Below are 144,179 nucleotides of genomic sequence, written 5' to 3'. Positions count from 1 at the left end.
AACATAAATAATCATTGATTTCAAAATTGTTGAAACTTGTTTTTTTTAAGTTCAACAATTGTTAAATAGTATTGTAAACAATTTAAACATTATTTTAAAATTATTTATTAAAAAAAAACTTAGAATAAAACAATTTTAAAATAGTTGTAAAATAGTTGCAACTCGTATTAAAACTTATTTTTTCAAACTGCAAAAAAACTGATTGTTTAACAATGTTAAAATTGTTGTAAAATAGTTACAACTTGTATTAAAACTTATTTCTTTAACAGCAAAAAAACTGATTGTTAAACAATTTTAAAATTGTTTCAATCTTATATTAAAATTGTTGTAATATGAAGTTTAAATCAAAATATTTTAAAATTGTTATACAAAGATTGTAATACAACTTTTGACAATTTTCAACAATTTTTTTGCTCATTGGGGGGTGTTACAACTGTTACGGGTGTTACACTGTTACATCGTTGAATCAAAACTGTGTTATTTGTATAAAAACCAGTTGATGATTAATTTCACAGAAAACAATCAATATAACTCATCTAGGTAAAGCCACATACCAAGTTAGCAACAACTGTTGCAAACCAGTTACGTCTGAAACCAGTTTGCAACTGAAACAAAGCTTCTGCCCACATACGGTGTGACTGTTTTACAACTACAGTTGCGTCTATTGTGTAATCAGTGGAGTGTCAATTTAGTGCAGTTTACGTTGTTTTAAGGCCTTAAATGCGCTTACTACGTCAGACTCAGACGAAGAAGACGTTATTAGCTATAATCAATACCGAAGACAGCGAAGGGTACTGAGAGAGCATTGGGTTCACCCTTATTTGAGCAAGAATGTTAGTACTAGGCTGTTTGTAGCAGCTACAGCTAGTCGGATAGGAAATTCTAAACACTAAAAACACTATACGGCCGTTAAAATACCACCTAACACCACAAAAACCCCCGTGGTCTCGTGCAACTGAAGTCTGCAACGCAACTGCAACGTCGGGCCCACGGTTGTATGTCACTGGTTTCAAACTTTTTTTGAAATCGCATACAACCAGTTGCGTCCTGTGCGCCTCCCCACTGCAATACATTGCCGAGGTCACAAAACAGTTGCACGCGCAACTGGTTTGCAACGACAGTTGTAAAACAGTCACACCGTGTGCGCTGGGCCTAAGTCTCATGATTACCAGCTTTACATGACAAAATACACCAAATGTTTCTAGGTTAGGTACTTACATTATTTGCGTAAAAGTACTGGTAACACCCGTTGCAAAATGGCACCCAAGAATATCTTGGGTGCTCAACTGCTATTTTACATTCTGGGTTGAAGCATAGCAAATCTTGAACCTGTGAAACAGAAGTGAAGTGATGTACAGATTATTCACTGTAAACAATTCAGTTATACTTTACGGTCAAAAGGCATAGGAGGCTGTAACATTAACTGGCTTAAATTACCTTTTAAAATTTCTATATAATATGTGGTACTTTGTATGTATGGAACTAGACTGCAAGAGAGAAAGATGTTGAAATCATCAAACAAATTTGCAGACACGTGAAATTTGTTTCTTAAAATAAATGAGTATGAAAAAAGAAAAGTTATTCGATAATGTATCATTTAGTAATTTCGTTACCAACAATCAGTGCCGTATTTAAGGTACTTGCGACCGTAGACCAAATTACTTGAGCGGCCCCCATCCCTGTGGTAGAAATTCCCTACGATAGCTGTGAAATAATGAAAATGTCCCACGATCATCGTCATCATCATCAATTGTGTATGAAATTGTGTACATCTCAACATCTCCCGTGGGCTACAATCCCGGGTAAATCATCATTGTCGCCCTCGATCGCGAAGAAATCGTGAACACTGCTTTCCCTAAAACAAGGGAATATCGTCATTGACACTTGCGACCATGGCGAAATCGTGAACATCTCCCTCGGGCTGCATTTACGGGGAAATCATCACCGAGACTCAGGACTGAGGCAAAATCATGAATGATATATTTTCAATATAGTGTCAATTAATAATATTCAATTTTCCTATATTTTAATACCAGCTGATTGGTTAATTATTTATTGTTTTTTCTGTTGTGAGTCAGTTGTATAATTTAATGTTTTGTTTTAATGTTTGTTATGAACACATGAAGCTATAGTTGTTACCATAGCAACCTAAATGTTTATTATTCAATGCTGTTTATTTTCTATTCTGAATTTAATACAACACAGTTTACTTTTTTTTAACACTGTATTTTCAAGATATTTTATTTTGTTAAACATTTGAACTTAAAATGAATGAAGAACAATTTGAAAGACTCATGAATGTTTTGGCTGAAGCTCTAGGTAATAAAACTTCAACTCCTCAGATCAATCCTTTTGAACATTTTGATCCAAATAATGATAAATTATAATCCATAGTTACCAAACAAATCATAAATAATTATCATACAGTAACTCATTTTCAGAAACAAAATCACTTGTAAAACACGATAAAAATTGTAAAAACACATGACAGTTAATCTCCAATAGCACTCTTATGGACATCCGTTTCAATCGCGGATTGCTCCTCTTATAATGCGCATGCGCGAGTAAACTGTTCCGTGGATTTGTGATATATATAAGATTTGAGATTTATCTGTTACAACGCATATGAATTGTATATAGCATCCTCTGTGGTTTTAGGATCTCTCTCATCATCTAATCTAATGTGCAAGTCCTCCCCCTTACATTACAACTATAATTTATTTATTTTGCTTCTATCGGTCCAAACAAACCAATTTACATTTTTTTTACAATACTTATTCAATGTTACTATAACTTGAGGGTCAAGCCAAACATGCAATGGGACCTAATTACTAGTGCTCCACAGACGGTGTTTTTGTTAATATGCCTATACACACATAATAAAGTCGGTTTAATGCATAATACAATTATACGTTATTATTGGACTTGGGCAGAAAAAGTGTGCGAGTCGCCCAAAGTGGCCAAAGCATTATTACTTGTTTGGCTTATTTTAACCTAGATCTATCCTATGCACCCTTTTGACTTCCCTCCTCTAAAATCGATATTTACTCAGGGGAGGTATAGAAGAGGCTACGATGACAGCTGTGGGCCTCTTATTATTTCTTCTCTTATTCTTTCTTATTACTGTGGGCTGCAACGATTGCTACGAACAAGGAGGAGGAGGCCTAGCCGAGGAGGGTAGTGGTGGTGGTAAGAATCAGACAAAGAAAAGTGAGTTGACTTGGAGAACAAAGTGAGGTTAACCGGTTGCAGTCCTCCAAGTATCCGTTCCATCCATCCAACGCTTGTCACAGCTCCCATGGAACAGTTTGTTTACGCATGCGCATTGCAAAGGAGTAATACGCGATTGAAACGGCTGTTCTTATGGATACAAACACAGATGAGCAATGCCACTTTTTCCAACAAAGTTGTACCAAACACAAAACTCAAAGTAAAGCAAAAGCTGTTTCTACATGTAGCCTGATTCATGACAAATCGTCTCATAGGTTATATGTCCCATTTGGTCGATCAGCTGGCCAGTAAACAAACATTTAGCAGACGTCCGATATATCGGACCGCGGTGGCAAAAGGGTTAAGACTCCCAAATATGATGACCGCGGTTCCAATAGATCTTAATCACAACATTTTCGTAACAAAAGCTTAAAAAGACGTTGATTACAAAGCTTTGGGTATTGATGGACTTTGTTTCAAATGTGGTCGATCAAACCATCAGTCTAATGAATGCAAAACTAATCAGAATAATCTTAAATGCACTTCCTGTGGAAAACAAGGCTACGTATCAAAAGTGTGTATAATGTCTCTACTATAATAGTATAATGGTATAATATAATGGTATAATAGTATAATGTCTCTACTAAAAGAGCTCTAAAACAAACACCCTTTTGTCTCACTACACAGAAGATGAATCCAGTCACCCAGATAAGTATGGAATCACACAAATCAACGATGTAGAAGATCTTTACATAGTAGGACCAGACTCAGACAAATACATGGTTACAATCACTATCAACAACAAGCCTCAGACATTTGAAGTAGACTCTGGTGCACGATTTTCCTTAATCTCAGAAACGGACTTTGATAAACTTGGACTTTAAGTGCCACTTCAACCAACTCCTATCTTATTTCGCTCATACTCTGATCATATAATAAAACCTAAAGGTAAAGTAACTGTCTCAGTCTCTTACAATACAAAATCACTAAATGCTGATTTATTTATAGTACCTGCGGGTCATTCTGCTTTGTTAGGACGAATTTGGATTCGTGGACTTGGAATTAAACTCAGTGATGTAGACAACAGAAAGCAATCACCGATTAATACAGTTGATGTTAATTTAGTTCCGTCTCTAGAAGATATATTCGAAAAATACCCAGCAATTTTCGAAGAAAGATTCGGAGTCAAACTCCAATTCAGAGATAATGAAAAACCAGTTTTTACCAGGGAACGAGATGTCCCTTTCGCTTTCCGAGAGAGAGTAGAAAAGGAACCTACAACCCTCGAGTCTCAAGGAATAATAACTCCAGTCGCATCAAGTGATTGGGGGTCACCATTGGTTGTTATTCCAAAGCCAGATGGAGGAGTCAGACTCTGCGTGGATTACAAGTGTGGGGTTAATTCAAAACTTGTCTCATCTAACCACCCCATTCAACACATTGATGATGTCCTACATAGTCTCCGCGGATCAAGATACTTCTGTTAGTTGGATCTTCATAAGGCTTATTTGCCTCTAAAAGTCGATGAAGAGGGAAGTAAGATTCAAACAATATCAACCCATAAAGGGAATGTTCAACATGAATCGTCTCAGTTTCGGAATAAAACCAGCCCCTTCTGAGTTTAATCCAATTTTGTCACAACTGTTAAACGGATTATCAAAGGTAGAAGCATACTTGAATGATATCATTTGTCACGGAGAAACTGTCGAAGAGTGTATTAAGAACCTTATTGCATGTTTGGAATGTCTCAAGAAGAATGATCTACATCTTAACAGAACAAAATGTGTTTTCTTCAAGGAAAGTATTAATTACCTTGGTCATGTGGTGTCATTCAATAAGATTCAAAAATGGCCTAAAAAGGTTGAAGCAGTTACTCAGATGTCTCGCCCTCGAAATGTTGATGAGTTGAGACGCTTTCTTGGCTTAGTTACATACTATGCAAAATGAATTCCTGACTTCTCTTCAAAAACACATCCGCTACGATGTTTGCTTTGAAAAGGAGAAAAATTATTTTGGTCAGCTGCTGTTGAAGCCTCATTTCTGAATCTGAAATCTGAACTTTGTAGTGATATAGTTCTTATTCCTTTCGACCCATCAAAACCAGTTATTCTCACAACAGATGCTAGCCCAACTGGAATTGCTGCAATACTCAGTCATGATATCGATGGTCAAGAAAGGCCAATTGCATGCATCCAGAGCATTGACTCAGGCTGAAGCCAATTACAGCCAACTTGATAGAGAAGCTCTAGCACAGTCACCCATTTTTACATTTACGTCTTTGGTAAAAGATTCACTCTTGTCACCGATAATGAACCATTGTCACATATCTTTAATCCAGGACGTGCCCTGCCACGAATGACATCATCTCGCTTATTGCGTTATTCTTCATTCCTCAGTGGTCTTGACTACACAGTTCGATGCAAGAAAGGGAAAGACAATGAAAACGTGGATTGTTTGTCTCAAAGCCCAGTTCACTCATCAATTTCATCTGAACTATCATTCGACAAAGAAATAAACACAATCAATGCAGAAACCTTACTTTAGCACAGTGATTACCACAGAAACGATCAAATAAGAAACAGCAAAAGACCCTGAGCTACAAGTTCTTTTGTATGAACTGAAAAATAGTCGCAAAGATAGCCCTTACATGATCTCAGACAACATACTTTTCCGATCAGAACGAGTCGTAATTTCCAAACGTCTTCAAAATCAAATAATTCTAAATGAGCTCCATGAATCACACCTCGGAATTCCTAAAATGAAACAGCTTGCTAGAAAATATGTATATTGGGAAGGTATGGACAAAGACATAGAAAGATTAGTGAAAAGCTGTGAAGCTTGAGCTAAAGTTCATCACAATCCACCAAAAGCTCCGGTTCATCCGTGGGATCAGCCCGATGATAACTGGCCATGATGTGTGCCAATTTTAAATGCAAAGATTTAAAATCCGCGCCAGGCAATGGAAAAGTAGTCCAACATGACGTAACGCAGAGGAATATGAGAGAGACAAGGACTCGAACCGTGCCGTGTGCAATCGTCTCGCCGCCACTTGTGGTTTGGAAGTCTCGCAGACTAGTTGTCACGTGTGTGCGCCATTGAAGAACGAGGTCGCCGTTGTCACCGGTGTAGGATGATTGTATTAATATCTTAATTCGTGGCTAGGAAGTTAGCGTTCGGGTGAAAATTGTACGTGCATCAAATGATCGCAATTGTCAAAATTTCGCCGAACTGCAATTGGGGGTGTGTTTTATTAGTATTTAAGTCGAGACAGTTGAGATGCCGGATTGATTGTTTGCGTTCGTGGTGAAAGATCGTACATGCATCATATCGATAGCAAATGTCAATTTCTAAGCGAGTCAGATCGTCGTGACGGTATTTGAATTGTATCAATAAACGCCAGCTCGAAAAACAAGAATTAATATATCCTACACTGGAAAAAACCGTGTCGTGAAATTTCGCTCGGTCAGACAAATATCACGAGTCAGTTTTTAAATGTTCCGTCCGTGTGAATCTTTCGTCAGTGTGAATGTAAATGTGTCGACATGTGTACGTAAGTAAATGAATTGGGTTATTTATGTTTTAGAAATATCTTAGTTCTGCCAATCTGCCATTTTTTTTAATGTACCACTCGTTTTACAAGTTATAAATCATGTCTTGTTTGGTCCGAACATTTCATGTTTTATTTGGCATGTCGAAGCACAAGGTCACAAATTCAGGAAAAAACGTTTCATTAAATTTTGTCATATTATATAAGGAATTTAGGTTGCCATGGTATTCTAGTCAATTGAAAATTATTCATTAAATTGAATTGAAATAGCCTATTAATTTTAAGAGCGATGATTATCTGTGATATATTATTATTTTTGTGTTTTATGTAAAGGTCAAATTCTATTGTCGTCAGTATTACTATTCTTAACATTTTGTATTTCCTGTGTTGTAACAATTTTGAACAGAGTATCATATTTTTTAATAGTGAGAGTTTGATTGTGTAACGTAAATGGGGGAAACAGAGTGCTCGGTCGAAGGCTAGGTTTTGATAAAGGGTCATGAGGATAGACTCCCATTAACTTCATAAAGAGTCATTATTAAATAAAAGTGAGATCACAAACCTACATAATGTTCCCTTGTTGCATTAAATTGTAAACTGGCCAGTTGATAAACAGACGAACATCTTTGGGGAGTCTAGTGACCTAAAATAAATAAATAAAGTTGTCAAGGCTAGGGTTCCCGAGACTTTGTGTTGTCAGATGAAATGCCGCCAATTTCAAGCTACAATCAACTCTCTCACTCTCTCTCTCAAAACATTAATTGTGCACAAAAGGTTATTAAGTTATATTGTTTTGTTAATTATTGTATCACCGCTCATATTTTCAACTCATTATACAACATTTTTACAAAAATCCATCTTTTCATTCACCTGTGTTTCAGCTAGAACTATTAATATTAAACTGGTAAATTTCAAAGGTAATCGGCTTAACCGAAAAAAGTATGTAAAATATACACAAAGAGTTCTGATGATAACATTCTTACGTAAATATGTTTTGACAGTGCAAGGTTTACAATTTCAGTTCATAATATTTAATATCAAGTTGATGAATTTAAGATTAATCGGCTTAACCGAATCAAGTGTGTATTAACATATTGGAGGTCATACTTTGATAAGTATCTTGAATGAACTGATTTCATTATATATATTTGCATTCAATATTTTCAGTCATCTATTATTTGAAATATTACAGTTTTGCAGAGTGGTCAATTCATGTCATAATCTTTCATCAAAATAGAACATTTCAATTCATAGAGTGTTCAAATAAACACATCTATTAGCTATTAAGAAGTGTTAGATCTAAGCTGAAGAAGGTGTGAAGGAGGACACTAATCAGATCTCTCTCGACCCCCCCCCCCCCCTAAATGGACTTCTGGGGTATTTAATTACAAGGGCCCACTTAACATCTTTAATTCCACTGCGCACTGCTCTGTAATTATATGTCATCATTAGTTAAATTAAAAGTAAATTAAATTCATTTAAACCCCACCAGGGGGCAACTTTTTGTTGTTTTCACACGTCTATGGAATATCAAATTATATTACATGGAGGTGTGAAGTTAATTTTTATGGATGGAATGATCATTTAATTAAGTAAAGAACACTTTTAAATTTTTAATTTATTTTTTTCTTTACAGATGATAAGAGTGCATATTGATTATGCCGGTCCATAGGATGAAAATTATTTCCTCATGTGTGTAGATGCAAAATCAAAGTGGGCAGAAGTTCGCATTCTTCTAAATGCTCCTTCCTCAGCAACGACGATGGCACTACCTGAAAACATTTTCTCGGTCCATGGGTACCCCTTGTTTGGTAAGTATTCCTTGATCTCTTTATAATCATATGTCATGTGATTATTGTTATTGTTTACATTTGAATTATTTACAATTTGTACACAGATTGAGTTCAGTAATAAAGATACTTTTGTTAAATATGGAAACTAGTAAATTCTATTAAACATGGCGCAGTCAAGAATAATGAGTAATTAAGGGAATTAAAAAAGAAAAGGAATATGAATATGGATTTTAATAAGCCTGAAGAGTTGAATGTTGTTAATGGTAATATTGCCACAAATTATAAGAAGTTTAAAGAAGAAATATTAATATACTTTGAAGCAACTGAAACAGACAAAAAGTCAAACAAAGTACAAGTTGCAAGATTGAAGAACCTTTTAGGGGCTGAAGCTTTAAAGCTTTACAACACACTGAAGAGAGATGCAGAAAATGAGTATGAAACAGTCTTAAGTATCTTAAACACGTTGGAAAAACACTGTGTTCCTAAAAAGAATGAGACTATGGCAATACATCGTTTCTTAACCCGTTAACAGAGAGATGGGGAAAGTTTTGATAAATATTTGATTGATTTAAAGTCACTTGTAAGCCCTTGCGAATTTAGAGATCAAGAAGATAAACTCCTACGGTCCCAAATCATAGTTGGAATTTCCTCTGCGAGTGTTAAAGAACGCCTTCTAAGAGACAATGTACCTCTAGAAAAAGTAATTGATTACTGCAGATGCGTAGAAACAGCAGAAGAAAACTTGAAGCAATTAATGAAAAATGATCAGCCAACCTATATTGATGACGTTACTATTAACAAGACTCAAAAACTACAGACGAATAAGCAAAATTACAGCCAAACGACAAATGGTAATTCCTCAATGATCAGGCCTAGAGCTTATGATAATGAGGGTGCAAGATGTTCAAGATGTGAATATTTTCACAAAGGCCAACCTTGTCCTGCACAAAATAAAGTATGCTTAAAATGTCAAAAACCCAATCACTTTGCTAAAGTATGCAAGACAAAAATTTTCCACAGCCATGAATTAGAATCTACTGCTCGAATTGATGAAACACAGTCAGAGTGGATGGTTAACGATGAAGTGGGAGCTATAGTCAATGTTAACAGGATCAAAGCAAGTCACTGGAAAGTAACATTAAATATAAATATGCAAAGAAGATCATATAGTCCGGCACCTATAGGGGGTTGAGTATGCACTGAAAGTGTAACACATTTTGACTTTTGATTGTTGTTGGGGGCACATTGGAGATGACCAAAAGCGATGTTGCCGCCCTCTCAGCAGGTGCACAACTTAGGAGGGAGGGGGGAAAGTACAGGGGGCGCGCTCTAAAGAATCGCTCATAACTCGCGAACTAGACTCGATAGAAACATGCTATAAACGGCATTCTGTTACAAATATTATTCTCTAAAAAAATGTTATAAGAAAAAAAACCGTATCTGCTATTTAAATTGAATATTAAAACATTTTTTTTTAATTTTTTGCATTTAAACTCAAAATAACGTTTAATTATCTTATATATTTAACTATATTATATATATAAAAAATTTGGTTTTTCTTTTCCGAGTTCGTTTGGCTCTTATACCCGACCGATTTTCATGCAGGAGGTCTCGAATTGGAGGTTTGCACGTACAGATTTGCTATCAAGCATCGGCATAAATGTATCTATAATCCCACTCGGCATATACGTAAAAGAAATTTGCTCCCCATGTATTTCTTATGGGAGTTAAATTTGGGTTTTCTTTGCCGAGTTCGTTTGGCTCTTCTGCCTGACCGATTTTCATGATTGAGGTCTCGAATTGAAGGTATGCACGTACAGATTTGCCATCAAGCATCGGTATAAATGTATCTATAATCCCACTCGGCATATACGTAAACGAAATTTGCCCCCCATGTATTTCTAATGGGAGTTAAATTTGGGGGTTCTTTGCCGAGTTTGTTTGGCTCTTCTGCCTGACCGATTTTCATGATTGAGGTCTCGAATTGAAGGTATGCACGTAAAGATTTGCTATCAAGCATCGGCATAAATGTATCTATAATCCCACTCGGCATATACGTAAACGAAATTTGCTCCCCATGTATTTCTTATGGGAGTTAAATTTGGGTTTTCTTTGCCGAGTTCGTTTGTTTCTTCTACCCGACCGATTTTCATGATTGAGGCCTCGAATTGAAGGTATGCACGCACAGATTTGCGATCAAGCATTGGCCATTTAATTATCTATAGTCTCACTCGGTTTATACGTAAACGAAATTTGCACTCTATGTATTTCTTACGGGAGTTATATTTGGTTTCTCTTTGTCGAGTTTGTTTTACTATTCTACCCAACCGATTTTCATGATTGAGGTCTCAAATTGAAGGTGTGCACGTAAAGATTTTACATCAAGCATCGGCATAGATTGATTCATTTTTGAATTTAAGATTACTTCAATTTAAGATGTATTTCACCAGTTATAATTATATAATCCTATATATTTCGGTCTAAGAACCTTCAGTGAAATACTGGCTTTCTTTTAATCTATTAGTTATTCAAATTGGATGAGTTTTAAGCAGACGCAAGGCAAACAACCAACATTAAACTTTTTCATAAGGGTTTTCTATGATTACAAATCAATAGCTCCAGTATTGTTCATGTTTTTTTATATGTTTTAGACTCAAAATAATCAGTAAATTATAGGCTTTAACTTTAGCTGTTAATCGTTTAAATCAGTTAAGCTCAAGATACTGTATTACTCAATAAAAAATCATAAGTTTGAATGATCATCAGATATTATATTTATTTTAACGCTGCGGAGCGTGTTCATAAACTAATGTATGAGGCATGCAGAAGATTGCAGTTAAGAAGATTCTTTGAAGAAGTCGGTGAACTTACAGATTTTGAGGAAACACAACACTTATTGAAACGGTTACAGGAGGCTACAATGACTGGTGATAGCGACGCTTCTATTTATTTTGAACTCATACAAGAAAGAAAATTTTCCTTTTACGAGAAATTCCTTGCTTTTTTGGAAGAGTCATCAAAAAAGAATGAAACATTTAAGTTCTGGAATCAGTATTGTGAAATGGTGGACATTTTGCTAGATTGTGTAAAAGCAGATCGTGATGGAAACTGGGATTTTCACATTTGTGTTGTGAAAAGGATGGTCCCCTACTTTCTGGTGTTTAATCATTTCAACAATGCTCGCGGATGCACATTGTATCTAGAAGATATGTCAAACCTACCAGATGATGTCCTGAGTGCATTCATAAATGGCTTATTTTCAGTAAAGAGGAAAGAAGGGAAATTTAATTGTGTTGCTTCAGACCATGCCCTAGATAGAGCAGTCCCTAATTAGGGCGTCTAAGGTTCAAGGTGGCTTGATTGGCATCACATCTAATGAAGCAGCTATGACAAAATGGTGCTTACTATACCACCTAAAGGCAGAGGTTACAACGGCTCTTTTACAGTTTTGTGACATGACACAAGATCCGACAGGGGATATTTTCAGACAACACAAAGAGTGGAACAGTGCCAGGATTGTTAATGACGAAACAGATGTTCAAACTTTAATACGATTTATTATCGATCATGATGACCCATTTTCTGATTTGAGCTTGACGCTGCGCAATATAGTGAGTGGGACGGCAGCTTCACAAGAGGCAGCTCTCTTTCTGTTGAATTTGGGTGACATTAAAAATCACAAATATGAGCAGTTTCAAAAAGACAGAATGGTTATAGTTTCCCCCCTCCCCCCTAAGTTGTGCACCTGCTGAGAGGGCGACAACATCGGTTTTAGTCATCCCAGCAGTCCATAGTACAATGATCAGCAAAAATATTTGGTTACTCTTCCTTAAAACACTCACAAATTAATTCTTATTTTGTTAAAAAAGCAAGCCAAATATCTCGTAATTCCATGTTTTAGTTTATAACTCGTTTATTAGGCAAGATACGACTTCGGACCTAATGACCTTTATTGTTAACCACATGTTTTAGATTAAAACGACGTTCAAACCGATGTTCTATCTTTTACCATTTCGGAGATATCTGCGTTTTAACGCATAGCGCCCCCCGCCATGTTTGCCCCCCTCCCCCTAGGTTGTACACTTGCTGGGAGGGCGGCAACATTGCTTTTGGTCATCTCCAATGTACCCCCAACAACAATCAAAAGTCAAAATGCGTTACACTTTCAGTGCATACTCAACCCCCTATAGGTGCTGGACTAATATTTAAGATTGACACTGGTGCAGATGTTAATATTCTTTCCACCAAAGATCTTGATAGCTTATCTCTACCTAAGTGTTATGAGGTTCAACCATCAACAACCAAGCTTGAGGCTTTTTGTGGGTTCAAAATAAACGCAGTGGGGGAAGTAACACTGCCAGTTACAGTGGCTTCTAAATTGTACAACTTCACATTTACTATGGTTGATTCTGAAAAGGCAACGCCAATAATAGGACTTAATTCATCTATTGCAATGGGCCTCAGCAAGAGAATATTTATTGATGCAGTAAGCAAAATACCCGACGTACAAACGCTAGTTGAAGAAAATAAAGATGTATTTGTAAACCAAGGTTGTTTTCCTGAAGTACTGAAACTGAAACTTAAGGAAGGGGCTGTTCCAAGAAGTTCACCTGCCCGTAGAATACCTAACAAATTAATGGATCGTCTCAAGCAGAAGCTGGATTCTTTGGTATCAAGAAACATAATTGTGAAATGTGAATCTGGAGAATGGGTACACAACCTTGTTATAGTGGAAAAACATAAAACTGGAGATTTTTTGTCTAGACTCAAAGGAATTGAATAAAAGTTTGATTCGAGACTATGTTTTAATCCCAACTCTTGATGAAATGACCACTAAGTTGGCTAAGAAAAAATACTTCTGTGTGTTTGATTTGAAGGATGGGTTCCATCAGGTTCCCTTGGATCCAGAGTCTTCAAAACTGTGTACATTTAGCACTCCGTTTGGCACTTATCGTTATTTACGAGCACCATTTGGTCTATCAGTTCTTCCAGAGTACTTTCATGAAACAACATCAAAGTTTTTCAGTGACGTTAAGGGGGTTGTAGTGTACTTTGACGATATACTGTGTGCAGCAGAAACAAAAGAAGAGTTGTACAAAATTGTACTTGAAGTTATGAATGTGGCAAGGAAAAACCACATTCAACTGAATAAGGATAAAATCCAATACTTAGTTGAAAAAGTGAGATTTTTAGGACAAGAATTTGATTGTAATGGTGTTAAGCCTGACTGTGAAAGAATCAGAGCTATTAAGGAACTGGAAATACCTAAGAATAAGACAGAACTTCAACGAATTTTAGGCACTGTGAATTATCTTAGGCCTTTCATTCCTAACTTAGCAGAGCACTGCTCATTCTTTCAAGAGTTGTTGAAAAAGAATGTAATTTTTCAGTGGACCCCCGAACACAGTCGTCATTTGGACAAACTGAAGGAAACTATTACAGCGGCTGCTTTACTTAGTCCCTTTGATTTTGACTCTCCAATAACTATTCAAGCAGATGCAAGTAACTATTCTCTTGGTTGTTCCTTGTCCCAAAATGGGAAGCCTGTTATGTTTGGATCCAGGTCACTTACTGAAAGTGAAAAGAACTACGCACAGATTGAGAAAGAGCTACTTGCAATTGTATATGCTTTTGAAAAGTTTCATAACTTAGCCTATGGACACTTCAGCATTGAAGTACAAACGGACCATTCTCCTTTGCTATCAATTTTCAATAAGCAAATTCATCAAATAAAGAACAATCGTTTAAGAAGGTTGCGGCTGAAGTTACTTAGGTACTCATTCAGTGTGAATTTCGTTCCAGGAAATAAACTATATGTTGCAGATCTTCTTTATGTTGCAACAAATGGCCTGGCGGAACGAAACATACAAACTTTAAAGAGAAGACTTATTGCTGCTGCCAACCCCGACAAAGCTACAAAACATTATGTTCAGATATCGAGCAACACCTTTGGCATCAGGCAAAACTCCAGCAGAGTTGTATTTGAACAGGAAGATTCGGATTAGACTAGACACATTTCTCCCTAACCCAAAGGCCAAACTTCCATAAAAATCAATTGCTCCTTTTCGTGTCCGCTCTCTTAAAGTGGGGGAGAGGGTTCAGACAAGAGTTCACCTGGGAAATAAAGATATATGGCAATTTGGTACAGTTAAAGAGAAAATTAGGTCAATAGGCCCTACCATTAAATTGTTGAATTGGATTCTGGACGAAGTTTAAAACGGCACATAAATCAATTGATTTCGACTCTTGTATCCAAGAAGAAAGTAACATTTACAACACTCAACGAAAAAGATAGTTCTATTGTTCCAAGACAGATACCTAATTATAGACTGTCAAGCACCACCACAGGAGATCCATCCAGAGTCTGAATCAGATACAAATAATCCAACAGAAGTAGACGGTACTCTAAGGGAAAAAAAATCTAGACCTAGAAAAAGCCACAGAACCAGGAGAGCAAAAAGAAAATAAATTAACTTTTCCTTCTATAAAACGCAAGGTTCTATCCTATCTTAAGGACTTTGCTCTCCAGTGATTAAGTGGGGGAGAATGTTATGAACACATGAAGCTATAGTTGTTAGTTGTTACCATAGCAACCTAAATGTTTATTATTCAATGCTGTTTAGTTTCTATTATGAATTTAATACAACACAGTTTACTTTTATTTCAACACTTTGTCTTTTTAATATATTTCAAATATTCCACTCAAGTCATCTCAGTGTTTGTACTTTTTACAATGCTCAAATATATTTCTCAATCGTTAAAAGTTTATTTAATTTAGACACAATATTGGTGACGAGGATGGGTGAAGTACTTAAGCTTCAAAAGGTATAAACTGCAAGCAAAATTCAAATTAGTAAAGCTTACAATGCAATTGTACAAAATAAAACAGTGAGAGAAGACATGAGTAGTGATGCAGTCGCAGTGTGGTTGTCTTGGGACCGCGCCGAGCTTGGACAACGACACACGCGGACAACGACAAAGTTGGATAGATTAAGTTTTCAGGATTGTCATTTGCGTGCAACGTTACACTTGGACACTTTCGAATGTGTCCAGTTTCGTCGTGTCGTGCAACGCCACCCCTAGACAACTTATAAATGTGTCCAGGTTTGTCGTTTGCGTGCAACTTTAAGCTTGGACACATTTGAATGTGTCCAGTTTCGTCGTGTCGTGCAACGACGAATCTGGATATTTGTCTTAGTCTCTTGTTTTGGGACCTGACTGTACATTCTACCTGTTAAAGTCCATTGTTTGGGATTTCGACCAAGGCCCCACTAGAAAAACAGGCCATGCTGAAGGTTCATGACGTCACACTAGTGCAGAGATTCACTGCAATATTCCATAATTATGTTTTAGGTAATAAAGCTGGCTGTTTTCAGATTTTACGGTTACATTTTCGTACAACTATCCACCACTGTGACGTAGTGTTGCGCATTGTCGGTATTTTTGCATACATAAAAGTAAACGAATATTTTCTATTCCCTACGGACGGAAAAACTAACACTTGCTCGGAAAACAACACGTTTGTAGTATAAGTCTACTTTTTAATCGGTGAATAGCAAGACAACTAAATCGCTGAACGTTAATATTTCGTGCTTGGCGACTGGCGCATGTCTGGAACCGCCTTTAGGATAAAGAAAATGCATCCCTCAGGCTTTGTTTTGCGTTGTCCATGTTCGTCGCCAATCGCCATCTTATTTCAGATCAGTTGAACTATACTTTTTCTGTTTTCATAGCTTAATAATATTTTTTAATTTTCCGGATATTATAGATTAAATATGAATGAAATAATCATGACAGTATTAATAAGATTACATATTACGTAAGATTACGTCTTACGTTGTCAATCCTAATATAGTTTCGGGCGACTATTTCAAAATACCTATTTGGTTTTCAAGCTTCTTTTCATTTCACATAAAATTATTTTGGATTGGAATGTGTGTATTAAGACCAGACTTTCTATTTATTTGCAGGTAAATATTTTATATGTTGTCCATACATAACTAATATGAAACGTAGCTTTTATCTTCAAACGTGACTTAATAAAAAATAAATAGTAAGTTAGTTCAGGTTTATTTAAAAAGTATCGGTGCTATTTGCACATTTTCACACATTTTGTGTGCGACCCTGCACAAAAACGAGTCATTCGTATTTCGTTCATCTCAAGTATTGAAATATTACTGTGTAATAATGTACGTTTAAGTAGGCCTAAATAAATTCACACTATTGACACAGTAAAAATTACCAAAATAGAAATTCTGCATTTAAAAATGGTATCAGTACAGTATTATCATTTTTTATGCTGCACCATATTATAGGCCTAAGACTTGATGTTATAACGGTTAATAACATATTTTATAGTTTATTGGCCTATATTTAACATCGGATTTCCTCTACCAATTAGACGCATAATACAGTTTTGTGTTAGGCCAAAAAAGGTTACTTTCATTCAAAAAAACTAATGAATTCCACTGACAATAAATCTACTGTTAGAAATAAGTTCTTTGTGTATACATAAAACTGCAAATAAACACTCCGAACACTCTAAGATGTGGTTTTCTGCTGTAGAATGTATTTTCTAATGCTGATTTTAAGGATTTGCAAAACAAAAAATGTCATGGTCTTTACTTTATGCTCTTGAGTCTGGAGCATATTTATACGAGTGTTAAGAGGTTAGTTTTTGTACTGAATCTTATTAAAAATATGTCTAACTTAAATAAAACAATCATGTTTAAGGTAAATTAAACTATTAATCTGGAACTCTAGTTAACCTATAAAACATATACCTTGTTTTACGTGTAAATCATCTTTATTTAAAACTAGCTATGTGCCCGTTCTACGCACGGAGATAGTGTAGTCAGTTGAATTCACTGGTTAAAATACTTTCTCCACCTCACCATTGAACACTTTATCCTATTTGATATTTCCATTAACAAAAGTGCTCTTGACTTTTTTGTGAAACACTGAGTAATAAAGACATTAATGCGTCACAAACAGACATACACACGAAAATGCAGAATTTAATTAGGTAAGGAATTTGCTACGGCTTAACCATAGCAAAGTACATACAAAATTAGTAAGCGCCGTCAATGAGTGGAAACCTAATTTTTGTAAGCTATTGACGACAGATTTAAAAAAATGTAAGTTTCCCAGCCCTAAACAACACTGATTCAAGGGTTTTCCCGGTTATCAAAACTCAGGAACAATTTGATACACAAAGAATCTCCGGTTCCTGACCTGGATGATGCCAAGTTATTTAATTTCATTTGCGGTTACACATTATTGCACTTGCGATTAATTAAATCCGTTATGTAAGGGCAATTTTTTTAAATCTCACTTGGTTTGGCTTTTCTTTCAAAACGTGATTGAAATTGTTGTGGTATTTGTAAACAACATAATGTAAACATATCACTGACAGCTAGAAAAAAATTACCTTGATTCAAACTAACAGTTGTTCGTTATTTCATGGATCACGTATGTGATAAACATTAGGGAAAACTTGGGGAACTGGGGAGAAACGCACAAAATTTGGTTTTTTTAACGTCCGTCATTATATTTACAAAGTAGTGAGGCCATATTTTAATGGCTAAAGACACTCACGCCAATCCTGTGAATACATTAAAATGATTTGAATCTTGATTTTATGTACTCTCGTTTTTCCGGAGATGGCCGCGTAAAATGCCTTCTGGGCCGTGACAGACAGACAGAAATTGAAATAAGACTTGTTTCGGCTTCTTTAATGTATAACACGTAAAAATAACCAAAGAAATATATAATTCAGAGAAAACTATAATATTATTTATATAGATTTGTCAGTATTATTTGATCAATGATCATCATACGAATGTACCTCTCCTCCTCTACCTGTCCTCTCTACTATGTTTATATAGTATATTGGCTCGATTGTAAAGGTATGGTATGATTCATAGTTTTATTTACTTTTACGTCATTTTGTAACCATCATGGCAACCCACAAGGTCAATGTTACACTTTGAGTTACTTTTACATTATATAGGAATTATTAGAAATTGAGATTGTTTCGTTCATAACTTTCCAAACATTTGTCGGAAAAGCTTGGTAAATTTGGCAAAAATATGTTTAGGCCTAGCCCCTATTGAGTGTGATAGTGTTACAAAGTTTTGCATTGAAGCCGATCACAAAGAGCTTTGCTTCGCTCCGCTCAGTTATTAGAATGGAACTAGTAAACCTCTGGTTTGCATGAATCCTGTATACAAAATAATAATTTCATCCTAATATTATCGGATCACTTTATTTTAGATTATCAGGTTATTGTTTATTGACCAGAATCATCAAAGTATACATTGTTAAGACTGACTAATGATGCACTCTGATTCGGATTCCTTGACCCTTAACGAATTATTTTTACCCGCGAGTCTGTGACGTTATTTAAGCGTATAAATAAGAATAAGGTAGAAACGTTTAAGCAGGCAGGCAGGGCAGAGCCCTAGAAGAGTACTCTTATGGAGAATAAGTAAACTGTTGTTGTTTGCTTGTTTATAAACAAATTTTGATCAAATTTGGAAAATGTATTTATTTATACTATACTGTCAACATTTAACTATAAAAACACCTTACAGCCTTCCCTGTAGCAGCATACATAAAACTCGTTAAACTAATGTTATAGAAATAGGGAATAAATATTACATTTCTAAGGAGATATTTTATTGACAATACAGTCAAACAAACGTAAAGTAGCTTTTAGTCTGCAGGTTCGTTGTGGCGGGGGTAGTTATAGTTCCGTAACGGGTTTGCAAAGTATTATCCGTAGTGGATTCAAATACACGCATGATATATGTTGTCATTGTGTATCACCGCTATTTTGCTGCTTGGTTCAAATAATCCTCAAACGAATCAGTATTATTATTTCAACCAATATAGGTACGATATATGATCGTAGGGTACGATAGACTGTACATTGTGAAACAGGTTTCGTCGAGCAGGATCCATTTACACATAATAAAATAATCCATAACAATTTGACTGCTCTATTAGCTGTTTCGCCACGAAAACGTTAAAATTCTAAGGCATCTGTTTGCTTAATTTTGTTAGTTTGTCCATGTTAGAGGTTGACGATTGATACGTTTAATCATTGAAAACCCAAAGACAAACCCCCAGAAAAAAACACTCCACATATTTCGTTTCTATAAACCATTAACAAATTTGGCTTTCAGCTGCAGCTCCATATTGCAAATGTATGTTTTGAACATTCAAACGTGCCAAAAACAATGGATAGCTAATTACTATTGAAGGGCACTAAAAATCACTTAAATATTTAAGCTTTAAACTGAGCCTTAATTAACTTTTCTACGACCCTTAGCAACACGTATATTAAGCTGTAGATTTGATCCATTCATTTGGGACACGGTGTATCCAGGCCCCATAGGCTTAATTTTTTTGGCAGAATATGGTTTAAATTCAATGATTTAATGAATTTAATGATTAAAAGAGTTTTAATGATCCAGAGGCTATCCATCATGAAATTTATTTTTTTATCAATATCCATCAAACATTTACAACGACCAAATAAACATGCAATTAAATTTCAGAATTTATAATGTGCAATGTGTTTCGCGGACTATGAGTCACTACAACACAGTGCATTAGTATAGTAACAGTGTGTTAGAAAGAAGCCTTGTAACAATAAGGCGTATTCACGGCATTTCTGTATTGGGAAGCTCATTCAGAGTTTACCAACCGAGCGAGACTGAGAATTTGATGAGCCTGGTACAGTGTGTTCAAAAACTAAGAGTGTCCGGGTTCGTCGTTTGCGCGCAGCGTTAAACTGGGACACCTTTTCAATGTGTCCAGTTTCGTCGTAACGTGCAACGCCACCCCTGGACAACTTAAAAATGTGTCCAGGTTCGTCGTTTGCGTGTAACGTTAAGCTTGAACACATTTGAATGTGTCCAGGTTCATCGTTGTCTGCTTTTATCGTTGTCTGATTGAGGCGGTGTCTGCTTTTATCGTAGTCCAGTTTAACGTTGTCCAACTTCGACATCGTCCCGGTTGTCTTCATTACGGACATATTGGAACAGATTCGAAAATGCTCAATCTGAACTAGAATCTTTAGTCAATGAAGAATATATAGAGCAATTAGCAACTTAGTAGAAGTGAAATTGAAGAGTTGTACACTACAACCTAAGTGGTGTTAAGAAACAAAATCCCCAATCACGATTACGAACCAGTTTTCAGTAGGTCTACAACCCTTCTGTTACATCAAATACTGCTTTTGTTCCGTTTGATGAAGGAGAATCATTTACAAACTTCATTAAAAGATTTGAAGACTTTATTTCCTAGAAGGAAATTTCTGACGATGAAACAAAACTTTGCACATTACTTGCAGTGCTTCCATCAAAACTACATGAACAGCTTCAAGACCTAGTTTCTCCAGATGATCCATACAAGATGTATTACAAAAATGTGGTAATAGTATTGAAGGATTATTTGGAACCGTTACCTAGTGTTATATATCTTTAACAGAAATGTTTGTGCCATGTTCAGCAAGACGAATCAACGATGGATTTTTCAATGGAACTGAAGAGACTAGCAAAGGATTGTCGTTTTCAATGTGAATGTGGGAAATCTGTATCAGACATGTTACTAAGAATGCAGTTTGTTAGAGGACTTAGACATAGACATAGACATAGACATAGACATAGACATAGACATAGACATACTTTATTTGCACAAAACATTCCATACATGTCATAACATTTAGAATAGGTGCATTGTCAAAATTAAATCCATACATAAAATATTTAACATTACAACTTTTAACTTAAAATTAAACACTTAAAATAAAAAAAAAATTCTAAATTGTAGTTCTATAAAAATCTTCAATTAAGTAAAAAAGCCTTGTCAATAAGTAAATTATCTATTGTATCTTTAAATTTGGTTTTGGTTAATGACTTATAGCATGGCGGAAGCACATTGTACAATCTCAGCCCAGCATACAATGGAGATTTTTCATATAGGGTAAAACGGTGTCTGGGGAGTCTAAATATATTTTCATTTCGGGTTTCATACCTGTGATTAAAATGTATTGTTTCTGGTAGCTCATTTTTAACCGAATGTATTTAATTTAATAATTCTAGAATATACAACCCCGTTAATGTCTGAATTATTAAATTTTGAAAATGTTTCTTACAAGAACTGCGTGGATGAGAGTTGGTGATAATGCGAATAATACATTTTTGTAACCTGAATAAAGTTTTAATACCAGTAGCTTGACCCCATAAAATTATGCCATATCTTAACACTGACTCCACATAAGCATGATAAACTACTTTAATAGTACAGGCGCTAGGTGCAGTTGAGTATGCATGAAAAGAGTCAGAGATTTTGACTTTTGAATTTGGTAATGGGGACCTAGGTGAGTGTAAAACCCCATGTCGTCGCCTCCAGGGGTGGTCGACAACATAGGGGTGGGGGCGCAAAGTTGCGAAAAACGTTAATCAGAAAACCACTTTTAACTCCCTTGTTATTGAACGTAAGTAAAAGATTCATTTAAAATGACTTTTGATTTTAGTAATAGGGGACTAGCTAAGTGTAAAAACCCATGTCGTCGACTCCAGGGGTGGTCGACAACATAGGGGTGGGGGCGCAAAGTTGCGAAAAACGTTAATCAGAAAACCACTTTTAACTCCCTTGTTATTGAAGGTAAGTAAAAGATTCATTTAAAATGACTTTTGATTTTAGTAATAGGAGCCTAGCTAAGTGTAAAAACCCATGTTGTCGACTCCAGGGGTGGTCGACAACTTAGGGGTGGGGGCGCAAAGTTGCGAAAAACGCTAATCGGAAAACAGCTTTTAACTCCCTTGTTATTGACGTAAGTAAAAGATTCATTTAAAATGACTTTTGATTTTAGTAATAGGGGCCTAGCTTAGTGTAAAACCCCATGTCGTCGCCTCCAAGGGTGGTCGACAACATATGGGTGGGGGCGCAAAGTTGCGAAAAATGTTAATCAGAAAACCACTTTTAACTCCCTTGTTATTGAACGTAAGTAAAAGATTCATTTAAAATTACTTTTGATTTTAGTAATAGGGGCCTAGCTAAGTGTAAAAACCCATGTCGTCGACTCCAGAGGTGGTCGACAACTTAGGGGTGGAGGCGCATGTGCATATACTATACAGCTGCATGTAACTGACTCAGGTATACAAAATGTTTGAGCACTTTTAGAGGTGATAGGGAGTTGAAATTTGGCACGCTTCTTGGTCTTGGGCCCAAACCCATTACATTTTCAAATTTTAACCCCCCTCCCCCGAAATCTCGAATTTCCCCTCTATGTTATTATTACGGGGAATAGCGTATAAAGTGGTCGAATTCGTGTGCTTATCTGAACCGTTTATAAACGTGATAGAGACTTGAAGTTTTTTAGTATTTTTTTATTGGATCTTACATTAAAGGTGAAATTTGCAAAGTCCCATTTTCAAATTCTAACCCCCTCAAAAGTCCAAAATGGCTGACACCTGAAAACAAATAAAACACGTTTTTTATGGCTATAGCTCTAAAACGGTTAGAGCAATAAAAGATTTAAAAGAATTTAAATGATCAGAAAATAAATTTTCTACAAAACACTTTTAGGCGTTTTTCGAAAATCAAACTCCTTCACCTTCAAAAAACGCCCTACTTTCAATTTTAACCCGACCAAAAATCAATAGCATTAGCTACATTTAATGAAGTTATAGGCAAGCTGCAAGACGATGTTAGTTATTTGAGAAATAAGCTAAAGATGGCCAACGAGAGGCTGGAGGACAGGACTGATGAGTTGGAGCAATACCAGCGACGGGACAATATTCGTGTGTTTGGCATTGAAGAGAGGAAGGATGAAGATACGGATGCTCTGGTGATTGAGTTATGCCGCAAAAAACTCGGAATCGATGTTCCCAGGGACGCCATCTCACGGTCGCATCGCGTCGGTCCACTTCAGGAGTTGGAGCCTGGTGAGTTGGTGCGACACCGACCGATAATAGTTCGATTCACATCCTACAGAACACGTCGTGCAGTCTTTGAGTCGAAGAAGAAGCTGAAAGGATCTGGCATAATCATCAGGGAGGACCTGACACATCGTCGACTTCAGGTGTATCGGAGGGTCGTGTCAAAGTACGGAGCCAAAAATGTATGGACACTCGACGGCAGGGTGCTGTGGCTGAACAAAGGGGAGAAGCACGTGGCAACGAGTATGGCAGACCTTCCGCCCGAGGTGCGAAACACGACGCCGCCCGAGGTGCGAAACAAGACGCCGACTGGCCCCAGGACCAATCACCCAGATAAGATTTTATTTAATTTAATGCTAACAAATTGTCTTTCGCATCAGCTTTTCATTTTTCCAACAGTATAATATGTTTTCTTTTTCATACAAAAGCAATATTTTAAGTTAACTATTGTATATCATTACAAGACAATTATTCTTTTTTTACAGTAATACGCACCTGGTTAACTATTACTATATCTGTTTAATTTATAGGACTAATAAGTTTCGTTTCATCTATGTTATGTCTACAGTTAGTAAATAATGAGGGATAAATGATTTATTATAGTTATTTACATGCAAAGCGCTTATTTTATTTATTTTTAAAATAATTTTAATTCTTATTTCAATTTAGTATTTGTTTCATATTTCAGTTAGTTAAAGTATATACGGTACATTTGTTACCCGTATTGTATTGTTATAAATTGCATTCTTTCTAGGTAGGCCTAACATAAACTCGTTACAAAACATTGTATATTTTTTACCTGCCTTTTTTAAATATATTTATGATATATGTCTGTATCTGAATATAGTACATTTGTTTAGGAAAGCTTAGTCAAAACAAATACTGTTTTTCGTTAAATTATAATTATTTTCTTAGTTATAGGCTATACATTTTTAGAAAATTTTATTTATTTACTAATACAATGCTTATTATTTTCGGAGTCTATACTGTTTCACGTGTTTAGTAAAAAATAAATAAATAATTAAACTAAAATAAAATACAAATTTTGCTAGGAGATTCATGCAGTGTACTTCATGCATTGAGTTGTGTGAGTGGTTGCATGTGTGTGTGTGTATGTGTCAGTGATCACGATGTTTGTGTGCGCCTGTGATGTGCCTGCCGTGGCGCTGCGACCCGTAGACCTAGGATAGCTAGTCCACGTCTAGGTGCTCATCACACCGGCCGGCTTATCACTCCCCTCTCACCCCTCTCCCAGCACCAACTATCAACTGCCGACTATCTCCTCTCACTCCTTATCTCCTTACCCCAAGAAACTAAAGGCGGCACACATCAACGCCCAGTCACTGCGCTTCCATATTGATGAGGTTAGGGAGATATTCAAATACAGGGATTTTGATTTGATAGCTGTTTCGGAATCTTGGTTGAAGCCGAGTATTTCATCTCATGAGGTGAACCTCCCTGGCTATATTCTGCAGCGTAATGATAGAACCGGCAAACAGGGTGGAGGCGTTGCAGTTTATATCAGGGAGGGAATCAATTTTAAAGTTATTAACTCCTCACTTTCTGAGTACTCGGCAAAACCAGAATTCCTTATTATAGAAATTGGTCTAGCTGGAGCTGACAACCTGTTATTGTGTGTGTGTTACCGCCCACCTAGAGCAGGAAATTTTTTGGATTTTGAAAATGCACTATTAAACTCTTTGTTTAGATACAGTCATGCCTTGATCATGGGGGATTTCAATACTGACCTACTCTCGTCAAATCAAAACTATGAATACAGACAACTGACTACATTGTTTAACTCTTGCAACTTAGATATACTTCCACTCGACCCTACTCATCATGCTGCCGAGTCTGACACTCTCCTAGACTTGATAGTGGTGTCAGATGCTGCAGACATTATGCATCATGGGCAACTTCCAGTTCCAGCAGTATCCAAGCATGATCTCATATTTTGTGTGTTTTCAGTTAAGGCTCCTAAACCCAAGACTAAATTTCTAAAATACAGAGATTTTAAGAACATGAATGTAGTTGACTTTATGGCAGACATTTATGAAACACCATGGCACTTAATAGAAAACTTACCATCAGTTGATGAAATGGTGAATGAGTTAAACACTACAATTATCAATCTTTTTGACAAACATGCTCCAACAGTAACTAAACGTTTGACTAAAACACGTCCGGTACCATGGATAACCCCAGAAATCCGCAGATTAATGGCTAGACGCGATTGTATTTTTAGGAAAGCTAAACGTTCTCAAAACCAAACAGAAATGGAACAATATCGTTATCTTCGAAATAGAGTGAAACAGCTTTTGAGAAACTCAAAATTAAGACACATTCGTATGCTTTTTGAAAATCAAAACCAATCCTCTAGGGTTTTATGGCGCAATGTAAAAAGTCTTGGGCTTGGGAAGCAGTCTGAACCACAGAGAGTAAATGTCCCTCTCAATGAATTAAACGCTTTCTTCTCTTCATATGGTCAAAGTATCGACCAACAACATGTTGTAAATTACATCAACGAAATCAGAAACCTCCCTGATCAGGACCTAGGACATCCTAAGTTTACTTTCAGACCTGTAGTGCAGTCAGATGTTCTTAACGCAATTCGTCGGATTCGTAGCAACGCAGTCGGATCGGATGGCATTCCAATTCGTTTTATAAAAGACATTCTCTTTGCTATACTTCCAACTGTCACATGCATTTTCAACACATCTCTAAGGCAAAGTGTTTTCCCTATTTCTTGGAAGTATGCCCTTATTCGTCCATTAAATAAGATCCCAGCCCCGGCATCTTGCCAGGATTTCAGGCCGATCAGTATATTGCCCGCATTATCAAAAGGCCTTGAAAGAATTGTGCACTGCCAAATGACGGAATTTCTGACTGACAACAACATACTTTACAGTTTTCAGTCTGGTTTTCGAACGGCTCACAGCACAGAAACAGCACTATTACGTGTGACGGACGACATTAGACAAGCAATGGAACGTCGGCAGGGTACAATTCTAACACTATTTGATTTTTCGAAAGCTTTTGACTGCGTAAATCATAATCTTCTTCTGGAAAAGCTAAGGGCCATAGGGTTTTCAAATGGTGTATTGGACTGGCTGGGATCCTATCTGTCAGACAGGCGGCAATGTGTTGTGGTTGATGACGTACGATCTGACTGGGAGACAGTTACTAGTGGTGTGCCTCAGGGGTCAATCCTTGGCCCTCTGCTGTTTGTACTATACATAAATGACCTGAGTTCAGTCCTCACACACTGTAAATACCACATGCATGCCGACGACTTACAGATTAATACGCATTTCTCAGCAAAATATATTAATGACAGTGTTCTAAAAATCAACGAAGACATTGAGAAAATCATTACCTGGACTGATAAACATGGACTTAGACTAAATCATACAAAAACAAGACCAATAATAATTTGTCATCCACGTTTACGAAACTCAATTGACTTTGACACAGTGAACTCAGTAACTATAAATGGGACAGCTTTACTTTACTATGACAAAGTGAAAAATCTAGGACTTACTATAAACTCGACGCTTACTTGGGGAGATGCAGTAGTAGATATACGTAAAAAGGTGTTTGCATCAATCCACTCACTGAAGAAGTTACAGAATTTTTTACCTTTACACATAAAGTTACACCTAGTAAAATCACTTGTCTTCCCTCACTTCACTTACTGTAACTCTGTGATCAATGACATGACTGTAAATCTCGCTGATGCTCTCCAACGCACTCAGAACTACTGTTTAAGATTTGTTTATGATCTGAGACGAAATGAGCGCATCACTCCTTTTTATGTTGATTCTAAATTACTAAAACTATGTGACCTAAGATCAATAAAAATTCTTATGATAACCTATTCAATATTAAAAACAAAATTTCCAAAATATTTTTTAAACGACTTTAAATTTGTAGCCGAAGAAAGTGTAAGAAACTCACGTTCTGCTTCAGTAACTTTGCGTATGCCTCATCATAGAACGGCAGTTTATGACCGAGCGTTTGTTGTTTCTGCTTGTCGCCTTTGGAATGATCTCCCTCTAGCCATAAAAACCCTTGATAGCCGTCCCCGGTTTGTGACAGCACTAAAAAATCTGTTTTCTGGACGTATGGCCATGGTTGGTATATCCTAGGCGTGCGCTTGGTTGATCACTGACAGGTGTGCGTGTTGGTGTGCATGTGTGTGTGCTAGTTCTTGCGAGTGTGTGTTGTGTGTGTGTGTGTGTGTTTATGTAAGGTGGTACGTTTTAAAAGTTTATTGTTTCTTTTTACATTAAATATTGTAAATAGATTATAGTATTTGTATTGTAAAGTATATGTTTAGATTTGTATAAACAGGTTAAGTGTAAGAGAGGGCCATGTGGCCCTAACTTTGCCTGACTAAATAAATCATTTTTCATTTCATTCATTTCATTCATTTAAAAACCGCTCTACTTTCAAAAATTGGTAAATTTTGTTAAAATTTGCTATGGCTTTCGCTACTTTTTACTAGATAATTATTTTATTTATTATTAATGCTTTGTACTCTCCTTAGTTTACTTTAAATTTTAATCATTGCATATTTTTTGTAGCTCCTTTACCCCTAAAATTTAAGTTTAATGTCAAAATTTGAAAGATTTTATCACTGCTACGAGGCTATAACGGTTTCTCATGTTATTCTTACGGGGAATAAGCTTGAAAGTGACTTACTTTAGTGTTAGTTTCTAAACCATTAAGAAACGTGATAGAGACTTGAAACTTTAACCCCTGGAGGCTGGACATGGGTTTTTACAATCACCTAGGCCCCTTGTACTAAAATCAAAAGTTAATTTAAATTATCTTTTACTTATGTTCAATAACAAGGTAGTTAAAAGCGGTTTTCCCATTAACGTCATTCGCAACTTTGCGCCCCCACCCCTATGTTGTCGGCCACCCCTGGAGGCGAAGACATGGGTTTTTACACTCACCTAGATCCCTATTACTAAAATCAAAAGTCATTTTAAATTAATCTTTTACTTAGTTAAATGAAATGGAGTTAACGGCGGTTTTCTGTATAACAAGGGAGTTAAAAGCGGTTTTCTGATTAACGTTTTTCGCAACTTTGCGCCCCCACCCCTATGTTGTCAAACACCCCTGGAGGTGACGACATGGGTCTTTACGCTCACTTAGGAGCCTATTACTAAAATCAAAAGTCAATTTAAATGAATCTTTCTTTTACGTTCAATAACAAGGGAGTTAAAAGCGGTTTTCTGATTATCATTTTTCGCAACTTTGCGCCCCCACCCCTATGTTGTCGACCACCCCTGGAGGTGACGATATGGGTTTTTACACTCACCTAAGTCCCCATTATCAAAATAAAAAGTCAATTTAATTGAATCTTTCACTTACGTTCAATAACAAGGGAGTTAAAAGTGGTTTTCTGATTAACGTTTTTCGCAACTTTGCGCCCCCACCCATATGTTGTCGACCACCCTTGGAGGCGACGACATGGGGTTTTACACTCACCTAGGTCCCTATTACTAAAATCAAAAGTCAATTTTAATGAATCTTTCACTTACGTCCAATAACAAGGGAGTTAAAAGTGGTTTTCTGAATAACGTTTTTCGCAACTTTGCGCCCCCACCCCTATGTTGTCGACCACCCCTGGAGGCGACAACATGGGTTTTTACACTCACCTACGTCCCCATTATCAAAATAAAAATAAGTGAATTTAAATGAATCTTTCACTTAGGTCCAACAACAAGGGAGTTAAAAGTGGTTTTCTGATTAACGTTTTTCGCAACTTTGCGCCCCCACCCCTATGTTGTCGACCACCCCTGGAGGCGACGACATAGGGTTTTACACTCACCTAGGTCCCCATTACCAAAATCAAAAGTCAAAATCTCTGACTCTTTTCATGCATACTCAACTGCACCTAGCACCTAGCCTATAAGTGTCTCAATAGAAACACAGTCCCTTAAATGTATGAATAAAGATGATATCGACCTAATTTTGTTATGTAAATAATTAAAATGTGAATCAGTGAATCCCATTTAACTGCGTCATCTACGTAAACCCCTAAGAATTTATGAGCTTCAACTAAATTAAAAGAACAGTTTTCCATATTTTTGTGTCTAGTAGAAAATTGTATAGTATTTGTTTTTTCAACATTAAGTTTTAACCCATTTTCTGAAAACCATTGCTCCATATCCTTTACCACACTCTGCAGAGAAGAAAACATTTCAGTTGTATTATTATTTTTGATCAAAGCAGTAGTGTCATCGGCAAAAAGAATTAGCTCTTTATTAATAGCTTTTGGAAGATCATTAATGTAAATAAGAAAAAAAAGTGGGCCCAATACTGAGCCTTGGGGAAGACCTGTGGATATAATTTCCCATGGTGAATAATGTTTGTTGTTATCTTCTAAAATTAAAGTTCTTTGTTTTCTTTCAGAAAGGTAAGATTGTATTAAAGAAAAGCAACTTCCCCCAATCCCATAATCATTAAGTTTCAGCAACAGGAGTGAGTGATCCACACAATCAAAAGCCTAGGCCGGGGCCACACTTGTAATTTTTAACCAACGAGAATACACGTGCAATTCCGTTGTGACAAACTCGTTCACGAACGTTTTTACTCTAGTGTGGCCTGCCCTATATACCGTAATGTATCTCTCAAACCCACGGGTAACGTCCGTGGAAAAAATTCAGCGAGATAAGATGAGTGTGGCCCCGGCCTTAGACAGGTCACAGAAAACACCTGCTGTGGCCTGAGACCTGTCCAAGGCCTCTGCAATCTCATTAACAAACTGAGTGAGAGCAGAAACTGTGCTTAAGTTTTTTTGGAAACCAAATTGTTTATTGTAAAATAAATTATTACTTTCAAAATAATTAACTAGTCTACAGCTTATTACTTTTTCAAATATTTTAGAAAAATTACTTAACACTGATACTGGACGGTAGCAGTGGCGGTTCCAAGGGGGGGGGGCTACAGGGGCTAAAGCCCCCCCCCTTGGACCCTGGAAAAATAAATTTAAACATACTTTTCGTCCTTAAAATACGCAAGGTTCCATTCTGGGGCCTTTATTATTATTATTATTATTATTATTATTATTATTGTGTTATGTCCAAGGAATGCCTTCAATTAAAAAAAATATTTTAGGAACAGAAAGTCAGTTAGTACTTTATGCTGATGATGCAAACTTGATAACCACTGCTAAATCTTTCCTTGACCTTGAAAACGCGTGTCAAGAGCAATAAAAAATTATTGAAAAATTGTTTATACAAAATAATTTATTTCTTAACGGCAATAAAACTAATCAAATGATTTTTTTCTACAAAACAAAATAAAAATGCTCGAGAAATAGATATTTTAATGGGGGGAAATAAAATAGAATCAATTAAAATTACTAGATTTTTAGGAGTTGAAGTCGACAATAATCTTAGTTGGGACCAACATACACTAAAATTGGCTAACAAAATTGCAACGGATATATGTTCTTAGAAAAATGTCTTTGTTATGTAGTCTTGACACTTTAAAAACTATTTATTTCGCAAATATCCACTCTCACATATCTTATGGTGTAGTTGTTTATGGTGGTACAAGTAAAGGCAACTTAGATACAATCTTGATATTTCAGAAGGAAGCCTTGAGAATTATATTAAATCTAGAAGACGGAGTATCAGTGAAAAATAAATTTTCTGAGCTTAATATTTTGACAGTTTATGACCAATATATCCTTGAATGTATAATGTGTGTTAGAAATAAATATAATGAATTAGATCTGCGCAGTAGTATACATTCTCATAATACTAGACATAAGAACAATTTAAACTTAACCCAACATTGGCTTAGTTTTTTAATAAAAAAGCAACTCATTTTGGCTCTAAATGTTTAAATCATTTACCTGGAAATTTAAAAAGCAAAATTAATAACCAAAAATTTAAGCATCTGGTTAAAAACTATTTGTTAAAAAAAAGCTGTTATTCAAAGGAAGAATTTTTCGATTCTAGTTGATTATTTGAGATGTTCAGAGGTATATGTAAATGTATATACTACAAATGACTCTTTTTCTAGTAATGTAGATAATGTAAATAATACTATTGTAAGCCATAGCATTAATACCCGTTTAGATTGTAATTTTTTAGTGAAGATCCAGGAAAAAAACCCGATAACTTAAATATTTTTAAATCAAACCTATGTAAAGAAGCTAAAATTAGTTTTTTTCACCAGAATATTGAACATTTGAGTTCAAAAATCGATATGTTGGAAATCACTTTGAATGAAATAAATCCTGATTTTTTTATACTGACTGAGCATAATGTAAAAGATGATGAAGTTAGCAGACTAAACATAAAAAACTATAAAGTAGATAACTATTACTCAAGAAAGGTATTTAACAAAGGAGGAGTAATGGTTCTTAGTAAAACTGAAATTAAACCTCTGAAGTGTAACATCCCTCAATCCTTTCAAAATCAAATTTTAGATGACAAACAGTTTGAGTTTTGTGCCAGTATGTATAATTATCACAAAGTAAAATTTATTTTAGTAGCATTATATAGATCACCCTCCTCTAACACAAAAGAGTTTTTGGACAGACTGTCACTACTTTTGGACTACCTTTCATCTAAGTGTGATTCTATTATAGTAGCTGGAGATGTAAACATTAATGTTATGGTGGATAACAAAGATCATAGGCTTTTAAAAAACTTGTTGAAAAGTCAAAATATGAGTTACATGGTCACATTTCCAACAAGAGTTACAGTCAGAAGTCAAACTGCAATAGATAATTTTTTTGTCAAAAACTGTTTAAGACATAGTGTGTATGTGCAAGGAATAATTACAATGCTTTCAGACCATGATGGTCAAATATTGGAGTTATTATGTAAAAATATAGAATATAATAAACCTAGTTCCACATGTAAACGTAGAAGTTTTACAAAGGACAATATAACACTGTTTAAAAACCTATTAAAGAAAGAAACATGGTTGGATGTATTTTTGGCCTCATCAGATGAGAAGTACAACTGTTTTTTTATGTCCTTTAAATACCATTTTGATCTAGCTTTTCCAAAAAAAACTATTACAATTAAAAAAAGAAAAAACTGCTGGATTACTAATGAGCTTAGAGAAAAAAGACAAGAGCTTATTAATCTTAATAAATTTGTCAGGAGAACAAAAGATCCTCATCTATCAAAATTAATAAAAGGACAAATGTATTGGTATAAAAATGAGTTGAAAAAATCTAAAATTTCTTATTATAATGGAAAAATATCAAAATCCATTAATATACAAAAAACTGTATGGGAAATAATAAACTCTGAAACAGGCAATAAAAAGCCCAAAATTAGGGAAAACATCTCATTGGATATTGAAGGTCGGAAATGTACTGACCCAAAAGAGGTCTGTAATGTTTTAAATGATTATTTTATTAACGTTGCTCAAGAAGTTACTATTAATGGTCATGATGATTTGCATATAGGGAATAATGTAAAAATAGAACCCCCAATATTTGATGTAAACCCATGCTTTAGATTTAGACACACTTGTGAAGAAGAGGTGGAAAAGGTAATTAGTTCTTTTTCAAACAAATTATCAAGTGGGTATGACGAGATTCCAATTACAATTATAAAAGCAGCAAAATTCGAACTTAGCAAAGTATTAGCACATCTGATAAACTCTTCTTTTGTTTCTGGAATTTTTCCTAATCAGCTAAAAATCTCCAAAGTCATACCGATTCATAAAAAAAATGATACAAAAGATCCTTCAAATTTTCGTCCCATAGCTTTACTGCCGGTAGTCTCTAAAATTTTTGAAAAAATTGTCTATAATCAGCTTGTGGAATATTTGGAAAACTACGATCTCATAGATAGTGTTCAACATGGCTTTCGTTCCAACAAATCAGTTACTACTGCTGCTGTGGATTTTATTGAATCTATTATTGAATCAGTTGATAAAGGAGAAGTTTGTGTAGGAATTTTCATGGATTTGTCAAAAGCATTTGACACTGTTCATCACACTACACTCTTGCATAAACTCTTGTCATAAAGTCACTTGGTGTGCATAGAACTGCATTGAAGTGGTTTGAATCATACCTGTCAGGAAGATTTCAATACGTTGAATTAACCCATACGGAGTATAATAAAGTTTCAAACGAAAATTCAAATTTTAAATTAGTAACACATGGTGTCCCCCAGGGATCTGTGTTAGGTCCACTCCTCTTTATCTGCTATGTAAAAAATATTGCACAAACACTCAAAAAAATACCACAAGACAACTTGGTGTTGTATGCTGATGATTCAAATCTGAAAGTGTCAGCGCAAACCGCCGAAGATGTTGAAATCCTATCTTGCCTAGAGTTGGCTAATTTAACAGACTTCTTTAACAATCATAAATTAAAATTAAATCCATCAAAAAGTAATTTTGTTTCCTTTAAGACTGCTCAGTGCAGGAGAAAGTTTGAACCCACAATTGCAATTGATTCTAAGCTAATAGAAATTGAAAAGTCTACTAGATTTTTGGGTTTGGAAATAGATGAGAATTTGAACTGGAATCGTCATGTGGAAAAAATCCTTCCTAAAATTAACTCAGGAATATTCGCCTTACGCAGAATGTCATATTTATGCACTGATGTAAGTGTGTTAAAAATGATATATCATGCGCATATTCATTCCCATATTTCATTTGGCTTGGCTTTATATGGGTCAACAAAAAAAGAAAACTTGAATGAAATTTTGAAGAAACAAAAGGAAGCTGTCAGAATAATTCTCAATTTGAATCCTGAAGAATCAGCAAAAGAGTATTTCAAAAGTTTAAAAATATTAACTGTATATGGACAATATATTTACGACACGGTCTTAATAGCAATTCATAATCCATTAAAACAGAACATTGTGCAGTCTCACCGATATAACACGCGAAAAAAAAATACCGTCATACCCACTCACCATAGATTAGCATTTTATGAAAAAAAACCTTCATATATTGGAGCAAAATACTTACATAGACTTCCTATTTCGTTAAAAACTGAAAATAACATCAATAAATTTAAGAAGATGTTGAAAAATTACCTTTTTCACAAACCACTGTACTCGTTTGAGGATTTTTTAAACTTTTAGTTATAGTCATAGTATTAAGTTTTGATTTGACACTATTCTCATGTACTATGTGTGCATATTGTGAATAAAGATGATTTGACTTTGACTTTGACTTTGACTATACTTCATGTAATTTAACTTAGCATATACAAATTTTTAAGTATTGTTATTTTTTAAGTAAGTTAAATCTAGTAGGTAAGTTGATTAATGGATTATTTCATTTAATTTTTAAATAGCTTCAAGAGAGCTTTGATTTAGTTTACCATAAGATTATAATTATTTTACTTTACTTTGACACTATTTATGTATGTATATACAAGATAAATAAAGAAATTTGACTATGACTATGACTATGAATCTCATAAAACAGACATAATATAGTTTTTATTAAACTTTAAAGCGATGGCAGGAGTAGTATTAAGTCCCACATAGATAAACTTTGTGGACACTACTAGCATAACGAATAAAACGTTACACTATTGAAAGTTGTACGCATCATCAAATTTTTACAGCAGTCAGCTGTTGTCATGCTAGGGCAAAGGCAATCGCCGAGCCCGCGAGTGAGGACGGGGAAACAGCTTATTTCCTGATGTTCCATAGTTAGTTGTCAAATTGTCTGCTAGCCACTAACTTTACATAGGCATCAATCAGCCATCAGCAGTAGCAGTAGCCTATTACCATTGACTATATAAACACTAGTGTTAAAGTTTATATAGTCAATGCCATTACTGAATTCGATACTATACATATTGTGACAGATCTATGAAATGGAGAAAAACGTAAAGTTAAAAAACGTGTCTACTTGCTTGCATGACATATAACAGGTGAAATGGGAAGTTTTAGGACAATTTGGCACAGTTGTAGCCGTTAGAAATGGCTTTATAAAGTCACTAAACGGCTTTTAGGAGATGGATTCGTAGTCTACAGTAGGCCTATGTTTTGAAATTTCATGAATGTAAGTTCGTCATAGTTTGAGTTTAAAATGTCTACTTGCTCATGACAAAGACAAATAACAGGTGAAATGAGAGGTTTTTGGACGGTTGGACACAGATATACACATTAATAATGGCTTTAGAAAGTCAGTAAACAGTTTTTTTAGGAGAATATGGCCGTAGCCTACAATATGTTTTGAGATTTATGAATGTAATCGTCATAGTTAGTTTTAAAAATGTCTACTTATTCATGACAAATAAATGGGGAAATGGGAGGTTTTGCACACAGTTCTAGACGTTAAAACTGGTTGTAGAATGTCGCCTAACGGCTTTTAGGAGGACCTGGCCGTAGTCTACAGTGTGTTTTGAAATTCATGAATACAATCGGCAAAGTTTAATTTTTTAAATGTCTATTTGCTTATGACAAACAATAGGTGAAATGGGAGTTTACGGACAATTTGCCACGGTTTTAGGTGTTAAAAATGGCTTTAAAAAGTCACCTTTCCCGGGGGAGAAACCCCGGAACCCCCTACTTTATTGGGGGGTGCTCCCCCCAAGCCCCCCCCTTGACAAGGTCCTAAAACCGCCACTGACAGTTTTTATTTAATTTACCCCATTAGGACTTATTTCTCTATCTAGACCAAAAACAAAGTGTTTAACAAGGCTTGATGATGAATACTCCCAACGAGAAAGGCGAGAAAATTTAGAGTAATTATAAACTTAGGCTAATCATGCGATTTTAACAAACTTTTGGACTCTTCCGCTAAATTAGGCAGTTCTAGGCACTCTTTTCCTTTTTTTCCTCACTATTGGGGCAAATGCCGTTTTGATCCCGAAATTGGTTTTAAGGTTGTCAAACACGTTAAAGGGATGACCAACATGCTATTATTTTCTTAACTTTATGTTCATTTTAGTAGGTTATGTGGGTATTTTAACATAAACATAAGTGTTACACTGTCAATAATAGCAAACCGAATGGAACCCAACGTAACCTGAAATAGGTCCCTTAGTTTGCATTAGCTGTATGTGCTATTAATAACAGCTGTGTCTAAGGAATAAGTCGGCCCATTAGATCTTGGGATCTAAAAAGGGAATCTTGGGATGAAAACCGCATTTCCCCCAAAAGTGTGTAGGTTCGCCTAATGAAGCTAAAAAATGCAGAATGTTGTGAACATTGCTTGAGTAGCTTAAGTTTGTAAATACTAAATTTAATTTATAGCCAATCAAAGAAACTCAGTACACTTCGGGCTCAACCGTCAACGCGTCAAGGCAGCCAACTGAGATAGAACTGAGATGCATTTTGATTTGTATTGTGACATTCCAATTATTTTTTTTAGCTAACAAATTCCCACGACGAAGAAGATGTTAATTGTGTTCCAATCGTGAATAATAACCCTATGCTTCCAACTCCAAGTACGTTGACACGTTGCAATAAAAGCCTTACTGGAAAACGAGAGCGATCCAGTAAGCTTAATTTGTTCTATAGTAGCTAAGCTGAATTGGCGTTATTTAAACATAAAAGTAACCGTCGATTCCGACGGGTTTCACCTAGTTTAATATTATTATTGTATACGACGGCGGATATTTGAACACCTTCAATGTGTGGGACACAATAGTTTATACTGTTGGACCAAACAAACTCTTATAGTATTAAAGTGTTGGATCAAACGACCCAATCCCGTGAAACGTAAAGTCTATTTCATAAGTTTACTCTACAATGTGATATTGTACTTCTGGTTTTGCCTGTACTTTTGGATAAAACGATTTTGGACCAAACGTACGGTTTTACAATTGGTGGATAGAACTACTTTGGATCAAATGAAACTGGATAAAACGATTTTGCATCAAACGAACGAGTTTTTACCTGGTGGACCAAACGATTTTGGACCATTTGAAGACCATCCAAGTATTTTAAATTTAATAGCTACTTAAACTATTCTAAAGTGTAACATACCTGAAATATAGGTATTCCTTTATGGCTGATTGTAAGTAATAATTTAATAAAAAGAAACAATAGGCATTAAGAAAAACGTAAAAACAATACCACCGTTTTTTGCACTAGGCCTGAGGCAACAGGTCACAATGATTTGAACAGACAGTAACATATTGCTGTTGAACCAGTAATTATATTGTTTGTTTACCAATAATGACTTTTTAAAAGAACTATTTATTTTTAAAAAATCACATATTTGCATTAATAACATTTTAAATGAACTGAAAAACATGTTGCTAACCCACAATAGATAACACTACGAGACTCAAAGGACTACTATTAACCTGTTCATAAAGCTAAACCTGTTTAGTTGTAGCTAGGCTACAGGATTCAGCAGATTCGGCAAGAGTTATCAGCACATTTGTTTACTTGAAAACTTGACCCTTGTACTGCACTGTTGTTCATTGCTACTCCAACAACGTGATGTGGAACAATGTTTAAACCCACCTTTTAGTTTTAATGTCTGTAAATAAATACTTTTTGGTTTTTGGTTTCTTGTGAGGGATTTTATACCAGCCGAAATTGACAGGAAAATTACAAAAATAAATTTTCTTGTTTTAAAAGGACGGTTGGTAGACCTAAAGACGGTGACACACTATCGATCTTTTCCCCGAACAAGACCCCAAACCGAGCACGGAGAAGGGAGAAGAGAGGTCGAAGGGAGCATGTTCGATAGTGTGTCAGGGGTCCGTGCACCGATCCAGACGGCGAACCAGACATCAGGCCGAGCAGGGAGACGAGCGCTCTGGAGGCGGTTTTTTGGCGAAAGATCAAAGAAAAGATCGGTCCGATGTACGGAGTGGTGTACGATAGTGTGTCACGGTACATTTTTGCCCCGTACGCCGTCGCGAGCGCGGTACCGAGCGGCCGCCTGTGCTAGCGTTGATAGTTATAATTTAATATAGCAATTAAACTCTAAAAATTGATAAAATAAATAAATGTTGGGTAATATGTTGTCGTCATATATTATGATAATTTATGATGTAATGTTGTGGTTTGTTTGGTCAAAGTTGAAAATGTAGAAATTGTTAAATCAATTATATCAATAATATTTAAGTTGAATTCAGTAATTGATGTTATCTTAAATTCTTTCAAAATTAATATGAACATTAATATTATTAAAGGCAATTAAAATTATCATTCTATAACATGTTATATCATGTTTTATTATTTTTTTAATATTAATGCCTCTGCGCTCTTACTCACACAAGCTCTCCATCTCTCTCTAAACTCCCTTTGGCCGCGCTCGGTAGAATTCGTCTGGTCTTGGCCATGTTCGGAGAAATGTTCGGAGTGAAATTTATCTCCCTTCTCCCTTCTCCCTGCTCGGTTCGGAGTCTTGATCGGGAAAATGATCGATAGTGTGTCAACGGCTTAATGGCTCGACTGGCTACCCTGGTCACAGCCATTAGTAGAGGATGAGTGAGGCAACAGTCGTTTGAAGCGTGAGTTTGAGTTTATTACAATGTAGCTTTTTATTTTGCATGAATCACAATTTTATACTTTTTAGATATAGCCTGTAAAATATAATCATTCAGGTGGTATTTTTAAATCAGGTTATTATTAATTTTTATTAGCTTTTTTGTCATACCCTTGGGATATAATTTAAGCCTATAATATTAAACTTATATCATCAGTAATAACAATAACCCGTTTCAATGTTTAATGATATAAGATCCCGACATTATACTATATTCTAGTGCACCTTTTGCTTGAATTCGAGCAATTGCAAAGTATTGCAGGCGTTATTTTAAAAGGAATAACAGTCATAATTTCCAATGACATTAAAAGAGTCGACTCAAAGATTATGGAAATACTCACGATGTACATAACAGTTCGATATGATCAACAATTCTTCTAAATAGTTATTTATGTGACACTCACCGGTTGCTCCACCGGTTGCTCCACCGGTTGCTCCACCGACGAAGGTCCAGCCACGGCAGTGGAAGGTTCGACAGAGAGGACTTCACCCTGCAGTAAAGATAATTAGTTGCTACTTTACTACAAAAAAATATACACACAAAAAGATATGTACAAAACTCTAAAATATAAATCAGAATACACATGCGAGGCCTATGCTGAGTCTTTTATTTTTTTTTTGTCTCTGTGCTGAGTGGGTATCCTTCAATTGTTGAATCCTTCGTTTAAGACCACTCAAACTTCAGCACAGAGACTATGGGGAGATTTGTAAATTGGGATCGATACATAAGCCAGAGTACAGATTACTAGCTAAATGTATCGATCTCTGTCTGCCTACATGATTATTTTAGCTTCCCAATGTGATTTAAGGGTGAATAAGTGTTAACACTTCAGGGTGTCTAGTAGTCGGGAAAATCGGGAAAGTCGGGAATTAGTATTGAATTTCAAAATGGTCTTGAAAAGTCGGGATTTAGTCTTAAATTTGATTTCAAAGTCAGGAATTTTCATGATTTTGGCGCGATCGTCGTCTTGCGTTTACGTAACTACGAAAGCCAATGATGATGTCTACACGGCCTCGGGAAATGTTCACGATTTTGCCGAGATAGTGGACGACGACGATGACGTTTCCGAAACCACGAGAGACGACGATGACGTTACCGTGACTGCGGGAGACGACGATAACGTTTCCGTGACCACGAGAGACGACGATGACGTTTCTGTGACAGCGGGAGACGACGATGACGTTTACATGATCGCGGGAGACGACGATGACGTTTACGTGACCGCGGGAGACGACGATGACGTTTCCGTGACCGCGGGAGATGACGATGACGTTTCCGTGACCGCGGGAGACGACAATGATGTCTACACGGCCGCGGGAAATGCTCATGATTTTGCCGTGATCGCGGACGACGACAATAACGTTTCCGTGACCGCGGGAGATAACGGTGATGTCTAAACAGCCGCGGGAAATGTTCATGATTTTGCCGCGATCGTGGACGACGACGATGACGTTTCCGTGACCGCGGGAGATGACGATGACGTTTCCGTGACCGCGGGAAACAACGATGATATCTGCTCGGCCGCGGGAAATGTTCATGATTTTGTCGCGATCGCGGGAGATGACGATGACGTTTCCGTGACCATGGGAGATGACGATGACGTTTCCGTGACCGCTGGAAACGACGATGACGTTTCCGTGACCGCGGGAGACGACGATGATATCTGCTCGGCCGCGGGAAATGTTCATGGTTTTGTCGCGATCGCGGACGAAGACGATGACGTTTCCGTGACCGCGGGAGATGACGATGACGTTTCCGTGACCGCGGGAGACGCCGATGATGTCTACACGGCCGCGGGAAATGTTCATGATTTTGCCGTGATCGCGGACGACGACGATAACGTTTCCGTGACCGTGGGAGACGATGATGATGTCATTGATGATGTCTACAAGGCCGCGGGAAATGTTCATGATTTTGCCGTGATTGCGGACGACGACGTTCACGTTTCTGTAACCGCTGCAGTCAATGATGATGTCTAAACGTACGGTACGCGGAAGATTTCATGATAAAAAAAACCAAATTTGCTAGTTAGAATTTTTTATTGCTGCATTATTTCTTTACTTGAAAACACCACATTATCATAATACTACTTTATGACAAAGACAGGGGTTGGTGTAGTATTATTTAGAAAATTTGGTTAAGCTATAAAAATTGGTATCGGTATCAAGAATCGAGAATCGATACATTTTGGTATCAACACCCACTAATTGTTGAAAAAACTGTCTTAAAAATTCTGGAATTAGTCTTGAAAAGTCTGGAATTAGTCTTGAATTTTATAATGGAAATAAACTAGACACCCTATAACACTGTTGTTTCATATATTATTTAGGTAGAACAATAGTTTAAAATAGTAAGCAAATGTGAAAAAAACTGGGAAAAATAACAAAAAACATCAATAACTAGTAAATTCCACAGATAGGGTAGTATGTATCAAGCATAGGGCCTATAGGTACTTTTAGTTGCATTTATGTGATTAGGATGATAAGATTTCTTCTACCTAACTGTTTGATCATGTTAGAGCTATATTTGAAATAAAAAGAATACTATTATAATAAAATTTGAGTAAAAATTACATTTGAAAAATCCAAACTTTAAGATGTTATAAATTCCAATCAAGGATAGCTACAGATTAGGTAAAAATTGAGTTTTAATCAGCTTTTTGAGTACTACAAGATACAGTAGTTTATTTATCTCCCCAACCCTGATTTACAAAAAACCCAAACCAAAAAATAGTGGAGCTAGTATTGTGTAATGGCGGCGCAAGCTGACATGGTCTCTTTGGGTACAGACCGGTCGCACGGAGCGGTCAAAAATCTGTCAAAACTGGCTGACCGGTTGCGCGGAGTGGTCAGTTTAGGGTAGTGAACGTTTGCGCGGAGTGGTCAGAATATTAGTCGGTTGAATGATTTTTAATTTTTGAAAGCAATTACAAACCAAGTGAGATTAAAAACGTTTTTCCTTACATAACGGATTTAACTAATCACAAGTGCAATAATGCATAGGGTAACCGTAAATGAAAATAGAGATTCTTTGTGTATAAAATTGTTCTTGAGTTTTAATAACCGGAAAAAAATACCTTCAATCAATGTTGTATATGGCTGGGAAACTTAAAATTTTTTAAAGCGTTACCAATAGCTTACAAAAAAGGTTTCAACTCATTGACGGCACTTCAGTGGTGGTTGCGTAAAGTGTTAAAAGTGACAACTGCAGTGGGTGATTGTAGAGGTTTACGGATTATGCTAAACTCGCTTTTCCAATGTGTCTTCTCGCCGCTATGGGCGCTATGTGCTGCAATCGCTGGACCATAGTAGATATAATACCAGAAAGATACCTCACTTTCGGCGTTTTAGAGGCTATACGGGGGCACTTTTTATAGGGGAAAAATGAGAAAAATCAGTGGCTAATTTTTTTGCCACTTTTTTAAAGACCCGGCTCTCGTCCAATACAAGCCCATAGAAATGTTCAATACTATTAACATTTTAAATCCACATCCATTCCCATGTATATTCTCAAAATCATGCGAGGTTTGCACGCGAACTCGGGCACGCTCTACTGCTATGACGTATAAACTATGCCTGACTCCAATGAATGACTGTGAGTGTACCTAATGACCCCAATTAAAACTAATTGTCAATTTTCTCTGCCTGTCTTGTGCCAATCGGTCTGGCATCAATCTGGTTTAACCCTTTCAGTGCTATGAAACGATATATTGTTGTTTTAAAAAATCTCTAAGGGATATAGAGAGGAAGGTTATTTTTAACAAAAAGTAGCAAAACGGCCATTGGTGACCTGCATGTTCATAGGATACACTAACAACCACTTAGCTAAAAGATTCGCCCAATCCGATGATTTCGAGGTGTATGTCTAAACCCAAGGATTATGAACACCTCACTATGCCCCAGCGGTTGTAGTATATCGCTACAAACACACAGGTCACCAATTATTTGCCACACAGGACGGAGATGGAACCCGAGCAGACGAATGGCCAAGTGACACACGCCTTAGCCCTCTCGGCTATCTGTGCTTGAAGACTGAGGAGTCAAAAACTGGCATTTAAGCTGACACCACTGATTGCGAACCGATAGTGCTACAGATGGTTGTTCAATGCGTTACTAAGTAGCAGCACTAGTTAGTCATGGACTATTTAGATGATATTTTTCAGTTGAAACACAACAGTGATCATAAATGTGTCCCAGAGACTTTGCTGCAAAATATTATTTTCCTTAAAATGGCTATAAGTCAAGTTATAACGATAACCTCGTCCAACTAAATCAAAGTTAAATTCAATGTTACATTGTAAACTATATGTATTTTGATATTATATGATATTTTGGTTTCAAACAATGCTATCAGAACATAAAAAATTTTAGGAAAACTGGGAAAATTATGACAAAAACTAACTTTTATTTAATGTTTACTATAAATACTGGGATTTATCTTTGTTATATATTTTCTTATTGTCTTATTATTCAAAATTAGCCTAATTATTAAAATAGTGACAATATTACAGTTAAAATTCAACAACAGTTAATGGAATTGAAAGTCTTACAAAAAAGTCTTACAAAATACGAATTATTGACCTAGCACTGAAAGGGTTAAACTGGTCTGTCTAGGGCAGTAATGATTCTACCGTATCATCACTCACTCTTCCACCTGGATCTTCTTGTTTTGGTAAGTCTTTGACATGTAAGCCTAGTAGTAATAAGTTGTCGCGTGTCGGGTCATGGGATCAATTGGTTGCGTAATTGATGTTTGTACTCATACTCTGTATTTCTTTTAACTTAGGAGTGTAGCTAATATTCTGAGTCCATTTTTTTTAAACACTTGGCTGAATTTGGTCACTAAGGAACTTGTAAAAAATATATACAAGTTATTTTTTAAAAACTTAGCCAAATTTTACTCATTCGGGGAGTTTGAGTCAAAAGTGTGTACAAGTTATTTTTTCAAAACTTAGCCGAATTTCACTCACTATATAATATTTTCAAGTTACTTTTAACATAGGTAACACTCACTCTGTATAAATGTAGACTCAGCATTCTGCTAAAAAGTATTTTTTATTTAAGATTTAGAATTTAGTTTTGATTTAGAAAATTACAATTGCCAAATCTTACTGTATGAAATTGTTTTGAATATTAAAATTTAAAATTCTGATTTAAATTATTATTTCTCATTAATTAAAAGTTTTAAAATGTAATTTCTACTATATAAAAGATGCCAACTTTGTTTTTTAGTTACATGTCAACTGTGTGCTGCTTCTCTATCAAAAAAAGTAACTTATTTTGTTATTACTATTTTTAAGCGAGTCAAAAATATATACAAGTTATTTTTTAAAAACTTAGCCGAATTTTACTCACTAGGGGAGTTTGAGTCAAAAATATATACAAGTTATTTTTTTTTAACTTAGCAGAATTTCACTCACCGGGGACTTTGAGTCAAAAGTGTGTACAAGTTATTTTTTTAAAACTTAGCCGAATTTTACTCACCGGGGACTTTGAGTCAAAAGTGTGTACAAGTTTTTTTTTAACACTTAGCTGAATTTTACTCACTAGTGTACAAGTTATTTTTTCAAAACTTAGCTGAATTCAGACACCGAGGGAGTTTGAGTCGAAACTTTGGCCATGTCCAATTAAAATAACTTAGCTGAAATTCAATCTCTATATAATTTTTTCATAGGTAGTCTTTTCTATATAACTAACACTAACTCTGTATAAATGTAGACTCACTATTCTGCTAAAAAGTGTTTTTATTTAAGATTTAGGTTTTTGTTTTGATTTAGAAAATTTCAATTGCCAAATCTTATTGTATGAAATTGTTTTGAATATTAAAATTTAGAATTATGATTAGAATTATTATTTCTCATTAATTGAAATTGTAAAAATGTAATTTCTACTATATAGAAGATGCCAACCTATTTTTTAATTACATATATAAAAATGAAGACTACATGTCAACATTGCTCTGCATCGCTCTCCAAAAAAAGCAACCTGATCCGCCATTACAAGTTAATACATCAAATGAAGGTATGTAAACTATGTGATTTAATCTGTGATAGTAACATTGCTCTTAAATCTCATATATTACAAAGTCACAAGACTTGTAATTTCTGTAAAAGAAATGTTGTTGGTCATTTTAAAAGACATGTAAATTCTTGTAACAAATGTACAATGATTAAATACATATACAATGATATACATGATTAAATTTGTCGGCGAATCGATTAAAACTGAACTTAAAAAAACTCTTCAGTCTTGTCCTCTACCGATAAAATGGACTTCTCCTTTAATAAGGAGAATCAAATTTATAAAATATTCAATGGATCAAAATGGGAAATTAGTTAATGAAAAAGAATGTAATGCAGATTTTAGAAGCCTTACTATCCTAACCATTGACAAAAGAGATTTAAAACCTCAAATTGAAAATGCTCTTTTAAAGATTGACACTTCCATGCACAAATACCAAGCCTATGGTAGTGGATGGATATATGACTATACTAAATATTGGCAGTTACATGTTTACAAGTATAAGCCCCTAACTCCAAAGTCATACATTCCGACACCAAAAAGCATTCAAACGAAACATGCAGTTTTAAATATAAAAAATTTGGACAATAAATGCTTCCTTTTGGTCAATTTTAGCAGCTTTATATCCAAGGAATGCTAAAAATGCTGAAAGGGTCTCTAACTATGCACCCTACGTAGGTCAGTTGAACATGACAAATATAAAATATCCCGTAAAAATATCTGATATAGATAAATTTGAAAGACAAAATAATATAAGTGTTAATGTATTTAGAGTTGAAGACCAGAAATGTATATATCCATTAAGAAGAACCAAACTGAATAGTAATACTCACATAGATCTATTATTATTACGACGAGGTCGTAAATCGCATTACTGTTTAATTCGTGATTTTGATAGGTTAATGCTACGGTCTACAAAAGATAACAATAAGAAGTATTTTTGCAAGTTGTGTTTGCAACATTTTTACACTAATGATAAATTGGAGCGTCATATAACATATTGTAAAAACTTTGATGTTCAACGAGTGGAAATGTCTAAACAAGATACATTAAAATTTAAAAATTATAAATATCAACTTAAAGCCCCATATGTAATTTATGCGGATTTTGAATGCTTTATAAACTCTAACAACCATATTCCATCTGGATTTTCATTTGTTGTAGTGAGAGATTCTAAGATTATTTCTGAAGAGTTATATAGTGGCGAAAATGTTATGGACGTGTTTTTCGAAAGGTTATTTGAGACTTATTATTATATTAAAAATCAAATGGCAATATATATTCCTCTTGTAATGACTCCAGAGCAAGAGGCATCTTTTCAAAACTCAACACATTGTGAAAAGCGGCAAAATTTAGGGGCGGCAGATTAAAAAAATTAAAATAATTTTTTTTTACATGCAATATTATTTTCCTTACAAATTCAAGTATACATGTCATTTAAATAAAGCTTTTAGAATATTCATACATTCTTATTTTCTATTTCGACATACGTATTATTACACAATCTAATATGTACAATCGCATTGCGCCAACACGCAGCGAGCGGCGATCTGGTGTTGGCAACACTGGAAGCTGGCGACTCTCAGGCGGGCTGCAGCTGGTGGATGTACGACCAGGAGCGGCAGCCACGACGCCGACGTTGACAGCCGACAGCCCCCTCCCCACCACTGACACTTACACTACCATACAGTCAGTCGGTGGTACAGGGTAGCGTAGTGCACAAAGCGGCACGGTGTTTATCAGTTGTTTTAGTCGGCTAGTTGAATGTTATTTGTATTTCGAGTCTGCAGGCAAGCATAATTAATTTGGGGTTATTCTAGTTGTAGGCTTACCTTTACGATCCAATAATTTTATTTTGTAGAGACCTAGGTTTCAACGTTTCAACGTCGGAACGTCATCATCAGTCCTAATTACTCTTCTAGGCTAAGCTATAAACATTATTTTTCAACTCTATTTTTGAGATTTTGTCAAGTTAGTTAAAAACACATTTACTGCACAGTAACATTGATATTTACAAAAGCACAAACGAAGAGAACACTGATACATGGCCATGATCATTACTAAGTACACCTAACCTCCAACGTTGGGGAAGAGTGACAGGATTCTAGCATGGTCGTTATCATTCCATAGAGTTTTGTTTTTTGTAGTCAGGTGTTTGATGTTATTTTATATATACATATACATATATATACATATATAAGGGGCGGCATGAGGACTTGTAGCCTACAGGCGGCATAAAGGTAAATCCGGCCCTGAGGGATAGGGAAGAAGCTAAGCTGAAAAATATGATTATATCACACCACCACCTACAATACAGTTAAATAAAACATGTATAAGTATTACTAACCAACACCTACAATTCAGTTAAATAAAAACACGCAAGTATTAGTAAGCACTAAACCTACACCACCTGCCACACAGTTATATAAGACACGCACGCACTAGTAATCGCTAAAACTACAACCACCTAAAATACCGTTATTCAAGACACACACGTATCAGTAACATCTACACTACAACACATTAAATACCGTTATTTAAGACACAAACGTATTTATAACCTCTACACCACAACAACCTAAAATTCCGTTATTCAAGTCACACGTATTAGTCACTACTTAAACTGCAACACCTGAAATATAGTTATATAAAACACAAACGTATTGTTAACCTATTTACACATGCTGTGGGCGAACCACAGTTAAGGATCGGGGAGTGCTGTGGGCGGACCACAGTTAAGGATAGGTTGTTATTGCTAAGAGCTGTGGGCGAACCAAAGGGAATTATCGCTAACTACAGCTAATTGCCGTGGACGAACCACAGGGATTTATCGCTAACTATAACTAAATGCTGTGGGCGAACCACAGGGAAAGGGAATTATCGCTAACTGTAACTAATTTCCGTGGGCGAACCACAGAGATTAAAGCTAACTATAGCTAAATGCTGTGGGCGAACCACAGGGAACTATCGCTAGCTAAAGCTAAGTGCTGTGGGCGAACCACAGATAGGATCGGAGGATGCTGCGGGCGAACCACAGGGAAAGGTTATTACCACTAACTATAACTAATTGCTGTGGGCGAACCACAGAGAATTATCCCTAACTATAACTAATTTCCGCGGGCTCCTTTAGCTTTCTTTAGCTTTCTTTAGCACCTCTAAAGCTTGCTTTTCTTCTTCATATAACCATTTTAGAGGAATGTAAGAATATAACTTTGGTCTTAAACCACAATATTCATACATAATATGACCATCTAATTCGTCTTTAAACTTGCCAGTAACTTTTTTATTTTTATCAGAGTATAAGAAATGGTCTTTACTATATCCAGAGGTATCAAAATACTGCAAGTCATATTCTATTTCCTTGTAAAAGTCCTCTGTAACTATAGAATACATTAAAGAATCTGTATCAGTCATTAGAAATCTTTTGTTCTTAAATTTTGACATATAATTATAGTGAAAATTATACATTATTACTTTACTTATATCCAAAATTGCCATGCCTAAATATATAGGTTTATTAAACTTTACAACTAATTTATTCAAATGTATAGCATGTAAATTGTTATCAAACTTTTTGCTACAATCAAACCTTGGATTAGTGACATATTTTGTTAATAGTGACTCATCCTTGAGATATATATCACGAAACTTGCGTTGATTCATAATTGTTCGACCAAAGAGACTATTATTTAACAATTTGTAAAAGTCTTTTTCGAAATCATTTTTAGCACTTTTTCGTTTTTCAATATTAAAATTAATATAGGGTGCAAGCCATTTAGACTGTCTAAATTTTAAAATTCTATGGTATTTTGTAACAATCAAACCATATTGCTCATATTTTTGTAATGCTTTATAATGTAAAATATATTTAGTTTTGTCATTTAAATTAGGTATTAATTTGCCATTCATTTTCTCAGGTGCTAATGGATAGTCATTATGTAAATCATGTAAGCTTTTATCATATTTTAAATCAACTTCTAAAATACATCCAAACTCATCATGTTGATTATTTTTGTAGTCTATCTCATTCGTCCAACGAAATCCATCCACGGGTAATGGCTCACACATAGCTACTAGCTTATTTGTGTAATCTGTGTGAATATCTATGTAAACCATCCTTAACTGTGGTTCGCCCACAGAATCCTCCGATCCTACCTGCGGTTCGCCCATAGCAATTAGCTTTAGTTCCCTGTGGTTCGCCCCCGGCAATTAGTCGTAGCTAGCGATAATCTTCTGTGGTTCGCCCACGGAAATTAGTTCTAGTTAACTTTAATTCCTTTCCCTGTGGTTCGCCCACAACACTTAGCTATAGTTAGCTTTAATCTTCTGTGGTTCGCCCGCGGAAATTAGTTATAGTTAGCGATAATTCTCTGTGGTTCGCCCACAGCAATTAGTTATAGTTAGTGGTAATACACTTTTCCTGTGGTTCGCCCGCAGCATCCTCCGATCCTATCTGTGGTTCGCCCACAGCACTTAGCTTTAGCTAGTGATAGTTCCCTGTGGTTCGCCCACAGCATTTAGTTATAGTTAGCAATAAATCCCTGTGGTTCGTCCACGGCAATTAGCTGTAGTTAGCGATAATTCCCTTTGGTTCGCCCACAGCAATTAGTTATAGTTAGTGGTAATAACCTTTCCCTGTGGTTCGCCCGCAGCATCCTCCGATTCTACCTGTGGTTCGCCCACAGCAATTAGCTTTAGTTCCCTGTGGTTCGCCCCTGGCAATTAGTCGTAGCTAGCGATAATCTTCTGTGGTTCGCCCACGGAAATTAGTTCTAGTTAACTTTAATTCCTTTCCCTGTGGTTCGCCCACAACACTTAGCTATAGTTAGCTTTATTCTTCTAGAGGTTATAAATACGTTTGTGTCTTAAATAACGGTATTTAATGTTGTAGTGAAGATGTTACTAATACTTGTGTGTCTTGAATAACGGTATTTTAGGTTGTTGTAGTTTTATCGGGTACTAGTGCGTGCGTGTCTTATATAACTGTGTGGCAGGTGGTGTAGGTTTAGTGCTTACTAATACTTGCGTGTTTTTATTTAACAGAATTGTAGGTGTTGGTTAGTAATACTTGCGTGTTTTATTTAACTATATTGTAGGTGGTGGTGTGATATAATCATATTTTTCAGCTTAGCTTCTTCCCTATCCCTAAAGAAAGAAAGAAGAACCACCTATCCTTGTGGTTTTCGTCATTTTTAAAAGGCAGGAGGCAATGTGTCGAAATACAATCCATAGATCACACCGGGCTACAAAGTAGATTTAAGTCTTCAGAAACTCCTGTAACGAGAGGTGTGCCTCAGGGATCCGTTCTAGGCCCTGTGCTATTCCTCCTCTTCATAAATGACCTCCCCACATGCATAACCCAAGGCAAACTGTGCCTTTTTGCAGATGATACTTCCCTAGCCTTATCCAGTCCCTCCCTAGAGTCACTCGAGCAAATGGCATTCATAGAGGCAAATACCTTGCTTCAGTGGTTTGATGACAACCTTCTAAAAACAAACACTGCAAAGACCCAGCTGATTAACTTTCGAATCTCAAACAGATCCCACAAAGATCCGAATCTGTCACTTCTTCTTGATCAAACCTTCATTCATCCTGTACAGTCTGTTAAATTTTTAGGCATCCACTTAGACGAATGTTTAAACTTCAAATCTCATGTTGATTACGTGATAAAACGTGTAAGTATAGGCATTTTTGTACTACGAACATTGGCCACAACAGTCTCGTCAGAAGTTCTTCTTTCTGTTTATTACGGCTTAATATTTCCATATCTAGTTTATGCTCTGCCTGTTTGGGGATATGAAAATAATCATACCTCCTTTCTTTTTAAAATGCAAAAAAAGGCTATTCGTGTTATATTTTCTCTTTTCAGAAGACGATCTTGTAAGGAATCATTCAGGTCAGCTGCAATTTTGACTCTTCCCTCACTATACATCCTTGAAACCCTTTCATTTGTAAAAAAACATCAGTCATTATTTACCACCAACATTAGCTCCAGTACATATAACTTACGCACATCATACAACTTAAACATTCCCGTCCATTCAACTTCATTTTTCAAACATCATCTCCTTTACAATGGAATTAAACTTTTTAACCAACTTCCTCAACATCTAAAGCTGGAGACTGATTTGCTCAGGTTTAGGAGAAAACTTAAACAAATTTTGGTTGAAAATGCTTGCTACAGAGTCCGCGATTTTTCCACTGTCATGTAGTCAGTGATTTCTGTCTTGTTAGATTACTAGAAGGTCACATTGTTTTAGTTAGTAGAGTTTTCTTTTTATATTTTATCTTTTGTACATTTCATTATAAACTTGACTATTCCAATGCAATGTAATTTTGTAATTCTGGAATAAAGAACTTATGACTTATGACTTAAAGATAAACGTATCCGTCCTAACTGTGGTTCGCCCACAGCGATCCGTCCTATCTGTGGTTCGCCCACAGCAATCCGTCCCGAACTGTGGTTCGCCCACAGCACTCCGTCCCGAACTGTGGTTCGCCCGCAGCGCACCTTTCTTTCCATATAGAGAACACATATGGCAATGATGATAACGTGGGTTCGATTGTTGGAGATTTTATATCTTATACCCAGTGTCTGAGCCATCCGTTATCTTTTCAGAATATTATTCCACCCTTTATTGTCGATTCGTTAGACATTTCGACCCCTGGAACCGCAACCCAGCGTGACTAGCTATCAGGCAACCGGGTCAAAACCGGGCTCGCGTATTTTCCGAACGGCTCCCCCGAAAATACGTCGTAATCGTGACCATATTTCACTCAGGCCCCAATCACGGGGACATCATCATCAACACCCGTGACCGCGGCAAAATCATGAACATCTCCTTCGGTTCGCAATAACCAAAAAATCTTTGTTGTTTCCTATGACTGCACCAAACTGATGGTTAAAATAAATGTGTTTTTTTCTGAAAAAATTTGTTTAGTTAATCCTCTGCGGCCCCCTTTTGCTAATCTGCCTAGTGATAAATCTGGCACTGCCCACAATAACACAAGTTTATTCTTTTGCAGTATTTAGATCCTAGAAGTTCCAACAGCTAAGTATGTTTACTCTAGTGAAATCAAATCTAATTGTAACTGTAAAAGATAATGTCACACATAGTATGAAAACAGCTATGTAATACGGAATATCAACTAACAATTAATTAATATTACAGTTAAGAACCGTTTTCTACTGTATTCCTAAGTTGGAATACACTACAGAGGGTAGCAGGCAAAAAATATGCACTTGACTACTACCCTCTGTAGTGTATTCCAATTTAGGTTGGAGGTTTGGGTGTTGTTAGTTGTAATGTGTTAGTTAAGTTTTTTTTCACCTGAGGACGGGGTCATATTCAAGATCCCGAAACGTTGAGTATTGTTTTTTACCATCGTGATAGTGTTAACTGTTACCATGGGTGACCAGAAGGAAAACAATTTTTGAGTGGGGCATGGTTTTTTGGGTGGGATTTTGGTTTTTTGTGAGGGATTTTATACCAGCCGAAATTGACAGGAAAATTACAAAAATAATTATAAAAACAATTTTTGAGTGGGGCATGTGACACTCACCGGTTGCTCCAACGAGGAAGGTTGAGCCACGGGAGTGGAACGTTCTTCAGAGCTAGGGACTCCACCCTGCAGTAAAAATAATTAGTTGCTACTTTACTACAAAAAAAATATACACACAAAAAGATATGTACAAAACTCTAAAATATAAATCAGAATACACATGCGAGGCCTATGCTGAGTCTTTTATTTTTTTTTTGTCTCTGTGCTGAGTGGGTGTCCTTCAATTGTTGAATCCTTCGTTTAAGACCACTCAAACTTCAGCACAGAGACTATGGGGAGATTTGTAAATTGGGATCGATACATAAGCCAGAGTACAGATTACTAGCTAAATGTATCGATCTCTGTCTGCCTACATGATTATTTTTGCTTCCCAAGGTGATTTATTCAACAGATTCGGCAAGAGTTATCAGCACATTTGTTTACTTGAAAACTTGACCCTTGTACTGCACTGTTGTTCATTGCTACTCCAACAACGTGATGTGGAACAATGTTTAAACCCACCTTTTAGTTTTGATGTCTGTAAATAAATACTTTTTGGTTTTTGGTTTTTTGTGAGGGATTTTATACCAGCCGAAATTGACAGGAAAATTACAAAAATAAATTTTCTTGGGTTAAAAGGACGGTTGGTAGACCTAAAGACGGTGACACACTATCGATCTTTTCCCCGAACAAGACCCCAAACCGAGCACGGAGAAGAGAGGTCGAAGGGAGCATGTTCGATAGTGTGTCAGGGGTCCGTGCACTGATCCAGACGGCGAACAGGCCGAGCAGGGAGACGAGCGCTCTGGAGGCGGTTTTTTGGCGAAAGATCAAAGAAAAGATCGGTCCGATGTACGGAGTGGTGTACGATAGTGTGTCACGGTACATTTTTGCCCCGTACGCCGTCGCGAGCGCGGTACCGAGCGGCCGCCTGTGCTAGCGTTGATAGTTATAATTTAATATAGCAATTAAACTCTTTAATTGATAAAATAAATAAATGTTGGGTAATATGTTGTCGTCATATATTATGATAATTTATGATGTAATGTTGTGGTTTGTTTGGTCAAAGTTGAAAATGTAGAAATCGTTAAATCAATTATATCAATAATATTTAAGTTGAATTAAGTAATTGATGTTATCTTAAATTCTTTCAAAATTAATATGAACATTAATATTATTAAAGGCAATTAAAATTATCATTCTATAACATGTTATATCATGTTTTATTATTTTTTTTAATATTACTGCCTCTGCGCTCTCACTCACACAAGCTCTCCATCTCTCTCTAAACTCCCTTTTGCCGCCCTCGGTAGAATTTGTCTGGTCTTGGCCATGTTCGGAGTGAAATTTTGCTGATATTTATCTCCCTTCTCCCTTCTCCCTGCTTGGTTCGGAGTCTTGATCGGGAAAATGATCGATAGTGTGTCACCACCTTAATGGCTCGAATGGCTACCCTGGTCACAGCCATTAAGATATTTACTTGTGATTCTTCCCATTTTATCTTTTTCTCTCAGCTATCTTTAATCTATCTATTAGCGTGACGTATTGTCTACGTGCGAGTGCGGTTGCTCGTGATTTTTTAAATGTATTTATTATATTCTAGAGTGACATATCAACATTTATACACTGTAAATAAGAAATTCGGGCGATGAAAGTTCCGCGTGGTAATATTTATTTACTTAGAAAACGGAAACATTGCTCAGTGTAACACTGGTAAGGCCAGTTAAAAACATTAAAGAACTAAACGAGGGGACTTTTCGCTCATTTAAAATGGCTAAAAAGTTAAAATCATAATATTATATAATCCCGGGATTGATCCCGGGATCCCGGGATCGGCTGAGACGAATCCCGAAATCCCGGGATTGGATTGAAGGCCCGGGATTGAGACCCCTAGCTCCGCCCCAGTGGCTCTGGAGTTTCCCATGTTAACTTATGAGTACTCATATTTAAATGGAATTAAAGAATCTTAACAGCTGGTTCAACTAAACAATTTGATTCTGTGATGTTCAATAGCATTAAAAAGTTAATAGGTTTACCAACAGGGTGCAGCACTATAATTTTTTTTTTTAATTTATGACAACAGCTAATTTGCAACCAAAAAGTGAGTGAGCGTAGCGAACGAACTACAGCCTGGAGGCGAGTTAGCGTAGCAAACGAGCCAACCTGAAGGCAAGTGAGTGCAGCGAACGAGCTCCAACCTAAAGGTGAGTGAGCGTAGCGAACAAACTTCAACCAGGACGAGATTGAGCCATGCGAACAAGCTCATCTTGAAAATGAACAAGCATTGACATAAAACCACATTAGGACAGGACGTCTGTCGGGCCAGCTAGTGTAAAATAATTTATAAATAAAAAACTTTTTTTAAAACAAAACGTTTTCAAACACACTAAAAAGTAGAAAATAATTTATAAATTTAACGTGGAGAGTATAAATACTTGTAAGATTTGAAACGAAAACCGTGGGGTGCATGCAATAGATAATTTACAATTACCTTCACCTATTGAACTAATGTACTATTATCAATTGCATGCACTCCACGTTTTTCGTTTTAAATCTTACAAGTATTTATACTCTCCACATATTTATAAATTATTTTCTACTTTTTAGTGCGGTTAAAAACGTTTTGTTTTAAAAACGTTTTCTATTTATAAATTATTTTCTACTTTTTAGTTTTAATGTGTGTGGATGTTAAATCTATTTAAAGCATCTATATCAGATTAAGACAGAGGCATGCGGGCAATCTAAGGTTCATTTGAGTTCCTTTTCATATAATTATGTATTCGATTGAATATATGGCCTACATACTAACTATAAATATATCAATCTATTTAATTTATTGTTTACTTTATAGAATACTAAATAAATAACAATTAACTAACAATCACCTTTATATCTACAATCAGATTGTTTATCTTTATTTTTTAATGTTTGTTTGTATAAAGAATATCTTGGTAGCATAATCTGTACCTCTTAACATCTGCTCTTCGAACAGTCAAAAGTATTTACAGCTGACTTAAATTAATTTATATAGTTACATTCTTTAAAAATGTAAACATGGAAAATTTGGATGCCCATGGGGCGTAGCCCAAGGGAAATCTGAAATTAAATTATATAATATTGCATTGTCTTCCATTTATGAGCTATGTTTCAAGTTTCAAGTCTCTAGCTCATCGGGGAGTTAGTATAAAATTGATTGAAAAATTTGTGCCGGACAAGAAAGCGAGCTAATAAAAACGTTTTATTTTAAAAAAAGGGGGAAAAATTACGAAAAACATCAATAAATAGTCAATTCCACAGATAATACGTATCAAGCATAAAGGTACTTTTGGTTGCATTTATGTGATTAGGATGATAAGATTTGTTCTACCTACAACTGTTTAGATCATTTTAGAGCTATATTTGACATAATACCCCCGCCGCAGCTAACCTGCAGACTAAGCGAATTTCCATTTGCCTGATTGGATTTACAATAAAATGTTTCCTTAAAAATATCACATTTATTCACTATTTAAATATAATTAGTTTAACGAGTACTTAGGTTTGCTGCAGCATGGAAGGTAAAAGTGTTTTTTTGTTTTTTTTTGTAAAATGTAATAGTTTAGTAAGAAATAAATGCATTTTCCAAATTTGATCAAAATATCTTCATAAACAAGCAAACTACAACATTTTACGTATTCTCCATAAGAATAACATGGGAATTTTAAATTTAAGATTTTTTGGAATTTTCTCCGTAACCGTTAGGTGCATAACAACGCTTCAATATACTTAATAATTTGTTTTTTAAGCTCTACAGAATGGTTTGGAAAGAAATTTCTAAACTTTATGTTTTTTGGGTCGAAAATGGGAAAGTTCATCTTGGATAGTTTGATTGACCCTTATCAGGTCATCTTGAAAGAGTATATAAGCAGACAGACAGACAGACACCTGAAATAGTTTCTCATCTGTACTCTGGCTTATGTATCGATCCCAATTTCCAAAACTCCCCCTCGTCTTTGGGCTAAAGTTTGAGTGGTCTTAAACAAAGGATTCAACAATTGAAGGACCACACCTACTCAGCATAGAGACTAGAGGGATATTTAATAGGTTTCAGCTCTCAAAAAAATAAACGGAGTCATTGGCATAAAGAAAAATTCTTCCATCTTTCCTACCAAGATTATTTATATACTTTTATAGTGCATGGGACTTATTTTGAAAATTAACGTATACAACCAAACTCTCCCCTGAGATTTATACCGTTCAATACTTCTGCTAATAAGCCACCAACCACAGCCCCCAGCGAGCCAAAGGCAAGTATCATTATACAGTAGTGATTCATAAAGAGTGTCTACCAATTTCTGTAACTAAAAACCACGGGACTTTTCCCTACCTTAGAAAGTGTGAATAAATATCTGTAATCATACGGGTAGTTTACCTGTTATGATATTGAAAATCCCCTTGGCTTCAGATATCATAAACTGATCACTAAATAAATTATGAGAGGGTATAGAATAGTTTGTTCTTGTATTGGCCAAATTATAAACTCTATAACACCTTGGATGTTGCTTCTAATTTTGGATTGTGACAAAATATACGTAGGCTATGTAACAGTAATTATGTGACACTCACCTCAGGTTGTTTTTTGGTCCCCGAGGACGGGTTTGGAGGATCAACACCAGAGCTTGGGGGGGGTTTGACTGGAACCTGTAGTTCTTTAAGCTCTCTTTTAAGTCTTTCTGTAATGAAAGTGAAACCCCAGATTAATTACAAACAGAATAAAGGGTTGTACCATAGATAAAACATACTCGTTGTACTCATCTTAAAACTGAACTTTGAACAAGGAATTGCATTATAATGGAATATACACAAAGCTGAGTATATACTAATAACAATGACAAGAAACATATAAACAATTAAATCATGTGAGGTAAGTTTAGTTGTATTTTATTCACTACATTCTCCCCTCCTAGATAGAGAATAGTCTTTCAGGTATTTTGGAGGATATCTGATTCTTGATGTTCGCCTCAGTGATGCTTGACCATCACCTAATTGTACCATTGATTATACCACTCTATTTGACCATTTCCTTGTGGGTTATATGGCGTGGTTCAACTTGTCGCTACACCTTTTGAGTTTAAGAAATATTTTAGTTCTCTTGACATGAATGATGTGCCTCAATCAGTGTGAATAAAAGAAGGCAGACCGAATAAGCAAAACAAATTACATAGCTTTTCTATGACTGTGTTAGTCGTCATATCCTGGCACGGAAATGCAAATTGGATGCGTGAAAATTCTTCTACTACCATATCAGCAAGTACCTATTTTTAGAATTTGTCAGCAATGGTCCTTTGAAATCTATATTCAACCTTTCGAATGGAGCAGTTGCTTTTATAAGTGTTGTTTCCTGAGGTCTGTAAAAACGAGGTTTTATTTCCGCACAGGTGGAACACAAAGCAGTCATTCTCTTTATTTCTACTAAGGAGTATGGTAAATTTCGACTTCTCACCCAGTGCGCCTTGTGATTACTGGATGACAAAGTTGAGCATGCAGTTGATGCAGCTTGTTTGAATTGGTTGATCCATAGACTCGGTATAAGGTATCAGCAACATTATTTTGTTTTCCCGGCCTGTAAATACTATCATAACTATAGCATGCAAGCTCCAAACGCCACCTAAGTATTTTTTTCATTCTTGATTTTGCTTGAGTGGGTGTTATCAAACATGAAGGACACAGATTTTTGGTCCGTAATGAGTTTTAAGTGTCGACCAATAAGGAAATATTGCCACTTTTTCAGAGCTTTGACAATAGCATAATCTTCTTTTTCAACAGCAGATTGTCTTTGTTCACTTGATAAGGTTTTTGAGAAAAATGCAACAGGTCGACCGTTCTGGGAAAGGCTTGCTGCAATTGAATGCTCGGATGCATCAGTTTCATCATCAAAGGGGATATCCTCATATTGATGAGAATTGATGCTATTGAGCAGAAATAGCTGATTTGTTTATGTATCTGCACTACGTCACTGAGGAGGGGCTGGGGAGGGGAAGTAGGAACAGGTGGGGGCCGCTAACATCAAAGGAGTAATCCAGCCCTTGTATATCTGTAGCCCTGCAACCTGGTACCGTTACCCAAGAATAAGAAAGTGATTGGTGTAAGATGGGTTCTTACAAAAAAGAAAATCTAGATCGGTACAGAGCTAGGCTTGTTGCAAAGGGCTACGCTCAGAAAGAAGGGGTGGATTATTTTAGCACCTACAGTCCTGTAGCAAGATTTGATACTCTAGTATTAAATATAGCAGCACAGGAAAGCATGTTTTTAAAACAATTTGATATAAAACAACATATTTACATTCAAAGCTAGATGAAGAGGCTTATGTCGAGCAACCTGAAGGTTATAACAACAACTCAGGAAGAGTGTGGAAACTACAACGTAGTTCATACGGTCTTAAGCAAAGTCCTAAGTGTTGGAATAAAAGACCTTCTGAGTTTATGAAATCTCAACATTTTAAACCAAGTACAGCAGATCCTTGTTTGTACTTTCGTGATGAAAATGACAAAAATATGTTCATTATATATGTGTGTGTGTTGTATATGATGGACTCATATGTGGTACTTTTGAAAAACAAGTGAATGTATTTGTGTAGATATTAAAGTATAAAACACTAGCTGGCCCTGTCCTAATGTGGTTTTATGTCAAATGCTTGTTCATTTTCAAGATGAGCTCGTTTGCATGGCTCAATCACGTCCTGGTAATGCAGTGTTAACACCATTTGACAAATCCGATGGCAACACAAATGCAAAGAATCTACCCACAGAAGTGTCATATCGTGAAGCTGTGGGCAGTTTGCTATATTTAACAAACACTCGCCCAGACATCTGCTATTTTGCAGTTAGTATGGTGGCACAGCATGTGTCTAGTCCAACTATCAAAGACTGGAACCAAGTTAACAGAATCCTTTGTTACCTGCAAGGCTCTAAGGACTACGTTCTACTATACACAAAGCGGAGCGATGAACGGAAGATCCTGCAATGTTACACCGATGCAGACTTTGCAGGTGATGTATACAGCAGAAAGTCACGTTCAGGATGTTATGTTTGTTTGCTGGCGGAGCCATTAGTTGGTTTTCGAAGAAACAAAATTGTATTTCACTATCCACTACTGAATCGGAATACATTGATGCTGCTAAGCAAGTAATATGGCTTGAAGGCTTGTTAGAAGAAATCAGTGGTTCTTCGATTGAACCCACTATGTACATTGACAATGCTGGTGCAGTACAATTAGCACACAATCCTTCAACGCATGGAAGAACTAAGCACATCAGTGTTTGGTTCCACTTTGTTAGAGAGCACTTCAACAAAGGATGCTACAAAATAGAACATGTACCTGGAAGACTTCAGTTGGCAGACTTCTTGACGAAGAGTTTACCTTTTAGTCGACTGAAGGAACTTTTGAACCTCTCAGGTTTGAGTGCAAATTGAAAAATTATTTAAAGCCTGTGAGTTGATATTAATGTTCCGAAAAAACATCTGTTGTTTATTATTGAATAATTACAAATTATTCCAATTCTACTCATAAATAATCACTTTGTTAAATTAATAAACTAACTTCTTTTATGCAACTTTTATTGTTTTTATTCAAAAGCCCCGATATTAATGTAATAGGAATTGATTTTTTGTATTCTGTTTAAAATAGCTGCCTGCAATGTTTGCAGATAACTTTGATTGTGAGGGAGAATCTATGTTATATTATTAAAGTGATACAATCAAATTTAATGTAAATGGTTAAGGCCATTAACCAAATAAAATTTGTAGATATTAGCCTAGACACCTATTTATTATCAGTATTTTTACCTTTTTGGTAGCCTAAGGTGTCCAAAATTCTTATCTCCTGTGAGAGTCTTTGTTGAACAACAGTTGTGTGATAGGTCCCATAACGTGCAAAACCCTGTACAATCCACACTCTAAAGCTCCTACATTCAAACCTCTGGTAAAAACACATAAGCCTGGAAATCCTATCAGACCTGTTATTAACTCTATAAATGCTCCGTCATACAAGTTGGGAAAGTATCTCTGCAGGTTAATAAAATCTAGAATAGACATTAAATCTGACCTTACATGTATAAACTCTAGGGATTTTATTGACAAAATAAAACATGTAAACATAGATAATAATCACACCCTAATAACTGTGGACATAGATAATATGTACGGTAATATTCCCAGATCTGAAGCAATCAACGCCTTAAAACTACTAATAGAATGTAATAAATTCTCTACTGATGAAATTGATGATATTGTCGGCATGGTAAAGGAGATCGTGGAGCAAAACTATTTTGAATGGAATAAAACCATTTATCAAGACCCAAACGGCCTACCTATGGGAGGTCCACTATCCGCCTTACTTGCAGAAGTTTACTTACAACAGTTTGAATCAAACTATATTATCAATGAAGCAAACCCCCACAATAAGAAAATTACATTTTACCGAAGATATGTAGATGATTGTTTTATTATCATAAAAGGTACACACAGGCAAGCTAGTGTAATGCTCAACTATTTTAACAACATTCATCCTTCTATTAAATTCAAAATGGAAGTAGAACAGAACAACTCCATTCACTTTCTAGACGTAAACATTTTAAAATCAGATTTAAAAAGTTAGAGTTTGGTATTTACAGGAAGGAAACCCAAACAGATTTAGTTATTCCAATGGACTCGAATCATCCCATGTCCTACAAAATGGCTGCCCTCAGATCTATGGCATACAGGCTTTTAACTTATAATTTGTCGCCCGCAGAGTTTCAAAAAGAAAAATCAATTATGAAACAAATTGCCTACAACAACGGCTACAATACAGATTTAATTGATAACATGATAAGGAAAGCCAAGTTTAAATTAATTATCAAGGCCACAAACAGATGAGAGGACTGGTCAACCACACAAGTTCATCCCTTTCAAATATGTAAACAAAAACTCGCTTCACGTAGGTAATATTTTTAAGAAGTTTTCATACATGCCGGGATATAAAATAAGCAGGAATATTGGTATGAAACAAAAAGAAAAACATAGTATTGACAAGGAGGTTTACCTTATTAAATGCAATGATGGAGATGATTGTGATAAAGAATATATTGGACAAACTAATAGATCTTTCAAACAACGTTTTAAGGAGCATAACGCCCGAAACCAAAAAAATCCCACGTCCAAAGTTGCCCAACACCTGAAAGAACATCCTTCCCACAATATAAGTTTTGATAAATCGCTAAATGTGCTAAAAGCCTGTGATAACGCTCAAAGGTCAAAAATATGGGAGGAGTATTTTATTTTCAAAAAGGTCACTTCAATGGGTAAACACTGCTTATTAAATGTCAAAGAAGACTTTTCTGATAAAGTTACCTATCGTCTGTACAGTAGACTAGAGGGGGAAGAGGTTACCACGGATAACACAACAGCTGATTAAGACAAGATAAGGGAGGAATGACCAGTAGGCCTACAACATTGTGCGGTATCGCGTGTCTTCTCCCGCTCGCTTGATGTACAGTACGTGTGTGACCATGGTCGTAAAACTGTATATAAATATGTGTTTCGTGAACTGTGTTAAATGTTTTGTATGTGACAACCACTTCTGTGGGCAATGTTGAGACCTGTGACAGCGACTGAAGATGCATTGTAATTCATGCGAAACGCGTCTCGCAGGAGATAAGAATTTTGGACACCTTAGGCTACCAAAAAGGAAAAAATACTGACAAATAAAATTATAGGCATATGGCACACAAAATGAAGCTCAGAGTGTGTAGGCGTAGATATGCCAAAAAGTATTGGTATGAACAAACTCCCTTAGCGCTCTGCCCCACAGGCCGATTTCCAAAGAGCTACTCCTAACACGTTTTCGAAGTTAACGTTATTCGACTAATTTATCAAAACAGCTGGTCAATGAAATTGACAATAGTTTGTTTATTTACATTTTTGTTTACTTATACTAGGGTGGTCTGCCGTTACACTTTAGACGTATAAATGAGCGAAGCATTATTTAAAGATTGTCAATGGTACCTTTGTAGTGAAAAAGGCGGAAATTATTTAGATGGGGGTGACCAAGCGTTCTATTGTAAGTTATATATCATTGGAAACTAGATTTTTACCTGAAAATAATGGTGCAAAAATGTTTCTGCTGCCACAAAAACTGAATTTACTACGATTTTTTGAAGTTTATTACTGTAATGCCTCTTGTCGGCTGGTCTCTGTCGCCATAGCTTTACTGTGAATTGACTGACCAACACACAAACATGAACAATTGAAAGGATTGTATAGGGAAGAAGAATAAACCTAATATGACAAAGAGTAAGTTTATAAAGAGGACAAAGAGGTAGAGGCATTTATAAATTCAACTGAGCGTTGATTATGAACTACTTCAGTTCTTATTTAGACATGTGAGGTGGGTAGGTTGGGTGTTATGCGGACTCGTGACTGTATTAAGTGTTTTGAAGTTAGGTTAGATTAGGAAGGTAAAGTTTAGGTTATAATGAATCGAGTTGTTGATTTATATTATCTCCAGACTGTTTATGCACTTTGTTAAAAGTACTACAATGTAAGGGTTCATAAATTTCGTGAATATTTATAATCAAACTAAACCCTTACTAGCAGAATCGCCTCGCCAATTCACCGAAGTTAAGTTCCAAAATGTAAACATAACAGATTAGCAGATAACACAAGTTCAGAAACAGCTGATCTTGTGGTTCACCGCCGTACCACCGGGCTGCGCATCAGTCGCCCGAGCCTGCCAGTGGCGTAGCCAAGGGGGGGGTTTTGGGGGTTACAACCCCCCCCTTGGGTGTCCCTATATATATATTTTACTGTTGAAGTAAATATGTTTTCGTAGTATACTTTTATGCTAACCAGTAAATAAAGAAAGTGCCAAACAATTTACCTAGTCTTAGAAATATATTAAGTGTTTTATTAAGTGTTATTAAGTGTTTTTTTTTTAATTTTTCATGTCACGGCAAAAGGCGTACACTACGACTATATTCACCAAAAGCTTTGATGATACGGGGGCGGGCATTGATTCTATCACATGTAGCCATGTAGTCAGAGCTGGAACAGTACTAGTGGTTCCACTTCCACCAGTTCTACTCGCTCCCCGTTCCCACTATGGATTCGCTAGCCGTCATTTTGCGCGGGAGAGTAGTCTGGTACTGGTTGGTTAAATGGTTAGTGTCACTGTCAGTTCAGTAGTCACATAGACACTAGACATATCACTGATGACGATGACCTTACTGCGTTACTGCGTGCGTTGTAAAACAATTGACCGTGATTTGAGGTTGTGAACTTTTAGATAAATTACGTATCGATTATTGGGTGCTGAAATATTACGTTATCTCATCATTATCCTTGTGATTAATTACATTTACATATCTGAAGTTGAATTAACTAAGATAGTCCTGAAGAATGAGTGATATTATTGTAAGCGGCCTGGGAAGAAACGGAAGTTAGGCCAAAGTGAGCAAAATGAAAAGCAGGCAAAACTATTAAGAAACTATTTTAGTTACATTTTTAATATTCTTCTGTAAAACGGTAACAAATTTAAATTCATGTTTAAACACCTTAATCAAATAGGTTAAATATAATAAAAACTCAATTTATGTTTTAAAAACTAATATGTCTAGATTGCATAAAAACGCTAGTTTACAGCTATTATTTTTCAAAATTTTTCCGTGGGAGGACCCCCGGACCCCCCTCTCGACTGAGGGGTATTCCATACCCCCCCGGCCCCCAGGCATGGTCACGTTAAATAACCCCCCCCTTAACGTAATCCTGGCTACGCTACTGGAGCCTGCGCAGGGACCCCAGCCACAGCGCTGGATGTGCGCGGTGCTCGGAGAGACAGTGAGTCGGAGTCGGCGAGAGTCGACAGTCAGCAGGAGCAGTCGCCTGAGTAATTAGGCAGAAGAAGGACGCCCGACCCTACACTCTCGCTCACGCCAAGTAAGTGACCGACATTCGCCATTCGCCGTCGTTGTACCTAGGGCGCCTAGGATAACTCGACCTCACTCGCTATCGCTTTTATTACGCCTATCGTTTATTCACTGTTAATCAATTACGCTATTTAAGTTAAACGTCCGCGGGGAGTTTAGTCTTAAATTTAATTGAATAATTAACAGAGATCGATTTATTTAAACTTGTGATTATTCTTAAATATCGTGTTACTATTAAATAGAGTGTTATCTGTTTTGTTAAAATAGTTTTGTAAATGTATAACGATCAGCTTTGATTTGTAGAATATCTGAATTTCGTTCGATATATAATTTATAGACCATGAGTTTAAAGAAGTAACGGTCAGAACGAGATCCGCCCGGTTATAATTCCTTTCTGTTTTATTTGTGTTGTCTTGTTTGTATTATTTAAATATATTCAAGTTCAATCGGTTCCGGTCACGCAAGGTGGATTTTCATATTCGTGTATTTTGTTTGTTTTGTTTATCGTGTAGGTCCGTGAGAACACGGTGTTACCTAAATATAATGTGTGGTGTTTAGTTGTTAGTCAATATTTAGCTTAATTACTATAGCAGCAATTTAGCTGTGAGATATTTGATTTATGGGAGTAAAAGTAAATAGTTGATTTTTAGAGTGATTTTAATACTTTGTAAAACTCTCTACAAACCCCCGCCAAACCCAGCACAAGCACTCGTACCGGAGACTGCTTATTACGCTAAAAATAGGAAACAAGCTCCCACAAACGTATTCCAAAGTAGAGTTAGGAACGTAGAGGACGATCCTCGACCCCAAAACATCCCAGTGCGTAATGATTGGCAAAAGCCGGTTCCTAATGCTAGGAACAATGATAAAGTTCCTACTTGTTGGAACTGCCGTGAAAACGGCCACCGGTTCAATGATTGTCCAAAGCCCAAAATAATAAAATGTTTTTATTGTCAAAAGGAGGGCATGCGAACAGTTAATTGCCCATGTAGGCAGGGAAACGCCGGGAGGGTCCCAGCAACGAGAGGACTGGGACCCACTACGTCCAACAATCACCAGTTAAAGTAGACATATCGACGCCAATGATAGAACCAATGGCGAGCTGTGGATATTCGAGTACGCGAGACAATAGACCCTTTGTAAATATCAAAATTCTGGGCGAAACCTTCAAGGCCCTTATATATACAGGAGCTATGATTAGCATAATTGGGGAAAAAGTGAAAGATCATCTTCAAAACGCCGGCATAGTACCCGATCAAATCAGTCAACTCTTACAGTTGGCGAATGGAGTCCAAACGTCCGCCACAAAACGATATGATTTTACATTTGAATTTTCGTCTTCAGAATATGATTTATCAGCAGTGTACTTACCCAATTTGACGGTCGATGTTGCATTGGGCATGGATATGGTGAATAAACTGCATTTGGTAAAATTTCTAATAAATCCTGAATCTGGGTCAGGATTAACTGATTTAGACTCGCATCTTAACGCGATCGATGGGCAACAACAGCTAGACTTTGAGGTGCGCTACAGGAAATGTTCCCTAAATAAAGTGGCTGACGCACTTTCTCGCAACGCACTCCCTGCAATCGACACTACTGAAATGAGTGAAGAGGTCGCTCAGATAAAAAAGATTTCCCCGACCTGTTTAATTAATACACGAGACCCAGAGAAACCGCCTGTATCTCACGAAGAACAGAAAGACTGGTACTTCCGCATTCTTGACAAGGTTCAGAAAAATCCAGGACATTTTGATAACTACAGATTAACTGAGGATGGCAAACTCCTCCGTAAAATGTCGACGTGAAATCGTAGCAATCATTACGACCCTACCGCAGAGTGGAAACTTTGTGTCCCACCAAACCTTCGTCCGATGGTATTGGAAGAAAACCACGATCGCCCTGAAGCAGGCCATCTTGGTATAAGGAAGACCTTGGCACGGGTTGCCGCAAGGTACTACTGGCCTGGTTGGCAATCAAGCGTCAAGTCACATGTCCGGAAAGGTTTGACATGTCAAAAGTACAAGGTAGAACATCGCAAACCTGCAGGGAAAATGTATTTTCGACGACCTCAGGCTCCTTGGGTCACGGTAACCCTTGACCTGATCGGTCCGTTGCCGCGCTCGAAAAAAGGAAACAAATTTGCCCTAGTTATTCAGGACAACTTCTCAAAGTGGGTAGAAGTCGCACCACTGAGATCAGCAACCGCTAAACAAGTAGTAACTCATTTCCGAGAACTGGTATTATTTCGGTATGGGGCACCAGATGTGATCATCTGCGACAATGGGACGCAATTCACCTCCAACCTTTTTCGCGATTTAGCAAAAGAATGGAGCATTCGCCTTCAGTTCACAGCACCGTACTCGCCTCAGGAAAACCCGACAGAACGAGCAAACCGAGTCTTAAAAACGATGATATCACAGTTCGTGAAAGACGATCATCGCGCTTGGGACGAGAAGCTTCCCGAATTTCGTTTTGCTATGAATTCAGCGATCCACGACTCCACTAAATATTCTCCCGCAATGCTGAATCTGAACAGAGAAATAAAGATGCCGTGGGCACTTTATCGTGATACTCTGCAAGGCAGCAACGATCCAATCGAACCCCCACTTGAGGCGGTCATACTGGAGCGAAATGCTCGTATGCACGCGCTAATAGGGAAGGTAAAGGAGAATCTGGAGAAAGCGTACCAGAACCAAGCTCGATACTACAACCTCCGCCGCCGTGACAATCCGTTCAGAGTTGGCCAGAGGGTTTTAAAAAGGAACCACGTGCTTTCGTCCGCCGTAGATGCTGTTGCTGGTAAGCTAGCCGCGAAATATGAGGGTCCGTTCGTAATTTCCAACAGGGTGGGCGCAAACATCTTCATGTTAACAGACGAAAAGGGCGGGGCATGTCCATGTAAAAGATTTGAAGCTTTTTCATGATTCATAAAGTACATCACTTTACACTTTTCTCACACTTGTAGCTTGCATATAAGTACCTATACCGCTGAACCTTTTCTAAGCCCAAGAACAAGTATTTTTTCTTTTTGGTCATTTTCTTTTTACTTTGTCCGAAGTGGGGAGGGAGTGTAAGGTTTCATAAAATTTGTGAATATTTATAATCAAACTAAACCCTTACTAGCAGAATCGCCTCGCCAATTCACCGAAGTTAAGTTCCAAAATGTAAACATAACAGATTAGCAGATGACACAAGTTCAGAAACAGCTGATCTTGTGGTTCACCGCCGTACCACCGGGCTGCGCATCAGTCGCCCGAGCCTGCGCAGGGACCCCAGCCACAGCGCTGGATGTGCGCGGCGCTCGGAGAGACAGTGAGTCGGAGTCGGCGAGAGTCGACAGTCAGCAGGAGCAGTCGCCTGAGTAATTAGGCAGAAGAAGGACGCCCGACCCTACACTCTCGCTCACGCCAAGTAAGTGACCGACATTCGCCATTCGCCGTCGTTGTACCTAGGGCGCCTAGGATAACTCGACCTCACTCGCTATCGCTTTTATTACGCCCATCGTTTATTCACTGTTAATCAATTACGCTATTTAAGTTAAACGTCCGCGGGGAGTTTAGTCTTAAATTTAATTGAATAATTAACAGAGATCGATTTATTTAAACTTGTGATTATTCTTAAATATCGTGTTACTATTAAATAGAGTGTTATCTGTTTTGTTAAAATAGTTTTGTAAATGTATAACGATCAGCTTTGATTTGTGGAATATCTGAATTTCGTTCGATATATAATTTATAGACCGTGAGTTTAAAGAAGTAACGGTCAGAACGAGATCCGCCCGGTTATAATTCCTTTCTGTTTTATTTGTGTTGTCTTGTTTGTATTATTTAAATATATTCAAGTTCAATCGGTTCCGGTCACGCAAGGTGGATTTTCATATTCGTGTATTTTGTTTGTTTTGTTTATCGCGTAGGTCCGTGAGAACACGGTGTTACCTAAATATAATGTGTGGTGTTTAGTTGTTAGTCAATATTTAGCTTAATTACTATAGCAGCAATTTAGCTGTGAGATATTTGATTTATGGGAGTTAAAGTAAATAGTTGATTTATTAGAGTGATTTTAATACTTTGTTGGCTTCTTTACTAACTAACACGCTTTCATTTGTTTGTACATATTTCAGATCTCTACTAACCATTGTAGCTATTCATTGTATTTTATACTAGAACCAGTGCACAGGAGTTATGTTCTATGTCGTTGCTTAGCCGCTATTAACTGTTAATGTTCTATGTAGTCGCTTTACTATTCTTTACTATATTTACAACTTCATTATTCATTATTCATTTAGCCTTCTACTAATTATTGATGTGTTGAACAATGCATTTAAATATTCTAACTTACTAACATTCCGCTACTAACACATTAACCATCGAAACTGCTTCAAATCTTAGAATAACGCTTAACTAAGGCTTTGGGAAAACTGATTGGCTTTGGGTGTTTTAATTAGCCGTGACGTTAGACAGTTAAGCCCCCAACTCCTATTTCCATTCTTCACCAGTTCGTTGATTCCTGGACTGTTGCTAATTGAGTGATCTGTGTGTTGTATGTGTTATGTGTGTATGCAGCTAACTGCCTTGGTTAGCTGTAGTTTGCTAATTAGCTTTCTTCTTTCTCTATTACTTCGGTCACACAGGAAATAAGCTAGATTTAGTTAGCACGTAAGCTCTTAGCTATAAGTCTTCTACTCTGTCACTTTATTACTCTGAATGTTTGCTGCTTGCCACAAACTTTCCTTTCTTCTTTCTCTATTACTTCGGGCACACCGGAAATAAGTTAGTTATAAGTTAGCTTTAACCTATTCCGGAAAACCCGGAAATAAGTTAGTTATTAGCTAGCTTTAACCTATTCCGGAAAACCCGGAAATAAGTTAGTTATTAGCTAGATTTAATCTATTCCGGAAAACCCGGAAATAAGTTATTTATAAGTTAGCTTTAATTACTTCGGGCACACCGGAAATAAGTTAGTATTAGTTAGACCTAAGCTATTCCGGAAAATCTGGGAATAAGATAGTTTTTAGTTAGGCTTAATCTATTTGAATTAAGTCTGTGTGTGCTCAACCTGTCTGTGTGTGTGTGTCTCATATGTTACTCTTTCTATAAACGATCCTTTTCCACCCTACTCTGTATGTTCGTTTGCACCTTTCCATATTCCTACTCTCTCACGGGGCTTTGAACTAATCCCCTCGCCCAAACGCATTGTATTATTTTAAATAATAAAGACGCATCTAAACTAATTCTGCTCGGTCCGTGGCGCACGGACGTAGGGTATTAAATTAAATAAATAAATAACACTCCACCGAGGAGGTTGTGAACAGAGTCGCGCACGAAGCTATAACTTCGAAACAAAATCTCGCCCTCCCTCTTTTATTCACTCGTTTCCTGGCGATGATGAGGCACGAATAAAGCCAAGAGGCAAAACATTCCCGCCTGAGCCAGGAAAACGACTGTAGGAGACAAAAGCGGGAAACTCGACCAAAATTGACCCCCGGAGTAACCCAGCTCGGCTAGGCTATCAGGAACGCGTAACTCCCCGACCCGACAAATTAACGAAACACACCCGGAAGCGGGTTACAACAAACACAATAAATAATAATTTCAAAAATGCGCAGCATGTCTTTTTCAACTTATAAACAAATTTTAAACTGTACGAGAAGTTTGGTTAGGTTAGGTTAGGTTAGAATAGTGTCAATTTGTTGTTTATTCATTTTATTAAAACTGCCACTACACTATTATCCTCATGGGACATAACGGTTACATGGTCAAAACCTAAGCTAAGCTATTCGGTTAAGTAAAGAGAAGAACTAAATGAATTCCTTCTTCAATTTTCATAATCCAGTCCCCAGATCCAGATTAAATATGTCCGAACTAGAGGTGTTTATTAATGTTAAATTAATTTTAATCAAATAATACATAAGTTATAGCCTACTTAAATTAACATAATTACCTTTCTAAGTGTGGGTTGTGAGGGTAATATTTACATTAAAATGGCATATAATCAATCAATAAAATGTGAATTGTGCTATTAACTTCGATTTTACAGTGTAAACATTGTAAGTAGTGCAGATTCAATGTTCCTAATAAAACATTAAAAAAAACTTCAAAAAATCGTAGTAAATTCAGTTTTTGTGACAGCAGAAAAATTTTTGCACCATTATTTTCAGGTAAAAATCTAGTTTCTAATGATATATAACTTACTATAGAACGCTTGGTCACCCTCATCTAAATAATTACCAAACGGGCCATCCTGACCATTTGCTTGTACTTTGTAAATGCGCATAGCGGGATGTACTCGTGCTATCTACATTTGTTCTGCAATCGTCAAGTCAGTTAATTCGTTCGGGACACTTGACACATCCATATTATTTAACGCCGTGAATTTAGTTGCATTTGAACGACAACGCGAACAAATCGGTGATTGGTTTGAATCTGTTAGTTGTTGGCAATGACAGTTAGTGCAAGTGTAAAATTTTAGTGCATCTAATTCATGTTGGAATTGATTAGCTAACTGCCTCATTATCAGCTTCTTCCGCCACTGCTTCATCTGGTCCTTCTTGTTCACGACGCCACTCTCTTACAATATTTGCATTATTGGTGAGACGACCAATATTACGACGTGGCCTTTGAGGCATGCTCAAAACAAATATAGCAAAACTGTTAAATCCATTGATAAACTGTTACATTCCAACTTTAACCATAGATAAAACATACTCCCTTAGTAGATTTCTCATCCTAATGGAACAGCTGAAGACAATTTTATTGTTAGTTCTGTACGGTTTATGTAGAGGTCGTGTTTTGTTTACAATTTGTTTCCCGTTATTACAGTAATTTAAAACCTCGTTAACCAAATAATACGATCTAATCATAAACAATATATTGTCCCCTAGTTATTTAACCAAACAGTAAAGCACAAATCAAGAAATTAACCGTAAAATAATAGAAACAAAATTTCTTCGACACTAGCGCCCAGTGTGGCGTACATGAACTAGACATGAAAAACGAGCTTCAAAATTTACAATGGGATGAGAAGTCTACTTGTGTTGGTTAGTCTATGCTTTAACCTAGGATGAAAGTAAACATTGAAATGTAAACAAAACAGTTACAAACAATTAACATATGTTTATCTTATTTAAATGAAACAAGATAAACCCATATGTCATAAACCCAATATAATTTTTCTTTCAACTTACATTAAAATAACAAGCGAAATTGCGTGACCCGTAAAATAAAATCCAGAAGGTAATTGGCAAATATTTTTTACCATAAACATTGTGCTCAGTATTCTTTAGCTGTTGGCCAAATTTCATATCAATTGGTCAAGCCATTACATTCTGATGCTCTTACAAAGAAGTTACAAAGTGAGGGAAAGTGAGCTTCGCTTAATTATTATTTACTTTTATGTTCATAGAGGTGCAGTAAATGAACACTGATGCTATTAATTTATAGCTGTTTGATAGAAGTGATGAGTGCTTTAAGATGTTTGAAAGACGACGCATATAAGATTAAAAAACATGTCTGTTGTTCGTTCAAGAGGTTGTCACCGATTTTTAACAGGACGTCGTGAAAGAGGGTGGCGAGTTCAGGTACAACCATACTCACTCACCCCTAGCAGCCCCAGTATGGTGCATGACTGCCAATAATCATGTTGTAATTCGGATAGTACCCACCCGTCCGTGCGCACAGAAGTTTTGGCTGAACTGTACCCATGTCGGCCACCTCAGGACGTAAGGTATGAAGGTCCCACTGTTTTTAACATTCCTTCTGATGAGAATTTCTTGAACTTAGCCCATTGAATGAAATATAAAGTCAAAATTAATAAAATTTTGGCTTCTGAATAATTGTACACCTGTGAATTCACGAGTAGAACCTCTTTTATTTTAGTAAAAGTGTTTAAGTTTTACCGATTGTCTGCTGCAGCTCCGTCTTCTCTTCTCTTAGGCTGGTATTCTCCACCCTCAGCCCCGTTACCTGTCAAATGAAATTACATGTTTTATATCTGAACATACAAGGTATCAATTGATTAAAATTCATTGTTGTAGCCCCGGAACTGTAATATATAAAATATTTGGTTTTTACAATACCTTTATCAGTTCCAAAAGTAACCTTTGTCAACGTGTTACATGTTTCGGCGAGCTGCCATTGTCAAACTGTATTGAAGTGTTTGACAATGGCAGCTCGCCGAAACATGTAACACGTTGACGAAGGTTACTTTTGGAACTGATAAAGGTATTGTAAAAACCAAATATTTTATATCAATTGATTGTGTTTTCACCGAGTGATTGCTTCATGATTGACGCTCAGATAAAATACTTCATTTATTGATTTGATATTGTAAAAAACAGCTATTAATGGGGCATTTGAATATTTGGCTAGTTTCAATGCTAACCATATTCTGCAGCAAAGTAGTGGTGATCAGTGGTGGCGATAAGACCCCGCGGGCCCCCCCTCCCCCGCAAGTTTGTTTGTCGGGCCCTCCTCCGAAAAAACTCTTTAAAAAACATTATCACATGTATGCCTAAACTTGCACTTTTGCTTGGCAAGATATCTCCCGAGGCACCGAGGCGTCATCTTCGTCTTCCATGATTGCGAAAAAAACGTGAATACTTCCCGTAGTCATGGAAAAAACATTCATAGTCAACTGTGGTTGCAACCAAACCTATGACATCATAATATAACAACAGTATCGTCTACCACGTTTACGGCTCAATCCCTGATATCTCCCACGACCCGTGGTGAGAGGTAATCCGGCAAAATATTGAACATCTCCAGCGGCCGCGGAGACATCTTCATCGTCACCCGCGGGAAAATGTTTTTGTCGATATTCGCGATCGCGGCAAAAGCGTAGGCCTAATCTTTCAATTTCGTGAGCGTGATCCTCGCGGACATAAAAGCTTTTACTTTCAATTGGGCATTATTGTATTGAGTACTGAGAAAATTGGCTCGAGCTTAATTTTCTGACTTTATGTGCTTGTTCTCTCGAGCTTGTAGGCCAGGTTCCGCTCGCCTGAAAATCAACATTATGTAAAAATCAACTATTTCCAAAGCAAACCGGTTTTGAACCAATCTGTTTTGTCCGGAGGCCTATAATTAGGTAAGCAAAATTTTTTACCTGACTCGAAGTAAACAAATCTAAAGTGCAAAGTAAACAAAAGTGCAGCCTCCTAATAGTAAGAAATTAAATTAAATTAAAATCCTTCTTTAGCGTCAATGAATAGGACTGTTCATGCTTTGATATTGACCGAGGGCTTTGCTTGCTTGATGTTTTATTAATATTTATTTATCTATCCATCCATCTAAGATACTAATGTTCGGGTGGACGCTATTATCTTTGAAACTTTTAGGTCATATACGATGATAAAGTCGTGAAAAATAATAATTTATTAAAAAAATATATAATGATTACATAAGTTTAGACAGATGAATATTACCATTTACACATAAAAAGACGTTAAACAGAAACAGCAAAACTAAAAATATACAACTATATAGAGGAGTTTACATGAAAACAGGAAAAAACTATTGATCAATTATAAATCAATTATCAATTATTTAATATACGGTCTATATAAAGCTATTACCGTAGGTGGCACGGTAAGACCTGGAGCCGGGACCGATATACTTTTTTATTTTGATGTCCCTAGAGGGCAAAGGTGTAAAGCGGAATAAACTTGAAAGAGTTCGTGAACCAGCATGATTGGACTATGGGAACAGAGTTTTACGGGGGGTTGTATGGGGTAAAATTGTGTTTTCTCATTTTTGACCCTCTAAACACATCATTTCCCAATTTCTCTCTAGAGCATTTCAAAGAGCTTAAAAAACAATAACAAATAATTTAGTATATCATAGTGTTTATGTATGGTTAATGGTTACAGAGAAAAATTAAAAAGTTGCAAATTATAAATCGACATCAAGGCCGTAGCCAGGGGGGGGGTTAGGGGGTCAAACCCCCCGCCCACCACCGAAATCCTGAAATTTAGTAGTAAAAATTAATTAATACTAGGTTTAAAAAGTGCAAGTTAAATTATAAAATAGAAACCACAACAGAAGATATTTTTTTATGTTTTATTATGTTTTGCAGTATTCATATTTCATATAATTAATTATATTAATAAATCTAATCTATTAAAGAGGTAATAAAACTATGAAGGTTCAACAAAAATACTTTACTGAAAAAACAGATTGACCATCCTGTAATATTTTACGTATGTAACTATATCAACATTTAAGAAATAAGCATGGGAATAATTGGTGTTTGAATGAAAGTGCTTGAATCTGTTATCCACTGTCATGACCTGACCCAGTGGTGGTTCCAAGGGGGAGGGCTACAGGGGCTAAAGAAAGTACCAAACGGTTTTTAGGACCGTAGCCTACACTCTACAGTATGGTTAAAAATTTATGAATGCAGCAATCGTCATGGTTTAAATTTGTAAATGTCTACTTGCTTATGACAAACAACAGGTTAAATGGGAGTTTTTTAGCTAAGTTCACATATAAGGAATAAGCTATTACCGTATGTCTCATGGTAAGACCTGGTCCCGGGACCAATTTACTTTTTCGTTTTGAGGTCCCCAGAGACCAAAAGCACCATCCGTTCAAATTCATATATATATATAATGTATATATATAATGTATATATATATATATATATTTATCTATATATATAATTCCGTAAGTCAAATTTTTGTAAAGAAATTGTGAGTGACTGGATGGCCGTAGAAGGATGGGAGGGGTCTTATTTTAAAGGTCTTGACGTGAATTTTGAGGGAAAACTATTCATTTGTCTTATTTTTTTACCATAAATTCGCAACAGAATAAAACTTTTCCCATTAAAACAACATGGGGTTTAATTTGTTTACATCTTTTGAAATTAAAACAGCTGTGCCACAGATTTGTATTAGTTGTATTTCTGAAAATCTGTGTACTCATAGCCTTTGATATAGATACCAGCTGTACTTTTTATGAATTTCAGTTTGTTTACTACAGCAATGTATAATTTTTAGTAATGGTGATCTATAGTTATCTTATCGTATTTCTTCTTTTCTACCTAAATATAGTAATGAACAACGGAGGAAGGCCGCGTCGCCGAGGTGTTGGCTTTCGAAATCAGCATGACAGACGACAGCGTAGGCGAGAAATTTATAATGAGGAAAGGAATGAACAACCACATCATGACGTCGAAGATACTCCTATTTTTAGATTACCACTTATAAACGAGATACCAACACACAATCTGGGCCTGATGAATGATCAATGTATGCATTGTGGTGCGTTGCACTTTGTTGAAGAGTCTACAAATGGTCACTACAACTCTTGCTGCCATAACGGTCTCATACATCTACCACAACCTGAAAATAACAATGAACTACAACAGTTGTTTAGGAATGGACATTTTATTAAAAACATAAGACAGTATAATAGTGCTATGGCATTTGCCTCACTCTCTGCCACGAAAAAAGAAGTTCAAGGCAATGGACCATATTGCTTTAAAGTCCAAGGTCAAATTCACCGTTTTATTTCGGACTTATTACCAGGTGATGAACAAGCCCCTTCATACGGTCAGTTATATTTCATTGATACTGCAGTCGCAAATAATCTTAGACTACAAAGAACCGAAAATAGTGCCCTCAAGTTGGAAATAGTAACTCAATTGTCTGACATATTATCAAATAACCCATATTCCCAGACTTATAGAAAAGCTAATGAAATGATGACTAATGAAAACATTAAAAACATTGAACTTCGATTCGTAGACAACATTTCGATGGATATTAGACGATTCAACAGACCTTCCGCAGATGAAATTGCTGGAGTGTTTAATTCAGAAGAAGGTGAACCTCCACACAATCGTCATGTAGTAATTTACAACCGCCAAAGTGGGCCTAAGCTTTTATCAATATTGAGCCCACACTGTGATCCAATGCTATATCCTTTGTTATTTCCGAGCGGCGAACCTGGGTGGGACGCAGAAATGACACACAATGGACAACGACGTCAAAGACTGCGTGAGAAGCTTACCATGCTACAGTTCGCCAGCTATAGACTTGCTGTTCGGCCCGGCTTCTCAAATATCCATGCTGCTAAAAAACTATTTCAACAATATATTGTAGATCTATACACCAGAGTTGAAAGTACCTAATAGACTAAATGATATTAGACATCACCAATCGCAGCTTAGAGTTGAACACTACCACGGATTGCAAGATTTTGTTTTGAACAGAGCACAACTAGAAAGCGTCACTGCGGGTAAGATTGTTGTGTTGCCATCAACATTTGAAGGTAGTCCGCGTAACATGACTCAACGTTATCAAGATGCAATGGCTATCGTTCAAAAATACGGAAAGCCTGATTTATTTATAACAATGACATGCAACCCTAAATGGACTGACATACTATCTTCACTGAAAGACAATGAAACACCAGCCGATCGACCAGATATCGTTTCCAGAGTATTTAAATGTAAATTAAATGAGTTGAAAAATTACCTCCTAAAAAATAATGTATTTGGAAAGGTTATTGCTTTTGTGTACGTCATAGAATTTCAGAAACGAGGCTTGCCCCACTGCCACATACTTTTAATCCTTGACGAAGAATCAAAATTTCGTGAACCAGCCCAAATAGACCGATGTGTTTATGCAGAGTTGCCTAATCCCAATGAGTTCCCAAGTCTCCATGACAAAGTTGTGCGGAACATAATTCAAGGGCCATGCGGAGCGCGAAATCAGAATTCACCTTGCATGAAAGACGGAAAATGTTCAAAAAAATATCCTAAAGAGTACGTGAATGAAACAGTTGAGAACAGCAATGGATATCCACTTTATCGTCGACAAAACAACAATACCACAGCTCAAAAGGGGGTTAACCTGGTTGACAATAGAGATGTTGTGCCATATAATCCTTATCTATTAATGAAATATAACGCTCATATAAACGTCGAGGTTTGCTCAAGTGTCCGATCAGTGAAGTATTTATTCAAATATGTATATAAAGGATATGACTCGGCTTGCCTAGAATTTGTAAATAGTATACAAAATGAAACTCTAAACTTTGATGAAACGACCCGCTTTGCCAACATGAGGTATGTTAGTTCTCATGAAGCTATTTGGCGTCTCCATTCTAATGACATGCATGAACAATCTCATACAATTATTCGCTTAGCTGTTCATGACGAAGGATATCAAAATGTTTTATTTTCATGCTGGGAACGAGGAGCACGCACTTCAAAATTCAGCCGAAAAACACACAACACTTACAGCATGGTTTGTTTTAAACAACCGAGACCCCAATGCACGTCAATATCTATATGCAGAGATTCCACAGTACTACAGATTTGTTTCAAACCAATGGGTACGTCGACAGAGATGTGGATCGAAAGTAATAGGTAGAATGTACGGTGTTGCACCAAAAGATCAAAACAGATTTTACCTACGTATTTTACTACTACATATCAGAGGAGCTATGTCATTTGATGACATACGATTCTACAATGGTACTGCATATAACTCTTTTAAAGAAGTTGCAGTTGCAAGGGGACTCCTTCACGATGATGCAGAGTGGCATCGTTGTTTAGAGGAGATGCAAAATAGCAAAATGCCTAAACAGTTAAGAGGTTTATTTGCATACATTTGTTGCTTCTGTGAGCCATCCTCTCCATTAGCACTCTGGAATAGTTTCAAAGAAAAACTTATCGAAGACTTCCAAGAACTTGGTGCAGATGAAGCTGAAAATGTAGCGTTACAACAAATAGACTTAATCCTAAGAGAGAACGGATTTAATTGTGCCAGTCTGAATTTACCAGTACCACGGAACAATAACCATCATTTGAATAACAATAATAATATAGAGTACGAGTCTGTTGTAGGTGCCGAAATGTACTCAAAATTAAATTATGGACAAAAATTAGTTGTGGATGAAATTCTAGATTCTATATCAGGAAATTCAACGGATAATCTGTTTTTTTTTAGAAGCTCCAGGAGGATATGGAAAAACGTTCATTTACTCTTGCCTTCTACATATAATTCGAGGACGAGGTCAGACTGCATTAGCTACAGCTTGGACAGGAATAGCTGCTCTGCTCTTAGAAGAAGGAACAACACTTCATCGATTATTTGGACTACCAGTCCCCGTACAGCCCGGATCAGTATCTTCAATTAAAATTAATTCAGAGAAAGCTAAAGTACTGAGAAAATCAAAAATTATTATAATAGATGAAGCATCAATGGTCCCTGCCGCCGCTATAGATTGCATTGATCGTCTGTTAAGAGATATAATGAAATTTGAAAACCAAATCAATGAAAACATTCTAATGGGAGGGAAAATTGTATTGTTTGGAGGAGACTTTCGACAAGTGTTACCGGTTGTTCCCATGCAAGGAAAGGTTCAAACATTGGAGGCATGCTTGCAGAACAGTAAAATTTGGAAAAAGTTAAAATTTCTTAAACTAACACAAAACATGCGAATCAACCCTGGTGAAAACGAGTTTTGCAATTGGCTTCTCGAACTTGGAAATGGCACATTAAACAAAGGTTTCGATGTGATTGACATTCCTGAACAGTTTATCCTCAGAAATCAATCTATTATTTGTTTTACTTTTAATGAACAAATTAATTTAAACAATGTCAAGACATTTTCTAATAATGTAATAATGTGTCCATTGAATGAACAGTGTCAAACCCTCAACAATGAAATCCTACAAACAATGGAGGGGGAAGCGAATGATTACTTTAGTGTGGACGAAATAATCAGTGACGACCCAACCGAACGTTTGAATATTCCTATTGAATATTTACACTCAATAACTCCCTCAGGAATGCCACCTCACAAATTGACATTAAAAGTAGGTGCCATAGTAATGTTAATCAGGAATATAAACCTAGGGTCAGGTTTGGTTAATGGCGTGCGGTTAATCGTATTAAGCATGTTTGAGAAATGCATAAAATTAGAAATTATTACGGGATCTGGAAAGGGAAATATAATATTTTTGCCTAGAATAAAGCTTATTTCAACAGATCCTAACATGCCTTTCCACATGTCAAGACTGCAATTTCCCTTACGACTTGCCTTTGCTATAACTATCAATAAGGCACAAGGCCAAACCTTCCAGAAAGCTGGAGTTTACTTAGATAAACCAGTTTTTACACACGGACAGTTATATGTTGCATTTAGCAGAGTCAAGTCATCAGATGGAATCAGAGTATATATGGCAAATACAAGAGAACAGAACAATACAGAAAACAATTCATATACAAAAAACATAGTTTATCCAGAGGTTCTGACTAATTATCAAATGCAATAAGTAAGTAGTGATTTCTATTCACGTAAATAAAACTTGAATTAAACCAAATTTTAATTGTTTTTTATGCTTATTATTTTCAAAATAAAAAAGTTTACTGTTTTAGAGGCTATTGTCCCTACAAACCACCATTTAAATGTAAATGTATCTACTGTATATAATATATTGTATACATTTTGTGTTTTAAACTATATTATAATGCTAGAAAATCAGTGCTTATTTATAAATGACCAATGAAGGTTGATAAAAAATTTATGTATTTTGGTTTTTTAGGGGCTTTTGCCCCTACAAGCCCCTAGTATGTTTATATACATATATTTATAATATGTTTATATATTTATATATATACTATTAGCTGTAACCCGCGGGCTTTGTCCCGTTTATCTTCTTAATTTTCAAGATGATCTCGTTCGCATGACTCAATCACGTCCTGGTTGAACCCGTGGGCTTTGCCCCGTTTAACTTCATAAGTGAGCTCGTTCGCATGGCTCAATCACGTCCTGATTGAAGTTCGTTCGCTACGCTCACTCACCTTTTCGCATGGCTCAATCACGTCCTGGTTGAAGTTCGTTCGCTACGCTCACTCACTTTTAGGTTAGAGCTCGTTCGCTGCGCTCACTTGCCTTCAGGTTAGCTTGTTCGCTACGCTAACTCGCCTCCAGGTTGAAGTTCGTTCGCTATGCTCACCCACCTTTTGGTTGCAAATTAGCTGTTGTCATAGTAAAAGAAATAATAGTGCTGCACCCTGTTGGTAATCCTTGTAACTTTAATGCTATTGAACATCATAGAACAGAACCAACTTGTTTAATTGAAACAGCTGTTAAGATTCATTAATTCTATTTAAATATTAGTACTCATAAGGTTAACATGGGAAACTCCAGAGCCACTGGGGCGGAAACCAGAGGTCGGAGGGTAAAATCCTTTCTTAGTGAGCGTCTACTACCCAAAAGGAAGATGCCTGCCAAGTTTCAGGTTCCTAGGTCTTATGGTTTCTGAGATTTCGTGATGAGTGAGTGAATGAATGAATGAGTCAGTGGTATTTGAGCTTTATATATATAGATATGTGTCCGTTAGCACGATAACTCAAACAAAACTTATCCGATTTTGATCAAATTTGGTATACACCTACATTTATTCAAACAAGTTCGCGAACCAGCAGGATCAGACCATGGGAACGGGGGTTTATGGGGGGGTTTTACAGGGTAAAAATAGGGGTTTCCGATCTTTGACCCTAAAAACATAAAATTTTGGAATTTCTTTCCCAACCATTTTATAGAGCTTAAAAAAAGAAATAATTTGGTATATTGAAGCATTTGTTGTATGCCTAATGGCTACGGAGAAAATTCAAAAAAGTGCAAATTAAAAATCCCCATGTTATTCTTACCGAGAAAATGAAAACTGTTGTAGTTTACTTGTTTATGGATATATGTTGATCAAATTTGGCAAATTTATTTATTTCATCCTATACTATTGACGTTTTGTCAAAAAACACTGTTTATCTTCCCCGTAGCAGCAAACCTAAGCACTGGTTAAATCTAATGTTATTTAAATTGGGAATAAATATGTCTTATTTATGGAAATATTTAGTAAATATGTAATCAGACAAGTTTAAATTCACTTATCTGCAGGTTTGCTGTGGCGGGGGTATTTTACGATTGGAGACAGTTTGCTTGTTTATTGAAATATTTTGATCAAACTTATTTATTTATTTTATACTAGGCTACAAATATTTTACCGAACAACACAGTGTATTAACCTCCCTGTAGCTGCAAACCTAGGTACTTGTTCAACCTAATGTTATTTAGATTTAATTTTAAAATCAATTCAGGCAAATGGACGTTCGCTTAGTCTGCAAGTTTGCTGCGGTGGGGTATTTTTGTTTTATTTTATAACTTTCTCCGTTACTTTTAGTTGTAAAACAACACTTCAATATACAAATTGTTTAGCTCTATAGATGCTGGAGCCCTTGTTTGTGTCACAGAAATCTTTAATAAAAAGAATTCTTAAAAAACCACTCCGATGTCCAACAGATCAACTCTTTATTGAATTTCCAGTATTGAATATTAGGCAACTATTCATTAAATCACTATTACTGTTTATAAAGTCAAACAAGCAACAAATATTTACAGAAATATCACATATTGTTATCCCACTAAAAACCGGATAAATTTTGGCTTTTGTTTACCTAGATCATTCCTCAATTCCACTAACAAGAACGCTTTCTATCTAGCACATGTTTTATACCGTAACCTTCCATCAGACATTATCGAGGCGGAGGGTAGCAGTGTTGCTGTGTACAAACGCAGGATTGGCGAGTGGCTCACGCGTATCGGGTGGGCGGCTGCAGAGGCGCTGATACAGTCCGTTTACACAGTATAATTTTGCAATACTGAACTGAAAAAGATGATTTCATCACGGCTGATGTCAGAATTCAACCATGTTTTAGTTACCGTTTTCAGTAATTCTAGTTTAGGATGTTCCATTTGATTCAACTTTTGTTTAAATGTATTAAACAAAATGTTAGTTCTCCTATAGAAATTAGTTCTCCTATAGACTTTCGTTTCTGTATAAATCAAATTAAGGGTTTCCTTTCTAATATTCATTTTATATAGGTTTTTGTCTTTTAGCGAATTTCCCATATAGGGAATAGGGGAATTTTTCATTTTGAGGTCCCTAGAGGCCAAAAACACCATCCGTTCAAATTCATAAATAAATATATATATATACAGAGTGAGTTTTAATTGTCCCCCCCCCAACTTTTTTCTACATTTTTTCAAATATCAATCCCAGACCACTTCCAAACATTGTTGGTTAGTAAGTACTTCATTTTGACAAGGTGGTCATTTCCGGCCGCCATCTTGGATCCGCCATATTGGATGCAAAATATTTTTTTCAAATGTAATGGTGGGGTTGTGACCCATTATTGCGAACTAGATTTTTACCCTGATTACAATGCCGCAAACCCTTTAAAAAAATCTTGATCCATTCCAAAGTTATGAGGGCTTTTTAAAACTTTATTTTTAGCCCATTTTAACATTGTGCATGTACAAACTAAGACCATAATCTCAAAATAGTGCTAGATAAAGATAAGTATACACTACCAGTCATTGTTGACCTATTTTCACTTGGTTATGACTGATGTATTTTTTTCGGCCGCCATCTTGGATCCACCATTTTGAAATATGATAAATTATTTTAAATATGAAGGGGGTGTAGTGACCCATCATTTCGAACTACTTTTTTAAGCTAAACTCAATGCTGCAATCCGTTTTTCATTTTCATATTTTGATTTTGAAATATTGACATTTTTAACAAAAAAGTTGCAATATATCATTAATAAAACTTGATAACAAAAAACGGATTGCGGCATTGAGTTTAGCTTAAAAAAGTAGTTCGAAATGATGGGTCACAACACCCCCTTCATATTTAAAATAATTTATCATATTTCAAAATGGCGGATCCAAGATGGCGGCCGAAAAAATACATCAGTCATAACCAAGTGAAAATAGGTCAACAATGACTGGTAGTGTATACTTATCTTTATCTAGCACTATTTTGAGATTATGGTCTTAGTTTGTACATGCACAATGTTAAAATGGGCTAAAAATAAAGTTTTAAAAAGCCCTCATAACTTTGGAATTGATCAAGATTTTTTTAAAGGGTTTGCGGCATTGTAATCAGGGTAAAAATCTAGTTCGCAATAATGGGTCACAACCCCACCTTTACATCTGAAAAAAATATTTTGCATCCAATATGGCGGATCCAAGATGGCGGCCGGAAATGACCACCTTGTCAAAATGAAGTGGTGAACAATGTTTGGAAGTGGTCTGGGATTGATATTTGAAAAAATGTAGAAAAAAGTTGGGGGGGGGGACAATTAAAACTCACCCTGTATATATATATATATATTTATTTATTTATTATATATATATATATATGTGTGTGTCCGTTAGCGCGATAACTCGAGCAAAAATGATCCGATTTTGATGAAATTTGGTACAAACGTGTAAACCTACGTTTATTCGAACGAGTTCGCGAACCAGCATAATCGGACCATGGGAACGGGGGTTTATGGGGGGTTTTATGGGGTAAAAAAGGGTTTTTCCCATTTTTTGCCCTAATAACAAAACATTTTGCAATTTTTTTTAAACTGTTTTGTAGAGCTTAAAAAAATAAATAGTGTAGTACATTGAAGCGCTATTGTGTGCCTAACGGTCAAGGAGAAAATTCAAAAATAGTGTAATTTTAAATTCCCATGTTATTCTTATGGAGAAAATGAAAACTGTTGTAGTTTACTAGTTTATGGATATATGTCGATAAAATTTGGCAAATTTATTTATTTCATCCTATACTATTGATGTATGGTCAAAAAACACTTTTTACCTTACCCGTAGCAGCAAACCTAAGCACTTGTTAAATCTAATGTTATTTAAATTGGTAATAAATAATATGTCTAATTCATGGAAATATTTTAGTAATAATGTAATCAGAGTTGAAATTCGCTTAGTCTGCAGGTTTGCTGCGGCGGGGGTATTTAAATTTCTAGTAGTTGTAAGTATTAGCATTGAACAAATTCTCAATACTTTGCATACTATTGCCTAACAATGGTTTACAAGAACTCTTCCCCTGATCACAGATCAACATCTATCCGGGGGAATAATTCCATGTAATGTATTGTTCTATTATTGTTTAATATTTGGAATAAAAGTATTTTGATTTGATTTGATTTGAGATACGATTTCTCATTTGCCCGATTGGATTTTCAATTACTGTAAATCTATTTAAATATATTTAAATAACATGATGTATAACAAGTACCTAGGTTTGCTGCTGCAGGGAGGGTAATAAGTTTTTTTTTTGTAAAATAGCATGCAAGTTTGTCCTTTATTACACCTTTTAGCCAAATTTCATCAAAATCGGAAAAAAATTCTCAAGTTATCGCGTTCACGGACATCGCTAAAAGTATATTGTTCCCGGGTCTAGGTTTTAATGTGCCACCTACCATATATGGAAATTCGATAAAAAAGCTACCCAGAACATCTTACTCCATTCTGCACTCACAGTGCATTCATTTTTAGATTAAAATACACACTTAGGTGTGCTTAGCTCTCAAGTAATCAATCAATGAATTGCTTAACACGTGACTGTAAACAGTAAACTGTAAACATTATGGCTTACAAATAAGAAACTAATTTTGCCAAACAGATTATCGTTATTTGTTTAAAAATCACGTGTTCTCTGTTCTGTCGGCAGTACACGAATACTCAAACAGACTTTCTGTTCTCCTAATTGTGGTAGCCTATTAAAATCTACGAATGGCCTATTAATGATAGATGACGTTTGTATCGAAATAGTTTTGATAACTCATTTATAAGAGTTTCATTTTATCTTATTGAAATGTGTATATTATTTGTCTCTAATGAATAATAAAAATAAACTTAGCAACAATAGGCCCTAATTTTGTGTGTGTTATTCCAATTCTGTAATGAACTCAATCTTTGAGTGCGTATTGCGCTTGCGCCCTTAAGGGTAAGAAATTTTAAATTCTAAAACCTTATTGCAGAACTACAAATTGAGATGAATCTTTTGACACCTCAAACTTTGAAATTGGTCCACGAATGAGGGAGGAGTAGTATTAACAAAAAACGGCTTCACGTGTTTTATATATATATATATATACCGGGTGTCCAAAACCACCCGTACTCCCCTTTCAAAATGATGGAAACCTTTTCTTACAAACAAAAAATAATACAGAACTAGCTAAATTGGGTAAGGTCTACCAAATGGTGATAATTTCAAATCCAAAATCACACCGGAAGTGGCTTTTTCGGACCAGAAGTTGACTTTTTTAAATGTAAACTACCAATTTTGATTAGAGAATCGGATTCTGCGTTGAAAAATACATAACTTTTGTCTAAAACATTTTTTGAAAAAAACTTGTTTTCTACCTCTAATCCCCCATTAAAGTCAATAATTTTTTGTCATTCATCAGTCAAAGTTACTCCAAACAATAATAGAGAAAAACAAATAACAAAGATTACGTAAAGACATATGATGAATAGAATCAGCTGTTTATTTTAAACACCTTAGCAATTGAGTAACAGCTGGTCTACACATTGCTAAGTTTAATTTTTTCTAATAATTTATTTTTACATTTGACCCTTAAATGTAAAAACAAATGATTTATTTAAAAAAATAAAATGAAATTAAGCAATGTGTAGACCAGCTGTTACTCAATTGCTAAGGTGTTTAAAATAAACAGCTGATTCTATTCATCATATGTCTTTACGTATAATCTTTGTTATTTGTTTTTCTCTATTATTGTTTCGAGTAACTTTGACTGATGAATGACCAAAAATTATTGACTTTAATGGGGTATTAGAGATAGAAAACTAGTTTTTTTCAAAAAATGTTTTAGACAAAAGTTATGTATTTTTCAACGCAGAATCCGATTCTATAATCAAAATTGGTAGTTTACATTTAAAAAAGTCAACTTCCGGTCCGAAAAAGCCACTTCCGGTGTGATTTTGGATTTGAAATTATCACCATTTGGTAGACCGTACCCAATTTAGCTAGTTCTGTATTATTTTTTGTTTGTAAGAAATGGTTTCCATCGTTTTGAAAGGGGTGTACGGGTGGTTTTGGACACCCGGTATATATATACTAGAGAACCCGTGCGGCTCTAGTATTGTCGCTCCGTTGTTATTGTCTCCGCTGTCTGGCCTTCTGCTCCGGCGTCGTCACCAGGATTGTAGATCATATATATATATTGGATATTTTAGGCCCGTCACAGTACCTATGAAACATAACTCCGAGGAAAACGTTATGCTTAAATTCGAGTAATTCTAGTTACATATCTTAGAGTTGTTTAAACACTTGTTAGAAACCTTAATTTTAAATATCTCTATTGCAAAAAAGGTTCACCTACATTATTTCTGCTCTCAGTTATAACGGATAACTTCTAATGAATGCTAAAGGATCTGCTTCAATTCGAGTTAACATGTTACAACAAAGTTTTTCCAGCATTGAGCATTGAAGAAAACTGTTGCCTTACTGTTGCCTGTGTTAAGTAGTTTAAGTTTGGGTAATTTTATTTCTTTGATTTGAGACTTCCCTTTAATCAAACGAATTTTCTCCGTAGAGAATCCTGAAAAGTTGGGTGATATCAACCATTTCATGTGCTCCATTTTTCACTACAAACTCTGGGTTACCAACTGGACAGCCATAATCTGCTTTGAATAGTTAAGCAGCAACACCATTGAAAGTTGATTAACGTATTTTAACGTGTTGTCTGTCAGTCACGGTATATGCCCCGCATCAGAACGTTCTCACGTTGTTCAGTGGAATTCCTCTTTTAATACCTGTCCCAATTTTTTGAAAGTATGGATTCATTTCTCGATTATGTCGAAATAGGTTGGATAACTCTTGTAGCTATAAAATTTGGATATTAATTTTCATTTTCTCTTTTTGAAAAGTGTATATAGCCTCTCCTGAAATAAGAATAAACTTGACCATAACTACTCGATCGTTAAATACATAAACACTAATTCCTCCACTTATATTTGGTCTAATATTGCCACTAAAACTTTCAATAGCAAATGAGTTTTTGAAACTTCTTTTTTCGACTTGAAATGTCTGGATTGTGTTGGTGAATTCAGTCCAAAAACTTTGTATAAGTTTGTCCGAGGAACGGGCAACATAACCTAGAAGTAAACAATCCATTTGCGTTTTTCTCAATTGAAGTAGACCGAGTAATACAAAAGTTTACAATAAAAACATAACGTCCGCAAAGATTTGGAATAATCTTACAACTTGAACTTATCATAGTCAAGGCATTATTATATTTTCTACTAAATGTTTTGAAATTTCTCGATCTATCGTGTCAGAAGTAAACATTTCTTGCATGCATTCATTTGATCTGTGATTAGGCAAGTTTACTTTACCACCGTGACAACACTATGTGCTTCGTATATATTTTTTTTCTTCCAAAGTAAGTTGCATAGCATAACTGTCAAATATTATTCATCTCACCAAGTGAATTTGTATCTGGATGGGAATCTGTTGGACCAGGTCTCTCTTTTTGTACTCTCCTCATACGCATTATATATCTTATTATTAATCGTCCCCTCCTCCCGTTTTCTTGAGGCATTTTCTGTTCTTCCAACAAAACGATTAACTGTTTAACTTGATCTTAACCTACTGAATATTACAAACATTAATATTTACTCCTAAAAACCTAATGAGTTTCTTTTTATAAACATCTGTTTTTTTTGTTTTTACATTTGTTCTGTGTATTTCTTATGGGGAAAACCCGACCTTTGAGAGGGTCTCACGCCATTAAGAGTGGGAATTTTAAAACCTTATTGCAAAACTACATATTGAGACGAATCTTTTGACACCTTAAACGTATTCAACACTATTCAAGGTGATGTATTACAAGATGAGACTTATAACCTGAGAAAACGTGATGGAATAAAAATTCCTATGAGATATAGAGATGATTCTGTCATGTGTCTCAATGACAGAGATAAAAATTAGCTTTTAGCTTCTGCAAAACTTACAAAAGAAGTACCGAAAAATTATGATGAAGCGATTAGATCTGAGCATGCCATCAATTGAAAATCTGCTATGGATGAAGAAATAAATTCATTAATAAAAAATAAAACTTATGATTTGGTTGTATACCTCATGCTGCAGTGAGTCCGCCCTTTGCTTCTGCTGATCCAACTCGCCCTTCAGCCGCTGTTTCTTGGACCGCTCAGAATCCGCTATGAGGACTTCCCTCTCCTTCTCAGCTCGTATCTGTACAATTTTATGATACATGTTAACGCTATTCTTTTATCTTTTTTAGCTAGCTACAAAAATAGCTACAAATATAGCAGTATCAATATTTCAAATACAAAATCAATCGCCTTCAAAACAAGCTTTTCAATATTTTTCTAGCGTTTGCCGTTTTTGAGAAAAAGTTAATTTACAAAAGTTACAACAAAAACTTTTTGGGTAGAGTAAAAATTCTGAAACTACACAAATTAATTCATTATATATGTGTCTATATTGTATTAAAGCCTGATAAAGTTCTGACGTTTAGTTAACATTGTGCGAATTTTCAAAGTCATAAGATGGTTTTTGATACTCTAAAAACAGGGAGTTTTTACCTTCCAACTGTCATAAAAGAATTTCCTAAGAGAGCAAAAAATATTTTGTTTTCACCGGAATACGTAGAATAAAACAACGGAAATTTATATATACTACGTGTTTTTCTAAGTTAGTTTGGTAACTTTTCTGTAGAGCTCCAAACTTGAGTGTCTAAACTTTTTTCCCCGACAGTATGAGTAGCCAGTAAACTTTCTTTATAGGGAAATAGTTAGAGAGTGAGGCCTTGGGGCCCTTTAAAGTTTTGTATATCTGCATCAGATTAACATAGCAAACAAACATTGTTATGGAAAAGACAGCTCTGGTTCTTATTTATAGTGACTGTGTTGTTTTTCCCTTATGAAAAAGTTCCAGATCTGGCCAGATTAAAAAAATCCAGATCTGATTTTGAAACATAAAAACCAGATCTGTGTTAAGTTACACATAAAGAAAATGATTTTAAAAAAAGAAAAAAGAATATAAGATGTTTTAACATTTAAACCTAATTAACTATGCATTAACAATTTTATAAAAATTAAAAAGTGAAAAAAATCGTAATAAAATTTTAATATGTCCGACCGGGATTTGAACCAGGGACTCTAGCGTGGGAGTCAGATCACTACACCACGGCCGCTTCTTATCAGACACTGTAACAAAAGCCATTACTAATACGAGAAGCTGTATTAGGTCTCGTAATTGTACTTGTAAGACATCAAGAATACTGTAAAATGTTGTATGTTGTAATTTGCTTGTTTAAGGATATATTTTTATCAAAATTTTTCAATATATGTTATACTTAGATGTTAATATTTTACTAATAAACACACTTTATTAGCCTCCCTGTAGCAGCAAACCTAGGTAGGCTACTCATTAAACCTAATTTTATTCAAATAGCGATTTAATTGAAAATCTGGCAAATGGAAATTTGCTTAGTCTGTAGGTTTGCTGCGGCGGGGGTATTTTCTTAATTTTTGTAGTTTGTTTTACTAAAATAGGTACAATAGTAGCCCTATCTAAACAATTGTATAATATTTAACTATTAAATTATGAACATTAATTTTCAAACATTTCTCGTTCAAAAAAAGGGCTGCCAATATTTGTTGTCATAGGAATTGAATTGCATACTATTCATATTTAGTCTTTTGTTTTCCATTGCACTGTTTTTTTTTTGTTGAATTTAAATGTTTTTCATAGCATTGTTTGTCACATTAATTTTATTCTCAAATAAACTTTTAAAAATAAATTAATTTAACAAATAGGCCTAAAAATCAGAAGTGTTACAATTTCTGGTGTGTGCGACTAATATTAAAAGGTCTGTCTCAGATCAGGCATATCTGGTTGCCATATATGGACTCATTTCAGATCTGGCCATACCTTGGTGCCATATCTGGAATAATTTCAGATCTGGATCCCAGATTTTAGGGCCTATGTTACAAATATTTTAAATGTAATATAGGCTACTCATTGACACTATTCAATGTACCAAGCATGTACAGATGACGAATAAAGATATTTTGATTTGATTTGATTTGAGATATGACCAGATCTGCGATGCCAGATCTGGATTAATTCCATATCTGGTCAGATCTGGATGCCAGATATGATCAGATCTGTGATGCCAGATCTGAACTAATTCCATATCTGGTCAAAAATGGGTGCCAGATCTAGCCAGATCTCGCCAGATCTGGAATGTGTCCAGATATGTCATCCCAGATCTGGCACCCAGATCTGGCCAGATCTGGAACCAGTCCACTCTTCCAAGGGTTTGCTCTGTGAATAATTATCTTTTTTTTTACGTATTTTTGAGCTCGGTCTCTCTTTAAAGTTGTGACAAATTCTTTGTTTGTTCTTTGTACTTGTTTCATAGTATCACGGAAATAGTTAAAGTAAACAATAAAACTTTGTTCAAACATAGGTCTAACCAACAAGCTCCTCCTGTTACAAGAATGTCAACATCTAATGTAAACAAAGCTAAGTATAATGTACAACAAACAAACAAGTTCCTTGCTATGCCTTTTGATGAAAATGTAAGTGATCCTGATGATGATTTTGTATTTCCAAAACATAAACTTACCTTTTCTTCCTCTGAATCTCAACCGAAACTATATGTTTTAGATTCAAGTGAACTATGTAAAGGCAATTAATACCAAATTCTATCTAAACATTCTTATTGTTCTAATGGTAATGGCAATGACGTGGATCAATCACACGAGATGGACGATTCTACTTTGGAAAATCAAGTAAATGACCCAAAGTTAAAAATCCCTCCTATATTTTTGCACAACGTAAACAACCACCAAGAAATAATAAAAGACGTCCGAAATATGGTAAAGGCAACTTTTTCAACTCAAGTTCGAGGGCAGTCCCTTAAAGTGAACTTGTCTAATATAGATGACTTTAGAAATTTGACAGCCTTTTAAGATTCTTCCAACATTAAATATCATACTTTTCAACCCCTACATGACAAAAAACTAGAAGTGATTGTCAGGAACGTTCCTACATCATTATCTGAGAATGAAATTAAAACTGAGCTAACAGATCAAAACTATCCTGTCATTAGAGTCACTAGGTTACTCAAAAAAAAAAAAAAAAACTTCCACTCCCTCTTTGTGCAGTAGACTTAGAAAACAACGACGACGGCTAAGCTATATTTAATTTAACCACAATCTGTTTTGCAGTTGTAAGTGTCGAAATGAAAAGAAGATCTAGGCAAATTCCCTAATGCACTCGATGTCAACGCTATGAACACACGAAGAACTTTTGTAAGCTGGACCCAAGGTGCATGCGGTGCACTGGTCAACATCACTACTCTGAATGTTCTAAACAAAAAACTGCAGCTCCTCATTGTGGTGAAAGCCACACAGCTAACTACAGAGGTTGTCAAGTATACCAGAAAATAACCAACAAAGATCACAATCGGGGTAATCCTCGCAATCGCCCTCAAAACGCTACTGAGAAAAAAGAAAATCCTCCTTCTCCCCCTGATTTGAATTCTGCTACTCATTTTCCTGTGATTCATACAAACTTTTCGCCTCAGGAACCTTCTACATCACGAGTTTCCTTTGCTAAAGTTGCTGCTACGAGCCGCCGCAACACTAATAATTCATTCTCACAAGAACAATCTGATGATGCTCCTGATACGTCTGTGTTTCAAAACTTTGAACAAATAATCCTTGATGTGCTGAAATCGTTTATTCCTACTCTCAAAAAGATAATAAGTAATGTGATAAGCTCTATTCTCTCAAATTGATCAAATCAATTTAACCCTCCTTAACTGGAATGCCAATGGGCTTAGAGATAAACGTGTTACTTTTATCGCGTTTATGGTTAGACAGCATCGATATTGCATGTATTACTGAGACACACCTGACCAATGTGGAAAATTTCAAAGTTAATGGGTACTCTATATACAGGGAAGATAGGCCTAATCCAATAGCTTCAGGTGGCGTTGCAATTTTTGTGCGAGGAACTTTGGACCATCATAATATATTTTTATTATGATAATATATTTTTGTTTATCTTCAGTAGAAGCTGTTGGTGTAAAAATTAATTTAAGTCATGGTACAGACTTTCGCTTAATTTCTGTCTACAAACTCCCGAACAAACGGCTACACAATAATGACTTGCAGGTGCTGTTTGCAGAAAATTGTTCGACTGTTGTTATGGGGGACCTAAATTGTAAACATCAGATATGGGGTTGCAGAACCACAAATCCAAGTGGAAACCATTTGTTACGACTCACAAATAACTCAAACGTAATGATTGATGCGCCACAAGAACCAACACATTTTCCATGGCAACCTAATTATCAACCAGATATACTTGATTTGGTTTTGCACAAAAACTTTACAGCTCCAATCATTCAAAATGTTTTACCCGAGCTGGACTCTGACCATTCTCCCGTTATAGTAACCTTCTTCACGCAACCTCAATTCAGTTGTCTACCTCAACGATTAATTAATGAAAAGATAAATTGGGAAATTTTCAGTGCAGAAATAGGTAAATGTTTAGAAGGTATGCCTAAATTATCGTCTTGCATCGAAATAGAAAACTCTGTAAAAATATTTACCGAACCATTAAAAACTTGTGCCAGGAAAGCTATCTTAAATCCCTCACAATCCACACAAAATAACGACTACTATCATCCTCCAATGAGAATGATGCGTCTTATTAGAGAAAAACATAAAGTTAGACGACTTTGGCAGCGATACCGTCTACCACACTTTAAAAGGCAACTCAACGAACTGGGAAGACGAGTGAAAACAGAACTCGAGGAATTTAGAATAGACAACTATAAGGGTTATGTCCTATTCCGCCCGAGTTTTATTTCATCCGTAACCTAATAAGTCCCAGTTCGCCAGCGGTCCCAGATTAACCCTTATAATCCTCAGCTCTACCTGCGTCAGGAGTCCTATTCCATCCACGGAGGAGAAGCCCCGCCTACTAGGACCCCACCCACCCCCAACTATGTAAAAGCCCTTCAGACAAACCAAGCAAATTTCCTTTATAGTATTAATGTAAAGTGTAAACACAAAGATATCAGCATTAAAATATAAAGCGGCATTTGCCCTTATTGATGTAGCTGTTATAAAGATATGTTAAATCTTTATAATCTTGAACTTCCCTTTGGGTTGAAACGCTTTAACAGTAATCTATATTGATGAATGTTTACGACATAACAGATTAATAAAATTTACTGTCCATGTCCTGTTAGTTACTGTATGTTTGTCTCGCTATCCAAAATGTGTAAATAAGCAATTTAATTATTTAAAATATTGCGTTTAACGGCAAACAGAAACATATGACAACACTGCAATCTAAGACATGGCCAAACAAAGGCTACTAGTTAGCTGCTTCTAGTGTTAAATACCCAACTGCACACATTTAAGTTTTCTTTATTATACAATGTAAATAATTCGCCTATTGGGTCTGATGATGATTGGAGTGTCGAATCAAACTCGATCACTATTTGTCATCTTTTATGTATATTTATCGTCTGGTGAGATAACAGTATGAGAACACAAATATATTTTTTAAGTGTTATTAGACTATCTTTTTTTACTTTTCGTATACAATGTTATCTTGTATTTTACACAAGGAATGCGTTAAGATAGTGTCGTTTACTCTATTTACGCGAGTTGCGTACACTACTTTACCTACGACCATATTTTGTTATGAATAACCAGATATGTCGACAGGATGTGGATGAAGCGCGAGGGTTGTTGGCTTGGAATGTCCAAGCGTTGTCCGCGCGAAATAACAGGGGAGAAAGAGTTTCGCATTTTTCCAAGAGGGTGGTCATTAAGGATTCGCCATCGGTATGCTTCTTTTTGGGGAGAAGAGAGCTAAATCTCATTTCCATATGTTTGGCGATGTCTTGGATTGCAGTGTTGTCATATGTTTCTGTTTGCCGTTAAACGCAATATTTTAAATAATTAAATTGCTTATTTACACATTTTGGATAGCGAGACAAACATACAGTAACTAACAAGGACATGGACAGTAAATTTTATTAATCTGTTATGTCGTAAACATTCATCAATATAGATTACTGTTAAAGCGTTTCAACCCAAAGGGAAGTTCAAGATTATAAAGAGGCGCGGCTTCGCCTCCGTGGATGGAATAGGACTCCTGACGCAGGTAGAGCTGAGGATTATAAGGGTTAATCTGGGACCGCGGGCGAACTGGGACTAATTAGGTTACGGGCGAAATAAAACTCGGGCGGAATAGGACTACACGACTATAAGAAGTATGTTTCTGATATTCATCCGAGTGACCCAAATATGTGGAAAGCAACTAAACGTCTTTTAAGTACTCCATCGGTCATACCTACATTGAAAAAAGACAACCTAATATGTGAGACTGATTTACAGAAGTGTGAACTTTTGGCAGATAGTTATGAAACTACATTTCAACCCACTGATCTTGCTGATTATGGTGACGATGAGATGGTGAACGAGACTTTGAATGGACAATTTTTATCTGCTGAACCACCAATAAAGTTTGAATGCCAATCTGAAATTAAAGCAGTAATTAAAAAACTTCCACTCCGTAAATCACCTGGCCATGACCTTATTCCTAATATTATTTTGCGAAATCTCACCAACAAGGGCTTTTCATATTTCACATCAATTATTAATGCATGTTTGTCTAAATCTTACTTCCCTTCTATTTGGAAGCATGCGGAAATATCAGTTATTCATAAACCCAATAAACCAAAGTCTTCTCCATCGAGTTACCGTTCAATCAGCTTACTGTGTACACTTTCTAAAGTATTTGAAAAAATCATCTTGAAACGAATTGCCTCTTACATGGATGCTGCAAATATAATTCCGGCTCATCATTTTGGATTTCAGCCAAAACATTCGCCCATACATCAAATCTTACGTATATATAAAACGATAGTCAAAGGGTTTGAGAGGAAACAGCACACAGTAGCGGCATTCCTTGACATATCTCAGGCATTCGATAAGGTATGGCATGACGGTCTTGTGTTTAAATTGATTCATTTTGGATTTCCAAAGTATTTAACCGATATTGTAAAATCGTTTCTTTGTCACAGGACCTTCTCTGTTAAAATATGTTCCTCTAAATCATCCATTCGACAAGTCAATGCAGGAGTTCCACAAGGTTCAATATTGGGTCCTGTATAGTTCAATCTGTATATGGCAGACATCCCTCTTCCAGAAGACGCCTCATTAGCTCTCTACGCCGACGACACTGCTATCCTGTGCCAACATTCCGACATCCATGAGGCCACGTATTCCCTGCAATACTCTGTGTATCTTCTCATTGATTGGTTCTACAAGTGGAAATTTCGCCTAAATTCAACTAAATGTGAGACCAAAATATTCTCCTTGAAAAAAAATACATTGCCACATGAAATTCAAATATATGGTAACTTTCTACCTTGGAACCCTGATGACCAGGCCATAAAATATCTTGGAGTATGGCTGGACAAAAAACTTAATTGGAACTACCACGTTAATAAAAAACTGTCCCAAGGCAATACGAAATCTACTCTGAAGCCAGCTTGTACAGTTCTAATCTACAAATCAATAATTCGGCCCTTGATTACATACATGCATCTCCTATCTGGGGATTAGCTATATCAAAAAACAAACTCTTCAAAATTCAAGTAATTCAAAACAAAATTCTAAGAATAGCGGTGAATGCTCCCTGGTTTGTTAGAAACAGGCAAATACATGAAGAGCTAGGAGTGGAGTCTATCTCGGCCTTTATTGAAAAAACCACCTCAAAATTTCTGAAATCTTTAAACAATGTTCCTGGTGCATTAACTTTTCATCTTGGTGAAGAAACTGAGAACAGGAGGCTACGTCGAAGGCTCCCTCAAGATCTATTGGACAAACGAAGCCTAAAGAAAATTTTCAACAAAAGAAACATTCAACAATTCAACAACATTCAACAAAAGAAATATTAGAGGTTAATATTTCTCTAAATTAATTATGTTACAGGGTGTCTCAGGTCTGGGCGAACCCACAATGTTATTATTCTTAATTTCTTGTTTATTTTGTTAACACTTCTGTGAATAATGTCTACATTAAACCAGAAATAAATACTGTAAAAAAAAACATTGTTATGAAACTCAAGCTGTTGTCAGAAATAAGAAGTGAGAAGAAGAACATATGTTAATTGTGAACATTCAATAAGTTTGCTAATTTAACAGTTTGCTACAAACATTTTTGGTTGAAATGAAATATTTATTATTTGAATTTGGGTTGGCATAAATATTACAATGGAAAAAAGTGAGAGAGCCTGGATAAATTCATACACTAAAAAGAGAACTGAATTAACACTGTGCTGCATTTCTTATTAATCATTGAAAGAGCCGATTTTCAAACTATGGAAACACAGGAAAGTCATAGAACACCACCAAGGAGAAGAAATAGAAATAATGTTTTTTTTTATATTTATAATCGTTATTATGGACAACCTAATGCGGCTATGAGTAAGGCTATTTGTAGAAAACACTAAAAAAACAAGATCAGCTTTTGAAAAATTATAAGATATTTACATTACAAGAAATGTTGATTACATCAATCTGTTATGTACATCTTGAGTATTTCCATAATCTTTGAGTAGAATCTTTTAAAGTCATTAGAAATTATGACTGTTGTTCGTTTTAAAATAACGCCTGTAATGCTTAGCAATTGCTCGAATTCGACACTTGTTATATTACAATAAATTGACATACAAATGAAACTGTTTAATTTTGTTGAGATTAAAAAATGACTAGTGTGCCTGTTGCTCTAAATCGAGCAATAGCCAAGTATCGGTATACAGGAGTTATTAAAATAAAATAACAGTCATATTCTACGAGTCCTCAAAATCGATAACACGAACCTCTTTTCGTAACGTGACAAGTCCGCCAAAGAAAAGTTTATATATATATATATATAATTTTGATAGTAATTAGTAGTATGTTTATGTAAATAGTAGTTTAAAAAACATGACGCAATCCATCTGACATGTCGGTCATAGATGGAGAAGACAACTATTCAAGTAAGTATTCAATTGGATAGATTGGAAATTTCAAGTAGTCATACAGTTTCGAGTTCATGGTGTAGGAGCTGTTGAAGGAAAGCTTGTATACCCTGAGAAACCAGGTGAAGATGAGATGCTTCAAAGATGGACAAATATCAAAAACAGGTTGCTGTACTTGAAAGGAAAGAATTTTCGGCACAGAATATTATTGTTTCATCTGTTAGCAGTCAAGTAAGACAGCTTATAAATATGTGTTCAACTGCACAGGAAATGCGGGAGAAACTTTTGAATATTTTTGAACAGAAAACTGAACAGAGACAAGACCGTCTGTTTACAATAGTCAATGGTTCTTTGGTAAAGGACTCACACAACAGTGTAGCAAAACACATAACAAAGCTGGAAAAAATTTTGTTTGAGCTAAAGGACGAAACTTGGAAAGAGGATAAAGTTAAACTTCCTGAGTCATTATTCCTAAATATGGTGTTAAATAAGTTTCCCTGTGAATATAGTGAATTAATTAACGCTTGGGAGTACGGAAGGAACAGAGGGGGAGACGGACAGCGGCCCAGATCTTTGTTTGGGTTAATCCCCTGATTTATGGCCTGAGGGTAGTGGTTACCGGAGGAGAGGTGGGAATCGAAAATTCTGAATCCCACCAGAGGCGTTAACTTTTGTCAAAGATTTCACTTAGAATGCGATTACTTCTTAACTGTACATCTGTTGTCAGAATTTATAATTTTATGATCAGAACTATTTTTCGATTAGTAAACCTTTAACTTAGGCTATTCTATTTTTTCATCATCAGCAAGTTTGGTTGGTTTGGTTAGGTTATGATAGTTTAATTTTATAATTAAAAAAATATAAAATTAAATTTTAGGCATTTGTAAATTTATTTTATAGACAGAAATATTTTTTTATTAGTAAACCTGTATTTGATTTTTCATCATCTGCAAGTTTGGATAGTTTGGTTAGGTTATAATAGTTAAATTAAATTTAAATTTAACCTACAAACTTGACAGCGACGGTGATAGAGCTAACAATCTGCCGCGAACAGTTCGGCTATGCACAACACAAACCTAGAATACTCCTTTTATCTATGCTAGAACTGACAGGTCAACCGACCGTGATTAAGAGGATTACAGCCTGGAAAGTGTGCCTACACCCGGATCAGAGGACACTGTCATTACTGAGAGAGAGACTGTGTACCGTTGAAATGAGAATGAAGGAGCGAGAAGTTGGAGGTGTAAATGTGTACCTTTGTCAACTACAGAATCTGAGTTGATTGCTAAGAGTTTGGCTGTAGGGGAAGCAGTGTGGCTCAAGAGAATACTAGAAGATGTGATGTAGGTAAGTAAAGATACATGAGCAGCAGTTTTCTTGTTTGAGTCAAGTGTCATATTTAAGGGGAAGTGTTGAGATTAGAATACCCCCACCACAGCAAACCTGCAGACTAAGCGAATTTCCATTTGCCTGATTGGATTTACACTAAAATGTCTCCTTAAAAAAATATCACACCTTTTCCCTATTTAAATAACATTAGTTTAACGAGTACTTAGGTTTGCTGCAACAGGGAGGGTAAAAAGGTGTTTTTTTTTTGTAAAATGTTAGTTTAGTATGAAATAAATGCATTTTCCAAATTTGATCAAAATATGATCATAAACAAGCAAACTACAACAGTTTACTTATTCTCCATAAGAATAACATGGGAATTTTAAATTTACTGTTTTTTGGCATTTTCTCCGTAACCGTTAGAACTATAATAACGCTTCAATATACTAAATTATTTGTTTTTTTTAAGCTCTACAAAATGGTTTGGAAAGAAAATGCTAAATTTTAAGTTTTTAGGGTCAAAAATGGCAAAAACCAATTTTTGCCCCATAAAACCCCCCATAAACCCCTGTTCCCATAGTCCGATCATGCTGGCTCGCGAACTCGTTCGAATAAACGTAGGTTTACACGTTTATACCAAATTTCATCAAAATCGGATGATTTTTGCTAGAGTTATCACGCTAACGGACACATATATATATAAATAAATATATATATGTATATTTATATATATAAATATTTATATATTTATATATATATATATATATTTATATATATATACCATCCGATCAAATTCATATGTATGAATTTGAACGGATGGTGTTTTTGGTCTCTAGGGACCTCAAAACGAAAAAGTAAATCGGTCCCGGGTCCAGGTCTTACCATGAGTACTACGGTAATAGCTTATTCCCTATATGGGAAATTCGCTAAAATGATTAACTCAGTCATGCATCAGCTGTATAATCAGTAATCTATATAATTATTACGCTACATGAAACTTTGTCGGTTAAACTTCTCCGCCATTTCTTAACCGATTTTATCCATTGACGTCTCATTGGAAAGAGCGTGTCACATAGATTTGCAAACTGACCTTACATTTTTTAAAGCCCCTTGGGCTTTCCCCCGGTGGCTGTTAAAATTCCCATGTTATTCTTATTATGAAGAACATAATTGTTTACATTTTGATCACGTATAGTTTAATTGCTGTTATTTATTTTTCGATTCAATGAAACGCATTGGGTAGCCTACATTTACTCATTCGTACATATTACAATGTAAAAAATCGAGAAATCCTGGACAATTTGATATATTTTACCAAATAAGAAAAATGAATTGACATAGTACTGTATTTCTTGAAAAATTATTGAAAGAACCGATTTGTTAACCATGGAAACATAGCAAAGTCATAGAACGCTACCAAGTAGAAGAAATAGATTTTTAAACAATTACTATCGTTATCAACCTAAATAATGAAGAACACCTACAGCTACAATATGAAGATTCCCACAAACAATGAACAAGGATGCTAGCCGAAGTGCTACTATTTTGTAGGAAACATGGACGTTTCTTTATGATGATTGGCAAAAGAAGCCCTTTAAGTCTGAATTAAACTGGTAGGCCTACGGCAAGGACATTAATATTTAAATATATGTTTTCATTAAAGTCAGGTGATTTTAAAAGAATGTGACTACATCCAAGAAACCTTAATAACACTTTCATTGAAGGATTCGCATTATTCCCATTTAAGGGAAATAAAAAACCATCTGAACGACATTGGGCCTTTCAATTCTGCATTTTTTCAGGTAAATATAATTTACGATATAACAGTAAACAGCCAAATGAATGCCAATTGATGCAAATAAAATTGCGACAGAGAGGTTAAGCAGAAAATCAGGTAGTAGGGTAGTTCTTAGTCATGTAAAGAAAATATTATCGCTATAAAAAATTGACTGAAATTTGCAAACGTACTGGTGACAATGGGTGGTACCATGCAGACTACATTATGATTGACGAAGATCAACATGGACAACCTAATACGGCTATAAGTTGGAAACATTTAAAAAACCAGATCAGCTATTAAAAAATGATAAAATATTTACAAGAAATGTTGATTATATAGAACTGTTAGGTACGTAATCTATGAGTTGAGTCTTTTAAAATCATCCGAAATTATGATGACTTTTATTTGTTTTTAAATAACTACTTCTTTGCAATTGCTCGATTTCGAGCAACGTGTACACTAGTTCTCATTATTGTAGTGTTTGTTTGTTTTAAGTTGTTGTGTAATTCTACTGTTAAAATCAGTTTATCACAACAAATTTATTTAACAAATGATACTCATATAAAATTGTCAACGTTAAATGTTTTCCCCTGTTTTATTGTTTTGACCAAAAGTTGGAACCCTTGAAGGATGCATAAATTTTAACTGTTTTTCCGTATCTAAAACCAGTAGGTAGAATAGGACTAAGGGAAGTCACTTTTGGCGTTTTTCCCATGAGAATTAAATTGATAGATCATGAAGCCACTTTTTAAAAATCCTGCTCACTGCCTATACTTCTTCTATACTTCTTCTATACTCCTATACTTTTTGTGGTTTAGACTTAAAAGATTTTTCAACTTAACTATTCTAGGGGTTTTAAAACATGTATTATCTAGGCCTTCTTCTTCTTATACTATCTTCTTAGGTAATCCTAAATAAACTGTATTTACTCATTTAAATGTTCGTTCAACTTTTTATTCCTTAATATATATATTTAAACCATTGAAAAAGGTAAAAAATCACAAAACTGTCAAAAAGACCGGATATGTTGTTTCACGTTATAATAAACATGTGTTCTTATAAGTGATAAGTAGTGATTCTAAGTCCCCACGAAATGTAAAATAAATATCATTTTGGCACGAAATATTCTCCTGAAATAATACATGTTTCAAGACCCCTAGAATAGTTTGGTAGAAAAATATATTTTTTTAAATTTTTCAAAAATATTTTAATTACAGACTACAGAAAAATCCAATATTTTGCTATTAAATCACCAGAGGTCTCGAGACTATGAGTTTCATGCCACTTAAAGTAATTCCAGCAACACTATATCTTTCAATATTTCGAACCAACTTGGTATGAAATCTGGTGAAAATCTTCCACAGTCAAGTCCTTGATTAAGAAAATATGTGGGAATGGATGGGGATTGGAAATATTTATGGAAGTGGACATTTGTATAGGGGTCTAATAGGCAGTGAGCAGGATTTAAAAAAAAGTAGCTTAAACTATGTTATTCTTATTGGAAAAAAGTTCCAAAAGTAACTTGCGTTTTTCCTATTTGAACTACTGGCTTGAGATATCCTTGTCCTGATAGTTTGGTAACTGCCTCTTGTGAAGCCAGGTCCTGACGCACCTCGATCCCAAGGTAACAAAAAAAGCTTGAGAAAGGTTTGTCACAAACTTATTCTGTCAAACCTTTAAACTTGCTACAAGTGTGTAACGGCAAGCTTGAACACTTTTTGGCAAGCTTGTAGCAAACCTACTAGTTCCCTCCAGACAAGCTTGCCACAAGCCTTCTGATTAAACTTGTCACAGGCCTTCTGTACAAGCTTGTCAAAGGCCTTCTGGTTAAACTAGCCAGCCACAAGCCTTCTGTTAAAACTTTACACAATCCTTCTGTTTAAACGTTTAAACTTGTCACAGGTCTTCTGGTCAAACTCATCACAGACCTTTTATTCAAACTTGTAAAAGGCCTTCTGTTTAAACTTATCACAGGCCTTTTATTAGAACTTAGAAACTGGAACAGATATATTTTGTTCCATAAAACAAATTATTAAATCATCAAAAATATAGCTCAGATCAAAATTAAGCACATTATGTTTATGTTTTATAGTAATGTATGTAAAAAATTTAATTGTGTTTGGCCAACAAAAATTTTTATTTTGCCAATTAGAGAATGATAGGTTTAAAAATAGACTTCGGACTGTAAGCTAATTAGAGATAAATGTGTTGGATTCTGTTTGAAAATAAAAGTAACTAATTACTAACTAAAACCCAAAATAAAGCTCTAAGCAATAAATAAATATGTGTTTATGAAAACTGTCCATTTCATAGTAGAATACAATCATTTTAAGAAATGTATGGGTTTTGAAAAGGTATTTTACTTAAAAAATATTTTTGTCAAATGCCTACAAACTAACCGTAAGGTAGCTTTTTAAGGTAAGGTAGTGCAATATCAGACTCTTTATCAGAAGTCTAATGACATTGTGCTCTAAATGCAGCTATCTTAACTAAATCAGTAGTTTCATTTTTACTCAAAGCAAATTTAATTTAAATGCCTCTAAAAAAACTTGAATGTTATTAGAGGAAATGCTAAACAGAACTTACTCCTTGGTTGAGTTTAAATGGACAACATATAATAGACCTATCCATAGACAAAAGAAATACCATAGACCTCTTTCGGCAGCTGCGCTTGGTTTAGTTGGTTCGAGACCTGTCTGTATTGCAGCGCTGCTGTCGCATGACCCGAACATATGGCAGCGCCCAGTGGCAATATGGCGGCATCCGGTGATTTCTGTATTTAGACGAAGCTGACGAAGGCGTTTCTGTCCGTAGTCAACAGTCTAGCTGTGAATTGCGATAGAGGCTGAGGAAAAGCAGGCTTTCAGATATCCCAGGTGTAGTGAATCAAGCGAATGATATCCTGATAATGGGGAAGACAGAAGCAGAACATGACAACATAGTCAAACTGGTAGGGTACTAAAGAGACTCTCAGAAAATGGTATCACGTTATACAAAAACAAATGTAAGTTTGGAGTAAAAAGTGTGATTTTCCTCGGACACGTCGTCTCATCACAGGGAGTCAGTATTGACCCAGAGAAGACTAAAGCTATTCTGGCCATGAAAAGCCCCCAGAGTATAACGGAGGTTCGACAGTTTTTGGAAATGATAAACCAATTGATGAAGTTCGTTCCTCATCTAGCTGAAAAAACAGCACCAATCAGAAGTCTTCTTAAAAAGGAGTTGAATGGACTTGGGATGAGCCTCAAGAACAAGCTTTTAAGGAATTGAAAAACGTTGTAGCTAATGATACTGTATTGGCCAACTACAACAGATAAGCGAAAACCCGTGTAATAACAGATTCGTCATCTTATGGTTTAGGGGCAGTGATTGAGCAGTAGGATGGAAATGATTGGCGTCCATTAGCATTTGCATCGAGGACATTAACAGAAACAGAGTCAAGATATGCTACCATTGAAAAAGAAGCTCTCAGCTTAACTTGGGCTTGCGAAAGATTTTCTAGCTTTATTCTTGGTAAAAAGTTTCAGCTTTACACAGATCATAAACCACTGATTGAGATAATGGGTTTAAAGCCGATCTCTGATCTGTCTTCTCGGCTGCAACGGTTTCGTATGAGATTGCAAAATTTTGATTATGAAGTTGTTCACATCCCTGGGAAAGAAAATGTAACTGCAGATTTACTATCGAGAAGCCCTGAAATTTCGCTAATGGATCGGGAGAATGAGGTCATCGAGATTCTGGAGGAAGAAATGTTTGTAAGAAGCATAATTGATGCATTGCCTTGTTCTGATAAACGGCTGTTGGAAATTAAGAATGCCCAACATGAAGACCCGGAAGGACAAGAGCTCTTAAAATGCATCCAAGAGAATACATGGCGGAAAAATTCGGTATCTGGAAGTATCGCAATGAATTGGCTTTGGAAGATGGATTAATTGTTAAGGGAAGGATGTTCATCCCAAAGGCCTTAAGAAAAGAAACCTTATCAAGATGTAGCATTTTTATTAGGTTTATATTTTTGTTTATGAATTATTGAAATAAAATTCGAATTTTGTGATATTATTAAAGAAAATAGTCTTACAACTCTGCTCAAATAATTTAAAGGATACAAGTCAGTTCAGAATAATTCATGTAAAGTAGATGAGACGTCATTGGGGGAGGGGAAAGTATATAATAAGAGAGCACGTGGTGCAAGGTTCTTCCTCAGTCGGGTTTAGTTCAGTTCAATTTACATGTTTAATGTCTTGAAGATTTTATTAATTCAAAATACACTACAAAATGCGCAACTCTGCTGGACTCTGCTTAACTCAAGTTTGATGACAAGTCTGAAATATAATTTCTTTCATTTGATTTAAAATGTGTTATTGAAGAAACTAAAAATGGCATTAAAAGTAGAATTTTTAGTAAAACAAGAACTTCAATATGAATTATTAGTGAGAGGAATTGAGTTTGATTCCAATGAAAGTGTGTCAGAGTTAAGAAAATTATTAAGAGCTGGAATAAAAATTAAAGTAATGCCTAACGCTCATAATCTTTCAAAAAAGTTAGTTGTTGTAGAGGAAATTCAAACTTTAAATAATAGTTTGCAAAGTTTGGATGATAAAATTGTGGATCTTAAAGATAGTAGCGATATTAATAGTTTTATTAGAGCAGAAATAAAAATTAACCACTATGAATGCAGAGTAAAGAACTTAAGTCAGTTTAAGTTGGGCGAGGATGAAAAAACTAAAGTGGACATGTTGATTGAGAAGTTAAAGTCAGTAAAAGAATCGTTTAATAAACTTAACTTTGATGCAAATGAAAAAGCTACAGTAGAACGTAAGCTAAGTGAGAGTATTTTAGAAGAGGAGGAGCTTGAAAATGTTTTCTCAGAAAAATTAAAATGTGTAGAAAAAGTAACACAATCTAGCTTTAATGTACAAGAAGACCAAAAATGTAGTTTTGCTATAAGCTACCAAATCCAATTCAAATTCACTTACAAAACTTTCAAGTTTGTGATGGTTTGGATGTTAATAAGTTGTTAGGCTTTATCAGAAACATATTAAAGCTAAAAGATGAAACCGAACTGTCAGATGAGCAAATCGTGGATTTATGTTTAGGTTATAACCTGTGTAATAGTGTATACACTACAGGGCCTTTGCATATCAAGATATTGGAATGTAAACGATTGAAGTTAAGCTTAACTGCTTTACATCAAAACTTGTTAAGTTATTTTGTACCTGTAGGTCTCAGAGAGAGTCTGAAACGAAATTTAGTTAACAGACCCCAAAGAGTAAATGAAGCATTAAATTTTTATATTTTAGCTGTCAAAGAAAATGCTAAACTATTGAACTATGCATACTCTGAACGGGAGTTAGTAGAATTGATTACAATCGGAATGAATCCCGAAACAAGAGTTAGTAATTTTAGTATTTTAGTAATTAATTTTAGTATAAGTTAGTATTTTATCAAATGCCCTCAACTTTTGAAGATTTAGACCAACTTTGTATTCACGCTCAAAATGTCGCCTATGAGGATGATTGTAGACGTTCAATTAGAGTGCACCCTATGTCACAACACAACCGGATGTTTAACAATGTTCCAAGAACACCTCCCAAGTGTTACAATTGTAACCGACTCGGACACATTGCTCGCAATTGTTTTAAGAGACAAAACAATTACACCCCTAACTATCGTGCCAAAGAATCCCCTACCTCTCCAAAAAACGGGTCAACTGGGGAAAAACCATAAACCACTATAATACAGTAGGTTTTTCCCGGATAAATAGTGCAAATTTCTCTAGTAGAAGTAAAGTTCAGAAAAGGATAAATAATAAAGAAGTAAGGAAATTTAACTCGTACAGTAGAAGAATAAATTATCACTCCGGATCAGTACAACAAACAAGATTAAAATCTAAGATAGGAAAACCTATGCTACCCACTCTTAAAGTAATGTTTGGAAATAAAATAAATGAAAATGTCCTCTTAGATTCAGGAAGTAGTGTCAGTTTAATAAGTGAAGATATGTACAGGAAAATGTCCAAATGTAACTTAGTTAAAGAAGCAAAGGAAGTTAATGTTAACTGCAAGTCAGCAATAAATGACAATATTGCTATAATTGGAGAATGTAAGCTAATTGTAAAGATACATAATTTTTCCTGGAAAGTAAGATTTTTAATTGTAAGAAGTTTAGCTTGGAGAGTAATATTAGGATCTGACTTTATCAAGAAATCAAATTTAGTTTTGGATCTAAGTGCAGACAGTTGTTATTTTAAATTCAGTCCAGATTTTAACATTGAGTTGAGTCATAACCCTACAATAATCAGTGCAAATGTAAACAAGGAAGGTGTTGTCGGCTGTAATCAAGCAGGCCCCGAGATAAGGAAACTAATACAAGATAATCTAACTGTTTTTACTAACAAGATAGGTGAAGCTATTAACTTTGAAGTTAGTTTAAAGTTGAAAGACAATAACCCTGTTAAACAGAAAAGTTACCCATTAAGTCCTCCTAAGAATAAAATTGTCAAGGATATTATTGATGACTTATTAAAACAAGATATAATAAGACCCAGTCTATCAAGCTATGCCAGTCCTAGTTTTGTTATTAAGAAGCCTAACTCAGACAAACATAGGTTGGTAATAAATTACAGTACGTTGAATAAGAAAATAGAACAAGTTAATTATCCTATCGGTGATCTTCATGAATTATACCACTATCTAAGGGATTCTGAATATTTTACTGTGCTAGATCTGACACAAAGTTTTCATCAGATAAAAATAGCGGAAGATAGTAAACATATTACGGCCTTCTCAACTAACTATGAACTGTATGAGTGGAATCGTTTGCCTTTTGGACTTCATTCTGGTAGCGGAATTCTATCTTCAAAGAAGAGAAATTTAAGTTTATACTTAACTTTGTGGATGATTTAATTATTTACAGTCAAACATTAGAGGAACATTTAAATCATTTAAAACGGGAGACGGAACTCGTGACATAATCCTACCAGGGTATTGTTGAAGCTAATCGCCTGATTTATGGCCTTTCCTGGCAGTTGAGGGGTAGCAAGCGCTAGAGTGGGGGTTGAGCGAGACAGAAGATCGAGTTTGTTGCCCCCAGCGACACCGGACGGCTGACGTTCCCAGAAGGGTTGACATTACAACAATTCGACTTAAAGTATTTTAATGGACTTCCGTTAACAAATAATGAGATGGAGGGAATCAGTGTTTAGTAATAGGAAAGGTAAAGGAAATATGAGTGATTAGCGTACAAGGGTTTCATTTGCTATTTCTTAGATATTCCAGTATATATATGTGATATTTATGTTATAGTTTATTTAGTTGAGTCGTAAATTAAGACTTATTGAAAGATTTGTTTATACAAATTGAGCGGAGCGGAGCGAAGCTCTTATACTACACTCCTGCTTTTGTTTTACAAATACTTCTCCTGAACGGCTGAAGCGATCTGCACAAAATTTAGCACAATCATAGTAACCGACCATGGGAAGGTATAAATCTGAAATGGTACAAATCGGACTACAGGGCTTTTCTCTACGTGAATTCAAACTGTTGGAAATTTAACATGGGCCTTATGGGTTAATTGGTTGCCATGATTTGCGAGATAACAATAAAAAGGTAAACAAGAGTCGCAACATATGTTAGTCAACGAATCATCTAAATAGCATATTACAAATACCAAATACCGTACAGAGAAAAAGGGAAGAACAATCGGATTAATATCATAGAGTATAATTTACTACAAAATGAAATACCAATAATTATGGTCGGCGGAATAAGGCTGATGCACCATTGACTTTAAATAATCGAAATAGCCATTCCATTTATGTGAACCAAATCTAGGCCTACGTACAATTGAGTTTGGATACTGCAAGTAGACATTCCATTGACGTGAACCAGGCGTACCATTGACTTTGGATACTGCAAATAGACACTCCATTTATGTGAATCAAATGAACCACTGCTTTGGATACTCCAAGTAAACAATTCGTTTACGTGAACCTGGCGTATTATTGACTTTGGATACCGCAAGTAAACAATTCGTATAATTAACTTGGAATACTGCGAATAGACATTCCATTTATGTAAACCGTCAATGGCGTACCATTGACTTTGGATAATGCAAATAGGCATTTTATTTATCCGAACCAAATGCATCATTGACATTGGATACTGTAATTAGACATTTATGAGAACCAGATGAAACATATGCTTTGGTTTCTGCAATTAGACAATTTATTTGCGTGAACCAGACTTATATTAACTTAATTAATAATTTATTAGACTTAGAATACTGCAAATAGACAGTCCATTTAAGTGAACCAAATATACCATTGACATTCGATCTGCAAGTATTTAATCTCATTTGCGAGGAACAGATGTAAAATTGACTTTAGAAAAGTATTGGATTAATATGCTAGCTCCGCTCAATATTGCAAGCATACAACTGCATTGCACACCTAGTTAATAAAATTGTTTACACCATCTGAAGTAGCTAAAGTAATAAAAGACTGTTTAAACGGCAAAAATATAAATGTATGCTCCAATTATATATATATATATATTTTTATACGTGTATTTTTCTACTCGATTTGTATATAATTGTAAGTATTTACTTTATTTACAAAATAATGTTTGGCAGATATTGTATCCTCCAGCTATAAATATATCGATTATTATTTTTGTTAAACAAATAAATACGGTTATTCTGTTTAGGTATAATACTGTTTGTTTTTTCATATCTCGACATTTATATTTGACTAGCTGTAACCCGCGGGCTTTGCCCCGTTTAACTTCTTAATTTTCAAGATGATCTCGTTCGCATGGCTTAATCACATCCTGGTTGAAGTTCGTTCGCTACGCTCACTCACATTTCGGTTGGAGCTCGTTCGCTACGCTCACTCACCTTTAGGTTGGAGCTCGTTCGCTGCGCTCACTTGCCTTCAGGTTAGCTCGTTCGCTACGCTCACTTGCCTTCACGTTAGCTCGTTCACTACGCTAACTCGCCTCCAGGTTGAAGTTCGTTCGCTATGCTCACTCACCTTTTGGTTGCAAATTAGCTGTTGTCATAAATGTAAAAGAAATAATAGTGCTGCACCCTGTTGGTGATCCTTGTAACTTTAATGCTATTGAACATCATAGAACAGAACCAACTTGTTTAATTGAAACAGCTGTTAAGATTCATTAATTCCATTTCTCATAAGGTTAACATGGGAAACTCCAGAGCCACTGGCGCGGAGCCTATTGGACGGATCACGAAATTGATGGTGTATAAACCTATTCCATGAAATTCTACACGTATGTACCAAGTTTCGTGGCAATCGGTTCAGCGGTGTCTGAGTTTATCACTGCCAAATATATACAGTGTGTAAATTAAGTATGGAAACAAATCTGTATTTTTTAAACCAAAATAGATAGAAATATTGGGTTTGTGGCATTGACTTTTAACCAAGGTTCCGCAATTTTTTGCATCAGAAAAAATTTTTCACCCCCTCAGGGGGGGTAGGGGTAGGGGGTAACTTAATTTTTTTAAATAGCAACCCCTATTGAGTGACCTCTCATTTTGAAGGGTTTGTCAAAAGAAATACAATGCCGTAAACCCGAGGTCGATATCTTACCCCTAACCAGAATGGCGGCCATTTTAAATTTCGAGATGGGCAAACGAAATCCAGTGTGGATACCCATAATTTACCTTTTAAATGGGTTACATTGGGTAAGCCGAACTCCAGATACCATTATTAGATTGAAAAGTGGATGTTTTTATCGTATTCAAAATTTTGCCCCAGCCCCCAAAATAGGGGATTTTGGGGGCAGCCCCAAATTTTTAAACGCAACCCCCTATTGAGTGACCCCTCGTTTTGAAGGGTTTGTCAAGACAAAAGCAGTGGCACAAATCTTAGGTCGATATGTCATCCCTAGACGAAATGGCAGGCATTCAAAAACTTGATTGGGTAAAAAAGCGCCCATTTCACCAATTAAATATGTTGAATGCCTGCCATTTCGTCTAGGGATGACATATCGACCTACGATTTGTGCCACTGCTTTTGTCTTGACAAACCCTTCAAAACGAGGGGTCACTCAATAGGGGGTTGCGTTTAAAAATTTGGGGCTGCCCCCAAAATCCCCTATTTTGGGGGCTGGGGCAAAATTTTGAATACGATAAAAACATCCACTTTTCAATCTAATAATGGTATCTGGAGTTCGGCTTACCCAATGTAACCCATTTAAAAGGTAAATTATGGGTATCCACACTGGATTTCGTTTGCCCATCTCGAAATTTAAAATGGCCGCCATTCTGGTTAGGGGTAAGATATCGACCTCGGGTTTACGGCATTGTATTTCTTTTGACAAACCCTTCAAAATGAGAGGTCACTCAATAGGGGTTGCTATTTAAAAAAAATAAGTTACCCCCTACCCCTACCCCCCCCTGAGGGGGTGAAAATTTTTTTCTGATGCAAAAAATTGCGGAACCTTGGTTAACAGTCAATGCCACAAACCCAATATTTCTATCTATTTTGGTTTAAAAAATACAGATTTGTTTCCATACTTAATTTACACACATACAAACATCCTCTTTTATACTTATAGATTTGAACGTTACATTATATAACTTGTCCATTAAAGTTAAAGGCCACAATGGACAATCTACCATCTTTTTATTAAGAAAAGCGAGTTTTCCATTAACAGCAACTATATAATTTATAAATAGCCCCGCCACAGTAAACCTGTAAAGTAATTTAGATTTGCAAGATTGAATTTTCACTACAATATCTACTTAAGAATGTCTCATATTTATTCCCTATTCAAATAACATTAGTTTACGAGTACTTAGGTTTGCTGCTACAGGGAAGGTAATAAAGTGTTTTATTTAGGTGAAATACTAATAGTTTAGTATTAATTAAATACTTCTTTTTCAAATTTGACCATAATTTGTTCATAAACAATCAACAGTTTACTTAAAGCACAGAATGTAAGTACTACAGAGAGGTCTAAAAACACTATTGATACATTTTTAGGCTATTTTCACAATATACTGTTAACTCACAATACGGTAATTAAATATCACCGCAAAGGTCCTCCGCAACAGTTCTTTTTGCCTTTTACAGTGGATATTAGGATACATTTTACCTACATAAATTGAGGTAAGTGGTTATTGATTTAGATTGAACACTCCAATCATCAGGCCTAATAGGCGAATGACGCCACTGAACACGTAAAAAATTATAAACACCATTGGATCACAATGTAATGGGATGAGTTGTTGATCAGTTCGATCCTTATGGCTGAATTTTTACCTCTTTCCTTCTCTTCACCCTACATCACTTTCACTCTCTACACCTCACACTGACTTCCCCTACATTGGCGTCTCACCCCCTCCACTGTCCTACGCTTATTCATCTTCAACCCCAACGCAGGGACGGCTAGCCCTGACAGGTCAGCCGAGCGTCGCTAATAGGATTATCGTATGTCCAGAAGGCCTACACCCGCACTTACACACGTACTCACACGCACTTACGCACACACTTTGATTCACGAAAACATACATACACAAACTTTAGCACTTGACATACACTCTCGAAGTGTGAAGACAGCCACAAAACACTGACGTACTTGAGATGAGAATGTGGAAAATGGAAAATAAATGTTTTATAGGTATTAATTACCATATTAAGATTGTATTCTCTTAAATTGTATTTTAATCAATTATTCATCTGAAAATGTTAAAAGGTGTAAAGGAACTTGTTTATTTTTACAATGCCTATTATTTATACTTGGTCTAAAACTGTTTTATGAGCTGTACGAGAATATGGTGTGGAAGTCGAATGTGGTCCACCTACATGGTAGACGGGGCAGACACACTAGCCAATGAGAGTGGATGAGCCGATCAGCATCCCTGACCTTCCTCAATACACCGGAGGTCCAGTCATGCTTCCCAGTCAAATAAATGCCAAAAGGGAGCTCACCTGTTGGGTTCTACGCCAAAGTGATGGGACCAAAACATAGTAACAAGATAAAATAGACAATTTGAAGTAGACTCTTTTGTTTGAATTTAGTAAAGAAGTATAAATAAATTTTATTTCTTAGCCAACAAAAAATTTTAGTCAGGGGAATTTTGTAGCATTTTTATTAGGTTTATATTTTTGTTTATGAATTATTGAAATAAAATTCGAATTTTGTGATATTATTAAAGAAAATAGTCTTACAACTCTGCTCAAATAATTTAAAGGATACAAGTCAGTTCAGAATAATTCATGTAAAGTAGATGAGACGTCATTGGGGGAGGGGGAAGTATATAAGAGAGCACGTGGTGCAAGGTTCTTCCTCAGTCGGGTTTAGTTCAGTTCAATTTACATGTTAGCTTCTGGTACCCCAAATTGGGTAAGTTTGTTTGATTTTAATCGTTTTAATTTTTTAATTTATGTATGTTTTATCTACTCAATTTCAGGTTATTTCATTGTTAATTCTAGAATTCTAATGTCATTGTATTTTTTTTTAGGGCTCATGAAACTAATTTATAATAATTCAAATTCAAGAAATAACTTAAGTTGTGTCAAGAAAAGTAAATTTTAAAACTCAAATTTGAGCAGAGCATGATATTAATAAAAGTTAACTTTTTGAACAAAAAGGAAATCAGTGTATCAAGATTTATAATTTGGAAGTTAATAAATAATTTTTTAATGTCTTGAAGATTTTATTAATTCAAAATACACTACAAAGATTACATGAGGGACATTTAGGTATAGTGAAATGTCGGTGGAGTGCTCAAGAATCTGTTTGGTGGCCAGGCTGCTCAACAGAAATTAGTACTGCAGTGGAAAATTATCCAACCTGTATTGAGCATAGACTACAGCGAAAGGAGCCTCTGATGTCTACGCAGCTTCCTCAAGAGCCTTGGATCCATTTATGTGCAGATATTTTGAAATGTAACAAAAAATTGTATTTGGTAATACAGGATTATTTCTCACGCTTTTTAGAGCTCATCGAACTCAATACTTTGACTTCAGCATCAATTATTGGAAGGATGAAAAACGTCTTTGCACGACACGGGATCCCTCTAGAGATTCGTACAGATGGAGATACTCAGTTTACTTCAGACGAGTTTAAACAATTTGCAAAAGAGTACGGAGTTAAAGGTGTAACTAGTAGTCCACACTTTCCTCAATCGAATGGAGAAGCTGAAAACGCTGTATCTATAGCCAAGAGGATTCTACTAAAGTGTCCGGATCCCAATCTTGGTCTATTAGCTTACAGGACCACCAAATTGGAATCGGGGTTATCACCTGCAGAGCTGCTGTATGGTAGAAAACTAAGAACAACTTTACCTTCTCTCAACGACTTTCAAGTGGTTGGAAAAGATGAAATAGAATCCTTTCAAAACTGTGACAAGAAAATAAGAGACCGAGTCAAGAAAAACTTTGACAATAGAAGAGGCGTCAAAGAACTTCCACCTTTAGCAGTAGGAGAGAGGGTCTGGGTTAAGGATATAAGTGCGAAAGGAACGATAAGAACTACAACCAATCTACCTCGATCCTACATAGTATCATTGAGTAATGGGAATGATGTAAGACGAAACAGATGACATCTCATTCCCCTACCAAGAAAAGAGAATGATGATTCTGATGATGTCTACCGTGGAAGGATGGTGCAGCCAAACCACAATGATGGCCGAATAAGAAGATCAAGCAGAACCATCAGACCACCAATAAGACATGAGTAAAGTATAATGAGGAAGGGGAGATGTAGTGTCATTCATCTGCCTTTGCATTTAACATATGTTTTATAATTTAGATCGTTGTTGTGTGTGATGATGACTTTTGTTGAATAATAATAAACACATTCTTTACTTGCAACATTTATTAGTATTTTATATTATCTTACACATTTCTATTCAATTTTAACCCTTAACTTAACGGTCACTCAATGTTTTTTAAGTTAGGCTAACACTAAAGTCCTAGCCTTCTGTAAATTCTATGGTTGGGTAAACTTAAATCAAAGTTGCACAATGATAAGTTATAGTGGCTGTTTGCCGTAGAAATAAATAAAAAAAATAATTAATTAATCAATGTTGATGAATCCAATTTGTTGAAAATTCAGGTCCTTTGCTTAGGTTAACTATTAGACCGATTGTGAATTCAATAACATAAGTAAATTCAGCAACAACTATCTGCAATTCAGATAGACTAGTGCATTTGTGTTATTTATTATTGTTAAATTATTTATCATGTGGTTTATAATAACCAATTTTATAATAACCATAATAACCATTGCAATGTTAATATAGAATTGGATACATTTTGATAATAAGTAGGCCTAACTTTTATCCTTACTCATCCAAAAACATATTGCAGACAGTTCTATGCGGAACCGTAAGAACCCAGGGAGGGTAAGCCTAAGTTTAGCCTAGTCTTTTGATTGACTTAGTAGAGCAGCCTACCGTCGAGGTGCTAATTAACACGTGAGTTAAGTTGGCTAAGTACGGAAAATTAACTCATTACGGGACCCTAACTTAACTAATGGGTAATTATTTACCGTATTTACACTGGGATTTGATGTAATTTTTATATGTCTACTTACAGTATTTTGAACGCTGAACCCAAAAATGCAATCAGTCGGAGAGCCGTACAGTTATATAATAAATGTCAAGCTTCAGTTATTTTGAGTTATTCACATATTATATTTGTGGTTTGGACGAGTCCAAGTTCTAGTGGCGACTAAGACTTAAAGGGGAGGAAGGTTTGTGGAATGGAAACAGCTGTTCGTAGTTTACCATTCAATGCAAAATTATCAAAACAACACACGACGTGAAAATCGGAATAACATTTTTAAATGATTCAATTTCTAAAAGCAAACGGACTTCTAAGACGTTCCGAAAATACAATTACACAAAAACAATAACTTACATGAACTATTATTAAAATCAACATTTATCATCAATCAATAAATGTAATTTATTCTCGTAAAGTGCAAGGATTTTTTACCCTATATAATAACACGACCGCATCACCAATGCCAAATTGATACTGTCAACTGTCACTGAATTGCTGTAATGTAGTTTGCTTACCAACCAATGGATTATTACGCTAAAATGCGCCCAGAAAATAGATCCAGATTAATAACATCTGCAATTTCAACTTATTAATTATCAAGTAAGTTTAATTATTGTTGCCGATTTAGAAATTAGTAGGGGGGCTGATATTTGCAATGCGTGTGACCTAAATTTTTATGAAACGGTTGTGTTCGATGATAATGAAATTAAAAGTTTTTAACTAAGCACGGGGTTGTAAATAACGAAACGAAATGTCCAAGGTGTAATTCAAACATAAAATTGAACGATAAGTGGTTTTTCAGATGCTGGAACAGAGTTTCAATTAACAAGAAGAAAGCTAAAAGGTGTGAGTGGGTGCGATCTTGCAGAGTAGACACTTTTTCGGCAAATCCAGATTACAAATTCGTACGCTTTGGCGATTAGTCAATCATTATCTTTTTTTTGACCCACCCCGGCAAAAATTCCTGGAAACAAATCTCAATCTGTCAAGTAAAACTGTTGTAGATTTCATTTTTATGGTATAGCCTCTGGATCACTGATTTTTACAATAAAAAGGTTTAAATTACCTGTATCCGTCAAGTGATCCTGGTTTGTAGTTAATTGACTACAGCCGTTTCATGTTGTAAAAACACATCTTCAGGTCAAACGTATATACATTGATTTAATCCATGGAATGGTCGTCAAGGTTTAAAGTTCACAAAAATGACACATACACGTACACGAAAACATTAAAACATAAATTGGCCAACACAAAAATATGAAAAACGCGTGATAGGCATCGGACACGTACGGCGCCGCTAGATTTAATCTTGATTAGATGTTCATGACCTACCTTCTAGCGGCGCCGTACGTGTCCGATGCCTATCACGCGTTTTTCATATTTTTGTGTTGGCCAATTTATGTTTTAATGTTTTCGTGTACGTGTATGTGTCATTTTTGTGAACTTTAAACCTTGACGACCATTCCATGGATTAAATCAATGTATATACGTTTGACCTGAAGATGTGTTTTTACAACATGAAACGGCTGTAGTCAATTAACTACAAACCAGGATCACTTGACGGATACAGGTAATTTAAACCTTTTTATTGTTGTAGATTGGTATTCGTTTATAAGGGAAGTGTACATTGACGATTGTGTAACAAATTCTGAAAGACTAGGCGGGCCAGGTGAGATTGTTGAAATAGACGAGGCGAAATTTGGTAAACGTAAATACAACCGAGGTAGGCGAGTGAAACCTCGCTCGATTTTGAGAATATACATGTGAATGGATGTGGATTTGAAATAGTAATGGAGTTGTACAATGGTATTGAACATTTATATAGGCTTGTATAGGCCGAGAGCTGGATTTTTAAAAAAGTGGTCAAAAAAGCTCACCATATTATTCTTATGGGGAAAAACGCCCCAAGTGGCGTCTCTTTGTGGGTTCGCCACTACTTTACATTTACACCTGTAAGGGTCAATAAATATAAGAAATAGCTTTTTTTGCTTGATATCGAATATATGTATGGGGAATAAGTAAGAAATAAAGTTTGACAATTATATAGGGATATTTAGACAAAGATCAGGATTTTTGGAATAGGTGGCCAAAAAATGATCACCATGTTGTTCTTATGGGAAAAACGCCCCAAGTGGCGTCTCTTTGTGGGTTCGCCACTACTTTACATTTACACCTGTAAGGGTCAATAAATATAAGAAATAGCTTTTTTTGCTTGATATCGAATATATGTATGGGGAATAAGTAAGAAATAAAGTTTGACAATTATATAGGGATATTTAGACAAAGATCAGGATTTTTGGAATAGGTGGCCAAAAAATGATCACCATGTTGTTCTTATGGGAAAAACGCTCCAAGTGACGTTAAACCGCTATATTGCCACTACTGATGGATGAAAATTACAACTACGTTGCTTGTCGCGATACGCCTTCTACGAATTAGCCCCAAGCTTTTCCCGTAAGCCTTATTCAGAAGCGTGCCACCAGTTTGACACAAGTTGATATAAAAAGGCCTTTCCAGACAAGCCTTTGACGAGGCTTGCCATAAGTTTACGTGTTACCTGGGTCAATTCCTGAGATGTGGCCTCCAGCTCAGCTCTGGCTCTGTCCCGCTCAGCTCTGGCTGTGTCCCGCTCAGCTCTGAGTCTGTCCTCCTCTGAGTTTAGAATGGCGTAAGCGGTCTGCATGATTGTTAACCATTGTTCCAGCCTGTCAGGTTGCTCCCCAGCTTGTCCCGCCTGCAAAGATTTTAAAATGTTAAACAAATTTTAATGTAGCTTTAATAGGAAAACAGACCATTAACTACTGGTCTTGGACTAACATTGATAATTGATAGCCAAATGAAAAGATTCGATTTTGCTTATCACCAGCAACCTTCAGATTTCATGAGCCTTGTAACTACTAAGTTGCCCAAACGGGTAACTTAAAACTTACAGGTACAACTTGTCAGGTACGCCACTGTCTACTTGTATCTCACGTCTGCGTCTAGTTGTACCTAAGACTAGTTGTACCTACGATTAGTTGTATCTACGACTAGTTGTACCTGCGACTAGTTGTACCTACGTCTAGTTGTACCTGCGACTAGTTGTACCTTACCGTTTTCGAGCTACAGCCGTTTTTAAACTACTAGTTGTACCTACGTCTAGTTGTATCCACGTCTAGTTGTACCCACAACTAGTTGTACATACGACTAGTTGTACCTACGACTAGTTGTACCTACGACTAGTTGTACATAAGACTAGTTGTACCTACGACCAGTTGTACCTACAGCTAGTTGTACCTACGGCTATTAGTTGTATCTTCCCTTCAATTTGCCACAAGTTTAAGGGGTTACTTTTGGAGTTTACAAAAACTAATTGAGTATATTGAAGTGTTTTTAGGGTATTAGGAGATGATTACAAAAACTGCAAATTAGAAATGTTTATGTTATTCTTATGGGGAATACGTAAACTGGCTTAGTTTGCTTGTTCATGCATATACTTTAACAAGTTTGTTTATCTCATACTTAACTATTGACTTTTCACAAAAAAAAAACTTAATTCCCTTCAACGCAAACGTAATGAAACCTCAATATTAAAAACCCGATGAAAAAATAACCCAGATGACTTTTTTGTGCACGCTTATTAGTTCTTAATAAAACTAATATTGGTTTAGTTGCAGACCGTATAGCCAGCGTACACCGACCTACCTAACTCAGTATAAAATTTAGTTTAAATATAGTTTTTAAAAATCGAATGAAGAAAAAAATATAGAAAACTAGCAGTTACCCGGCACGCGTTGCTGCGCTTAACAGCTATTATTTTCCATCCCTTTTATTGTTTACTAGCTGTACCCACGGGCCTTGCCCCGTTTAACTTCAGTATTCGCATGGCTCAATTACGTCCCGGTTGAAGTTCGTTCGCTACGCTCACTCACCTTTAGGTTGGAGCTCGTTCTTTGCGCTCACTTGTTTTCAGGTTAGCTCGTTCGCTACGCTAACTCGCCTCCAGGTTGATGTTCGTTCGCTACGCTCACTCACCTTTTGGTTGCAAATTAGCTCGGTCATAAATTTTAAAAAGCCATCCCTTTTATTGTTTATAATACTTTGATAAAGGTTTTTATGTTTTAATATTTAACATTGGAGAATTAAAACGTTGTTAAGTGCACAGGTGTGCCGATTGGGGTTTAATACATTTGGAGTTATTCAAAAGTAAAATAGTTTTCTGTGCTGCACTCTGTAGAAACACTGTGGCACTATTTCAAATCATGACTAATGCTAAATACAGAATGTTGTAATTAATTATTCAAACCTACAAAACAGTTGGTGAAAGTAAACATCTGCTTTTAAATTATATTTATTTGTAAACATTGTAGATCAAAAAGTCTGACATTGGCCCACTTAAAACCCTCTGGGGCAGAGCCCTTTTGACAGATCTGCACCAAACTTCACTGGAACCATCCTTGAAAGATGCTTAATAATGCCTGAAAGTTTCATTACAATCTGTCGAGCGGTTTCGGAGTCCATAACGTATATACATATATATATGCACACACACACACATACATAGTTCCTCTTTTATAGATATAGATTATACTTTTATAAAGGTTTTTATGTATACATATTTAACATTGGAGAAAATGTTGTTGAGTGCACAGGTGTGCTGTGATTGGGGTTTAATATATTTGTACTTATCCAAAAGTAAAATAGTTTTCTGTGCTGCACTCTGTGGAAACATTGTGGCACTATTTCAAATCATAACTAACAAAGCATGTTGTGATTATTCAAACCTACAAAACAGAGTGAAAATTTAAAAACGTACCTTATCATGTCCCTGGCCTTTTACTTTGTAGATACTGGATTTGTAGTTTATTATTATGTGTTTTAATATTTTTTGGGACTGGGGCAACATGTTACACACATTTATTTGGTTTTAAATAGGTTCTAGGTTTTTTTTTAAAGTCTCGATATTCACGACCATGACGTGTCCCTAGGGTACATTTTCCAACTTTCACGCTGTTTTTAGACTAATTACTCATGCCGAAATATATAAAGTCATATTTTTATGTCATCAATGGTTATTAAACTTACAAAAAAGGAGCATATTATAATTTTATTGTCATTGCAAACTGACTACCACGACAAAATAAGTCTGTCCCTCGATTTGGTATCACGACCATTTGGGAAAAATTTTCAACTTTGGATCACGACAGTGGCAAGCCTGGCGTCGATGGAGTCAGTTGGTTTTAGAGACTAGGTGTATGTCAGGATTGTAGTGCCGGTCGTTTCGAGTTGAAAGGAGGAATTACAAGATTAATAAAGGAAAGATTGTGTTTTTTGTAATTTTGGTGTGTCCATGACCGTACGTAGTCATTTGATGAAGTAGACATGGTGTTAATTTTTGTTTATAAGATATTTCTATTGCTAGATTAACCTAGAAGTCCACTTTGTATCCTTGAACATGAGGTGCAGGGCTACCGCCAGAACAGAGCCAAATAACACGTAATTTCACGACCATCGCGGGTTTTTTCACGACCAATCCAGCCTTATGGATTGTAGTGTGTTTGGTCGTGACAATAACTTTAATATAATTGTAAATTGAACAGTTTAGTTCAATTGAAACACATATTTGTATTATAACTAACAGTATAATTGAAGGATTGTTTAGAAAGATTTAGATTATTCCAGACGATTCACGACCGTACCGCTTGTCCCTGACCATCACGTTTATGATTTCTATCATAAAAATTTCAAAAATTAAAATATCGTCATATTTCAATGTTTTATACACAAACGAAGCACACCTCTATACAAACATAACGATTTTTCGGGTCTCAGGTAAGTTTTTTCGGAGTTATACAAACTTAAAAACATTCTATTGGCTTTTTTTCAATTTTTTGAGTTGTTTTATTTTTTTCTACAAAGACCAAATATACCAAAAGCTCAGTGACCTTTTTATTGTATAATGGCCATAAATGTAAATTAGTTTATAGCAAAACATAGTTGTAAAAAATAATATTAACTATTTTTTTATATTCATTTAAACGTCAGTTATGGTCGTGACAGGATTTTGTGTTTTTCCACTAAAGATGCTCTTTTTAAAAAAAAAACTACCAAAGATATTGCGTTACCATGGACATTTTAAAAAACTTCAAATGTTAATGAAATAAAAAAATAATAAAAGTTTTGAAAAAAAAGGGGGGAAAAATTGTAAAGTGCTTTTCCTGAAAACGTACGTTTTTAAATTTTCACTCAACAGTTGCCTGGTAACTGGTAACAGCTGTCATATTTATTTGTAAACATTGTAGTTCAAAAAGTCTTACATTGGCCCACTTAAACCCCTCTGGGGCAGGGCCCTTTTGACGGATCTGTGCCAAGCCAAACTTCACACAAACCATCCTTGAAAGATGCTTAATAATGCCTGAAAGTTTCATTACAATCTGTCAAGCGGTTTCGGAGTCCATAACGTATTTACATATATACATAGTTCCTCTCTTATAGATATAGATGAGCTATAATATGAACGAGCTCTTAACCCGTCCTACGTACGGGAATTGAGTATAGTCCTTTAAAACTGTATTATACAGTGCGTAGTTATGTCATATGTCTATTCCTTCAAGCATATCAACAGTTTAAGCAGTTCAAAATGTATTGTAAAGAAAAAGCTGCCAAGATGAATCAAAACATGTGATCATTGTTATTTCCTAACCTTTCCATAAAAGTATGGTAGTAAAAATATTTTTAAAAGCATTCCTTTGAAGACTGGTGAGCTTCGATTTGTATACAGCAATGGTTATATAATCAAATTACTTATTTACTATAATCAATTACACATCACAGAGTAAAGAAACTAACCTCATAGTTCTATAGAATATTTTTATATTCAACCAGCTGTTAGATAAAACAATTTATATTGCACTAAAACAAACTAAAAGATTTTAAAGATTACCCAAAAAAATAAATTAGAACATCTAGGATTTTTTCTATGTATATTTAAATAATCTCTTGCCCTCTTACCGAAAAAATGAACGTATCAATGATTATAGCATTACACATAGTATAAATAAGTCGACCTACGTAGGTTATTTAATTTTCATCCAAATGGTGAATTTGTGTCGAATACACTGAATGTTTACAGCTGTTAAGTTAAGCGAATTGTATTAAACCAAAAGCTAGTTTAAGAATGTTAGCGTCGGCTGCTAGACTTTTTAAATATCCCCGCCGCAGCAAACCTGCAGACTAAGCGAATTTCCATTTGCCTGAGTGGATTTACACTAAAATGTCTCCTTAAAAATATCACTTTTATTCCCTATTTAAGTAGAATCAGTTTAACACATACTTAGGTTTGCTGCAACAGGGAGGGTAAAAGTGTTTTTTTATGTAAAATGTTAATAGTTAGTAAGAAATAAAAACATTTTCCAAATTCGGGCAAAATATGTTAAATAAGCAAACTACAACAGTTTACTTATTTTCCATAAGAATAACATGGGAATTTTTAATTTACAATTTTTTGGAATTTTCTCCGTAACTATTAGGCGCATTATAACGCTTCATTATACTAAATTATTTGTTTTTTTAAGCTCTACAAAATAGTTTGGAAAGAAATTGCAAAATTTTATGTTTTTTGTGTCAAAAATGGGCAAAACCCATTTTTACCCCATAAAAGCCCCCATAAACCTCCGTTCCCATGGTCCGATCATGCTGGTTCGCGAAATGGTCATCAAAATCGGATCAGTTTTGCTTGAGTTATCGCGCTAACGGACACACACACACACACACATATATATATATATATATATATGTGTGTATTTGAACGGATGGTGTTTTTGGCCCCTAGGGACCTCAAAACGAAAAAAAATCGGTCCCGGGTCCAGGTCTTACCATGAGTACTACGGTAATAGCTTATTCCCTATATGGGAAAATCGCTTAAATTAAAACTTTATAAAAAAAAACTGGAACCCTAAACTAAAATTATGGCCTCGACATTCCCTAGTTCTCAAAATTACCTTTCTTTCAACACAAAAATGATGAAAATCCGTCAAGTGGTTGATTCAGAATCGTGAAATAAAAAACCCTGTTACGTTTTAATATCTTGTTTTAATGGTATAAGATGTCAACAATTTACATACATACAATTAAATTTTAATAAGAACATATTAAAACATATTAGAACATATTAATAAGAACATATATGGTTCCCATTGTTCAAGGTGGGAAATACACCAAACTATTTTCGGCAAAGGTAAAAATAATATCTTTTGTTAGCTCCCTAGAAATAATTGGACGTTTTTCTCCATAGAAAATGAATTGATAATTATTGAGCGGAGCGAGCGAAGCTCTTATACGTCGACTCTTATGCATTTCGTAATACGCAAACTCCTCCTAAACGACTGAAGCAATCGTTTTAAAATTTTGCATGGTGATAAAGACCATATCGGTGAGTGCCAACATATATATGTCATCAAACAAATCTGTTAGGAATCCGCCCCACGGGCCCTCAAAATTTCAAGGTATTCCTTATGGAAGCAGTATTTGACACATAAACAAATCCATAGGATCAGCTGGACTTTTAAATGAAGTAGATCAAGAAATAGCTGATATTTCACGGATATTAGAACAGAAACGGGATGGATCGAATAATATAATCAAATGACGACACTAGACTGAATCGTACATTTAATTTAATTTAATAATTTAATTTAAATTTTTTTAATTTAGTTTATTTAATTTTATTTAATTTAATTAAATTATATTTTATAAGGGTTTTCTATGATTATAAATCCAAGTACATGGGGACCGAGCTTTGCTTGGGGAAAATAATTCCCCCACTCTGTGATTCCTCCTTTACTACTTCCTTCACCATTTCCTACGTCATGGACCTATTTCCTTCCCTTCTCATAGCATTTAAGTATTACAGATACATTAATCTAACTGCCACAAACGGTTCCCACACTCTGCGATGCTAAACTTTACTACTTCCTACGTCGTGGACATGTTGTCATCTCTTTCCATTGCATTTTAGTATTTTAAATACATTAATCTAATTGCCACAAACATTTCCCTCACTCCACACTGCTAAAAAGCATTTAATACTTCTTTCACCATTTCCTATGTCTTGGACATTTTTCCATCCCTTCTCATAGCATTTTAGTATTTCAATTTCAGATACATAAATCTAACTGTTACAATTGGTTTCCAGTTCCCAGACTCAACACTGCTCGCCTTTACTACTTCATTCACCTCTTCCTACGTCGCGGACCTGTTTCCCTCCCTTCCCATTGAATTTTAAGATTGCAGATACCTTAATTTAATCCTCTTAAACAGTTCCCACACACCGGACTGCTCACCTTTACAACTTCCTTCACCACTTCCTACGTCGCGGACCTCTGTTTCCCTCCCTTCCCATAGCATTTTAGGATTTCAGATACCTTACTATCCTTATGGAACAGCTGAAGCCACTTTTATTGTTAGTTCTGTCTGGTTTTCTGTAGATGTCGTGTTTTGTTTTCAATTTGTTTCTATTATTTTAGGGTTAGTTTCTCATTATTTGTGTCTGACTGTTTAGTTATATAGCCAACGATAGTAATATAGTAATATTGTACGGTAATATAGTGAACGAGTTATCGTTTATGATTAAATAGTATTATTTGGTTAAACGAGGTTTTAAATTACTGAAATAACAAGAAACAAATTGTAAACAAAGCACGACATCTACAGAAAACCGGCCAAATTTAGGCCAAAAATAAACTATTTACAACATTTGAAGAAAATCGTCGGAGCCGTTTTCGAGATCTTGGTACAAGCAAGCAAGCATACGTATACATACAAGCAAACATTGCTCGTATTAGAGTATTGGATAGCTTCAGTATTGTTTATGTTTTTTATATGTTTTAGACACAAAATAATCAGAAAATGATAGGCTTTAATTTGATCTATTTATTGATCGTTTGATTTAGTTATGTTCAAGATACTGTATTACTCAATCAAAAATCAAGAACAGATCCACGCGTTTTAATTAATGCAATACATACAGCTTTGTAAATACAGTAATAGTGACTTAGTTGATAGTTTTATCTGATGGCTTACTTGAGAAAAACTGAATTTTTAATATAAGCTTTTATAAAAAAAAGGTGATCAAATTTGTTTGAACGAAAACCATACAATTAAACAAAATTTACATATTATCCATACGCTGGTTTCCTTGAATAATTGTGGATTCCATGATGTGTTTGAAATGCCGCTACGTAGCAAATAGTTCGATCTTGTCAGGATCAAAAAGGACGACTAGGAAGCACACAAATTTTAGCCAAAACTCGACGACTTAATCTTCGTCTTCGATCACCTTCCAATTGATTATACAAATTATTAACGTGTAACACATGGGTTATGGTTTATCGCTTGAATCAATGCATATGTTAATGTTAATATAACTTTTGTAACGATAATACATGTCGTGGTTTCACTTATATACTCGCCATTACATAAAACCCTCTTATAAAGTTATTAGTAGCCAAAAAGGTAGAATTCAAAACTGTAAAGGGTTGATTTCAAGTTTATAACTAGCTAGAACTGTACCACCCTGTTTTAGAATAACTTGATAACTAACCCTGAGGGTTTGATATTAAAATGTAAATGCAGGTACCCGAAAATTCCTTAAATTACATCTCTGTGTTTTTTTACTCCCCTGTATTACGAAACAACGTGTATCTAATATAATTACACCAATATTTATCTTTACACAAATGTTCTCGTCACTTAAAATTGTAGGTTAAAATAATTATGAAGCTCGATCGTGAAGGTCAATAACAATATATATGAAACCATAATGACTCCGCTCAATTTTGTGGATGCCCCTGCGAACGCCACCTAGTAATAGTGGTAGTTAACTATGTTACAAGACTATGCCAAATTTCCAATTAATGAATTATGTTCGTCCCTTTATAGTAGGCTTCGCATATGTGGCACCTGTAGATTTTTTGTATATTTAATAATATATATATATATATCAATGTTTTATGTATATAACTGAAAGTCTGTAACACTGCAGTTACTAATTTAATTAAGGGTATCATTAAAAAGTACTCGTGCAGTAAGTTACCTAATCAATTAAATAGGATAAAAAATTGAAGGATAGACACAACTAGACTATAAGGACACCAAATACACGTAGATACAACTAGTCGTAGGTACAACTAGACGTGGGTACAACTAGAAGTAGGTACAACTAGACGTAGGAGGGACCACTAGTCGTAGGAACAACTAGTCGCATCCGTGCAAGCTAGGTGACACTACTTGACGGTGGCATACACGTCTAGGTGTACCTGCGTCCAATTGTACCTCTTAAAAATTTGCAGGTACAACTAGTCGGGTGTGCCACCGTCTACTTGTAGGCCTACCTACGTCTAGTCGTACCTACGATTAGTTGTCCCTAGGTCTATGAGGTACAAGTAGGCGTACTAGATGGCTACAACAAACACATGGCAACTAGATGGCGGTACAACGAGACACAGTCCCTTTTATAATACACAATCTCAAAGGACACGTAAAGAACATCACTATGCCACCTAGCCTAACAAATATATCGTTTCACCCTCGTATTTATAATAAATAATAATAAATCTTTATTCCTCCACAAGTAATACAATAAAATTACAAGGATCTAAGAAACAAATTATTTATAACTTACAATGTAATCAAAACTTATTGTTAATTAATTAAAGAAAAGCAGTTTGCTTTAACTTGCAAAGAAATATAAACACCTAAAAGAAGATTAAAACTTCTGTGTGTGGGCGGGAGTCTCAACCATTACTTAAACAAAGAAAATTCTCTGAAAAGGGTAACAAAATGAATTATAAATTAAATTTACCTTTAGTCCAATAATTGTGTGGAAAAGACAACAAAGAAAAACAAAATTCACCAATATCTAGGAAGTAAAACAAGATGTATGTAATTATAATAATGAGAACATTTTAAGAAGTTGAAGGAAACAATTAACTTCTTAAAGTGTTCTCATTATTATTTTGTCTAACAATCTATAGCTGCAGGTATGCGTATATATTTTACCTCCATCTTCTAGATCCTGAGGCGGCCTCTTGGAATTGGTCAGGTTTTTCCTCCTGTCTCACCTGCAAAGTTTTTAAAATTTATTTTTATGTAGTTTTTATAGGGGGAAACACACCAAACACTGGTCTTGGACTAACATTGAACATTGATAGCCCAATGAAAAGATTCGATCTTAATTATCATTGGACCAGCAACCTACAGATTTCAAAGTTAGCCTTGTAACTAACTAAGTTACCGTACTAAGACTAAAATACAGCAGACTATAATAACTCTTTCGTGCATAACAAAGTTGTGTTTACCTACGTGTAGGAAAGGTTAGACCTGAATATACTTCTTCAGTCGTAATTATTTTTATTGTTTTTGAGCCATATTTATGGATATTTGAATAAGTTCACTAAATTTCAAAAATACCTACATATCTTTAATTGTTGTATAAAATGTGACATCGATTAATTGAGCGAAGCAAAGCAAAAATCTTTTGGATCGGCTTCAAATGCAAACTTTCTGACACTCACTATCACAATAACGGTCGATCATATTTTATCCATCCCAAGGTTGTTTCGACTAATGTTCGGAAGGCTTGAGAAGACAAAATTACAATTTTTGATAATGCCTGTACAATTTAAAAGTAACTTAATTTTTAACATTGTCCTTATGGGTTGCCATGATGGTTACAAATTATAGCTACGTAAATGTAAACAATTAAGCGTAGCATATGTTTAAAGTCTCACCATTATGCGACCTAAACACAACAAAGGAAAAAGATTCGGATGATGACCACTGGTCAAATAAAACTAAGAAAGTATTACACTATTGGAAACTACCACTGATCGAGTAGGTACAGTATTTTACAGATTTTATTTGTGTAATCTAAATTAGTCCATAACAAACAATATTAAATATTATATTGTGATTGGCAATTAAAACAACTCTATAAATCAACAGTTTTTAATAACAAGGTATTCTCAAAACAATTATTTTCTAAATAGGCTATTATGAGTATGCGGTCTTATTATTTACTTTTAAGAGTATGATTTAAACTCTATTAATGCTTGTTTCATGTGGAAACGTTTGAGTGTGCCAATGTCGTAACCACGTGTGTTTGATAGCAAAAAAATATACGAGTAATATTGATCTTATGTAAATGAGCGTTAAAACAATTTTACTAAGCTGTTTTTAACTGCTAATATTGTTAAATTAATATATATGTACGCTGGGTAATATCATTGAGTCTAATATCAACAAAATTCGCGGTTCTAGAAAAGGTAAAACAACGCGTTATATATTTCCAAACCTATTGTAAAATTTTAATTTTTTTTGTGATACTAGTATCGTGTTGGCAAACACACTTGATCGTTGTTGTTGTATTGTAATGACGTGGGGTGTGTAATTGCCCAAGTAAGTAAGCCTAAAGTAGTTTTTCCTTGTTTATTTTAAAAGAAAATATCTAATTTACATAAGAGTGCAATTTTAAGGACAATTTCAGAATGAATTCCTAGATACTGCCTGATATTTGTAGAAAATGGAGACTAGAATGGAATGTTTGAAACGCATGAACAACTACTACTAGCAATGTTTTGAGATAGTTGAATGTAGAACACTTTCTTGAAAACAATGCTTTTCGTATATTAAATCTACAAAATTTAAGAAAACATACCTCCATAAGTTATGGTGAAAATTATTTGTGCAATTCTATCTAAACAGGCAAGTCTTAAAAAAAATTACATCTGCTAATCTTATGGATCCGTGCAGAATTATTTCTGCCTGGATTGCCAAATCTGGCCAAGATCGATGAATACAGAATTGCCAAGATTGGTAACATGTCGATGGTCGGGTACAACCAGAACTGTGGCTTCAATAGATGATATTAGCAAGCAAACATAGACAAAATACCGATACAAAGGATATGTTTGTAATAGTGTGTAAAGTATAGCCTACGTTGCGGGTTTACTATCAAGTGAAAAAATGGCTTGGGAAGGATCTGGATCCCTGTACATGGGGTTGACTTGAAAAGAACGGTGTTCTTATACCACAATCTATGACTTTGCCACCGGCACCTGCTAAACTCTTGAATTTCATTACATGTGATTGCAAGAAAGAGTGTGCCCGATCGTGTGATTGCGTAAGGTCAGGATTAGCTTGTTCGGCAATGTGTGCTCATAGCCAAGGTAGAGAGAGACTGCAACAACACACTGCAGACAGTTGATTTAGAGGAAGGGGACGTTGATTGTAACTCTATTAGTGCAGTATTGTAATAGGTAGTGGATAAAATACACTGTTCAATACAATTGCTGAAAACTTACTGTTGTAAAATTTTAAATTCATAAAAAAATTGGGTATCATATTGAAGGTGGTTAATCCAATTTGTACAAACATAATTTTATGTTAATTATTGAGCGGAGCGAGCGAAGCTCTTATACTACACTCCTGCTTTTGTTTTACAAATACTCCTCCTGAACGGCTGAAGCTATCTGCACGAAATTTAACACAGTCATAGTACCCAACCATGGGAAGGTATAAATATGAAATGGTACAAATCGGACCATAGGACTTTTCGCTATATGAATGCAAACTTTTAGAAATTTAACATGGGCCTTATGGGTTAATTGGTCGCCATGACATTATTTGCGAGTTAACACTAAAAAGTAAACAAGAACCTTAAGTTAGTCGAAACTTATGTTAGTCAATAGTCATTTAGCACTGTCATAGAAACCAACCATATGGGAAGGTAAAAATCTGAAATGGTAATAATCGGACCACAGGACTTCTCCCTACGTGAACTTAAACTTTTAAGATTTTAACATGGGCCGTATGGGTTAGTTGGTTGCCATGGCATTATTTTCAAGATAACAATAAAAAGGCAAACAAGAACCTTAAGTTAGTCGAAACTTATGTTAGTCAACGAATTGTCTGAAATAGCTGACTTCAAACCGTACAGAGGAAAAGGGAAGAACAATCGGATTAATAGCATTAGAGCATAATTTACTACAAAATGAATTACAAATAATAAGGGTTGCTGGAATTAGGCAGATGCACCATATTGCGTTTGGATACTGTAAATAGCTTTTACAGTATATTACGTGAGCAAGACGTGCCATTAATGTAGACTTTGAATATGTAGGTACTGCAATTCCCATTTGCAGTCCACAAATATATAATTTACATTGAATTAATATGATGGCTCCGCTCAATATTGCAAGCAGACAACTGCATTGTACACCTAGTTCTATTGTCTGATTGTACTTAAAAATGTAATTGTAAAACCTTTTAATATTACTGTATCCTGTACATTATTTATTGAATACCATGCTAATGTAAGGATTTTTAAGCCATTCGTTCATTCTACATATTTCAAATGGAGTTTTCTCATACTATATACTTTTTAAGGAAATAAAATCAAGTGTAGTCACAGTGTAGTGTAGACAGAAAATAATTGATGAAGTAAATGTAGGACAGTAGAACTTTATATGCAAATTTTGACTTTAAAATAAAGTTTTGAATAAATTTTTTATAGGTCAGCCATTTTTATGTACTAAGAAAAACTAATAAATACCCCCGCCGCAACCAACCTGCAGACTAAGTGAATTTCCATAGGCGTGATTCGATTTTCAATTAAATCTATTTCAATAACATTAGGTATAACGATTACCTAGGTTTGCTGCTTCAAAGAGGGTATTAAAGTGTGTTTTTCAGTATAACATTAATAGTTTAGTATAAAAGAAATATTGCCAAGTTTGATAAAAATATAAAACAATCATACTGCACCAGTTATTTATTAATTTAAATAGCAAATGTTTTATTATTTTTCCATGTCAAAATTGATTATATTAAAGTGTACCTGAATAGCAATGTAATGCTGATCGGTTAATAAAATTGTTACTTTCAAAATGTTGAAAAATTGAATAAGATCTATAATGAATACAGTTTTGAACAGGTGGGGACTAGACTACTAGGATTAATGCTGGATCAGGATAGAGGGGGCAAGGTTCGGGTCAAACGCGCCCGGTAATCAGCTGTGATGATAACGTCGGCCTCATCTATACCAAGCCTGAAGAGAAATTGTTTGATTCTTAGTTTGAACTTGCAATTTTATATTCAATTGGCTGCCATATTTTACTGTGTTAAGATAGAGACCTATAGTTTGCGTTGTTCGTTTTATTTTATTATGACCTTCAAAATGAGGGGTCACTCGATGGAGCTATAATTTAAAATTTTTGAGTTTCCCCCAAAATCCCCAATTTTGGGTTTAGGAACTTATGAGAATTTCAATTGGCTGCCATTTTGGCTGAACTGAGATAGAGACCTCTAATTTGCGTTGTTGGTTTTCTTTTACCAGGACCTTCAAAATGAGGGGTCACTCGATGGGTCTTTGTGTTTGAAATTTTATAGTTTCCCCCAAAATCCCCCATTTTGATGATGAACACCAAGTGGCGGTTATGCCCAAAAAGTACTTCATAACATGCCATAATGGTGTGCCGAGTTTAGTTTTTCTAGTATGGGCCGTTCAAAAAATAACAGGGGGTCTCCACACTTTTTACTAACCCTGTATATATGTGTGTCCGTGAACGCAATAACTTGAGAATTTTTTGTCCGATTTTGATGAAATTTGGTTTAAAGGTGTAAAGCAGGATAAACTTCGAATGAGTTCGCGAACAAGCATGATCGGACTATGTGAACGGGGGTTTATGGGGGGTTTTATGGGATAAAAATAGGGTTTTCCCATTTTTGACCCTAAAAGTACAAAATTTCACAATTTCTTTCTGAACTATTTTGTAAATCTTAAAAAAACAAATAATTTTGTATATTGAAGCGTTATTATGCGCCTAATGGTTACGGAGAAAATTTAAAAAAATGGAATTTTAAAAATTCCCATGTTATTCTTATGGAGAATAAGTCAACTGATGTAGTTTGCTTGTTTATGAACATATTTGGATCAAATTTGGAAAATACATTAATTTCTTACCAAACTACAGTACCTATTAATATTTTACATTAAAACCCCTCCCTGTTGCAGCAAACCTAAGTACTCGTTAAACTAATTCTATCTATATAATTAATACGCTACATGAAACTTTGTCGGTTGAACTCCTCCGCCATTTCTTAACCGATTTTATCCGTTGATGTCTCATTGGAAAGAGCGTGTCGTGTAGATTTGCAAACTGGCCTTACATTTTTGAAAAAGTTCCTTGGGCTTTGCCCCAGTGCCTTTGAAAGTTCCCATGTTATCCTTATGAAGAACATAATTGTTTACATTTTGATCAGCTGTATAATTTAATTTCTGTTATTTATTTTTCAATCCTATGAAACGCATTGAGTACATTTATTTACTATTTGAGTTTGTGTAAACATAACCCCCAAGACGGATCGTGTTAGTATGGTTGTATCTAAAACTTGTGCATTTGTCGTTGTTTTGTGTCGCTATGACGGATCGTGTTAGCATGATTGTAACTTAAGTTTGCATTTATCGTTGTTTTGTGTGGCTATAATTTGTTTATTTGTCGTTTTTTTATATTTTTAATTCCTCCGACGTGACGACAACGAAACATAGACAGGAGGCGTTTATCGTGATGACGACCGCAGCTACAGAACAGTGGCGCGTAGTAGGCTTAAAGTCAGCACCTGACCCTGGACAGTCTCAGCTATTAGGTTACAAATGCGACTGCGTACAGACTGATCCGCGGGCAGAGGGTAGTTTTGGATTATACAATCTGACCCGGGGGCCTGGCAGGTACATAATAGGGTCGCTTGAAACATGTGATCTGATCCGCGAGTCGTTGAGGGAGGAAAGGGAATTCTCCTCTGGGCCTCTACGAGAAAAATAAGTTCAGTAATAAACTAGGCCTAAGTATTTCCATATACATCCACAAATATGATTTAGCTTATTAACTTGTTTTTGCAATTAAGTTGATTTGGCTTAACATAGCTATTTAAAAATCGTTCACTTTAAACTAATTGTAATTTAGTATAAACCCATGGATATACATCTATACTCATTTACATTGCTATAGGGTCCTATTGATTGATTAGAACTCGCCCTATGTTTTTAACGAATTTTTAAGGGTTTTTGTCAATTTAATATTGTATATTATTTAAGCTTAGCTCAGCGTGTGTTGACTGCTTCACCCCAGGGGCTTTCAAAGCGTATATGTTAATCATATATATATATATAATGCTAACATTTACGTGAAATTTGCTCATTTATACGTTGTTTATTTAATGTACTTGAACCTTCACGTGTATTTCCTTATTATTTACAGTCTTTTGTACTATCCTTAAAAATACTACACCGTTTGTTGTAAATTGTTGTTGATGTCATTTCTTTTGTCTGTTTTGTTGCTTCCTAAAATTTAAAAATTTAGTTTTTTGTGGATTTAGGATTAAGGGTTAACTTATGTATTTCTTTAAATTCTTGTAAGATTTTTATGATAATAATACATTTGTTATTAAATTGGTATGTTTGATACTTCTAGATAGTTATGTGATGATAATGATAATAATGATGGGGACGATTCGTAATATAATTTATAATATTGTAATTTATAATTAGTGATACCTCTATATTGAAAAATTGACAAGATATTTTGATAAAACTTGCATTGATAGAGAGAAAATTTAATTTCAAAGTGATTTCATTACTATTTTGGGCAAAAATGTTGGTTGTGACTATTAAAAATAAAATATTGTCAAACAAATCTTGATTGAAAATTATTTTTCGTTTTTGACAGCTCTTCATTGTAGTAACCATTCAAGCTTTTGGCTTGCAACCTTACCAAAAGTTGTAGAATTTAACGGAGAACAAGTAAATGTAAATTTATCTAAATAGGTACCTTTTATTGGGATAATTTTTGTCAAAATCTAAAGTATTGTAACATATAAAAAACTAATTAAATTAAGCGAAATAAACAAAATTGTATATTTAGCTTATTTTTTAACACATCTTAATAAAGGTTGGTATATGGGTTCTCCTCGTTGAGAAGTATTACACAATGGCCTAAAATGTTCTTCTTTTTCATTTTATGATTGAAAACAAGCATACCCACTTTCCTATGTTAACCTTATGGGGAAAAATAAAATACGATAGCTCGCATATTTCTGAACACATCTAATTAATACTTGGCATGTCCCTTTTTTAGTTGAGTACTACAAGATTGTTGCCTAAAATATCCGCTAGATCAACGCTAGAACAAAGGTTACAGTATGAATGGCTACTAAAATAAAACATATTTTTATCTAGTTGTTTTTAATCAAGTATTGGTTTTCAAAAGATGTTTTACCACAGTAAATATTTCTGCAAATATTATATCTATTGTAGGTCAAAAAGTCCATTAGACAAACAAAAAGTTGGAAAAACTAATTTTCTTTCCTAAAGGATGGGAGTAAGCAGGCTTTGTGCAACAGAAATGTAAAACTAGAGATTTTGGGCCATAATCATGTAGTACTCAACTAAAAGAAAGGATATACTAAGTTTTAATAAGATGTGTTCAGAAATATGCGAGCTATTGTATTTTATTTTTTCTCCATAAGGTTAACACGGGAAAGTGGGTACCGGTATGCCTTTTTCTATCATTAAAAATGAAAAAGAAGGAAATTTTAGGCCATTATGCAATACTTCTCAACTAGGAGGACCCATATACCAACTTTTATTAGGATGTGTTAAAAATAAGCTAAATATACAATTTTGGGTAATTGTTTAGATGAGGGTGACCAAGCGTTCTATAGTAAGTTATATATAATTAGAAACTAGATTTTTACCTGAAAATAATGGTGCAAAAATTTTTCTGCTGCCACAAAAACTGAATTTACTACGATTTTTTGAAGTTTATTTTAATGTTTTATTAGGAACATTGAATCTGCACTACAATGTTTACACTGTATAAGTTAATCGAAGTTAATAGCACAATTCACATTTTTATTGATTGATTACAGTAGGGTATATGCCAGTTTAATGTAAATATTACCCTCACAACACACACTTAGAAGAAAGGTAATTATGTTAATTTAAGTAGGCTATAACTTATGTATTATTTGATTAAAATTAATTAATATTAATAAACACCTCTAGTTCGGACATATTTAATCTGGATCTGGGGACTGGATTATGAAAATTGAAGAAGGAATTCATTTAGTTCTTCTCTTCACTTAACCGAGAATGGCTTAGCTTAGGTTTTGACCATGTAACCGTTATGTCCCATGAGGATAATAGTGTAGTGACAGTTTTAATAAAATGAATAAACAACAAATTGACACTATTCTAACCTAACCTAACCTAACCAAACTTCTCGTACAGTTTAAAATTTGTTTATAAGTTGAAAAAGACATGTGAGGTTGGTAGGTTGGATGTTATGTGGACTCGTGACTGTATTAAGTCCTTTGAAGGTAGGTTAGATTAGGGAAGTTAAAGTTTAGGTTATAATGAATCGATTTGTTGATTTATATTATCTCCAGACTGTTTAAATGCACTTTGTAAAAAGTACTACAAACACAATAAATAATAATTTCAAAAATGCTGCGCATTTTTGAAATTATTATTTATTCTGTTAGTAGTACTTTTAACAAAGTGCATAAACAGTCTGGAGATAATATAAATCAACAACTCGATTCATTATAACCTAAACTTTACCTTCCTAATCTAACCTAACTTCAAAACACTTAATACAGTCACGAGTCCGCATAACACCCAACCTACCCACCTCACATGTCTAAATAAGAACTCAATCGTTCATGTTTGTGTTGGTCAGTTAATTCACAGTAAAGTTATGGCGACAGAGAGCAGCCGACAAGATGCATTACAGTAATAAACTTTTAAAAATTGTAGTAAATTCAGTTTTTGTGGCAGCAGAAAAATTTTTGCACCATTATTTTCAGGTAAAAATCTAGTTTCCAATGATATATAACTTACTATAGAACGCTTGGCGTCGTCGGTGGTGACTTGAGACAGTATGAAGAGAAGACTATATGAATTATGAATATAGAGGGCAGCACCAACGCAGTACTTCATTCAGATCGGACTTGGTAGCTGGTTGCCTATTATCATTGACTATTTATGCAACTTCACTTGAATATCGAACACTGATTTTGAATTTATCGTAAGATTAATAGGTCCTGAATTAAAAAAATATATACGTTTTGTCGTGAACCAATTGCCGTAGTGTAAAAGATAGATTATCAGTTACCTCGAGTTTTTTTGCTTACTTTGAATTATCTTGAGTGGAGATTCTTATCATTCTCTAATGTATTCTTTTAAAATATCCAGGCAAATTATATAAACAATAGTTCAGCAAACTTTGTTCGCCAAGTGTGGAAGCACCTTTATAGCTTTAAAACTTGGTTATAGTGAACATGAGTCCACAGGACAAACAATACAATATGAGTAAACAGCTAAACATGCAGATTGCTTAATTATTGTTGTTCACGACGTTGACGTAGAAATTGCACCATCAATGACAACTTAGCAAATTTTACTTTGTAAATGCACAAATTTAAATATAAAAAGAGTTTAAACTTACTTTAAAACAGTGTGTACAACCAATCCTTCTCTATGTCGAACGAAAACAAACAGTCGAACACAGGGCTCCCGACAGAGGACGATAGTGACGGACGCCGGACGGACGAAACGAAACTAACAACTAACTAGAATGTTGATTGTTGACAGATGACGGCTAGCGCTAAAGTGGCGCCTATAGGACGTTAGGGGCGGAGCTAAAGCGGTGTGCGCATGAGCGAACGGACGCTCCTGATTGGCCGACGCGGTGGAAGAGGAAGAAGACACTCATCGCTGGGAGCTGACAATTATTCAACAATCAACAGGTGATTCTGGGTGATTCCCGTCCCGGCTTGAACTGCTTGATCTTGATACACGATACATATTATATATGTATATAGATATATAGATAGAGATACTAGCAGTTACACGGCACGCGTTTCTGCGCTTAACAACTATTAATTTAATGGGTGTAGAACAAAAGATAAAAATAATAAGTCGTTGCCATCCCTTTTATTGTTAATAATACTTTGATAAAGGTTTTTATGTTTACATATTTAACATTGGAGAATTTAAACGTTGTTGAGTGCATAGGTGTGCTGCGAGGATTGGAATTTAATATTTTTGGACTTATTCAAAAATAAAATATTTTTCTGTGCTGCACTCTGTAGTAGAAACAATGTGGCACTATTTCAAATCATTACTAATACTGAATGTTGTGATTATTCAAACCTACAAAAAATTTGGTGAAAGTAAACATCTGATTTTAAATTATATTTATTTTTTAACATTGTAGCTCAAAGAGTCAGACATTGGTCATTGGTCCACTTAAAACCACCTGTGCGGAGCCCTTTTGACGGATCTGCACCATAGACAAAAAGTCTGTATCTGCACCAAACTTAACACAAACCATCCTTGAATAATGCTTAAATAATGCCTAAAAGTTTCGCTCCGCTCAATAAAATGTAAATTAATTTCATGTAAACTTATGTTACAATTATTAAATGTTTATCTTAGTTGTTCTAGTTGTTCTTAGTTACTTGCAACTCACTAGCATACTCTAATTTCAAACACAATATAAAAGTAGGAGGCAAAAAAGGGACTTCAAAAGATAATTCATTGATGCTTCACAATGATTATATTGCTTATAGGGTGACCAAGCTTTGCTCAAAGAAGTTCTAATTAAAATTTATATTTATGATTGGATTTTATCTGAAATGTTTCCATCGGCAAATCATATTATATTCCCCAACTAAAGGACATTAGATTTGACGAGTACTTTAGGTTTGCTGCTACGGAAGAAAAGGGGATTTTGATCAAATGGTAATACAGGACTATATTAATTCTAGAAATTCTAGAAACATTAATTCTAGAACATTAAGAAGAGTTCTATGATTTTATAACCATTTTCATATTTTTTATAACCATTTCGAGCTTTTTTGTTTTATCTTAGTATGATATGTTTAGTTTGAATATAAAAATTTTTTTTATCAACTTAAAAAAGCTTGACTGTTAAAGTTACAGTACATTTTCGTATGTTATAATATGAAATCAATTCAAACATATACAAAATAATTTTCAGTTGTAGTTCAACGACCAACGTTTAAAGAGCCTGTTTAATAACGTTTGGGGAAACTTTGAAAATAGCTCGTTCTTCTTAAAAGAACAATATTGAATATCTACGGCCTTATTACATAACAGATCATTAGGCAAAATCTTATTCGACAATACAGCTATTGAATAAGGCCCAATACCCCAGATTTTTAGATTCTGGGGTATTTTTAGCGAGTTATTAATAAGATATGCTTAATTGTTACTCTTCTATGGAGAAAATTGGACCTGAATGTAATCTGTTAGCCATTAGCGAAATACTTACTAATAGGGTTTACTGATAGGGTTTTGGAACTTACTTATTCCAATCGTGTTACTCTTCCCTTATGATGTATCGTTCTATCCAGTCCCTGTATTTATTTAGGGCCTATACAGTTTTGTAAGATAGTATTATTTATGTATTCAATAATGAATAAACTGTCGCCATTGCCAAAGCCTATACTTGAGCACACACAGGAGGCTCTGGAATCAATTCCTATACATTCAAACAAGGTTGAACAGTTTTTGTATGAAAATGACGGACGGAACAATATTGTGATATTTGGGTTGAAACCAAAACTTGCCACCTTAAGGCCCCGTTTATGCACCAAGTGCGGGAGCGGTGCGATAGCGGGCCCGCTCCCGCTGTAAATGAATCTGTTTATGCACGAAGAGCGATAGCGGTAGCGGTTGGTTAAAGGAGAATGGAAGGGGGACACAGTCTTGCCAACTCAAACTCTGCCAAATAATTAACACAACTATTTGTCCTAAGTGCACGTGCGCATGGATCAAGTTGGCAACCCTGGCTTCAGCCGCTCCCGCTCCCGCAGTGCATAAACAGACCCATTTGATTCAATGTAGTTGAAAACCGCTCTATTCCAAGCAACCGCTGCGATTCCTAACTACACAGCGGGCGAATTAGAAATCGCAGCGGGAGGTCAACCGCTATCGCTATCGCTCTTGGTGCATAAACAGCCCCATTTAACTCAATGGTGTTAGAAATCGCTCCCGCTGTCGCTACCGCTACCGCACTTGGTGCATAAACGGGGCCTAAAGCAAACGGGATTGAACGCTCATAGTCATATCACTAAGACTAGTTGAATTTCATAGCAACTCTCAGTAAATAAATATTCGTAGTAAAATTGAATATTTTAAAAGTAAATATTTGTATTCAGAGATCAACTACTCTCTAAAGGTGCGTTACGATTGCAAGGATAGTTTAGTAATGTGTATATACGACATGCAGACAGACAAATCGATATACAACCCAAAATGCTATCACCATTGAATACAAAAACAATTAATTGGCAACCTTAATACAAAAGTAATAAAGTAACTTTTTGCTATTTGTAGAAACTGTTTGATATAGAAACTTATAGAATATTTGGACGCAATAGAATACACTAAATAAACTAAATAAAAGACCAAAACTACGCTAGCCAAATCAAAAAAAAAATTTATATTAAGCCAAATCAACTAAATTGCTAAAATAAGCTAATAGGCTAAATTATATTGGAAGTACTAAGTCTTTTACCATCGACTTTAAAAGCTATTACTCAACTAATTTTTTCCGTAGAGGCCGGGTAGAATTCCCTTTCCTCCCCCAACGACTCGCGGATCAGATCACATGTTTCAAGCGACCCTATTATGTACCTGCCAGACCCCCGGGTCAGTTTGAATGATCCAAAACTACTCTCTGACCGAGGATCAATTCGAGCACACGCTATTTTTGAACCGTTTTGTAGAGCTTATAAAAGAAATAATCTAGTATATTGAAGCGCTGTTGTATGCCTAACGGTTAAGAAGAAGAAAAAGTGTAATTTAAAATTCCCACGTTATTCTTGAGAAAATGAAAACTGTTGTAGTTTACTTCTTTATGTTGATAAAATTTGGCAAATTTATTTATTTCATCCTATACTATTGATGAACACTTTTTACCTTCCTCGTAGCAGCAAACCTAAGCACTCGTTAAATCTAATGTTATTTAAATTGGAAATAAAATATGTCTTATTTATGGAAGTATTTTAGCAAAAATGTAATCAGACAAGTTGAAATTCGCCTAGTCTGCAGGTTTGCTGTTTCGGGGATACTGTATTTACAATGTAAGTTAATAATAACAATCAAGACAGCTAGATTTTAAATAAATAACAAACAATAATATACAATCAGTTAATAACAATATTACAACTATAGTCTATTTAACTATAGTCTACTTGTAATGTAATGGCAAAAACAATACCACTTGCTAAACGCAGGCTCAATTTTACTGAGGCCCCGTGATGACACGAGTCTTATTGGACACAGTTGACAGTGGACAGTTGTGATTGTGTGCCGAAAAAGCGCAGTCGGGGAGCAGGGCCAGCTGGGATAGCAACGTGTGTGTGTGTCTGTAATTATGTGCTCGTTGTTCTGAGAGAGAGATAGAGAGTGAGAGAGAAAGGGGTCGGCGCTGGCTCACCAGTTCTTGTTCTTACACTTTTTCCTCCCTTCAAGAGTATAAACCTACTGTAGTTAGTAAATAAGCTTATTTTACAGGTTTGTTAATAGAAGTGAGCATTTTCTATTGGTTAGGCATACAACTAATATACCCCCGCCGCAGCAAACCTGCCGTCTAAGCGAATTTCCATTTGGCCGAATTGATTTTCAATTGATCTATTTAAATAACATTAGGTTTAACGAGTACCTAGGTTTGCTGCTACAAGGAAACTAATAAAGTAGTGTGTTTTTAGTAAAATATTGATAGCTTACTATAAAATAAATAAATTTGCCAAGTTTGATCAAAATATATCCATAAACAAGCAAACTACAACATTTTACAATATTCTCCATAAGAATAACATGGGAATTTTAAATTTACAATTTTTTTAGTTTTCTCCGTAACCAATAACCGTACAAAAACACTTTGATATACTGAATTGTTTGTTTTTTTAAGCTCTTTAAGAAGGTTTGGAGAAAAATTGGGAAATTTTGTGTTTTGAGGGTAAAAAGTGAGAAAAACCTATTTTTACCCCATAAAACCCCCCATAAAACCCTGTTCCCATGGTCCGATCATGCTGGATCGCGAACTCATTCAAGTTTATCCCGCCTTACACCTTCAAACCAAATTTCATCAAAATCGGATAAAAATTACTCAAGTTATCGTGTTCACGGACACATATATATATATATATAAATCTATATATATATATCTATATATATATATATATATATATACATATATAAAAATTTTAACGAATGGTGTTTTTGGCCTCTGGGGACATTAAAATGAAAAAGTAAATCGGTCCCGGGCCTAAGTCTTACCATGAGACCTACGGTAATAGCTACTTCCCTATAGGGAAATTCGCTAAAAGGAATGACAATAACTAATAATTCTACTGCCATGTGCCGAGTGATTCACTAGGCCCTACCATTCGACTTAAGTGTAGTTCTGAAATTACCAAAGATCACATAAGACCAATAATAGATGGAGCATGTTGGCCGCGACCGACGTGAAGCCAGTATTTTTCACTAAGATGGCGGCTGCCGGCTGTGATGAGCCCTAGTAGCGCGCGCATCTAATTAAATGTTAGCTTATATCAAAGATATCCAATACGCCTTTACATTATACATTTGTTTATTACTAACACAATGACCTTCAAAATACGCTTTTCATTTGTTTTCTAGAGTAGACCGTTTCTTAGAAAAAGTTAGTTTACGTAATTAACAACAACTTTTTGGGCGAAAGAAAAATTCTGAAAAGTTAAAAATTAATTTATAATATATGTATCTATATCGTATTAAAGTTTGATAAAGTTCTGGCGTTTGGTTTACAATGTACGAATTTTCAAAGTCACAAGATAGTTTCTGAAACTCTCTATATAACTCTCCTTTATATTCTGACTGGCATATTAATTTTCGTGAAATATCTAAAAAATATTAATTTTTAGATTAATAAAAAAAAACGAAGAACATTTTATATGTACTCTGTGTTTTTCTAATTAGTTTAGTAACTTTTCTGTATAGCTCCTAACTTGAGTATCTAAACTGTATTACAAGTGAGGTTTTAGGCCAGGGACACACTTCGGCGAAACCGCCAGACGCCGGATCCAGCGGATCCGCCGGAGGTTGAGGGTCAGAACACACTTGTTCCGGCGAAAACTATTTTGCCGGAGCCGGCAACAATAAATGGAGTGCAATGAACTCTGAATCAGTTTTGTCTTAGACTAGTACAGTTCTAGTACAGTTTAGTCTTAGAAATGGTGCTGTCAAGACCTCAAAAGCAATTTTTTTGTAATTAAACATAAACACGTTTAATTAAACATAAAAATATTAAAATTTTCTCGGTCAAAATCTATCGGGTATCGGGTGAGAACGCATGTTTGGTTTAATTTAACTTTGTATTAATTTTTTGAATGAAAACTATAACTATTTTACTTCAGGTTGGCTAGTGGTAACAGCTAGAACTAAAAATAAAGGCTTAGAATAGCAATAGGTTGGAAATGTGCAATGCTTTTATTTGGTCTAGCTGCTTTGCAACAGGGGGGGAAATTCGCTGCATGGTAAACCCTGTAACTTTTAATTATAAAATTGGATCAGCATTAGCTATTGAAACACACAGAACCCAACTTGTTGGTTTTTTTAAACAGCTGTAAATAATATTCTTTCATTTTTTTTAATACTAGGAGAAACCCGTCGAAATCGACGGTTACTTTCAAGGCTTACTAATTCATCTAACTGCAATAAATTGAGTGAAATTATACATATTTTGAGCATTATTTAGCATTGTTTAAAGAGTAATATAGTACAGGTAAAATAGGGTTTTATAAACAACAAAATTTGTACATTCATGAAATTTCACCTGTGAGTTACTAATAATATGAGAAATGAAGATCCGATGAGTCCCCAAATTTTTGGGTGTCCTAAGGGGGCTTATCCCAACTCCGCGCAGTGGTTAGAAATCTGTCAAAACCGACTGTCCAACTCCGCGCAGTGGTCACTTCGGATCCCTCGCGGCACATGTCCAACTCCGCGCGCAGTGGTCAATTTTGGCTCTCACAGCCCTGACAGCTGAGAGTTGGTGTTTGAACTTTGAAATTGTGTTATACTTTATGTTATGTTTATCATTTATAGGAAAGGAAAAGGGATAAGATATACATACCTAAAACAGGAGATGAAGCTTAAAAACCACTAATATAAGAAGTTTTAAAAAGTCCGTGAGAAAGAGTGACTGTGAATTTATACACGTTCCAAATTCTACAATAGTCAATCATTCATATTACTGGGCTTATGAGCTCTCTGAACTTTAGTACCAAGTTCAAAAATATTAGTTTTGTATACAACCGCAGATTGCTATAACAAATTAGCTGTGATCTCTGTTTCATACAACAGTTAGCTACACTCCTCAAATTGGAAAAAATTGCCGACAAACGTCTATGTTTTTTTATGACTTGCAATACAAAATTATATTGTTAGAAGTACTGTATGTATATTCTCTACTGCCTGCCATTTGAAGATAAAACCATATGTTTTATTAATTGTTATGATCAATTTACTTACTTGTTTACATTTTATCAGTTTTGTTCTCAACGATGTTAATAAACCATCAATTGTTTTTCATCTCTTTTATTTAGTAAAATCTAATCAATCTTACTACCTATCATTATCATTAGTGGTCCTTCGAGCCGGATCAACAGCATATCAAAACACTTGTATCTATATCACTGAGATTTTATTTATCAAAATTTCTTTTATGTCTACCTAAATTTGAAAATTCATAATCATCGTGGCATCACTGGAATCAAAAATCAAACTCCAAAAATCAAGACTACAACACCTGGAAAATGCTTCAACCTTTTTCAAAAACAAAGATACATCTACTATAACTAAGGCTCAACTACAAACAAGACTTGAAGTTTTGGAAGCAGATTGGAAAAAATTTGACAAAGATCACGAGAGGATCTGTGAATCAAAGACCAAATTGCTGGAAAATCTCGACTATCTTAATGAAGACCACTACAGCCGCGGAAAAGAAGCTTACCTCATCAACA

General features: G+C 35.4%; 1 protein-coding gene across 1 annotated transcript; it reads right to left on the bottom strand.

Annotated features, from left to right (window-relative positions):
* Positions 1 to 39,364: 39,364 nt before the first annotated feature.
* LOC129005967 (uncharacterized) lies at positions 39,365 to 121,417 on the bottom strand. The gene is made up of 7 exons (XM_054435044.1): positions 121,343 to 121,417; positions 117,604 to 117,780; positions 88,450 to 88,566; positions 72,377 to 72,443; positions 57,144 to 57,250; positions 52,560 to 52,625; positions 39,365 to 39,466 (listed from the first exon to the last, which is right to left on the bottom strand). Exons 1-7 carry the CDS (start codon positions 121,415 to 121,417, stop codon positions 39,365 to 39,367), a joined length of 711 nt encoding a protein of 236 aa, XP_054291019.1.
* Between the last annotated feature and the right edge of the window lie 22,762 nt (positions 121,418 to 144,179).

The sequence above is a fragment of the Macrosteles quadrilineatus genome, unplaced genomic scaffold, assembly GCF_028750875.1.
Source record: "Macrosteles quadrilineatus isolate MER2022 unplaced genomic scaffold, UCM_ALF_1.0 Scaffold_48__1_contigs__length_938360, whole genome shotgun sequence".
In the NCBI taxonomy this organism is placed as follows: Eukaryota; Metazoa; Arthropoda; class Insecta; order Hemiptera; family Cicadellidae; genus Macrosteles; species Macrosteles quadrilineatus.
This window is presented reverse-complemented; position numbering and strand designations above follow the sequence as displayed.

Bases quoted from the DNA above. Each gene is read 5' to 3' on its own strand.
- LOC129005967 (XM_054435044.1), bottom strand. From the start codon at position 121,417: ATGGTTTGTGTGAAGTTTGGCTTGGCACAGATCCGTCAAAAGGGCCCT. The intron at 72,444-88,449 runs GTATACAACCAA...TTCATTTGACAG, and splicing joins CGGACTCACTGCAGCATGAG to GTAACGGGGCTGAGGGTGGA. The intron at 57,251-72,376 runs GTAAAACTTAAA...CTTTCATTACAG, and splicing joins GGAGCTGCAGCAGACAATCG to AAAGACTTAAAAGAGAGCTT.